The sequence below is a fragment of the Dermochelys coriacea genome, chromosome 22 (genome assembly GCF_009764565.3).
Source record: "Dermochelys coriacea isolate rDerCor1 chromosome 22, rDerCor1.pri.v4, whole genome shotgun sequence".
NCBI classification, from domain to species: Eukaryota; Metazoa; Chordata; order Testudines; family Dermochelyidae; genus Dermochelys; species Dermochelys coriacea.
Window position 1 is genome coordinate 12,849,824 of NC_050089.1, and position 138,785 is coordinate 12,988,608.

Sequence of the window (138,785 nt, forward strand, 5' to 3'; positions counted from 1 at the left end):
AAATATTTCCACATCAATTGAGTGCCATGTTCTTGAGGCTTTTCCCCTTAGATACTAATGCATTCTGGCTAATATTCAAACCCATGTGACCACCACAGGGTGTCAGGGGCAACCCAATGATGCCACCACTTCCCAGTGACAGAACTTGTGGGGGTTAGGCTCTCTTTGTTGGGCAAAACATAACGACCACTATGGACCTGATTCAAACCCCGTTCAGATCCATGGAAAGACTCCTGTGGACTGGAATGGGTTTTAGATCTAACTCAAAGAGCCCAAACCCTGCAGATATTGAGTGACTGTGTTACTGACACATCTGCCTCTGGCATCACTCAGCTCTCCAATAAGGGTCTTATCATTTAACCAGAATTAAAGTGAGGATAGAGCTCTGTCATTGACCTACTTTGTGATCTTGTCACTGCACTTATCTGTGCCTCAGTTTCCCCATTTGTAAAATAGCGGTCATGATGCTTGTAAAGTGCTGGAGATCTACATCTGAAAAGGACTACATAAGCACTAGGTACAATTATTAAACTGCTGCAGTACTTTACAGTAGCATTCAATACACTGTCAATATATGTAGTCATCCACTGTAAGTATTATTAACTATTGATATAGTGCCATGGATTTATACAGTGCTTTGAGACATGGACTAATACATGTTCCTTGCCCCAGAAAGCTTATGATGAAAGCTAAACAAGCCAAGACTCAGGGTAACAGTCTAGGAAAGGGAGGGTGAGAAGAGGCTACTCGTGACAAGGAGGAAAAGTCAATGGAAGGAGTATGTTTTAATGAGAGTGGGGTTTGGCTGGAGAGAAGGGTGGAGCCTGTTCGAAGGGGTACTCCAGAAGAACAGAGGAGTGGTGAGTGATGGATAGCTTTAGATACAATAGTTGGATTACATTCAATAGTTAGGGTCTAGTTCCTTTCTCAGTTAGACCGCTGTAAATCAGGCGTTACTCCACTGATGTGAATGAAGTTACACTGATACAAAATCAGTGTGAGATCAGAATATATTGGGCCAGATCCTCAACAAGTGAAAAACCATCAGCGCAGCTGGGCCATTCTACAGCAGCTGGGGATCTGGCCCATTGGTTAGACAGAGCCAAGGCCTGGATTCTGATCTCATGCTGGCTTTACCCTGCTGTAACTCCATTCACATCCATGGAGTTACTCTGTTTGACACCGATGTACGAGAGAGGAGAGCTAGGCCCTTAATGCGTAAAACCAAGACAAGCAGATTGGAAGGCGCCTAGAGGGTGGGAGGAAATGAGCTCAGAGATGAAGTGTACCTGCATTCTCTGGGGCAATGACTATGCTGCGGCTCAGGGGGCATTGCCAAAATTAATACATCCAGAGTTAACAAATGTGGGGCTCAGTCCTGAAGCCCTACCTCAGGCAAAACTCCTGTGATTTCAAACCAGAGTAAAGGCTTGGGATTTGACCTATTGAGGGTAATACACTTAGAGCCAGACTCTCAGGCAGCATACATACGCCTAGCTCTTACTCCAGCCAAAGAACTGGCTCAGATTGCATCGAACTTTGTATCTTCTAAGTGCGCCATGGACTTTAATTAATGAACCCTCACACTTCCCCTGGGTGGTAGATGACTTTGATCCTCATTTGACACATGGAGAAACTGTAGAGAGGGGAAGTGACCTGACCAAGGTAGAGAGGGGAAGTGACCTGACCAAAGCCACATTGCACCGAAAGCAAAGCATGTTCACCCCTTTTGGAGCCACACTCCTGGGTGCAATGCTGTGTTTATGTGTAAGACCTAAAGCAAGTGCCACCACCTTTAGCACAAGAATGATCAGTTTGAATAAAAAATCCCTCTAGGCTTTGATATTAGGGCCATTCCTCTTTGTGGCTTTCAAGATCTGTTTCCTTTCTAGTCTAGAGGATTTGGCTGTATTCCATTAATGCTGCTGCACAATATTGCTCTGAGATTTCTGCAGTCACTAAAGGCCCCAAGAACCGTGGGCCAATGCTGCACGTTGAACTGTAGAAAGTGTTTCAGTGATCACTCTGGTTACAGTGTGTATGGTAACACCCATAGTTTCATGTTCTCTATGTATATAAATCTCCCCACTGTATTTTCCACTGAATGCATCCGATGAAGTGAGCTGTAGCTCACGAAACCTTATGCTCAAATAAATTTGTTAGTCTCTAAGGTGCCATTTGTACTCCTTTTCTTTTTGTAGAAAGTGCGTGTGTGAGCGAGACTGAGTGAGCGCGACTGTGCATTCGTGTGACAGTGCATGTCACGGTATGCCGTTGCTGGACTGTTTGTATGAGTGTATACGTGTGTGCAAGACACAGAGTGACACTGTGTTTGCCATGTCTTCTCCCATTTCACCACCCTAGCTGTAAAGGACACATTTCTCTGACTGCTCATAGGCAGCCTGGCTGCAAATCTGCCAGTTCCTGATTGTGCTTGAACCCTCCTGCTGGAGTCCATCTGTGCCAAGCTTCCCTTAGTCACCATAGCAGCAAATGGGCCTGCTGCCTAGCAATGTAAAGCCCCTGTATTGCACTGCCTGGATAGGCTCCCAGCCACCAAGCCACTGGTTCTCCTCACCGCTGATAGGCTCGCCCAATGCTACTCACACAGGGTTGGTTACATTTCCTGTTGGATAACTGCAGCATATCAAGAAATAATAAGCTCTTCACTTCCAGGTATTCAGGGGGAGTTAATTGTATCTTGAGCAGAAATTACTGTTTAAAAGCCTTTTTCCCTTTGGAGCTCCACTGAGATCTACTAAATCAAAAATAGAAGCAAAATACTGATGCTTTTAACGCAGCAAATGGAAAAAGTGGTTGCATGTGATGAGCAGGAGGAGTGGATCCTAACGGTTAGAGCCAGGATCTAGGAGTCAGAACTCTAATTTTAGTCCAGACTGATTTCCTTTGTGGCCCAACATGAGTCACTTCCCTTGTCTGCGTCTCCATTGGCCTCAGTTTATAGCAAGTGGTTTGAGATCTGGGGCTGAAGGGTGCTGCAGCATTGCAGAGAGACCACTGTGAAGGCTGCGAGGAGCTGGGGTGGCCACATTTGTGGAAGCTGCACAATCTAAAGTTTTCAACTGAATTTGTGTAACAGAGCTTGGGCTGAGCTCTAAGGGCTGGATTCCGAGCTGTGTTACAGCAGTGCAGATCTGGAATATATCCATTGACTTCAGTGGAGTTATTTCAGTTTACACAAGAGAGCTCAGAATCGGAGCCTAAAAGTGGGATGGAAGAGAACTAAACTGCCTTGGAGCCAGGGCACTGGGGCTGAGAGCTGGGATAATTGCACTGATACAATGAGCTGGGAGGCTGAATGCAGAGATAATTGCTCTGGAGCAAATTCCTGAGGCTAGCGGTAGGACTGTTGTACTGGTTCCCTACCCTGGCTCTGAGTGCTAGATTAGTTGCACTCCAGAGGGAACATCAGCTACCTGCCCTGTAATTGCCTCTTTTAACCAGTGCAGAATGGTCAATCGACAGTTACTTTTCCTTTATTTTGAGTAGCCTTTTAGCTGTTCCTAGCCCCCCATTCCCACTCCCTGGAGGTGCAGCCCGAGCTCAGGGTGCATGCTGTGGTCTCACCGTGCCTGGATCCCAGGCACAATGTACATTTAAGTTTCTTATGTACCTTAGGAGCACAGATTGGATCGCTTCTCTAGTCCACTATCGCATCTCCAACAGTGGCCAGCACAGACAATTCTGCCCTGAGCTGCCCTTGGGGAAGACCACGGAGCACAGGCGTCAATACGTCTTGTCAATTTCTATTTGCAGAAAAAACGCAAGCAATGGCCCCCGGGAACAGAGGGAAAGGGAAGAAAGAAGGGAAACAGAAGAAAAAGAAGAATGTGGCAGGTGAGTGTGGAGGCCCCCATGCAGTCCAGGAGATTCTGCCATCCCTGTTTCCGTCCCCATTTGTCCCACTCCCAGGGCCAGAGGCTGGCTTTGCCACAGGCTCCAGGAAGCTCAAGCTGGGAACGCTGTTGATGGAATGTGTCAGTCCCCAGTGGGACAACAGCTCTAGTGCTGTCTCATCCTCTCTCCCCCTGCGCCCTCGCTGTTGCAGCTGCTCCTACATTCTGATGAGAAACAGAAGGGCCTTTCCTAAGTGGTTTAATAACCTCCCAAGCAAGGCGGAAGCTAGGAATCAAAGAGAGTGGCCCTCCCAGGCCCCTACTTCTCCCCCTGGGCCTTTAAAATAGAACCATATGGCATGGTGTGGTAGGAACAGGATGCTGGAAGACTGCTAGGCACACATTTTTGGAGGGAGCTCCTCAGCACTTACACGTCCAGGAGACCCTGCTTCAGCCAACGTTCGTGAAATACAGCCCCCCGATTCCAAGGGAAATGTCTGGGTAATCCCAGGCATGCTATAAGGGGAGTATTGCCACAAGGGGAGATACATTCCTATCCAAAAGGGACACAGGAACGGTTAGAGCATTGCCCTGGCTTACTCCCAATTGATGGCCCAGGGGATGGCTCACAGGCCCTGGTTCCTACACTGAGGCAAGTCTGATTCAAATGCAAAACTGCTCCTTGCTTTCACATGGCAGGAAGGTAGGTGAGTGCTGTGAGCCAGATTGTCTAAAGAGCACCCTCCTGCAGGGTGCGGGTCAGGCTCTCGATGTTTTGAGAATCTGCCCTAAGCATCATAGCAGGAGTCCCTGGGGGCTGCGCCCCGTCGAAAATCTGGCCCTTATTTAGATGCCTAAATGGGAGTGGACATCTTTAGAAAATCTGGCCCTGTTTGTTGTTACTGAGCCCTTGAAAATCCAGCTGCAGGAAGCCAGGATTCCAGTCCCATGCATGGCCATGCTTACCTGGAGCTTATCTCATCCTCTGCATCAGATCAGCAATAACATTCTCTCTTTTGCTCTCTTGCTGCAGAAAATGAAGTGGAGGAGAAATACAGGAAAGCAGCCCTGGAGGTCGACATCCTGAAAGAGCACCTGGGTAAAAGCCTCATCTCTTTCCTCGGGACATGTATCCTGCTACACCGGGTACTGGTAACACATGGAGGATCGGACTGAGGGGAGTTTTCTCCCTTCAGAGGGGAGACAACTGCTGGGAGCCACCAAGTTTCCTATATGGGATCAATCACTATCCCCCTGCAGAAGCGTCTGCTTTCATAGTAATGAGCCCAGTGCTGCTTTCAGTTACACCAATGTAAATCAGCAATAACTCCAGCAAGGTCAGTGAGTTCTGCCATTGTACATGAGGACAGAGTCAGGCCCATTGATTTATATCTCTCCAGCCCCTTTCAACTTGAAGGCCTTCCAAACTGTTTTATAGGTTATGCCTAGGAGTCCCTCCCGCACACCTGGAATGCAGCCACCCCTGGGGTGGAACCCAGCCGCTGTTTCATGAGGTGCAGTGATGCTGTGCAACAGCTTAGGACAGGAAGTGAAGAAAAATATCCCATTGCTATTGAAACTGCAAGGGAGAACTTTAGGGAAGCAGCATGTACTTGGCCAAGGGTAATTAACCATGGGAACAACTTACCAAGGGTTGCGGTGGCTGCTTTTCCTTCACCAGAATTTTAGAAAAACACCCAGTCTTGATTTATAAAAGATGTGCTCTAGTTCAAAACAGGCATTAATTCAGGGAAGTCGTATGGCCCATCTAGCCAGAAGCTCAGATGTGGTGATCACAATGGGCCCTGCTGGCCTTAGAGTCAATGAATGAATCTGTGAATTTGGCCAAGCAATCAGAGTTAGTAACCTGAGCCCAGATCCTCAGAGGTATTTAAGTGCCTAACTCCCATTGAAATCAGTGGACGTTAGGTGCTTAAATTCCTTTGAGGCTCTGAGCCCTAGTGCTTGAGAGAAGTGCACGGGCCCATTGATGACCACAGGTGGTCAGGATCTTGGTTCTCCATCAGTGCTGGAAGATGGCATGTCCAGCAGTACAGTGCCTCCCGCTCCCCATGATGTGATCACAACTGGTACCTTGCACTGAATCACCACCATCCCAGGCAACTCCAGAGGGCTCCAATGCAAGTGCTGTGAAGCTCAATTCATGACCGTTAGCAGCAGCCCTATGAGCACGAGGCATGGAAGATGGTAGAGAAGTGCCAGGTATTGTGGCCCTTCATACTCCCAATGGAGCCAGTCCTGCTCTCACATGGAAGTGCGTAGGTGTGTCCCTTCCCCAAATTCAGACTCCAGGGGCAACGTTGCCAGGTACCCACCTGGGGGGCAGCACGTCAGGGGAGGGGAGTAGGTTCCAGCCTCTCTGTTGAGCTATGCATCTCTGTGCCCAGCAGCCCTCCAGAGGGATGTGGCCAGGCAGGTGAAGGCTGACAAAGAAGGACTCAAGCAGAGGCTGCTGGAGCTGGAGCGGGAGCTGGAGATGTCGCGGGACGACAAGAAAGACATTTACGAAGGTGAGGGGCTGGGGCACTGTTACCTAATGCTTGTGGGGTGTGGCATCCTGCTGCTTTAAGAGAGAACCCGTCCATGCTTCTTCAGCACCGCCTGGTTGGGAAGTGGCTGGGAGATGATACCGGGCGGCTGCAGCTGGCTGTTGGCCGAAGCTTGCCGGCTTCCTGAACCCCTAAAGTTCTTCCTAGGCAGGCAGAGGCAGCTGCAGCCAAAGGTTTGGTGCTCCATTCCCTCCAGACCAATGGATGCCCCTCAATTGTCCCAGAGGAATGGAACACAACTGGGCTTGTGCACAAACTGCCATTGGTCCCTCACAGCCCTCCCTACGTGGGGCTGCGTTGTCCCTTGGAGGCTCCTCACATTCCACTCCACCCACAGAGCAGCACCTCCCTGGTTCTATTGGGCCGTAGGCACCCTGAGAGCCGGGGGGCAGATGTGCCCCCAGCTGTAGACTCAAGAGCCTTAACCTTTGTCCCAAGGTCTGGAATCTGGGCTCCCCTCATGTGGAAGGCCTCCACTGGCCTTTCCCATTAGCAGACGCTTCCCTCTTCAACAGCTCTAACCCCTGCCAGGGCCTTTTCTTGAAGGTAAAGCTCAGCCAGTGGTGTGGGGTCTGAGCAGCATATAAACCCTACGCTGCTTTGGCTCCCTGCAGCTGGGCTTATAAGCAAAATTCCCCTCTGGGGCTCTCTTCTGCACATAAGCTCTCCTGCACTTTAGTGCTGGTGGGAGGGGTTGATGTCTCCCACAAGGAGGCCCTCTGCAGGGCAGGGAGGGACAGATGGTTCAGTGGTTAACCTGAGACCTGGGTTCAATCCCCTGCTTTGCCACAGCCCACCTGTGCGACCATGGGCCTGTCCCTTAGTCTCTCTGTGCCTTGGTTCCTCACCCCCAAAATGGGGTAATAGCCCTACCCTGCCTCCCGGGGTGAGGATCGAAACATTACAGAAGGGAGATAGTGATGGGCTCCGAGAAGAGCCTATGACAGACAGGAAGGGAGCGTGCCCGCTGGTTTGCATTTTTGTATCTCTCAAAGAGTCACCAAGTTTGGCACCTTCCTCTCCCCACCCTTGTGCCCCTGGCCGCTCAGAGATGATCCGGCAGTATCAGGAACTCCAGCAGCAGACAGAGACCCGCATACACCACCTGGAGACCGAGGCGAAGCAGCTCCAGGAGCAGCTCGGTAGGACAGCCTGACACTCTGTGATGGAGGGAGGTGACCCAGGCCAGTAGGGCGGTTCATGGCCATGTTTCTGCCCCCCCAGGAACGGCCAGCAGGGAATTTCTGAGATCCATTGTCACATGCTGAATGGCAATTCTGGGAATGTGCTTCTCTCTGGGACCGGCAGCATTTCCCCTGCAGGCTTAGTGGGGCGCTTGGAATCCAGGCTGGGACCTCTTCCGTCCAAAGGGAACGCTAAACAGTGGGGATCCCATCTTCGATCTTGTAGTCTGGGCGCCTCTCAGCCCTGCACTCTCCGCCAACACCACTGTGACAAGATCTCTTCCTCCCCAACCCCTCACAGCCCCTGCAGCGCTAGGAGAGCGAGGGGATTCTGCTCCGCCTCATGCAGCAGCCGAAGGGAAATCCCGCATGCAGAATCCACCTTCCCTGCCCAAAACTGTCTCATGCCACTTCCCCTCCCCTTTTGGGAAAAGCCTCTCAACCCCTTCCCAAGGTGTGCTCTGGTCTCAATGCTGCTGGACCCCACGTGGGTGAACTCCTCACCCCTTGGCTGGTTCTGGTGCTGTTTAAGGAATGGCCTCTCTCCATACATTGCGAAGAATTTGATGCTGATGCCCAGCACCCTGTGCCCGGGGCAGAGGGCACTTTGTCATTGACACAATTGCTGTGGTGCATTTACCTGCTCATCTGCCCTCAAGGTCAGGCCAGCCCCAGCTCTAGTCCTGATTCTTCACCTCCTACCCAGGCCCCTGTGCTGGGCTCTGCTGCCTGCCATCCCCTGCAGCTATTCAACATTCCCACTCCACAGCCCTCCTCCTCTCACTCCCTAGTGTCTCTCTCTGGCAGCAACTTGCCGTGAGGCTATCCAGCAGGCCCGGGTGGAGAGAGAGCAGGAGCTGGGGAAGAAGGACCGGACCATCGCAGAGCTGCAGGGCAAAATTGATGCCATGGAGACAGAGTATGAAAAGATCCTGCACGTAAGTCGCTGTGCCAGGGGTCTGGCGCCATGCCTGTGGGGTGGGCAAGCCCTGTCGGAGCAGGCCACGGGGTGGGCTGGAAGAATCTTTCTCTTCTTAGAGGAACCTGCCAGCCCTGCTTCACAAAGCTGGGGGTCCTATCTCCAATTAACCAGAGACAGAGGGAAGAGTGGCTACCTGCTGGTATCTACTTTGTGTGTTCCCAGGGTGCCCCCCACTGCAGCATCTAGGCACCCGGTTCCAGAGCCTCCCCACTAGGCCCCTAACAGCCTGACCCAAAGGAGGCCCCCCCTTAGCAGCTGTTCTTCACCTGTTGCTTCTCTGCCCTCTCCCTCCAGGGCAGCCTGGACCGAGTCCTTTCCAAGCTGGCAGCTGCCCAGGGCTGCTGGGAGAAGGAAGCCACAGCCATGCACACAGAGCACAAGGAGAGACTGCGAGAGTTCGGGCTCAATCCCCTGGAGATCTAGGGCCCTGGTTTACACTGGGGAAAGGGGCCGTGTGGATGCCCCATCATGGCCAAGCACTAATCTCCCAGCAGTGGCAGCTGCGATGGGTTGCCTTGCAGGGCTAGCAGGTATTCTCCTAACTTGGGGGGGCAAAGGGGGACTTAGCACTAGGGAAGGAGCTGGATCAACGGCCCTGGAGACTGGTGTCCTCTAGCCCCAGGGCAGCTCTCTCAACGCCAGGCCCAGCTCACCTTGGCCTGGAGCCCCCCAGCTAACAGTGAGAGAACAGTTCAGTCTCCCTGCCCCCTTTGATCCTTGGCTTCTCTGCTGAGAATGGCCCTTCCCGCTCTCCCTCCCCATCCTGCTCCTTCCCAGAGAGTCCCATCAGGTTCACTGCTTCTCAGACCAGCTTAGGTAATTTTTTAAAATTGTTTTAATTGTGTAAAATGAGAATAAGAGGAGGAAGTGGGAGCCAGCTCCTGTACAGCAGGAGGGATAGACGACAGCTGCGGGGTGGGGCTTGGAGAAGGGAAGGTTGTGGGGAGGGGGGGTCCATGCGCAGCAGAACACAAGGGGCCAGATCCTCAGCTAGTTGGGAACTTACACCATGGGGGTCAGGCGCCAGGCAAAGGGAGTAACTGTTCGGGGCCCTGGCCCCTGCGTGCCATGCAACTGCTGACCCCGCCTGCCATTCCTCCCCCAGATAGTTCTTCATTCTTAACAGAGAGCCCGGTCCATTGCACCCCTTCCTCCCCAGCCCATGGACCACAACCTCTCAGCAGGCAGGGTTTCACTGCCCCTAACCTCAGCATCTCTTCAAACTATGCAGCTGAGGAGGTTAACTTGTAAAAGCCACAATTAGGACCCCATGCAGCAACTTTACTGTCTCTAAACCTCCATGCTCTGTTGCAGCGCCCCCAAGTACAGCTCCTTGGCAGAGCCAGTGCTATCAGCAAAAGGGGTGAAGAGACAAGATTGTCCTTCCGTTACACATAGTGCCACTCTGTCCGTTAATAAAAAATCAGTGTGAAGCCTCAGCCAGGTGGGTGATTGGTTTCCCTTAGGTGCAGGCCCCTAGACCTCCTTATTTCACTGACCTCACCTGTTCTGGTCCCTGCTCCCACACTGGGCCTGCCCTTAATCTCTGAGACCAAATCACAGGAGAAATGGCAGCTTTAAAGTCCCAAGATCAGCTGATTGGTGCAGCAGCTCACCAGGAAATCAAATCAAGGAAAGAATCAAAGTGCAAGTTATTGTGCGTGCAAAATCGCATGTCCAGGATTGGTCTGCGCCATGGTTTGAAGCCGCTCCAGAGCTGGGATTGCACTGAGCCCACGGGTCCAGCACAGAGTGGCTAGAATGACTGGCTCAGTCCCTTCCAGTCCTCACACCGTGGCCCCTGCGTGGAACGGAGAAGGGTCAGTACCAGTCAGTTACATGGCCCTTTTGGAGACCCTGAGCATAGGGTCTGTCTAAAGGGAGACAGGGGAAGCAGCAGAGATCGGGGTTCCAGGTGACATGTGGGACAGTGAAGAGGTCCTAGAATTATAGCACCACCTGCACGGAGGCTTCTCGCGCTTTGCTCTCACCTGCCCCATCTCAGTTTGCAGGGGTGGGTCAAATACAGTTTGGTTACTTCTCTGTCACCCCTGGGATTCCCCCCATTCAGGTATGCCCCACATGTGACTTGGGGGCCAGACAGCAAGACAGGGACTCTGATCTCAATCTAATAACCATGTAAATCCAGAGCAACTGAAGATAATGGAGTGACTCTAGATATACACCAGGGGCTAAGAGCAAATTCACTTGGTGTTCCTAGCCCGGGTTCTGCTCCCATTTACAATGGTGTAAGTTGGAGTAACTACACTAACTTTTAGGCAGTTACAGACAGGCAACAAAGCAGAGTCTAGCCTGTTGCATTTGTTCTGACTAACAAGTCACTGATGAGCTGAAGGGAGGCCAGAGAGGAGCAAGCAATGAAAAACCATCCCTGGTGCGGAGGAAAGAGCTTGGCTGTTGAGAGCTCCTGCCATGGGAAGGGCACAAACATCTTTCAGGGAGAAGAGTTAGCGAGCCCCAGGCCCAGAGAAGCGACTGAGGCCTTATCTGCACTGAGGTTTTAGCCCTGGGTGTAGCTGGGCTGGTGCAGACACGAGTCACACCAGTGCAGCGCCATTTGTGGCACTCCAGTTCTGTCAGAGGCTACAGGCCCCAGGGCAGGGAAGCCCTAAGGAAAGGAAAGTGGAACATTAGGAAGGAGCACCCCTGGAATCATCTCCCGGCAGGCAGGAAGGGAGCCCCACTGCTTGAGACCAAACCCTGCAGCAAACCATTCTGGCCTGGCTCTTGGGCCTGCCTAAGCTAATATGACTCCTCCTACTCTGGCTTCTCTGTGGAGTCTTGACCCCAGGTGAATGCACTGGCAGGGCGACGTGGAGCCTGGGGCGATACATAGAAGGCAGGAGCAGGGCCAGCCTTATTCACACTCACCTGCCTAGAACCCAACAGGGCCTTGGCCCTGGCAGCAGCATCTCCGCCCTCTGCCACAACAGCCGTGATAGCGAGGCCCATCTCCCTGTAGCTCCTGAGCACCTCCTGCTCCACCACCAGCAACGTCAGCTGTTGGCCACTCTCCTTTATCCTCCCCAGCACTTCTTTGTAGCTCTCCTGCTCCACATTGCTCCCATTGACCTCAATCACCATGTCCCCCTCCTTCAGGCCTGCTCGCTTCCCGGCGCTGCCCCCGGCCACCTGGGAGACAGCAGCCATGCCACTCAGGAAATATGCCACTCGGTAGCCATGCCTACTCAGCCTTCACCGCCCCTCTGGCTTCTCAGGTGTGCAATCCAATGGACAGGCCACAGAGCTGGGTCAGAGACCCTTGCTGCTGACCATGATCTGTGGGTGAGGCAGAGGGAGTCGCTGGTTCTCCCTGCCTTGGAATATGGCAGGCGGGCTGCCTCAGCATCGTCCAACCACTAGCATGGGGTGTTGTCTGTTCAGGGCCTCCTATGCCTATTGTCCAGGGCAGGCAAGCTGTACTGCAGCCCCAGGCTCCAGGTGGCACCACTTTTCCAGCTAACTCTTCTAATAACCATACTAGGTGGTTCTGCCCAGTGCCAGCTGACTGAGAATCCCACAGCGCTTTACACACGGCCACATGAGCGAGTTAGTGAATGCAATGGGACTACAAGCCAGGAGTCCTGGTTCCCAGCCCCCTGCTGTAACTATTCCCCTCCCAGACCTAGGAAGAGAACCCAGGAGTCCTGGCTCCCAGTCTCCAGATCTGCTATAACCCCTGACTCCATTCCCCTCCCAGAACTGGGAAGAGAACCCAGATGTCCAGACTCCCCACCCCCACCAAACATTGCCTCCAGCTGGGAATGAAATCAGTGGTGGGGAGGCAGCTCAGGATGCCAGGCATGGACAGCCAGGGACACAGAGAGGCCTGTTCCCTGCTCAGTCACTGCCTTGGGGGAGAGGGGTGCTGGGCAGGGAGTCTGAGCCCTGTGAACTACCCATGCCAGAGGACAGTGCCATCTGGAGCCTCTAGCTCAGGCTCAGTGTGTGGGGGTCGGAGGCTGACCGGGATTGTATGGCCCACCCTTGGCACTGAGGTGAGGGGCATTGAGGGGAGTTACCTGCGTGATAAAGACCCCCGGCTTGTCAGTGATGGTCTGCAGCTGGAATCCGAACCCTTCCGGCCCCATGTCAAGGTGGCAGAGGCGGGGCGTGCCAATGGGCGTGCCGTTTCGCTGAGGCATGCTGGGATGAGATCCTGGGGCCGTGTGAGTGCCCGATGAATGGGGCCCATCTTCACAGAACAGTAGCGGGGACAGCCCCATCTGGAAAACCAAGCAGGCAGAGCCTCACAGCTCCTGGGGCCCTGAGCCAGAGGAGAGCATCCCTGAGGCGGGAGGTCAGCTTTGCAAAGGCCTCTATCTTGACATCCCACATGGCCATGGGCATATAGTGACCCAGCACTGAATGGCAGAGGGTGCCCGGGGAGGAATTCCTGTGGGGGCTGCTGCCCCCAAAGAGGGCAGGGTTGGCATCTCTCCCTGCTGCCCACCAGCCCTCACACTGCGCCGCAATCCTGCCAGGACGTACCAAGCTGTAGAATTCGTCTCCATCCGGATCAATGACCAGCAACGTCACCTGGTGGCCGCTAGCGCGGATCATGTCCACCACCTCCTGGTGGCACAGCCCCTCCACGCCCTCACCGTTCACGGCCAGGAGCCGGTCTCTATCCCTCATCCCTGCCCTGTCAGCTGGCAGCCCGGTATCTATCTCACTCAGGAACTGGCCTGCACGTGTGCGGGATGCATCCAGAGAGAGAGAGAGAGAGAGAGAGAGAGAGAGAGAGAGAGAGAGAGAGAGAGGAAGAAAAAAGAAAGATGGAGAGGAGAGAAAAGGAAAATTGTGAGTGTGAGAGAGAGAGAAGTTAAAATTTCTTTACTGACAGGATACATACAGTGGGGCTGGCCCTCTCCAGCTAATGCGTTGATCCTCATCGCCAGGTGGAGATTAGGGACAATATCCCCCTTTTACAGATGGGTAAACTGAGGCAGATGGGTGACCTTGGGCAAGTCCCTAGGGAGTCAGGGTCAGCATCAGGAACAGAACATTAGCTCTGGGCTCCCAGGCCTGTACTCAGGCCTCTACCTCTACGATACGCACCCATAGCCCTAGCTCCCCATCCCAGGCCGCCTTACCCATCCTCCCCGAGCTGCACTTCTCTTCCTTCAGCAGGAACCCATAGCCATCTGGACCTTTCACCATGTGCAGTTCCCTGGCCTTGAAGGGCAGCGTGGCAGCATCGGCCATGGCAGCTATGACCCTGACACCCTGCAGCCGGTAGAACTCCTCCGACTTGGCATCGATCACCAGCAGGGTCACTTTGCTGCCACTCTGCTTGAGCTGGCTCCAAAAGAAACACATTCGCACAGAGAGCCACGTGGGCCTGGTTAGAATCAGAATCTGACTTTGGACAGACAGATGCTGCCAGCCTTACGTGAGGCGTGATTGTGAGGGGGAGAGGGGTGGAGAAGAGGATGAAGGCCGTGGGGGAGGGAAAGCGGGGACAGGAGGACAGAGAGATGAAGGAAGGACAGAGGGACAGTGACTGAGGAATGGTGAGTGGGAGCGGATAGACAGACGAAGCGGGCCTGATGCAGGGATCTAGTAAGGCAAAAGGCAGCAAGTGTCTGACAGACATGTTCCAAGACCTGAGGGGAGATTCGGGCCAGTTTGCGGGGAACAGCCTGGCAGTGGGACGCTAGGCCTGGGCATGTACCTTCCTGGTGAGCCGTGCATAAGTGTAGTTCCTCACACTGGCCCCGTTGAGCTCGAGCAGCCAGGAGTCAGAGGGGACACCCGCTTTATCCGCTGGGCCGTCGCTCGTCACGGACAGCCGGAACGTGCCCTTCACACCTGCATGGAGAGCAGAACCAAGGGATAGTGCCGGCAAGCCCAGCCACCACGGGGAAGCGCCCCGCGCCGGGAGGCCCGGCTGGCCCTGCCATGGGGAAGTGGAGTACACACACAGGAAGCCCTGGCAGGGTTTTGATGTTTTCTTTTACCTTCTGGAGCTGAAACGCTGAAGCCAAAGCCACTTTTGTCCTTCACAACATGGCAGAGCTGCGGCCTGGTGTGGCCCAGCAGCAGCTCTGCCAGGTTCTTGTTGAGGGCTTTTGCGACTTCGTAGGCATTGCCATCCAGGACTGCGACAGCGACCTGGTTACCACTGGCCTTGATCTTCTGCACCACCTGCAAGAGAACCCATGCACATGAGCCCAGGGCCAGAGGGGCTCCAAATACAGGTCTTGGGAGGGATGTTGTGCTGGCAGAAGGTACTAAATCGAGAGTCCTGGAGACTCTAGTCCTCTGTTTGGCCACAGGACAAGGAGAACCTGGGCTACAGCAGAGCAAGCTTCCCAACCCTGCCCTGCCACGTGACTCACCCCTGCTAGGACAGAGAAGGGGGCTCTGCATTCATGGCCTGCTCATGCTTTGGGCTAATGCTGCCAGTAAGGGGCCAGGTGGAGCAGTCGTTTTCATGCTGTGGACATTAGGAATTGAGCTGAGGCCCAGCAAACTCATTTCATTGGAGCCACCCAACTGCCCTTGGGACACAGACTTGAACCAAAGCCCAGACCCCAATACACTGGAGCTCCAGGGGAGTTTGGTTCTGGAGCCATATGTTATGGCTCAGGCCCATGCCAGGTCTCTGCTGGCTCCTACCATGGACAATCAGAAGGGTACAGTGTGGGGCAGCCAGTGCCCCATGACAGTTCATCCCCTGTTAACCAGGCTGAGCTGATGGTGCTAGTCACAGACCTTGGCGCTCAGCCCTGCTCACCAGCCCATGGCTTACCCTGAAGTGCTCCATGTTGTCCACATATTCACCGTTCACCTCCAGGATCCGGTCCCCGTCCTGCAGGCCCCTGCGCTGGGCTATCCCTCCGCAGGCAACCTGCCGGATGATGTGCCCCTTGTACCCCACCTCATCACGTAGGCAGAACCCGAAGCTCTCCCCATCGCCCTTGGTCAGCAGGTAGAATCGTGGCTTCCCTGCGTCTTCTGTATCTGAAGGAGAACAGAGCCTGTGAGTGCCGCGTGGTACCCAGGCTGCCACTGTGGAGGGGGACATGGGTAGGCAGCATGTGGGGAATCAGTAAGTGTGTAGAGATATTAACGAACTGGGGGACCCTCCTCTCTCCCCCCATGCACACCCTCTGGGGAGTCTCAGTCATTCAGGTGTGCTACAGAGGCAGGATTCTGCCTCCTCCTGGCCAGGTGGGATTCTAGTCTCTGCACTGTCTACAGGTACACATGTCCACCTGTGCTTATGCACCTGCCTGGGGTTGCTGTGTACATGCAGACACATACATGTATCATGTGTCTGCGCACGTACCTATTCGTGTCACACTGTGGGTATATGTACACCCACATGCGCCTATGCACCTGTGTAACTCCCTCATGTGAATGCACATCCCGCTGCACTTGAATGTGATTGCCTCCCAGCAGGGACTTTTCCCCTGTCTGGTTTCACCTCATCCTTCTATACATAGGGGGAGGGTTATTGGGGTCAGGTCTCCCTCTGTTTGCTTTTGCCAGAAGCAAAGAAGAGACTCACTGAACCTCTCCCCCAACAAAAAGACAGCAGCACAGAGACTGCATGCAAGCTGGCCTCCTTCCAGGTCTCTGTCCCCCCTTACAGAGGGGCCTGGGTGCAGTGCAGGCAAGGGTCTCCAATCCAAGTCTGGGACGGGGGTGGGGAGAGGGAAGAGACTGTTGGCAGCTCTCTCAAATACGAGGGCTCAGGACGGGGGCCTTCTCCTTCTACATGGAATTGAAGTGCCCAAGAAGCATCAGTTATGAACAGTTTTGGTCACTTATGCGGCTGCAAGATCACATGCTGGTGGGTGGTCTCACTCTACAGGTCATGTCTGCCCCCCCTGCCCCACCCTACCCCTCACACAAACACAGCACCCAGCCTAGCCCTGGAGGTGGTGGTGGGGGAAATGCTGCTGAGCCTAGTTTCTTCTAAATTAGTTTGCTCTTGAAGAGGAACAACCTCAACCTGCCGCAAGCCCAGGGCTGCCGCTTACCAGAGTCCTCTGCCAGTGACAGGGCTGGGTTATCAATCCCGTCTTTGGGGTTGAATTCAAATTTCCTGAAACAATAAGAGAAGTCAATCTACAGCAATAGATAAGAGAAGTCAATCTACAGCAGCCAGACCCACTGGGCCTCACTCCAGTTCGGTGTGCCATGACATCGCACCCCAGTAACATGGGCCACAGCTGGCCTGGGCACCTGCTGCGGAGAATCCCAGCCCTATCCTGCTGGGAGCCCAAAAATGTTAGGGGAGCAGGCAGGAGGGGGCTGCATCTGCTGTCTCCTTTCTTGGGAGAATCTTGCCCACAGGCTCTAGTGTTCATATAGAAATGGAGGGGAGGGAGAGGGACCTGAATGGGATGATGGAGGGTAAGGCAGTGGGAGGCTTCAGGGTATGAGATGACCATGTCAGGGGTTAGGAAGGAATCTCCTCACACCCCTGCCATGCAGCATGGCACAACCAGCCAGGTGCTCTACTGCCTTCCCCTGTAGCATCAAATATTGGCTATAGCCAGAGGCAGCAGACCAGGAGTCCAGTCCTGCATGGGAAGCACTCTCTTCCTACTGCAATGAGTGACAGGCATGTCTGGACACCACCTCCCTCTGAATCTGAACTGCTCGGCGGTGTGTCATGGCCCCCATACTGCTAACATCTAAGGGAGAGTCTCTTGACCTGAGATTTTGGAGCAAGGGGGGTCCCCCCACTGTGCCCGAGAAGTTCCCAGGAGCCCACGAGAACTGTGAAGTCCCACATGCCCATGGATTTGTCACACTCCCCCACACAGGCACAGGAAGCAATTGGCATGGGACCAGGAAGCCACCCTTAGGAGACCAGCAAAACCCAAGTATACAGGAGTAGCTCAGCACTTACAGGGTTAACTCCTTGGTATCCTTAAGCCCTGCAGAAGAAAAGGCTCTGAGGTCAGACCGTCTCTCTAGTAGCCCTGACATTGCATCGTGCAGGCGCACAGCTCACCTCACCTGGGCTGCATTCACATGCCCACCCCCTGCCTGGGGCTAGCAGACCCTGCCCCAGCACATGCCCCAAAGTACTGCCATGCACTCACCAAGGGGGGGCCCCCAAAGGGACACCGACCCAGCCTCTTATGGCTGGTTCCCTTCCAGGAGCTGCAAGCAGAGTCCAGACTATATGGGCACAAACACAGCTCAGGGGCCTCCTTTCCTACAGGCTGGACCCAATGACCATTCCAGGTGGACGGCAGTTCCTGGGTTTGTCAGGAGGGGAGGGAGCCTTGTCCTTGTGCACCGTAGTGCCTACTTCTTGCCCACGTGAGGTGGATGCCTCGGAGATGCACTTGTGTACAAGCACACACAGCACAACACAGCTTTGGTCCATCCACCCCCATCCTCAACCAGGTGAGAGAGGGGGATAGGCAGCTGGAGTCCCAAATTGGGATCAATGAATCAGATGCATTTTAAAGGACCACAGCCTCCTAAGCCCCAGCTCTCTGCTGTGGAGCCAACTGTGTGTGTCTACGGGGGGAAGGAGTCCGGGGCATGTGTGAACACTTCCCTCCCACCCCCTGCAAGGTTTGTGCATTTGCGCAAAGTTGCATAGGCCCTGGAGCCAGTGAGGGAGAGGGGGTTAAGCAGCATTCCTCTCTACTAAATCAGTATTGCTCCAGCTGCAAGGTCCCAACGCCACTGAAATTTGACCGGGCCACCCCTCCATCCAGACTGTCCAGATAGAGGGGCAGAGAGTGCTGTACTGCCTTCCGCTGTAGCATCAAATATTACTCCCCTGTGCCCGTATGGCACAGCAGAGGGGAGTGCCAAGAGCATGACTTCTGGCAGCCCTGGATCATGCATTGTGTGGGTAAGAGAGCAGGGATACGGAAGGAGACCTGGGGCCTCTGCAGGTGGAGGGGCTGGCAGGGTCTGGAATTTGACCCCCCATCCTGCCCCAAGAAATAGCTGGCGTGGTGCCACTGCTCTTTGGCTAACTGAGGCTCAGTGCAGGGAGTCCAGCCAGCAGGGAGGCAGCTCTGGGGGTGCAGTCCAGACCCGTTCTCGCCAGTGGCACATACCTCTGTGTTTCTGAGCAGCAGAGTGCATCTCACAGCCTTCACCTCCACTTAACTGGGTACTTACTACCCCACCCAACCTGGCCTGCTGCTGCGAGGGAGGAACGAGACAAGGCCTTAGCTGCAGTGCTCACAGCCAGGGACACACTGTCCTCAGGGTCTGGGCCTTTAGGGAGGCAGGACGAGAGGGCAATGGGGCTTAGGGACAAGGGCAGAGAGTAACTCCTCAGGGATAATGCCCTTGGCCCCCAAAATACAAGCCACAGAAAAAGCCAGCCCTAGAGAACCGACAATCCCATGGAACTGGGGGGCTGCCTAGAACTCCCAAATGAAGGGTTGTCTGTGTCTCCGGATGTCACCAGGACCCCCCCCCCCCAAGAACCCCTGCAGCCACCTAACCCCACCCCCAGCACCTGGAGAGGTGTGTGAAGAAAGCCACTAGTTCCTCAGAATCAACCCCCTTTTCCCCCAGCTGCTTCCCACCCCCGCCATAAGCCTCAGCTACTTACCTTGCTTTTGCTTCATGGCTGTGCCGAAGGTGCAAGGTACAAAGTGAAGTGGCAGGTGAAGCTGGTGTCCCCGCCTCCTCCAAGACTGCATCGGTTTAATATTTAAACAAGATAGGAGTCTTCCCCTGCGCCCATGAGTCTCAGCAAGAGAGAACAGCTCCCCTCCACTGACCCCTCCAGGTCACACCTCAGCCAGCCCAGCAATAGGGGGCCATGGGGTGAATGGACTTGGCCACCGTCACGCAGCAAGTCAGTGGCAGAGCTGGGAATGGAACCCATGAGTTCAGGCTCTCAGCTCCAACCATTAAAACACCCCCCCCCCCTTCTCAGGGCACAAAGAGAAGCTGGGAATCTGGGCTGCCTAGTTCAGGCTTGTCTCTCAGTCTCCCTGGCCCATTCAATCCTTGCCCTCTGCTGAGGGTGTCAATGGTGGTTGGTGGGTTCTGTGGATCAGCACTGGGACCCCCCAAATCCAGTTCACACAGGGCACCAGACAGCCATCCAGAGGAATGACTGTAGTCACTGTGTTCCCAGGCCAGCATGGAGAGGGGACCCTGGAGGGGAAAGGCTCCATTGTCCACCCCACAACCCAGCTGAGGCAGCCAGGCCAGCCACAAAACCAACCCCCAGGTAGGCCCATGCCCGAAGCTGCTTCATCAGGTTAAGGCCCTGCAACCCCCGATCCTTCTCTCCTACCGACGAGCCATAAGGTGGGTCCCTTCCTCTTCCCTGGATTGCTTCCCCACACCATGCTCACATAGCCTGGCTACGGCACAATCGCCAATCCCCTCCCCCCATCCCCAATCAGCCCATGAAGTGCCAAGGAAATGTCTCCCCACCCCTCCTGCACAGAAGTACTGCAGGGATGGGAGCGGGTAGTGCTCCCCAGGCAGATGGCAGGAGAGATGTGGCATCAGTTTGGGAAGGCTCTGGCCACAGAAGAACAGACCAGTTTGATAACAACTCACGTTTGTGGAAACAAAAGAGGTTTAGTTTCAATGATACATAGAACTGCACAACAGCGTCCAATATGGGGAACAACCTCCAGAGCTGCTCTGCCCTTCAGCCTGCTCTCCCCCATTGGGCCTCACGCTGCCCCAGTCCACACAACTCTCCCCCCCCCAGGATGGATTCCCAGGGCCCGATTCCCTTGCTCTGTCATTGAAACCAGCGCACGGTGGTGTCAAATGCTCCCAGATCAGAATGGGAGCATTCGGTAGCCACTGGGCCCTAGAAGAAAGGACTCCACAAGATCCAGGAGACTCGGGCCCTTGGTTGATCAGCTGGCTCTCAGCCCTCTGGTGCCCTTAAGAGTCTTGCCATGCAAACCTGTCCTGTACTTGGCATGACCAATGGCCGCACCATTCTCAGCCCTCGCGGATTTCAGGCTTTAGTCCCCCCTCCCTTGGAATAAAAGTAGCTCCCTGGGAGCAGAGCCAGGGTCTCACCAGCTTTGGCAATGGCCACTTGCTGTCTGGGAATGGCAGAGGGGTTCCCAGATGGAGGCACAGGGCAGCTCCCAAGGGGCAATGCTCCGTGGCTCCTTCCATGGAGGCTCAAGGCTCCTGGTGTTGCGGTTTCACTGCAGTTCTACTTGAGCATCGCTCAGAGACAGCACGTGAGAGTGTGGGGTTCATGGCTCAGTGCACTCCAGGAAGGAAGGCCAGGAGCTGCTTGGGAAATAGCTCAGTGAACCCTAGCACTGGGCATGTCCCTGAGGTACGTGTGGCTGTGGCTGTGCAGATGGGATCCAAGTGAGGGAGCGACGGTGTCCTCTAAGGCCAGGGCCAATGCTGTGCAAGCTTCCCCCTCCCCACCCTCTGACCAGCTGCTTTGACCACACCCCGCCTCCTCCTTTTCTACTGCCCAGCGTTGCCAACACACCTCACTCCAGGCCTAAAATAGTGCCTCCTGCTATCCTGGCACTGGGGCTTCTCCTGATAGGACCCCCACACCCTATGGTGCCGCAAGTAACTATCTGGTCCCAGCCACCCAAGCGAACCCTGCTCTTGGGGTGGTGGTGGTGGTGAAATGGTTAACAGAGTTACTCCCTCGGACCCTGTTAAGTCCTTATGTCCATTGCATCCTCCCATCCTGCCGGTGCAGGCCCATGGGAGAGGTGTGTGGGGGGGTGTTAGAGGATTCCCTGCTGGATTTTAACCAGCATCTTCTTGACCTCGTTCTCCACCCGCAGGAACTTGGCCTTCTTCCAGGGGTTGCCGGTCTGCCGGCGGCTGCACTCCAGGTCCTGCAGCAGCAGGCTGAGGTGCTGCTGGACCCGCTCGCGGTCCCAGTTGGGTAGGTTCTTCTTCACCACGCTCAGGATGAAGGCCCAGTAGTCGGAGACGTTGGTGCCCACAGTGAGGAACACCAGCACCTGGACGCCGTCGCGGTCCCTACGCAGCGCATGCAGGGCCCACTTGCCCTCCTCACTGATGTCGTTGAAATACAGGCTGGGGAAGGGAGAAGCAGGGTTACGGGGGCATCAGGCATCCCTTGGTGACCAATGAGAGAGGAGCATGGGGGGCAGTGGCCAGTGAAATGAAAGGACAGGAACAGCCCCAAAGGGCAGTAGCCAATGAGTGCAGGCTCAGAGAGGAGCCGCAGCCAATGGGAAACGAGTGGATGAATGGTGGCCAATGAGGGACAAGGACTCAAGTAGCCACATGAGGTAGTGGCCAGTGAGAGACAAGCATGGGACAAGGCAGTGACCAATAAGGGACAAGCACTCATGCAGCCATATGGGGCAGAAGCCACTAAAGCAAAGCACAGGCACAGTGACCAATCGGAGAGAAGCATGAGCTATGGCTCAGGGGAGTAGTGGCCTATGAGAGACGAGTGGAGGCACAGTGACCAATGAGAGACAAGGACTCTAGTAGCCATGAGGGGTTGGCCATTGAGTGACAAGCTCAGCCGCCGTTGACAAGGAGCAAGTGCTAGAGCAGCCACCAGCAAGGAGCTGATATGGGGTGGGGGGAGCACCCAGAGGGAGAGGGGCCAGGTCTTGTGGGCTGGGAGTGCTGCCAAGGAGGGAAGCTGGTGCCCATAAAGGGGATGCCGGGCTGGATGCTTGAGCTGGGGCTCCCTGGTCTGGGGTCACGGATGGGGCAGGGAAGACATTGAGCTGGCTGTGTGGTGAGGGGAAGGGACTTGGAGACTCACTGCACTTCCTTCAGTGTCGCATGCCTCTTAGCCACCTCCACCAGCTCCAGGGCTGCCTTGTCTGTCACCGAATTGTAGCCCACGTTGAGCTCCTTTAGGTGCTGGTTCTGGGCGAGGTGCTGAGTGATCACTTCCACGCCCTGGTTCCCCAAGGAGGTGTGCAGCAGGGACAGGTGTGTCAGGGAGCGGTTGCCTGCGATGGCTTCAGCCAAGTACTTGGCCCCCTGCTCAGTCACCGGGTTGTCTGAGAGTCTGAAAACAACACAGGAAGGTCACAGAGGGAATGGGGGTAGCCAGGAAATGGGGCTGCCATCCCAACAGGCACTGACTAGTGGGGTGTTTACTGCTCATACCTTAGTGCTGCAGGACGTGGGGTGACAGAGGGCTCTGGGAAGAGAATAGCTTGTCCCCCTTAGAGCTGGTTAGGAAAAAATAAAATAAAAAAAGAGTTTTCCCCCCACCACAGATAATTTCAGCATTTAAAAAAAAAAGTTTTGTATAAATTTTCATTGGAAATTTTTTGATTTTGGGCAGAAATTTGATTACCAAAATATTTCAATTTGGAAATACTGCTGCAGTTCCTCGTGGGAGTTGTAGTTCAGGTGCCTCATGCTTCCATTCTCCACTATAAGCTGGGCTCCCTGGTTGGACTACATCTCCCATGATGCAGTATAGTTTCCCATTTTGGAGTGGGAGGCAGTACTTCATGGGAGTCCCTGGCCATGATGCATCATGGGAGATGTAGTCCAGCTGAGGAGCCTGGTGTATAGACAAGAATGGGGACATGAAGCAATTGAACTACAGCTGCCACGAGGCACCATAGCAGCTTGTTGAAATTGGAATATTTTGGGGTTTGGAGATATGATTGTTCAGTTTAAAAGCAAATCACTATAATTTTCTATGGAAAGTGAACACTTTTCGCAAAATACTTCATCTAGCTGAAAACCCAATTTTCTGTTGAAAAATGGATTTGATGGAAAGTTTTCAGTTAGTCCTAGCTTTCCCTTTATTGCAGCCTTGGCGGGGGCACGTCACAGGTTTCTTTCTGTGCTCCTGCGTAATAGGAAACCTCCCCCCATTCTTCCCTCAAACGCCTTCTTCAGCTCTGGATACATTTCCCTCATAATCCCTTCACCCACCCCATAGAACTGACACCACGCTCCTCTAGCAATGTCGGAAAGATGTTTGAATCAAGCAGTGTTCTGTAGTCCTGCACAGCTTTGGCCTGGCAGTCAGCTCCTCCCAGCCCTGCCATGGTGCTGCAGGGAGCTTCAGATCTGCCTGAACCCATGTTAGAGAGAACCGCAGGCTGAGTAGGGCTGCAGAGCCGGGAAGGGAAGGGCTGCAGCAAAGAGTGTGAAAGGGAAAACGGAAAGACGATGGAGCACACCAGATATTGCCTCCATGGCCAGGTGCCCGGAAAACCCTCTTGATCCAGGCCCCTTTGGCAAAGCTAGGTCCAAGCTGGTTCAGGCACCTCTGGCAGCACTTTAAAGGATCCTGCCCAATATACAGACCATGGGGACCAGCGGCTTCAGCTGGCCCTGAGCTGAGCGTCGAGCCTGCTTAGTAAGGGCCAAAGTAACAACCAGCAGGCTCTGCCCCCAGCCTTTCCTCTCAGCCATTTGCTTACCCTCTAATACCTCCCCTCTCCAGGATCCCTCAGACTCAGGCCAGTAACAGCGGGGCCCACCATGCGGCTTGAACTCCTGACCAGGAGATCCAGAAAGCCATGACCACAGGTCAGCCGAACATACTAAGGAAGTGACCTCACCAGTAGGGGTAGGTCTCAGAGAGAGTCCTGCTCCGGGGGGCAGGCTCTTGGTTTCCTGAGCACACTCACCGCAGCATGCTCACCACACACTTGTCATGCAGCAGCAGGTCCCGGATCTCCCTGCAGGCTTCAGGGCCCAAGCTGTTGAGATGCAAACTGAGACAGGGCGAGAGCAAGAGGTCAGCAGTGGCACTAGTCAACCCTTCATGTTATGGGACCAACACTCAGCCCCTGCCCACACATGCCCCTGCTGTAGGAGTACCGCACTCTGGGCCTAGAGGGCGGAGTAGAGGATATTGCCCTACATGGAGGGCATGTAGGTGCACCTATTGCAATGTGACTCACACCCACCTGCCCATTAACGGCCCCTCCACCTCTCCTAGCCTGCCAGGCACCCCAGGGCTAGGAATTGAGAACCACAAGGGGTGAGGTCTCTCCTGAGGCAACCCAATGGGAGAGGCAGCCTGCGTCTTGTGGCCAAAAGCACAGAACTGGACTCTTGGGGTTGTTCCCTGCTCTGCCAGTATGCAACCTTGGGGGAGTCCCTTCCCCATCAGTATTAACAACACTGACCTCCCTCCCCCACAGTCCTGGGAATGTCAGGCTTATCCAATTAGTGTCTGTGAAGCCATTAAAGGGTGCTATGTAAATGCTCAGTATTACTCCTGGCAGGCGCCACCGAGCTATGGGTCAGACATAAGGCAGTCATCACCTCTGCTAGGAAGATACAGTATTTTTTCCCAAACAGGGAGAAAATGCTCCCCATTTTCATGCACAGACCAGAAGAGGGGCAGTACCAGCCAGAAGACTAAATGGCACAAGCTCTTGGACAGAATCCCAGAGAGATGTACCTGGGAGAACGGTCCCGAGCAGGAAGGGAAATTCAGATGTTGGAGGAGAGAGAGAGAGAGAAGGATCTACCATGGATTCCCTCCCTGATTATCTTTGTATTGATTCTTCTCTGGCCAAAGGGATGGGACATTTTTTTCAGACCCGCTGTATTTTCTTTCCCCTCTTTCTTTCCTGACTGCAGCTTGCCGCCTTCTGGTAGAAGGTGAGATTGCAATACCAGGCATATTTAAAAAACGAGACCAGGACAAAACAGGAGCAAAGTGACAAGAAGAGAGTCTTGCAACTGGCCAGGACCTGGACTAAATAGGTCTTTTCCAGCTCTAGATTCCACCTTTTCTGCAGCAAGACAGGATCCATGGAGGGGGAAAACAATCAGAGGGGTGCAAATTTCTGAACAGGCCATATTTTAAAAAAATGCAATTGACTGCTTTCCCCAATCACTTCAATATCCAGTTCAAAACTGCCCCTTCTCCATTTGACAACCCACTGTGGTGTCATTGTAGCTATCTCACAGATCTTATCTAACATCCCATTCCCACACCAACAATCTCCTCTGTCCCTCCGCATCATCTTCACAGAGCTGGTGCAAGAACCTTCTGCTCTGCAGCTGCCATTGTCTGGAATAGTACCCCTCCTCCACATTGCATCTTTCCATCTTGTTCAAATCTCCATCACATTCCAAACCCAATCTGGAAGCATCTCGTGGCCCCCTTGTCCCTAGGTCTTAGTTTCTCTCTCTGATATCATTCAACTCCACAAAACTTATGGAGAGTCAATGTGTACCAAAGACCCTGCACAGAGTAGAGATGGAATATATCATACAGGGAATGGATCACTTGATGATTACCTGTTCTGTTCATTCCCTCTGGAACACCTTTGCATTAGCCACAGTTGGAAGACAGGATACTGGGCTAGATGGACCTTTGGTCTGACCCAGTATGGCCATTCTTATGTTATTGCTCTGGTACCAAGTGAGACAGTAGGACCAAGATACTCTAATGATCTTAACCCTGATCTAAAGTAAATTCTCCCTCTCTCTCCCCCCTCCGTTTCTTTAATAAAAAGTTAGCAGAGCTGGCAATATAATCTAAAAATTATTTGAATGGATTTGTGGTGCCTTTAGATAGAATTCCACAAAAGCAAGGGCCCTGAAAAGCAACAGGGATTTGGGAACTGACAGCTGAAATACGGAGATGAAAACCACTAGAAGAGCCTTGATGCCAAGCACGGTTCAAAGAACAGCCGAACAGCAGCCCACAGAGTTCTATACAGGACCCATCATCTATAAAGAGTTGCTATCCATTGAGACTACTAGTCCCAGCATGCAATAATCTAGCATGGCTGCTTAGATCAAGGAGCATTGTACACTGATTTATAGTCTCCATGGTCTGTATCTTTGTATTTAAAACAGACAAAGGCAGCAACTCTTTACACCAGATTTCTCAAACTTCATTGCACCGCGACCCCTTTCTGACAACAAAAATTACTCCATGACCCCGGGAAGGGGAACAGAAACCCAAGCCCTTCCGCCCTAGGCAAGGGGGCCCAAAGCTGCAGTCCGAGCCCTGCCCCCCTGGGGGAATGTGAAGCTGAAGCTTGAGAGCTTAATCCCTGGGGCTCGGACTTTTGGCTTCAGCCCTAGGCCCCAGCAAGTCTAATGCCAGCCCTGGCAACCCCATTAAAACAGAGTCATGACCAATTTTGGGGTCCTGACCCACAGTTTTGAGAACCGCTGGTTTACACCATTGTACGCAGCTCTCAGGCTCCAGGCAAGCTGCTGATGGGAGTACAATCAAGGCATCCCCAGATATAAATGGATGACCTAGACCCCAGGCAGAATCAGAGAAAGAGGCACTCACTGGAGCTTCTGGCACCGTAGCAGGACAGGGAAAAGAGTTCTCAGGCTGTTGACATCAAGATGGCATGAGCTCAGGTTAAGCTCCTCCACCTCATGGCTGGTGGTGCCCATGACAGATGCCAAGATGGAGCACTTGAGTGGGGTCATCTTGATGGAGGAGAGGTTGATCGCCCTGAGGGAGCGGATAGCCTCAGCCGTGAAGCGCTCATTCTGGAACTCATGCAGGAAGATGAGGTAGTCCATCAGTTCGGACGGGGGCAGCCACTTACGGCTGTTCCTGATCATGGTCTTCTTCATAGCGTTGGCAATCTCAAAGGCTGCCAGGTTCTTGATGGAGCAGCCAAGCTGCTCCAGGAGGGCCCGGTTGCGGCGTGACAGGAGCCCGCCCATAAAGATGGGGAAGAGCTCAAAGACTTCGTCATCCAGTGCCTCGTCAGGGTGGTGCCGGGGGCCCTCCACCCCCAAGATGCTGGAGTTGATCTGGTCTAGCACATCATCGTTGAAGTAGTCCTCTTCCTTGAACATCTCCACTGCCATGGTGTGGGCAATGGTGTCGCGGTCCTTGCCACTGAGCCGGTTGAAGAAGCGGGGGAACATCTTGAGTAGGCTGAAGAGCAGTGGCAGGATGCGCAGGGGGAGGACCTTGGAGATGATGCTTAGCACCAGAGTCACGTCCTCGCTTACCTTGCCAATGACCTCGGACACCTCCTTCCCCACCCGCTGTGCCAGGGTCTTCTTCTCGCCCAGCATCACGTAGAGGGCTGCCAGGTACTCCTGCATGGCAGGGATGGTGAAGACGAAGGTGTGCTCCTTGCCCGGCTGGACGCAGGGCGTGAGGAAGAAGCGGAAGACGTCAGTGCGGAAGACATTGAGGAGGTTAAGCTCACCCTCCGTCTTCATCTCCACCTCGAAGCATTTCTGCAGGTCTTCATCCGAGAAGCAGGTCCGGCGGGAAATCACCCCTTCATGGGCCAGCTTGCCCACCGTCTTGGCTACGTATTTCATCATGGAGACGTTGGTGGGGTCGATGCTGTCCAGGATCTCCCCGCTGAAGTTGAGCCACAGGAAGCTGGTGTAGATACCCGTCAAGGTCTGGCTGGGAGGCACCGACTTGGTGAAGTAGAGGAAGTGCAGGGTGGTGCAGACCAGCCAGCAGTAAGAGGGCAGGAAGCAAGCAGCCGCGATCTGGTTGTGGTGCTCCAGATTCCTTGAAAGCATCTCCACCAGGTTGTCCCACTCGTCCGAGTTGCTGCTGCTCCCGCTGCCGTTGCAGCCAGGCTGGCTCAGGCGCATCTGGAAGTACTGCTTCTGGAGATTGGTGTCAGAGAAGCCACAGATCTCGGCGTAGCGGCCCACGTACTTGCTGGGGATCCGGCGCAGGGCAGATGGGCGCGTGGTGACAATGATGCTGGCCTGCAACCAGAGCAGAGATGCACAAAGCTGGGATTTAATGCAGTCCCTCTCTTTCTCTGTCAAACTATTACTGGCCTGATCCAGAGCTCACTGACCTCAATGAGAAACCTCTCACCGGTGTCAGAGTGCCTTCGGTCAGGCCCTATATGACGAAATGACTTGAGGAGGAAGGGCAAGGACTGGATGGGATTAAGGTGATGATTACCTCAAGGCTGCCAGTTCACATCCAGCCCAGGACAGCAGTGATTTAACATCATCACTATCTGAGGCTGGGTGTGAGGGGAGCTTGGGGGATCTCAGTCTGGTTGATGGACTCCCATACGTTGCCTTTTCCTACAAATCCCTCACGCCACAGCCTGTACTGATGGCACAACAGGTCAGAACCGTTGGTACTAAGATGAGGCATGTCGTGCCACCTTAGCAACCCCCTCCATTCATTCACCTCACCCCTCCGCCGGCAGCCATTCCCCCTTGCCTTCTGGATTTGCCACCTTCAATTTAGGCTGTCCGTTCTTCGGGTCAGGAACCACCTAGGGGTTGCATTTGCTATTACACCGATAACTGCAGGTTGTCAAGAAATCACCCTCCCAGCTGGCACGGATGGGCCTCTTTATTCCCAGCCTGTGCAGGGAGGCCAAAGACTGAATGAGCCATGAAGACTGGACTCCCCTCTCCCTCCTAAGGGCCATGAGGGGCGGGGGTGTCCTTCCAGCACAGGGGGTGTGAGGAAGCTCCTTGCTGTGCCTTTTACCAGCCAGTCAGGGCCAGTAGAGGCCTCACCAAGGAGTGGGTTTTGGGTAATGCTCCAGGGATCCCCGTTTCTACCTGCAGTCCCCCACAGGCTCACAGCACCTGGTGGGGAGGAATACCAACCTCCGGCAGCAGGTACTTCCTCAGCAGATTGACCACAATGGCGGAGGGAGGCATGGCCTCATTAGGGTCACAGCAGAGCTCGGTGCCAGACAGCCGGAAGTCCAAGTTAAGCCGCTCCAGGCCATTGAGGATAACGAGCACCTTGAGGTTGATGGAACCCAGCAGCGGCACCACCTCCTTGAGGTGCAGGTACTTTTTGGTGATGAGGCGCCGTAGCGAGACAGGCACGTTGCTCTGGGACAGGTCCTCGCAGGAGAAGGGGACGACCAACTCGAAGCGGGGCAGGCGCCCATGGCACCAGTCCACCACCATCTTTTTGATGAGGGTGCTCTTCCCAGTGCCTACTGTGCCATACAACACCACATTCTTCACCTGCTGCCCGCAGGCGTCCGCGTCGAACAGGTTCTGGAGGCCGATGGTCCGGCTACAAGGGGACTGGAACTGGTTCAGGATGGTCAGGTCAGGCGAGGGCTTCAAGATCTCCTCCAGGGAGCTCTCCCTGATGACCGGGTCCACGTGGATGGTGTCCAGTGAGAAGGATGGGCCAAACTGTCTCTCCTCATTGGGCTGGTGGCTGAACCAGTCAGACAGGCTCTTTCGGTGCTTCTGAATGGATTCTGAGGAGTAGGGGGGAGTAGAGAGAAGCTCACAAATACGGGAGGGGAGGTTGTCTCAAGTTTCCCAATTGCAGGAGCCCCTCCAGTACCCCCAGCACTAGGGTCCCTCAGTGCAGTCCCAGGCACCAGCTACTCCAAGCACTAACGAAGCCCAGGAACCCCCAGATCCAGCTAGCTACCCCCTTCATTCCTGTATTGGAGCAGCGCTCATGCACCAGCAGGGTGCCATAGCACTGTGCTCTCCCACCCAGCGCTCCAGTGCTGGGGCTGTCCACAGCCCAACCTGACCTGCCAAGAAGGTGCCGTTAACATTGCTTTGTACAGAGGTAACATTTCCTCATCTAAAGACCCCCCAGCACACTACGAAGGGTTGGAGGGGCAGGGTAACACTCCCTATTTCACACAGGGTGAGGATCCCACTGGCTCCAGGGCCCCGCAGCGAGTCAGCGACAGAATAGGGAATAGAACCCAGGAGTCCTGTCACTCTGTCTCTTTTTTTAACCACGGCATCTCACCCGGGTCAGTGACTGCATCCCAGCCTGCTCACCTGACTCCCCGTCCTGAACACACGCTACCACCTCAGCACTGCCCCTCTGTGATGGGCTCCTAGAGTATGGCAGAAGCACGGGGCCTTACCAGAAGAGACCACGTTCCTCAGGGCCATCTGGCCAGGCCGGGCGGAGCTTGGCTGAGACGCACTCTCCTGGAATCCTCCTTGGTAGCGAGCAAAGCTCCTGCAAGGAAGCAGGCAGGGAATTGTTGAGAGAGCAAAGCCCAGAGTGGGACAGCAGAGTCTGTCCCAATGGCCCAGAGCTGGGGCAGGCTGCAGCTTGAGTGAACCTGGACATCACAGCCAAAGACATGGTTAGCTCACCAGCCAACCCCTCAGCCCCGGCCACAGGGAAACTGCCTCCCTGCCATTGACAAAACGCTTCCGAAACGAAGGAGGGGAGCAGCTTGTGTGCAAACACAGTGGTGCAAGACAAACTGGGGAAAGCACAACTGCAGTAGGACCCATATCAGCTCCAGGAGCATTGTGGGAAATGGGGAACCTGAGGACAACAAACCAGGACCTGCTTCTTCCAACTCAGCCCAAAGAGAACCTCCCCTTGTTTGAACTCTGAGCTGCAAAATGTGCCCACTTTATCCTGAGACCAGGTCTGGCTCCAGCAGGAGCCAGGCAAGCTCCCCCCAACCCATCTGTCTCAGGCCTGCCGTTGAGGGACCCATTCAAGAGTTCAGTCTGCACTCAGGCTTTGATCTCTCCTCTGAGCCAGAGAACAAGGGGGCCTGTTAGTGCCAGGGGCTGTTTGTTATGTGAATACTTGCCCACTGGGAACTGGGCGGAGGCCAAACTCATTTCATAAGGGCCATCAAATAGCAACAAGCCACCTTATATAAGAATGGCCCAGTGTCCTGTCACCAACAGTAGCTGGGGCCAGATGCTTGAGAGGAGATGAACAGAAAAGGGCAATTATCGAGTGAGCCATCCCCTGTCGTCCACTCCCAACTTCTGGCCGTCAGAGGTGTAGGGACACCCAGAGCATGGGGTTGCATCCCTGACAATCTTGACTAATAGCCATTGATGGACCTACCCTCCATGAACTTATCTAGTTCTTTTTTGAACCCAGTTATACTACTGACCTGCACAACATCCCCTGGCAATGAATTCCACAGGCTAACTGCGTTGCGTGAAATAGTCCTTCCTATTGTTGTTTTAAACCTGCTGCCTATTAAGTGCATTGGGTGACCTCTGCTTGTGTCATGTGAAGGAGTAAATAACACTTCCTTATGCACTTTCTCCACACCAGTCATGATTTCCTAGACCTTGATCATCTCCCCCCTCAGTTGTCTCTTTTCTAAGCTGAACAGCTCCCCACACATAACTTTCTGTCATCAGCTGGGGTGGGTTTGAATGGGTGGCCTAGGGGTGACAGGCTCCTTAGCCTGTTCCCAGCCTCCCAAGTGAGCTAGTCCCTCTGAAAGATCAGGAAGAGCCCAGCTGAGAGGGCCTCAGCAGCCTCCCCCCACCAAAGCCATGCATCCTAGGGTAGGATCACAATTAACTTTAACACCCACGCTGACAAATTAGACCAATTGCTTTGTGTGAGGGGAGCTACCTTAGCCACCCACCCCTTGCACTCAGGTCCCCTTTACTTCATGCCCCTGCCAGCTTCCGCAGGCGCTCCAGGCCCTACCTGCGGGGGGGCATTTTGGAGCACAGCCTGCCAGCTGGGTGAAGTATCCTTCCGAGGATGAAGCTGCTCCTGGCACCTGGAAGGAAGGAATGCCGGAGGTCAGAGAGAGCAGGATTGAGAAAGATATAGGATGGTGCCCGTCGGCTGCCACCCACTCCCCAGGGTACCGGCTCCCCCTCAGCGCCCTTCCTCCTCTGCATTCTGAGAAAGTGAAGGAAGGAGCCTTGCTCCAGCAGCAGTGGAGGCTCAGACAGCCAGGATGTTCTGTGCACCTTCCCCAGGGCTCTGGATCCATGCGGCCCGGACCGGACCATGCTCCACGTAGTGTGCATCTGTGCACGGCCAGGGAACAGGATGCTAAGGCAGTGATGCCAGATTCGAGCCCCTGGGAGACCTCTGCCTGCAGAGTCATGGGCTCATGTTCAGAGCACAGGCTTGGGAGACAGGGGAGCTCCACTATTCAAATCCTGTCTCTGCCACTATCTTACTCTCTGGCCTTGGTGTTTCCCCTGTCTGTGCCTCCCTGTGAGGGACAATACCCCTCTCCCCCCCTCCCAGGGGGTTGTGGGGATCAATTAGCTAATATCACAGAAATCATAGAAATGTCAGGCTGGAAGTGACCTCGAGAGGTCAGCTAGTCCAACCACCTGTGCTAAGGCAGGACCAAGTAAACCTAGACCATCCCTAAAAGGTGTTTGTCTACCCTGCACTTAAAACCGTCCAATGACAGGGACTCCCCAACCTCCCGAGGTAACCTGTGCCAGTACTCAACTATCCTTAGAGAGACAGAAAGTTTTTCCCAATATCCAACCTAACTCTCCCTTGTTGCAAACTTAACTGAGTCCTTGTTGTCCTGCGCTCGATGGACAAGGAGAACAACTGATCGCCCTCCTCTTTATAACAACCTTTTAAGTATTGGCAGACTTATCTGGTGCCCCCTCAGCCTTCTCTTCACTAAACATACCCAAGTCTTTCAATTTTTTCTCAGAGATCAGATTTTCCAAACTTTGAGCATTTTTGTTGCTCTTCTCTGGACTCTCTCCTATTTCTCCACATCTTTCCTAAAGCGTGGCCCCAGAACTGGCCGCGGGTACTCCAGCTGGGGCCTCACCAGAGCCAAGCAAAGTGGGACAATGACATCCCGTATCTTACTTAGGACACTCTTGTTAATACAGGATGCGATGCTTTGCAGACCCTGGGCCTGCTTTGGTGCAGATCCTGCTGATTCCAGTGGTAGCTGTAGGTGCTCAGCACCTGTAAAAAGCAGGCTCTTTATAAGTGCTAAGTTATGAGCAAGCATCAAGGGCACCCCATCACATGAGCCAGGAAATTCTTCCCAGCAGTGGCACAGCCTGACCTGCAAATAACCTCCCACAGAATTCTGCACTGAGATCTCTGCCTCCTGGTGCCAGGGCATGTGGGAATATCTCCCCCAAGTCATCCACTCAGGACTGGATTTTCCACTTATTGCCCCAATGTTTTTCCCTTCTCTAGCACTATCCATCCACTCAAAGCACTTCACTAAGGAGGTCAGTACCATTAACTCCATTTTACAGATGGAGAAACTGAGGCACAAAGTAGTCAAGTGACTTGCTCAAAGTCACCCAGTGAGTCAGTGGCACAGCTGGGAATAGAACCCAGGAGGTCTGTCTCTCAGACCCCTGCCCTGCACTGCCTCTATGTAAACTAGAAGGAAACACTTCACACGAACACCACCTTCCCGCCAGTAACGATGCAATTAGAAGTGACATAACTAGGCCAGCAAGTCTCCTCTGATAAAGCAGCACAGACTGGCTGCAGTGTGATCTGGGCCCAGGCAGAACTGGTGCCATCCCAAGCCCCCAGAACCCAGCACCCAACCTTAGACCCACGGTGCTTTTGTCTTAATGCAATTTCATCAGTGGGGAATTCACACACAGGACATGGCTGTGATATGGCCGTGGTCACCAGGTGAGTCGGGGCAGCGCCAGGAGTAGAACTGGGCTCCCAGCCCCTTGCTGTAGTCTCTAGACCCTCGCACCCTCTCAGAGCCAGGAACAGAACCCAGGCATCCTGACTCCCCTGCCCATCATAAGATCATGCTGCCCCAGAAGGTAGAATCCAGTGATTCCACCTGCAGCCATAACAGGGAGCTGCAAATTTCACTCCAAAGGGATTAGACTCTGGGGAAAGCCAGGAAAGAGGCTTCTCACCTCAGCCAGTTCCAACGGCTGCTTACCTGGTGCAGAGCTGGGGGACAGCAGCATGTGCATAATCTCTCGGCCTCCGAGCTTGGGTCCCTGGATCCTGCTCCAGCGGGTCCCAGCCTGGGGCAGACATCTTGGGCACTGCATGGCAGGGGACTTGCTTCAGCTGAAATGCAGAGAGCGATCACTTGGGGAGGTGGACCACCCCACTGCGGTGCCCCAGCTGGACAGACTGGGGTCCTCAGTCCCATCACTGAGCTGTGTGCTGTGAGGGCCAGGTTAACAAAGCCCAGCCTACTCCAGGACACACCTGAGGGCTAAGGAACCAGCATTATCTTGCATGAGCAGAAGCCCAAAGCTTGCTTCATGCACCCTTCCTCCTTGGGCTCTCACACCAAGGGGCAAGCGTAAACAGTGCTCTCCCCACCAAGCAGAGAGATTAGAGATCTTGGAGCAGAGAGGGGAAGGAGACAGCTCAAGACAGCTCTCCCCTATGCAAACCCATAGTATCAGGCCATCCGCTCAGTCTTCTACCCTGTCTGCAGCACTGGCGAGATCCCCTTCCCGACCTCTGTAGTGATTAGCTGGTGCCCTGCAGCTTTTCTGCACTTTTGGGGCCTCAGTCTCTTCTCACACCAGTTTAAATGGATTATCACAGGGAACTGATGTGAGCAAGGGAAGAATCAAGCCCATTGTACTGGTGGGAATCTTTCGCCACCTGAGTACAGGCAAAGGAGGGTCTCGGGTCAGGCAAAACAATAGTTCTAAGCACATTAGGGTCTTAACCAATCACCTGAGCGCAGAGCTGCAGCTGTTCTCATTCAGTTAATTTAGAGAAAGGGGAAGAAAGCGACAGAGCAGGAGGTGAAGGAGCAGTGTCACCCCCTCCTTTCAAAATTGTGAGTCAGGCCCTCCCCACCTAAAGATCGCACTACTTATTCAATAATGATATTTGAGTCTTTCTTTACCTTCTTGGGGATCCAGACTTCTCTCCCCTGATGAGAGGCTTCACATTTACTTTGGCTGGTGCTGTTTAGAGAGTCTCCCACAACCAGGTGACTCCAGAGGCAGGGTCTTTAAGAAAGAGATCAAAGGTGAGAGTCCCGCTGACATGGGGAGTGTTGGCAGCGAGGGTGACCAGACAGCAAATGTGAAAAATCGGGACAGGGGGTGGAGGGTAATAGGAGCCTGTAAAAGAAAAAGACCCAAAAATTGGGACTGTCCCTATAAAATCAGGACATCTGGTCACCCTATTGGTAGCTCTGTAGTGTTAGAGGAGAGAAAGATCCATCCTCTCTCCCTTATGCCCTCCGCCCTCCAAATACCTGAGTGGTTACAGGCTTTTCCCCTTGGCCTGTCAGTGGCAGTCAGGGGAAGGACAGGCCGGTGACCTTCTCTACCGGATAGATCCCAGGGGCTCACTGAGGAGACTGTCGCCTGCTGCATTCATGTCTCTCTCCAGTGCGGCAGTAGCAGCCGGCACAGAGCCCTCTATCCTGAGCCTGGCAGCCTATGCTGGTTGCTCTGCTGGAGAAATGAGATACATGCTCAGGGCAAACCCGTAGCCTCCTCCCCTTAAAGCAGCAGGGGAGAGAGACTCCAGCTGTCAAGCTGAAATCTGGCCTGCTGCTTTCAGGCCTTGCAGAGAGTAGTGCTCGGGAGCGCCCTACCAGGGGTTGCCTTGGAGAGTCTGGGCCAAAAACATTAGGGAGTGGGGTTGCCGCTGCCATCCACATTTGTCAGGGCTGAATGGATCCCCACCGAGCAGGTGTGGGGCCCCCTTGCTCTGCACACCTGTTGAATGCAGCCGGAGTTTAATGTCTCTAAGGCAAGAGTAAACTGGAGCAAGAGTCACATTTAAAGTGGAACAAGCTTGTTTCCAGCCCAGACAGCTGCTGCCAATTGCTGAATCCATGATCTTTGTGAGCAGCTGGAACAGAAGAACATATTTTTCCAGGGAACACCTGGTTCATCCTCTCTCAACTGACTAGTACCAGTCTCTGGTCCAGGCCATGTCTGACTGTCTCCAGGGCAGCAGGTTGTGGGCATTGCCTCCTCTGAGGCTTGTCAGTTCTGGGAGAGGGGTGCCAGCCCCTGTCCTTCTCCATCTGCGCTGTAAGGCTCAGAGACTCCTGCCCCGTGTGAGAAAGGGAGTCAGTCGTTGCATCCGGGTTTAGCAGTGGTGCTGTGGTTGTGGCTGGGTCTGGGGGCATTAGATCACTGGTAGATGTAGGGAGGGCACTGAAGGGTTAACAGGTGACATGCTAGCAGGGTGTCTTTCCCTCCCCAACCTGTCATTACCTGGGCTGGAATCCCCACAAAGCAAAGCTGCTCAGCCTCGCATCTCATCTGGCTGGTGCTTCAGGCACTCTGAGAATTTCCAAACCACACAACAGGAAACCTCTGGTCCCAGGGAAGCTACCTGGGCTCTGGGCTCTCCTGTGCCGCCCCCTTGACCAGGGCCAGAGCTGCGACGACCCACCGAGCCCTTTCGGATGCTTTTCATCTACCCATCTCTGCAGGAGGGTCTGTCTCATTGATTATCCCCATTTTACTGCTGGGGAAACTGAGGTACAGAGCAGGCCCATAACAGAGCTGAAATAGAACCCAAGAAGGTCTGGCTTTGGAGTCCCTTGTGGTAACCACTAGACACTTGTTAGCAAAGCTGGGACTAGAACCCAGGAGTCCTGACTTCGAGTCCAGTGCTTCATGCCCACCCTACTTCACGGGCACATTTTGCTGTCCCCATGCTCCTGTAACTCAGCGGATTTGAAAGGCAGGGTGCTGTGAAGCCCACTGCCTGGGGTCCCGGCTGTTCTACTTCTATCAATAGCTGGGCAGGGATGCTTCTCTGGGAGGGGCATGTTTGGGGTGAAACCCAAACTGGATCACAGTGTCCCAGAGCCACCAGCTTGGGGACTTTCTCCTGCAGCCTCTGCTCAGGGCAGCCCTACTAGAATCAGCACAGAGGTCCGTGCTGCCATGAACCCCACAGACCCCATTGCCATTGCCTAGGAGAGATGAGCCCGTTTCCTGCTCATTCTGTCTTGCATGGTCCCCGCCACCAGAGCAGAAATACAGCAGTCATTTCCGTTAAAAACCAGCCCCTTGCTCAGAACCCAGCCCACCAGAGAAAGCCAGAGATGAAGGAAATCAGGGCTCTGGCTTCTGAGCCGCTCTGTGCTGGGACTAGGGGGAGCAGGGACTCAGCCGGCTCAGAAAATGGGAACTGAGGAAAAATGAGACTCTGGAAGATCAAAAGTTACCTAGAGTGTTTTCTCAGTCAGCTGCCGTGTGTTAGTCCCACAGCCTTGGTCCATTTGGAATCGCTCTTCCCCACCCGTCACTGCATGCAGTTGTATCTCTGCCATCCCTGGCTGCTGTTAAACATTGCCCCGTGCCAGAGAGCGTCCCTCCCTTTGCTTTCTGTGGCTTTAGTTCACTCTCTGACAGCTTCTCTCTGGCTGCTTCCTTGCAGCTGTAACTTCCTGCAGTTCTGGCCCATCCCACCGCCCCTACAGCTGGGAAAGCTGCCAAAAATAAGCTGGGGTGGTGAAACCACAGAGAAGGAGAGGGAGAGGAGAGCAAGAGACAGCTCCTCCATTAGCACTGCAAAAGTTATTCCGGTGCAAAAAGGCCCAGAGCCTCAAAGTCAATGGAAATCTATGGCTGTTAGGAACCTAAACACCTTGGAGGATCTGGGCCAAAGAGGCCAATTCTGATTGCATGCCAGTTTCATGCCATTGGCTTCAGGAGCATCACTCCAGATTTACACCTGTAGAAATGAGGGCAGAATCAGGCTCAGGTCCTTGCTGAAACAACTTTACTAACACACCTGTGCTGTGCGCTGTGCAGGCTGATGGTACATCACAAAATTATGTGGCGTCATTAAGTATAAATTCGAAAGTCCACACTAATCAGTAGTGCAAGCTCTGTGCAAGGCCCTCCTGCTATTTCCCTATGGCCATAGCGATCATTGGTATGGCTTCAGCACCATAAGGAGGTGCATTGGGTTTTACAGACCTACATAGGCAAGGAGCTGGTGAATTGTTAAGATGCTTAACGCAAAGAGCAATGACAACTGAAAGTGGTGGATTCAGGGGGTGGGGGGACAGGACAAGGGAGAGGAAATATGGCTCCTCGGCAATCTTTATTTTAGCTGTGTTTGGAAGGACTGGTGAGTCCTATTTGAAGCAGGGACCATCTTTTTGTCGTGTACATCCAGCACCGCGCAGAGCGAGGCCCTGATCCCTGACGATAGCTGCTAGGGGCTAAGATAACATCATTCATAAATAACAATGACCATCACTGTTAATATGGTCAGGGGACAAGGTCCTAAGAGGGATTTTGCAACTCGCCTGTTACAGTCCATGGTTCCACTCTTGCAGCTGCAGGGAGCAGCTCCCAGCAGGCAGGAACATGGGTGGGATGGAGTCATTCTCCACTTCCTTCCTTGATATTACAGGCACAACTGTCTTTTGGGGTTTGGCACCCAAGCACCCATCCGTTTCTAGGGAAGGATTCGCCCTGGGAGGTGACTCAGAGTTTTTCTGGCTTTTCCTGTCAGCCCAGGCACTGAATGAGAAGGGTAAAAATGCAACAGCCATCCCTGCCAGTGCCTCGAGCTTTGCAGAGATGATGGTTACTGCAGCAACACTAAGGAGCACTTGATGGGGGAAGCTCCCAGGTGCTCCAGTCCCAACCTTTCCCAGAAGGAAGCGGCCTAGGGACAGGGCCCTGCTCTCCAAGGCCCAGGTGAAGTGCTATGGGGAAAAGAGGCAGGGGCATTGACTGGGGGAGCTCGCAGACATGCCCATCCCAGTGTCTTCCAACAGGAGCCGTGTCAGCCCTGTGTCGTATGCATTCTCTCATGTGCCTGTTTTCACTGGGCAAGGGCAGAATTCCAGTCCTAAATGACTTACACTGGCAACAAATAACCGGGAGACCTGCTTGTCAACTTGACGAGAGAAGCCCCTGGGTCTTACCAGGGACAGGAGAGAACCTCCTGCATCCTGCCCTGGGAAGTGCCTGTAGTAATCATCCTCCCCACTCCCCACAATGAAGACAAAGATGGGTCATTAAACAGCATCTGACCTGGACCCCCCAGAGCAGGGTTAACCCCCAGCCGTATGCTGGGTCTGGCTCATGTGAGGTTTCTCCTCCGTCAGCCACACTCCTGGGTAGGCACAGTGCCGAGATGACCCCCACGCATTCTCGCCCCTAAACATTCACCACCACACTCACTCCCTTCACATGCGCGCACCCCTGCACACGCTTACAGCTCTACTCAGTGCATGTGCACCTGCACCGCAGCACACAAAGCAACACACTCCACACGGGCACACACACACACTCATACCCCTGACCCTACACACAATACACATGAGGTCACAACTGCACCCCCAAAGCAAAACACGCCTGCTTCCCTAGCCACTCAAAACCACGTGTCCACACCCATCCCACATAAACACACATTCCCAGAGCAGCATGTACACACTGGTAAACAAATTCATTGCCTAGACCCCCTACACGCATGCGCACATGCCCTTCCGGCCCCCAGAGATGGAAGAGGCATTCTGACATGTACAGTATAAATATAGGTTTTATTAAGGGTGTGAAATCCAACTAGTACAGCTGGCATCTCAGGAACACTGAATTAAACTGCAAAATGTCTGCCTAGCTGCTGACTCCTGTCACCCTGTGAATCTGGATGGTGGTCGAGATTAAACTAGTAACGTCTCTGCAAAGACACCCTCATGAAGTCAGGAGCTACAGGCAGACTATACCTGCATGTGCGTGTGTGCAGACAGCAGAATTCTCTTCACTGGAACTGACCCTCATCGGGAAAGAGACATGCCAGCTTCCCAAGGGGAGCTCTCAGGCTGGGAAGAGATGTGCTTCCCTTTCACCACTTGTTTTGAAAAGATACGCAGAGGGCCAGGCTTGGGGAAATGATAGCAAGGTCATTTGGATCCACGTAGCCACCTTCAGTGAACAAAGAGATCGCAGAATGTGTCCTGAATGCTGGCAGACAGCATGTCACACCTGGCAGCTGTAGCAAAGGGTTTGCACATGAAGCCATTTAAACAGACTCACTGTGACTGTTAGCCATGGTTTGAAATGCATTGGTTGTGGGACGCTGTCCCAGTTACACAGACACACCTCTTATGATTAGGTGGCCCATGACAGATTCTATTGGCCAGACCTGTCTATGCTACACACGTACACACACACACACGCACTCCCTATACAAACCCATCTGGTTATACAAACATGAAGAACACTGGAAAAGAGACTTACGAACACACACACACACCAGCAATGTTGAGATATCGATGGGAAACGTGGAACAGTTGAGATAGCCACGTGACGCTCTCTGGCCCTGGAGCTCACTTGGTGGCTGGATGACACAAACTTTGTCCACACGGAACGAAACAAAACACGTTTATTGCCTGATTCGAGGGGAAGGTGGAGACCTGGAAATGCGCCCCCACCCCACCCATGGCCCAGCCTCTTCCCTTTGCAAGCCTTAGCACCAGTGGTTTGATTGTGAATCTGCTTCGCTTGTACGTGTGAATAAGAGTATCAGGGCATGCAAGTGTGCCAGACTGTATCAGAGAGTATGTGTGTGTGTGCTTACATGAGTGCCCGGAGACAGAAGCTGCAAGTGTTGAATTCATGCCTTTGGATGGGAGTAGCTCTCCCAGTGGGTGGAGCAGTTTTAAAGAGAAGCTAAACACATAATGTCATTCAGGTTTTGTTGCAAAGGACGCAACCCTAATCAGCAGCCTGAACAAGGACTTGCTGTCCATTAAAAGTGCATTACAGCAGTGGTTCCCAGACTTTTTACTGGGGTGATCCACCAAATGCAATTTCTTTTTTTGGTGACGTACCATTACATTTATGCACCCTCTGTCCCGGCACCACAACCCGAATCCCAGCCCTGTGTGCTGGGAGGTCCTGGGGGAGGGGCTGGAGACCAAGTCTGCCCTGTACTCCCTCCCTCAGTGGTGACTCCTGTCCCACAGGACTGGGTCCTGCTCCTCATTCCGAGCGTTGTGAGCTGGTGCACCAGTCACAACGACTGTGACCCTGTGCACCAGTCACAACGCCCAGAGCAGGAAGCCAGGCCCAGACCTGTGCGACAGGAGCTGCCTTTGTGGGGTGAGCGCAGGGCAGGTTTGTCTGCGACACCCACCCCCTCCGCTGGGCCTCCCCTCTGCACCGGGCAGGGAGAAGGTTATGTTCACCTAGGGCCCAGTGATGGTTTAATCCAGCCCTGGATGTGGCGACCCATCTAAAATCTTCCCGTGACCCACTGGTGCATTGGGACCCAGTATTTGGGAACATTACAGGAAGCGACAGGACTGGAAAATGGAGAGGGAGGGGGCAGAGAACCATCCCTCGCCCGTAACACTCACCTCCTGATTATCCCAAAGAAACATGCAGGAAGGACTTCCCTACCCAGAGAGGGGGTGCCAAGTCCTGGTGCCAAACAAATTGGCATCCAGAAGCAACCTAGTGCCCCCCAAAGTGACTGGCAATGTCAAAGCGCCCCAAGGAGTATGCTCTATTAAAGTGCATCTTAGTCACTTGTTACAATCCTAGGAGCAGCGGGCCATGTGAAAGAACATGGTGTGACAGACAAAGCTCTGGCACGCCCAGCTGCCCTCTTTGGAGCACGCCCTGCCACCGACACCCACGCGGACGGGAATTTCATGTCAAACTCCACGGCATGGGAGGAGGCCCATTGGTTGCTTTTTCTGATCCCATTTAAGGAAGGAGAAGGAAGAGACAGGATTGCACCACGCCACGTATCTATAAACAGTCAGCATTATTACTGCGAGTGGCGGGTCACAACTGCCTGACCTCTCCCCATCCTGCCGAGAGAAACACAAGTCACAGCCCGCACCCTGTGCGGCTGGCATGCTGTGATGCTAGGGGAGACAGGAGGGAAAGCCCCCCTGCCTCATCTTCCCAGGGCAAGGAGAGGTAGGCAATGGGGAGGCAGGCAGGCAGAGAAGGAAGGAGATGGCATCCTCTGGGCGACACGGCTGTCCCTGACCTGAAGCAGCAGCTTAGCTGGAGTCTACAGCTGCCTCGGGCAGCAAGTCACAGAGAAGACTCCACTTCCAAGCAGGTTGGAGCAGACCGGCCTTCCTCCAGCTGCATGGCCATGGCGGCTCGCTGCCTGGACTGCTGCCAGTGCCATCCCTGTGTGACCCCCCCCATTAACACCAGGAGGAGGGGGCAATCCCTCCTGCCTATGAAGCAGTACCCTGCTAATCCGACTCAGACAGGCAGAGCATTTCCTCACCTCCGAACATTAGCAGCATTAACAATCTCGCATACTGGACCATGGGCCCCGTCTCTCGCACACGCCCTGGGACGTGCGGGTAAAGGCGCGCAGTCACTAAAGCAGCCAGCTGGGAGGTGCTTGCCCAGTCTCCCTCCATCCCTGGTTGACAGCAGCTGCGATACCAAAGGGCTTGAGGGCAGGTGGCCTCCCAGAGACGAGCTCTCCACCTTGCATTGATCCGGCATAGGGTAGGTTTGACGTGCCGGTGCCCCTTTCACAGTCCATACAATCAACAGCATTGTGCGTTCAGTGCCGTTCGGAACAGCTGCCATCATGGGCATGGGAAAGGGGGCACCCCAGCCAGCCATTCTCCCCCGACCCCGCAAGCCAGGGGTTGGTCCCGCACCCCATCTGTAAAACTTGGGACAGTACCTGACCATCTGGAGAATGAAGCCAGCTAGAGCAGGCTGAGTGAGGCACAGTGCACAGGAGGGCGGCTGGGACGGGAGGCTGACAGCCTGTACAAATCGAGGAAAAGTGCTGGCTGGACAGCTCCAGAGCCCTGTAGGTAGCACAAGGCAGCAGCCCCTCTCCTGCCAGCACACCCCGGCTTTCTTCAGTCCCCTCAGGGTCAGCCAATGACTCTGCTACCCAGCCTGGCCATGCCACCCTGATGGCCAAACACAGGACTTGTCAGTGGGGCTGGTTTGCTCTCATCTCCCTTTCCATATTCACCCTGGGGTCATGGATTATCTAGTTACCAGGGAATTAGGGCCTAGGAGTCTCTGCCCAGCAATCAGCCTTGACCCACAGCTCACTCAGCAAGTCTGGCTGGCTCTGTCTGGGGACCCCTTGTGCTCTGTATTCGGGAGTCAGTAAGCAATGCTTGTCCCCACCCAGCAGGTCAGAGGTTATCAAGCCCGGGCAGACACAATCCAAACCTCGGCAGCCAGGGTTCCACACCGAGGCTCACAAGCCATAACAGACCTTGCGAACCATCTGACGCTCCAAACTGGTCCCGTCTCTGAGCTGTGCTCCTGCAGCATGGCCCGGCCCCACTACCAGACAAGATGCAGGAGGGACGCAGCTTTCGGAGACAGGTGGGGAGGGAAGAACTGTATCAGGCAATGGAGGCCACATCCATTGATCCCGCTGCCCCAGCTAAGATCCAGGTCCAGTTCAGGCCGGGGACCCCATTCGTTCCTGTGTAGGTGAAGGGAGGGGAGAAGTTCCAGCCTGGGAGAACAGGGACTCAAAATCCTCCAGGGGGTTGGAGATCCATGGTGAGCAGCTACTTGTTCCTGCATGGCCCCCGGTCTCCACAGCACACCACCTGCCCCCACCAGAGGCAGTGCAGTGAGAAACTCAGGTCCAGTCCATCCAGCAAGATAGACCCAATAAACACCACACAAACAGCCCTAGTTCTTCTGGGAGGGGCAGCAGCTCGGGCCGCTACTGAGCAAAGATGATGCTGGAGAGGGGTTTAGATCACTGGAGGATGTTTTGAGCGTAAGTGGCATGGGTTCCGTCCTTGAGACAGTGCAGGTAGCACGTTGCTACACCGGGCATTGGCCTGGAGGGCTCGCAGCATCTCTGTCCCTCCATACTTGCTTCCTGCAGGGCTGAGCGGGAGGAGAATCTATTGCAGAGCAGGACCCTACCCTGAGTTCAGACCCCATCACGGGGGTCTCCCTACACCAAGAGGGGACAGACCGACCCGGGGGTTATCTTAGGGATGCAGTGTATCTTCATGGCTGGGCCACGCACAGCTTTGGTACTAATAGAGTTAACGAGGGCAGCCCCCAGCGCCGACACAGTTAGATGGGATAGTTTAGAACCCAGCCCTAAGGGAAAGCAAGGGAGGAAAGAGAGATGAGGGCAGAGAAGGGGAAAGTGTCACAGTTTCTAACCACCAGCCAAGCCTCCCATGAGGAACTGTGAGGACAAACAGCCTAACTAGTTTGAAGGTGGAGCTTGGTATATTTCTGGATGGGTCTGTAGGATGGGGTTCCCAGCGACAGCAGGGGCCGGACGCAAGGACCTTCCCTGCCTGTGCCCATGGAGTGAGGGACAGAGAAAAGGGGAATGAGAAAGAGAGAGGGGAAGGAGTGAAAGCAAGGAGGAAAGAGGAGCGAGTGGTGATGGAGGGTCCTTGTTAGCCCCCAGGCTGCTTGAATCGCATTGCTCTGGGTAATCTCACTGTCTCACCCTCCAACACCTGGGTCCCCTGACTTCTACATACTGCCCCTTATCAGGATCAGGGCTCTAGGCTAGTGGTGGGCAAACTTTTTGGCCCGAGGGCCACATCTGGGTGGGGAAATTGCATGCAGGGCCGTGAATGTAGGGCTGGGGCAGGGGGTTGGGAGGGGTCTCAGGGCAAGGCATTGAGGTCACAGGGCAAGGGGTTGGGGTGCTGGAGTGGGTGTGGCAGGGGACTCAGGAGGGGTTCAGGAGGAGTTTGGGGTGTAGGCTCTGGCCTGGTGCCACTTACCTTGAGTGACTCCGGGGTGGCAGAGCCCCACAGCGGGGCTAAGGCAGGCTCCCTGGAGGGGCAAGGGGATGGTGGGGAGGAAGAGCCATAGGGATGTGGTGCCGGCTGCTTCTGGAAGCGGTGCAGGGCCAAGGCAGTTTGCCCACCCCTGCTCTAGGCAGCCCCACAGCATTAATCCCCTCCCTCCCCATCTCCTCCATGAGAACTGAAACACGGGAGTGGCAGTGGCTTGTTTAAGCCCCAAACCAGTGACAGAGCAGATGTGGAGCTTAACTGAGCTCCTCCTTCCCTGCCCTACAAACACCCGAGTTCAGGGCTCTGGGGCCTCCATTTCTAGAGCACCCGTTCCCCTGGGATGATCCTAAAGCACTCGACAAACTACACACATGCAGCCCACTCTGGGGTGGAACACAGCAGCTCTTTGACACAGCGCAGCAATGCTGCATGGCACCGCAGGGCAAGAAACAAAGGAGGATCCCGTCTCTGATTGCAGCTGCTAAGGACTTTAGGGAAGGGAAACCTGAGCTGGAATTTGGCCAGGACTCCAAGGCTAACCCCTGATTGACAAACAAACTACAAGATTAAAGTTTGTAGGGCCTGGACTTCAAGGCTCATCTGAAGGACACCTCTTTGACTACAAGCTCCCCCTAATGGCACCATAGGTTCAGTATGGCCTGTAAAGGGAAGAACTGCTCCTATTGACTCTCCAACACCACTCGCATCCAAACACTGACCAAGCCTGACTCTGATTAGCATGCAAGACCTGACCTGCTCCCAGCAGAGCAAGGTGCTTTGATTGCAGGCATTGCAAATGCTTTGAGCAGCACAGCAAAACCCTCTGCTTTGGACACTGGCTTGTCAGCTACTGCAGGGGAAACATGGAATATTGAGCTCAAGCCTTGGCATGTCAAAGACGAGAGGAATCGTTTTCAAATAGCTCAGCTCTCTGCCTCCCAGTTCTTCCCAAATCTCAGCTGAAATCATCTTCTCTTCTCCCCTCCCCCTGAAATTCCCCCTGCTACAAGTTATTTGCCAGTTATAGCTACGGATGATGTTTTAAGTACCAAGAGCTTTACAGAGCTGCCACTTCAGGTGTACACTGAAATAAATTAGCTCATACAAGGGGAGACCTTCAGCTGATGTGACTGGATTGATGCCAGCTAAATGTCTCCCTGCAAAATGCTCTGTACACAACATGCTACACACGGTAAACACTGTTTTGGGCTGAACACAAACGCACTGGGGATTTTTAATTCTGGGCCTGCTTTTTCTGTTACTGATTAGGGAGCTCAGGGAGGTTTTGAAATTTGTTTGTCTACAGCTATTCATGGCTTCAGCTGCAAGGCCAAACTGTAAAAGGGGCATTGTCCCATTATCAGCCACAAATGAAAATGTCATTCCCTTCATTGTAACAAGACTGGGGGTTATTAAACACAAAGGAGAGCTCCTTTACTTTGCACCTTTCGTGCTGCTCAGGGCCACATCCTGCTAATCTCAATGGGGCTGGTTCGTCAATGCCCCACACCTTGTGTCATCATTTTACTCTTGTGCAAAGCAAGGGTAAAACACCTCCGCTCTGATTCGGCAGGATTTTTGTGCAGGTGTAAGTGATGATGCAAAGTGCAGGTGAACTGGGAGAATCAGACCCAAGTGGTCTGCAGCATTGGGCCCCTGGGGATTGATTCTGATTTCACAGGGGAGCAGAAACTCCACTGAGGTCAATCACTGTGCCAGATCCTCCTCTCAACCCAGCCTAGGGTGACCAGATGTCCCAATTGTATAGGGACAGTCCCAATTTTTGGGTCTTTTTCTTATATAGGCTCCTATTATGCCCCACCCATCCCGATTTTTCACACTCGCTGTCTGGTCACCCTAACCCAACCTAACTCTGCTGGCTTCAGGGCAGCTGCCTCCCATTCACACCAGCATAAGAGAATGGAGAATCCGCCCCTTATCTTTTCACAATTTACTCAGCTCCCAAAGAAACTGGTCAGTTTCAACATGGCCAGACAGGTTTGCTCCATCATTCCCTGGGTCTCATGCAGTAGCCCAACATGGCATGGCCCGGGTGGCAAACCCAGCAGGGGCGGGAAATCTCCCACCTCCCGAAAAAACATTTAAAAAAAATTTCATTGAAATGTTTCTACCAATATTACACCCTGACAAATCCTAAATGCAGAGGCCTGATCTACCCGCATCCCTGCAGAGTTACAGTACTTGTTCCTGTACTAAGTGCTGCCGGGTTGTCTTTTCCCTTTTTCTTAAGGAAAAACCAAGTCTACAGAAAAAGACCAGGGCTATGGCATTGGCTGTCTCTATGGCTAAAGGTAAACAAGAAAGCCTTCTGCCACTTAGCCTATTGTTGTCTTCTGATTTCTTCTTAATATGGATACGCATGCTACTGGACATCGACTCGCAGTCAAGTTAAAAAACTGCACTACACACTGCGCTACAAAACTGTGCTTTGCGGGAGGTAAACGGGGTTCAGACCAGCACAACCCCCTCCCCCAAAGCCTCTTGGCGGGCTGCTCTCTCTTTGTCTGGCTTGGAAGACAGCTGCCTCTGTGGGTATCCTGAGGTGGTGGTTTGGGGCATAGGGTGGAGGAAGGAATCCAAGATCCATCTGATGATGCGGCTCCATGGGAGAGAATGAGGCATTCCAGGACAGTACAAAACATTTGCGATGAAGAGTGTGGAAAGGTTAAAACAGTTCCGAGATGTCCCAAAAAACCTTCTCGACTGAGCCAGGACTGGCCGCCACCTCCCCGATGCCTCCCCTGTGGTCCCACATCCACAGAAACTGAGAGTCCCTTTGGGAATGTCCATGCTGTGGCAGATCAGGTCTGGGAAAGGCATCGGGCTCCAATGGCCCCCTTATCTCTCAGACTTCACCTTGTACCTGAGGACCAGGTAGGCCAGGAGCCGCAGAATGAGAAAGAAGATGCCCAGGATGATGAAGTCCAGGTAGAGTTTGGCCTCTTCCACGTCCAGCTCCTGGAGGATCCTGCTGGGATTCTGGAAGGGGCAGGGAGTCTCCCGGCACTCCAGGTCCTCACGCTCCATGGCGTAGATGGTGAGGATGACACCCTCGAAGCCATACCTGTGCCGGAGCACAAGCAACATTAGTGCCAGCTGCACCCTGGATTTGCACACACACTGGGTGGCTTCTGCTCACCTGGCACCGGACTGGGTGAGCCTCTGGACTGCTCTGCAGCAGAGAACCAGCCACAGGTGATACCGATTCTGCTGCACCTGCCAAGACTGGCATCAGCATCACTGCACATCAGGGAGCTGTCTGGGAGAGGCCCCAGCACAGCTGTGCACCACGGAGCTAGACAGCAGTGGTGCCTGTAGCACTTGGGGGTATCAGGCTGGCCAGCTGCAGAACTGGCACTGCTGTGTATCCGGGGGCCAGACAGATGCACGTAAAACCATCTCCCCTAAAGCTGGCTATCTCCGTTCTCAAAGAAGCAGCAGGTCCGTGCAACCCATCTGCAGCCACAAGGAGGCACCATCCCTCCAGGGTCCTTGCCTCTCCTGCATCCTACCATCCCCCAGCCAGAGCATCCCTGGAGCAAGGTGCCACGGCTTGAGAGGGGTCCCTGGTAGCTGGATGTCCCCTCAAGCCCTAGGGCCAGGCCTGAATCCCCTGCAAATCCTTCCCAGAGGGACGTCTGTGGGGAGCATTAGCAGGGATGCAGGGTAGTCACCATCCATGCGTGAGTGTTGCCAGTGCCCTGTTCTCACTGCTGCTGCGAGCCCCCACCTGACATAGGAGACATACGAGGTCCATTGCAGGTACGTGGGGATGGTCTTGAAGCTGACGAAGAAGCCTGAGAAGAGCAGGACGGGGATAGCAGTGACTGGTCCCACGAATGTGGCCACCTGCAAGGCAGAGGCAGGCCGGAGTCAGGCACGGCAATGGGGGGGGGGGGCACAGCACGTAGCCAGTGTCATGCGAACCCATGCCCACACACATGTCCTGGTGTGCATGCACACTTCCACGCACATGCACGCTCACGCTTTCAGTGCCACGCCCTTGCAGGGCTGACACCCCCTCGCACACCTGCAATCCACACACCCTGGCACATCACTCACTCGATTACTGACTCTGATAGAGCAGACAGGTGCAAACTGCCAGAGGCTGTCCCCGTCGTGTAACCCAGTGTCCCCACCAAAACCTGCGCCCCCTCTGACCTGCAAGGAGGTGGAAGCTGCTCCGATCAGAAGCCCCAGGGACTGTGCCACCAGGGCGGTGGAAGTGGCGAGGGCGGAGAAGAGGAGGAAGCGTGTGGCCTCCGGGGGCTGGCCTGTCATCCAGTACACGATGCTGCAGTAGGCTATGGGGCAGATCACCTGCAGGGGGTGGAAGTGAGATGGTTCAGCAGGACCCACCTCCACTAAGGCTCCATTCTATGCCCTGCAATGACGGGGTCTCTGCACCCTGCTCTGTGGCCCCAAGCATCACAGTGGTCCAAGTTATACTGTGAGCTCCACAGGGCAGGGATCTGGGACCTCCGGAGCTCTATGAACCCCCCTCTCTGCACCTCTCCAATGGAGTCAGGGCCCAGGATGTGCCACGAGCGGCAGGAACCCGGGAGAAGCCAGCCCTGGATCTCCCTGTAGGCAGAGCAGCCCAGGGGCCTAACCTATGAGAGTCTATTTCATCCCCCCACCCACCCATGCTGAATCCTCACCTGGAAGGGCACATCTGCCATGGTCTTGGCCAGGTAATAGGCCTTTAGGCTGTACCAGTAGTTCAGGTGCTCTCTCAGGAACACAGACATCTCCAGAGGGACTGCGGGCACAGAGGGACACCACAGGTTAGCAGCAAGCGGTGCCCTGTGCCGGCCCCATTCTCGGGCCCGCCGGCTCCTGGCTCAAATAGAAGCCGAGGGAGGGCTGACAGATGCTAACCCTTGAAGCCCAGTAGTGCTGCCGAGCAGCTCCCCAGGATTCCCTGGCTGTGGCTGGTTCTGATCCATGATGCCAGCGCCTCCAGGAGCGAGGGGCACCGGGGTCTACACTCAAGAACCGAACTGGGCCCAGAACTACCCACACTCCACCCCCTGCCCTTCACTCCCAACCTCAGCCTCTCCCAGGCCTGGCTGGAGCCGCCCAGGGGTAAACCCAGCTGGATCCCATGGAGGAAATCAGCTGCCAGAGCTCGGGGATCCCCAGTGGTCCAGGGGCCTGACACCCCGACCTGCACATCACAGGGAACGGGGCTGACCTCTTAGCCTGCTCAGGGCTCTTCCACTGAGTCCCCAAAGCAGTCCCTGTGCTCCATCAGCTCCTGCCCATAACGTCAGCACTGAGTGTACCCAGGGCTCGCCCCACCTGCCCTGCAGCGACCCCAGCTAAGCCCCAGGCCTGGGCAGAAGGAGTTACTGGCTCGGGTGTTTCAGTGCAGCACAGAAAGCCCCCAGCCGCCAGACAGGCCTGCCCCACCCTCACTCCTGGGATCTTCCCGCAAGCCCCCTGGACAGACACCAGTGCTCTAGGGGAGATGGGGGCAGGTGAGTGCCGTACATGTGAGGACAGTGGGCATCAGGGCGGCGAACATGAGGAAGAGCATGGAGAAGAAGAGGAAGCCGGTGTTGTTGAAGACCTTGCCAGCGTCATTGCCGATGTGCAGGTACAGCAGCCCGATGAGCACCCCGATGCAGATGTGAGACATGAACCGCAGGTGGGTCAGGACCTGCAGGGGCAAGATGGGTTCTGCACTCAGAGCAGGACCACCATGAGCCCTGGGCGCGCCAGGCCACTTGCTGAGCGTTCACCCCCAACAGCGAGGGCAGCAATGGGCCCCCTCCACCTGCTGGCTCCAGCAGTAAAGGGATTCCCACGATGCAGCCTCTCCCTTCCCTTCTCCAGCCATCAAGCCCCGGTCCCTGCTCCCTTCACCCCATCCCCTCTGCATGTGCCTTAGTCCTGCCTCCAACCTTCCCACCCTCTGCTCCCTGTCCCCTCTGCCCCAGCCTTGGTCTCTGCCCCCTCCCCGGCGCTGGCCCATCCCCGCAGCACCCTTCCCTTACTGTGTCTCTCATGATGGACAGGAACGTTCTCTTGAAGAGGATGCAGAACTGGGTCATGGTGCTGGTGGCAAACGTGTGGCTCTCGATATGATCCACGTCCTGTGCGGGGGGGACCAAGACGAAGACACGGAGAGTCAGGGACCCAGGGGCTCCCAGCCTTGACATGCAGACCCCTCCACCCCACATGGGCACCTGCTGGGAGTGCGGGCACCAGCCCCACCCAGGGGAGCCTTGTTACCCCCAGCACCTCAGGGACAATGGGCCCAGGCCTGGCCAGCAGCTGCCACACCCTTCGCCCCAGACACCGTCTCACTCCCTATAGCACCCTGGCTGCCCCTGGGCCACAGCGGGGCTGCTGTACACACACTGGGGAATGGCTCTATGGGGCAGCAGGGCAGACACAGCACAAGTGCTCTGGTGTGCGGGGAGATTCCCAGAGAACAAGAGGCACTACCTGGCGGGGAGGGTGGCTCTGGTGCTCAGATAACACAGCGATTGGCACCCCAAACTCCACAGGTGTACAGACAGACATTACTCCCTCGGGGTGAGGGAACAAGGCAGGGGCTGCTCCCAATTCTCAGCTGCTCTGTACCCACCCCCTCTGAAGCCGACCAGGGTCTGGGACAGTGTGATGAGGGCTGGGATGCTGCTGTCCCAGGGATATTCCCTAGATACACCAGGACCTTTCCCCATAACTGACCCACAGCCCAGCCCCACCTGGAGGGACAGAGCCCAGCACCACAGGGTTCTGGGCATCGGGGGCAAAGATGCCCCGGGGCCTGCCTGCGTCGGGGCTGCCATACTGACCGTCATGCAGGGGACTGGGCAGGACGAGTCCGTCTTCTCCGGGCTGCTCTTCTTCTCGGCCATGGTGCACAGCCCATTCTGGACAGCACGGAACAGCAATGGGTTGAGGTCTCCATACTCGCCCGAGGCCACTTCGATAACTGGGGGGAACCCAAACAGCAAGCACTGAGACCCCTCGGGCCTAGCCACCCTGCCCCGCTCTTCGCAGCCACGGCTGACAATCAGGGGCAGCTGGGCACCCTGCCCCCTCTGCCCTGGCCCCAGCGCATTACGGGGGGGGGATGTACTAACCTCCATCTCAGGGCTGAGTGGGAGTTAGGCTTGTCTGCTCCTGGAAACATCCCCCAGATGGGATGGGGAGCTATGACAGAGGCAGCATGATCTGGAAACGGCAGGGGAGCAGCCACCTCCCCATGGCCAGGTGTTAAGGCTGGAGTAGCCAGGCAGAACCTCTTGACCCACGCCAGTTGGGGTGGGGGACAGTACTCTAGGTATAACCCCCCCAGACCTTGGGCAGGTGTGGGGAGGGAGACCCCACCTCACTCCTGAGTGCCTGGAGCCACTCTGCATGGAGAATGGTCAGTGCATTGCCCTCCCAGGCCCTCAAAGGCTCCTGTAGCACCTTGCAATGTTCATTCGCCCAGTGAGGGGTCTAGAGGGGGCTCATCCCTGAGGAAATGCAGCCACCTCTGGGGTGGAAGGCAGCAGCTGTTTAGTAGTAACACAGCACAAGTGCTTAGGGCAGGAAGTGAAGAAGTATCTCACATCCGGCGAGAGCCCCAGGGGAGGACGGAACCACACCAGCTGGGAGAGCAGCACAAACTTCTCCAACTCCCAGAAAAAACACACCAGGACACCAGGAGACACGTACTGACTCACCAACCCCTAGGCTCTGCCCTCCCGCTCCTGGGAGCTCTCCCATGCCGTCCTGGCCCTGCTCAGCCAGCGAGAGGCGGGGCCGGCTGCAGGTCAAGGGAAAGGCATGGGAAGCCTGGCTTTGCATGGGCACTTACTGAAGTCAGCCGGGTTGTGGTAGGTGGGGCAGTGCAGCCCCAGCCCTTTCAGGTAGGGGATGAGGTTGGTCACCACCCCTTTGAAGATGCACTGGCCCTGGCTCAGGATGTACAGCTGGAAGAGAGAACAAAGCTGCCTGGGCAGGAAATGGCAGCAAGTCCCCCACGAAACACCATGGTCCAGACCCCGAGACCTCCCGCTCCTAGGGCTCCTGCAAGCCAGGGAGCTCTCTGCCTCGCAGGGAAGGGGGAGCCAGTGGGGGGGCCCACCAGCCAAGAGATGCTGCTGCAGGGTACTGGGACTCGGTCCCAGGTTTCTATTGCCTGCCGCACTAGCTCTTGGTCAGGGTGCCTACATGGCTGAGCCCTATACACCCGACTCAGCAACTGAGAGCAGACAGGCCCTGCCAGCTGCAGATACCCCCTTTGCCCACTGGAGGCAGAGCTCTGATTAGCAGGTGATGCTCCCCAAAGCACAGGGGCGGGCAGGGGACTCACCCACCTTGTCGAACATTTCGAAGAGCTTGGCGCTGGGCTGGTGAATGGTGCAGATGATAGTGCGGCCTCCCTGGGCCAGGGATCTCATCAAAGAGACGACTTGGAAGCAGGAGGCGCTGTCCAGGCCACTGCAGCCAGGAAAAGGGGGGGGGAGAGGGAAGGGAATGGGGTTTGTGGGGGGCAGGGGGAGTGAGAAAAGGGGGAGATGGAGGTGTGAGGGGGATGGATAGAAGAGGTGGAAAAGAGAAAGGGAGTGGGGGAAAGGATGAATGCAGAGAGGAAGAGGAGTGGAGCCAGAATGAGGTAGGATAGGAATGGGGATGGGGAGAGAATGAACACCCCAGATACAGGGACACCTGGGGCAGCCCCTGAGCCAACTCAGGGTGGGGGCAGCTGTGACCTTGAGCTGTTAGCAGGGCAGGCTCCCCGGCTGCTAAAACAAAGCAGGGCTTCCCACTCCCCCAGCTTGGCTACACAGTGTGTCTCACAGCTCCCCGCTCCAGCTGGTGCAGGGAGAGCCCCCTGTCCTGGTCAATCCAAGTTCATCCCTGGCTGTGACCCCCCCCCAATTTCTCAGCTGCAGCAAAGAGACATGAACCCGCTGCTCATGCTTGGCTCCCCCTGGGCAGCTCCAGGGGCCAGCGACAGCTGCAGGCTCCCGGGGAGGGGGAGCCCCATGCTGGCCTAGAATGGTGGAGGAGGGAGGCTCCCCATGTGAAGGGCGGGCCTGCGGGGAGCGACGGGGCAGGCTCAGCCTAGGGCAGGGCCACCCCATGCTCACCTGGTTGGCTCGTCGAAGAACATGACCGGGGGGTTGTTGACCAGCTCCAGGGCGATGGCGAGGCGCTTGCGCTGCCCCCCGGACAGCGACATGGTGCGAGTGTAGGAGCACTCCAGCAGCCCCAGCGCCGTCAGGATCTCCTGCACCTGGGCCAGCACAGAGCAGAAAGAGTCACTCCCTGATGGGGCCCCGGGGTCGCTGTGCCAGCCTCCCTGCCCCACATGGGCACCTCACTGCCCCCATCACAGCCCCACCTTGAGGGATGTGCGGCCTCCCTGGGGCCAGGGTTTGAAAGGCACTGGTGGCCCCCAACACTCTTCCTACCCCCTGCTGCTCCCCCTGCCCCCACTGTGCCCAGCCTGTGTCCCCACCTCACCCAGCCCCCCCGTGCTCCCATCTCCCCCTGCCCCCCCCCGGGCCCAGCCTGAGTCCCCACCTCCCCAGTGCCCAGCCTGTGTCCCCACCTCCCCTGCCCCCACTGTGCCAAGCCTGTGTCTCCACATTCCCCAGCCCTCCCAGGGGTCCCACCCCTGTGCTGGTGTGCTGAGCCATTAAGGGTATGGCCTGGGAGCCTTTTTACCCTGTGGGCTGAGGGACAGGATGGGCCCTTCTGGGCATGACAGTGCTGCCCAGAGAGTGCTGCCCTCCCTTGAAACCCTTCAGCTACTAAGCAGAGACCCCCAACTCACCAGCTCCTTCTTCACCTCCTGCTTCTCATTTAGCTTCAGGTTAGCAGAGACCTGCGGGGCAGGGAACAGACACAGGGGCCAGTCAGAGCCTGCAGGCAGCCACACTGGGGCCTGCCCAGCTCCCAAACAGAACGACCAGGGGTCTCCCGGCCTCCGCACAGAATGCCATGGTAAGCCAGGCACTCTGCCCTCAGCTCTGCTCGGCAGAATCCAGGGGATGGAACAGCAGGGGGGCTGTGGGTCAGGACTGAGGGGCACTGGTAGAGCTGTGGGCATGGGGGAGCCCACGGCTGGAATAACAGGGGTCTGTGGGCTGGGATTGAGGGTTATTGGCAGAGCTGTGGGCACGGGGAAGCCCGGGGGGGCTGTGGGTCAGGATTGAGGGGTATCGGCAGAGCTGTGTGTGCAGGGGGACCCCAGAACTGGGATAACAGGGCACACTACAGGACACGGCTGCAGAGGCATGTGAGAGGAGCCCCCAGCTGCCTGCAGAGTCTGGCTCAGCTCCCCCAGCTTTCATGAGCACCAAACTCCCCCAGTAATAGCAGCTGAGGACCCCGGCTGTTTTATAAAACCCAAGCCTAACTGGGTTCTATGTTCTCGATTTATTCTGTTCCTATCCCCATATCGACTAGCATCCATAGCCATATAATGATGCTCACTGCACCCAGGCTGGTGGGATCACTCCAGGGAGGAAGGTGGCCCCATGCCATCACATCTCCGTATGGCCATGGGCTCAGTGGCAAGCCCACACTGGGTTAATCCGTGCCAGGTCTTGTGCCAACTGCAGGGCCAAAACACAGCTCCCAAGCAAGCAATCCCACACTGCTGTTCCACCCTTTCGGAGCAGCCCTCGAGTCCTGCTGCCCCCCGGGCCATGCCATTCCCCCCACCCCCAGCCCCACTCACACACCATCATGGCCTCCAGCACAGTCAGGTGCGGCAGCAGCATGTCATCCTGCATGATGTAGCAGGACATCTTGCGGAAGGTGCGCAGGTCCCGCGGCCGGCCATTCACCAGGATCTGGCCCTTCATCCCCGTCTCCCTGTGGGCAACAAGCCGAGATGCAGAGTGCGGTGCTGGTGAGGCAGAGTGAGTGCAGATCCCCACCTCCCACACAGATAACCCACCCCCAGGAGCCTCCATCACAGTACACCATGCTACCATCCCTACCGGGCTGGCCGGAGAGAGGGGAACACCAGGCTGTCGGTCCCATGCGCAGAGGTCAATCACGCAGCAGGAAACCCTGCGCCCTCTCCCTACCAGGGAGCTGTCTCACCTGTAACCAGCTAGGATGTTCATGAGCGTGGATTTCCCAGCACCCGAGGGGCCCATTATCCCAATGAGCTCGCGCCGGCAGAATTTCCCGGACAGGCATTTCAGGAGAGTCTTGTACCCTGGAAGAGGGGAAGAAAGCAAGATGAGCTCCTCTCTGGCAGAGCCCAGAGAACTGTCTGGTGGTGTGCGAGGGCTGGGGAACCAGTGGCCATGATGCGAAGGGTCAGCCCCACATCGGTAACTCCTCTTGGGTGGAGGAGTTTACCCCATCCCCCACTACAGTAAAACCACCCCAGCCCTGGGCCCTTCTCTGGCACCTTCCACAAGGTGGAAGAGTGGATTCTCCATCTCTTGTTGGCCTCACATCCAGACTGGAGGCCTCTCTGGGAGACCTGGTTTAGTCAAATATAAATTACCAGGCTCAGTAGGGGGGTAACTGGATGAAATATCATGGCCAGTGTTATACAGGAGATCAGATGAGATGATCTAATCCCTTCTGGCCTTAAACTCTATCAGTCAAAAGCCCTTTACAATTGCTTGGCAGGATCATTCTCCCCATGTTGCAGATGGGGAAAGTGAGTTACAGAATGGAGTCATCCACACAACGGGTCAGGAAGAGAGCTCAGGAGTCCTGACTCCCAGCCTGTCCACCCATCCAGAGACACATCGGGGGGCCACCCCACAACCTCTCCCGCTCTCTGAGCCCAATGCCACATTACAAGCCTGCAGACGCTGTAACATCAACCTTTGTTTTGCAAGCAGGCAGTCAGCTCTGGTGTGGCAACCGTTAGGAATAGATCTCCTGCGCCGGCAGGTCTCCCTCCTAAATGGTGACCTGGAGGTGAAAGTTCCTGTACTACCTGGGACCCCCAGTCCCCAACAGGCCCCCGTGCCAGATCAGGCAATCTCCTGCCATCTCCTGGGCAAACCTTATTGAACTAAGTTTAAGTATTTTAGGAGTTCATTGTATTACAAATGCATATGTGTGTGTGTTACTGTGGGATTGCATGGGACTTCTTTAGCGGGGAGGCAGGACTAATGTAAACCCTGGGAAGTGTTATGAGTGTCAAAGGACTCTTTTCAAACAATGGGGCAGACAAGACTGACCTTTTAGTTGGGTGGGTTTTCTAGGAAATATTGGGAGGAGGGGAATGCAAATTGCCCACCTCCAGACCCATCCCTTTGAAGGAAAATCCCATTGTCTGTTACAGGAGGAGAAAGTTAAGAGGCCCAAACTGGATAAAAGAGTGACTCTCAGATTCATGGGGTATTTGTTCTGAGGTAACAGCTGTTATGAACTTGTGACCACAGAAAACCTCCTTGGTGGGGTCTGAAGGATGTTTTCACCAGCCAGAGCCCTTGCGGGAGCTGGGGTGCACTCTGGCAAGCTTCTTAGCATGCTTGTAGGTTCTTAATACATTTTCTCTGTAATGCTGTTACCTTAAGAATAAATGTGTTTGCTTAGAAAGGGCTGCGTTCAGAAGGTCAGGCTAGATCATTTAGTGTCCCTCCTCCCTCTTTGACTCTGAATCTAGCTGTGTAGTGACATAATTGTTGGCCATTACACAGTTCAAAGCCTTTGCCAAGAAAGCAAAGCAAAGCCTGCTTAGATTGTTTGCCTTTGCTGGGGAATTCACAGCACAGGCAGGTAACTGTGCAGCCTGGAAATACCCTGGTCAGGAGGGAGAGAGACGTGGGTCTCCACCCAAGAGCCAGAAGCGTAAGAGTGGGTGCCCATGCTGGGGCCCAGAGGGGGAAAACAGGTGCAGTTGCCCTGAACAGTGAAACCCCATCCCTATTCATTGCACTGACTTTGCAGACAGATGCGCCCTGCTGATTTTCCTGCCCCCAGTGGGGGAGGCCCAGCCTCTTGGGGGCCCTGGATCTGCCTGGGGCTATGGACCTTAGCAGCAAGGCAAGCCAGAATGTGCCAAGGGTCCCTACAGAAGGCAGGTTGCCGGATGCTGGGGCAGCCTCAGAGCCAGCGGGGAGATGGACTCTCCCAAGAAAGGCAGCTGGGTGGGGGTTCACTCTGAGCAGGGGGACTAGGGGGTTGCAGGTCTTTGTGTAGCTGCTGCTCAGTGACTTGACAGCAGCCCACCAGTCTTTTGCACAGCACTCGTTGGGATAGGAAATGCGGCCCAAGCCCCAGAGCCACGGGGCAGCTCAGATCCAAACACACAGGGCCCATTCCTAGCAGCAAAGCCTCCTCCCATCTCCTACCTCTGCAGGGGACCAGGCCTGGGTCAGGGCACCTGTTTCTGCATGCAGGGTCCCTCCCCTACCTTAGCTAACAGGCATCTGTCTGCCAAAGGCCTGGCTACTCTGCCCCAGGCTCAGCCCAGATTGGCTCCAGCAACAGAGCCGCACGTCGATTTCGGTTGTAAATTCCAGGAAGCCAAGGTTAGCAGCCGGCTCCCTCCACCCCATTCCCTCCAGCCTCCTGTGGAGTCTGTCTGATTTGCAGCCGATAAGTTGTGTGCCCGGGGCCTCTGCGACCATCCAGAAATGAGAAGGCAAAGGACGCATGACAGGACTAGTCAAGGGTGGGGCAGAGCGCACAGGGATAGACACGTATAGGTCATACTGGAATGGAGCGCGGATCCTAATGGGACAGATTTTACTAGGACAGAGTATGGCAGGAGGATGGACAGAGAGAGGATCCTACTGGGATGGTGGAAACCAAAGAAGCTGGGATAGGAAACCAAAATGTGGAATCCCAGGGGACCCCACTTTTCTCTCCCCAACCTCTCAAGATCTGCCCCCTGGACAGTCACTGTTACTCATTCTCTGGCACCATGAATGGGCCGGGTGTGTTAGAAACCCTGGGCTGGGCTCTGCTCTGTTACCCTGCTCACTGCAAACCCACAGCAACTGCACTAGCTCCAGTGATGCGGGGGCTGCTGCTGTACACTGGCCTTGGGGAAACCAAGAGCAGAGCCTGCTCTGCGCAACAGGGATGCCTTCATGGCCTGGGGAGCTTCCTGAGTCTACCAGCCCGATGCCGCATGGTGCTGAGCACTCTGGCCCTCCCCTCCAGCAGGTGTCCAGCACCTCACAAGACTGGGGCTCAAAATAAAGACAAGCAAGCACAAGATGAGAAACTAGAGGGGGAGTTTAGGGGAGGTAGGGAGAAGTTCTGGGAAGGTGGGGAGTAAGTGGGGGGGGCTTGCTGGACAGGAAGCAGGAGATTGTTCTGTGTGTAAGGAGCAATGTGTGTGAATGGGGAGAGCTCGCCATGGGCTAAAGAACTCCTCTCCCATTGCCTCCATGCAATAACCGCCTCATTGCCCGCCCCTGACCAGTAACGAGGGCTAACAAGTGGTCCTTATTGCAGTGCCCTGGGGGGCTGAGATTCACAGAGGGATTTTTCTTTACTGGTGTTTGAGTCATCACTGCTGCCCTGGGGCACCCAGCAGCATACTGACTGGGTGAGCTCTGCCCAGGAGGGACTTTCTGGGAAGCAGCCCCCAGCAATACCAGTCCCCAGCCTGCAGGCCCTGTGCCTGCCGGATCGATGGCCCGCCGACCTACTTTACTGTGACACCTGGCAGCAGCCGCTAATCAACCCCAGAATTACCAGGGACTTGAAGGAGCTGATTAGCATTTTGCAGCGCTGGGAACAAGATGTCTCAGGAGAGTGCGACAGGCACTGCCTTGTGTCTCTGAGCAGCTATTACCTTCCGAAGCCAGTTTCGGGGCTTCTCCGGTGGAGGCGTCAAAGAGCGCAGCAGGAGGGACCCAAGGGCCGAGGAGTGGAGCTAGACGGTGGAGCTGGAGCTGGATAACTCCCTGACCCATAGCCACAGGCTCAAACAAGGGCAATCAAACTCCCATGCATCAAGGCAACAAGTGATCAGTACAGCAGAAGGTTAGGACCTTTCTTTCCAACTTCAGATATTGAGGGCAGCACCTCCCTACCACAGTTAGGGGCAGATCAGAGAGAGCGAGGATAGACAGAATAAGTGCAAGAGCACAGAGAACAGAGAGAGGGATTAGATTAGGAGGATGCCAGGTTTATATCCTTCTAATCTAATGACCTAGACTGTATCTGTCTGCTGCCCACCAGCTGTCGCTTGTCAGCTCTTGGGGCAGGGCCAGTCTTTTCATCATGGCTGGATAGTGCCTAGTGCAGCGGGGCCCCGCACCCCAATTAAGGCCTATAGGAGTTACCCCAACACAAATAAACAAACAATAAGGGTTTGAAGGTCTTGCAGGACAAGCCCTCGGTTCTCCTATAGATCGGGTGCAGATGCCCCCTCCGTCATGCTTTCTCCATGGTAAAAATAAGGAACCAATTTCCCATTAGTCCCTCTGCATGAGGCTCCTGCCCCCAGCAATCACCGCCTTAGGGACACAGGCATTGTGGGGTTGGCTCACGACTCTCTGCACTTTGGCAGCGCCAGACCTGGCAAGAACCAAGCTACCAATAACTGCGTGCACCACACATCCATCCTTCCAGCAAGCTCAGTAGCTTCAGCAAAGCACTGTGGTTCTGAAGGGGTTAACCCCTAGCGTCTGCACCCATCACTCTGGGGTCACTCTCCGGGACATGCCCAGCCACATTGTCCCTCCCAACTTCTCCTCACCAGGCAATGCAGCAGGGCAAAGGAAAGGCTGGGCTTCAGTCCAGAGCATCATGGGAGCTTTTGCAGATCAGCCTGGCTAGGTTCCTGGGTACCAAACTCTAGGGTTTATGGGGCACTGCTTCCGTTTGCTGGAAGGAATCAGAACTGCTCACTGTGTATCCTGGACCCAATACTGCTAGCAGCTAATGGGGATTCTCCTCTTGCTCCATGAAGGAAGGGTCTGCGATCTATCCCTGCTGCTACTGTAAAGCCCCTGAGTGTCCCTGGATCAGGTGCCGCGGGAGTAGCATTTCCATCACCCCTCCCTAATCAGCTGGGAAGATGTGTATCTTGTTTCAGGGCCCAGGGATTGCTCTCTTCGTCTGGGCAGTGTTAACCTGCCCCCTTCCTCTCCTCCAGTGGGGAAGTGCACCCCAGAACCTTCACTGCTGCCATCCAAGGGCACTGTAGGAAATTAATGGCACGGTCTGCACGGGAGCAGGGAAGCAGCTGGCCCAGGGAGGGGGCTGGTGGGGCCAGCAAGCAATCTGGGGGCAGCTTTATGGCCCTGCAGCAGTTGCCGGGCCCCTGGCAAGGGCTCCCAAGCACAATGGTAATACAGCGTATAATCCTCCTCCTCACTGCCCTGGTCAGTGGCTTTGCAGCAGGTTTTCAGAGTCCTGGCCAGGCTCGTGTGAGATGCTGAAGCTGGGGATGGGGTGGCATGTGACAAACTACACAGAGCCGGGAGAAGCAGCACTAGGTTCGCACACATTGCTCCTTACATGCAGAAGGCAAACCCAGGTGCTAAGCTGCACCCCCTTCCCCAGCCCTGCACTACTGGCGGCTTGCACAAACCACAGCACGCACTCCAGACTCCAAAGGGCCGCAGCTTGCAGCACGGTTACTCAAGTTCATTGACAGCCAGTAACCCCCGACAGCAGCTGAGCCCTCACTCAGCCCACCCCTGCGTGCTGCTGGGGAAGGACAGCAGGCTCTGCAGGGGCTTTGCCGTTTGCCTGTCAGCTCCGGCATGTGAAGATGGGGATTGTGCTGGGGCCTGCTCCCCAGCCGCCTTTCCCGTGGGTTGGCTCCCCTCCCCGCCCTCTGGTGTCACCGTGAGCCCAGCAGGGCTGTGCTCGCTAATGGGGTCAGTCCCAAATTAGCCCCCCTCCTTCGCCCACTAGAGCCATCTCTGCCTCATCAGCTGGCCCCCAGGGCCAGATCCCTCTCAGTCCCTGCCCCTGTCCCCCACAAACATCTGAGGCAGGGAGGGGAGATCTGGAGGCTTGTAGGGAGGGGACAGAGGCTAATGTGAGGTGGGGGGGTGAGGGAGACCACCTCCGAGAGAAAGCTTCACCAGGACCCCCAGCTGGACTCCCAACAGCCCATGTGCTTTAAACCCCCTTGAGCTGGGAGTGAGGCTCGCACCCCCATCACCCCTGAATTTCACGCTCAGTTTGGCAAAGAGCTGTCTTGGCTCCGCTTGGGAACCCCAAGACTCCACCTTAGCAGGCAGCATGGCCCCGTGATGGGGAGCGAGGTGTCAGGACTCCTGGATTCTGTACCCGGCTCTGCCACTGGTCTGCTGGGTGACTTTGGGCAAGTCTCTGTGCCTCAATTTCCCCAGCTGTAGAAGGGCAATAATGATGCTTGGTAAACAGACACATGTAGGAAGCCACATGGGCACCCGTCCTCAGCCATGGGCATGGTGTTTGTATGACTGCAGTGCCAGGAGCTCCAGGCACGGAGCAGGACCCCGTTGTGCTATGTGCTCTACGAACACAGAACAAAGACAGTCCCTGCCCCAAAGAGCTTGAGTAATTCAATAGGGAGAAGGATCCTCAGTGCCCCTTTTTGAAAGGGAGCAGGTACAATATTTACTGTGACAGGGATACACCCTGGAGCCCCTCCATCTGGTGAGAGCTTCATTGACTCGAGCAGAGTTTTGCCTGAATAAAGAGCTAGGAACTGAGCCCGCCACCCATTGGAGCCAGAGGCACTACTTGCCTTAGTAAAAGTTGCTCACAGGAGCAAGGATCAGTCCCTGAGAAAGGCCTCAGATTGTTGCCTGCTATCCCCCCATCTCTGGGTGATGGGAGGAGCTCCCAGCGGATGCCAGTTCCTTCCTGCCCCGGCAGGCTGAGAACAACGGGCAGGGTGGAGTGGGCTCTGGGGGAGTCGATGCAAACAGCAGACAAGGGTCTGATCCCAGAGATACCCAGCCTGGACTGGGGAGATGCAGAGTGACCTCATCGTAATGTGTGGGACATTTAGGGTGACATCACCATTACGGGATATGCAGGGTGACAGCATCAGTATAGCAGGGGGTTAGGGTGACATCCCATTGCTAAAAGGTGGATGACAAAGCTCAGCTCATTGTTTCTGGCAGGGCTGGATGAATTCGTTCCACCTAATTCTGAACCCGCCGGAAGGCGCTGGGCATGGATGTTTGACTCAGGCCATCTGGGTTCAGAATAGATTCTGCTAAGGAGACACAGTCGGAAAAGGGAACAGACAGGAGATGGGGAAAAGTCCTGATGCAATGAAACAGTTTATAGACTGTGCTTACAGCCCCCAAGTGTGCCAGCGCCAGCGGCTCCGGAGGAGAGAGGGGGTTCTGTCCGTAACTCAGGGCACAGGCTACGTTATTCAAGACGAACATTTTGGGCAGCGCGGTGTGAGTCACAAGACCCGGGCCTTAGTCCTAGCTCTGCCATTGACTCACTGGGAGGCCCAGGGCAAGTCACTTGCCCACTTTGTGCCTCAGTTTCTCCAACTGTAAAAGGGGGAATAAGGATACTTGGTAAATAGACACACACACAACCATGTGGACACCTGTCCACAGCCCTGGGCAAACTCTGTACCTGAAAAGCCAAATTCTAGAACTTCCTAGAGGCCAGGGTGGGAGGGTCTGTCTTGGGGAGATGAAGGACTCCCCAGTTTGCCTGCACAGGCTGGAATGGGGATCATTTACAGCTGAGGATCCAGGCACCCTGAGCTTCTGCCCAGATGGGTGTGTTACTGGCTGTAAGAGCTGCATAGAACCCTAGCCAGCTAAGACTAGCCAGGCTGCTTCCGGTCTGGCCGGGGGACGCTCTCTTTGTCTCACCAGGTAGAGGTGATACCAATGAGCCCCACCAAGGTAGCAGTTCAAGTCTCCCTTCAGATGGAAGGGTTGCACCCACACCCAAATCCAGCCTTTGGTGGGGGACCCCGCCCTGACCTCTGCCCTACCAAATCCTGGTCCTTCCCCAGCTGCAGTCAGCATCCTATAAAACTTGAGACCCGCTCGTAACGTCACCCCCAAAAGCACATCCAGTCATCTCTGGCACCTGTGCAGCTGCCCTAAGGCATTCCACCCAGCCCTGCTTTTTCTGCAGCTGCTGCGATGTTCCGCTCTCTCCTGCCGCTCCGGGCTCTAAAAGTGTCTTTCTTCACCCCTCCAGGATCAGCTTCTCTTCTGCCTCCTGGGGCCATTTGATTGGCATCCCATCAATGAAGGGAGCTAATTAAAGGAGACTACCACCTACCAGCTGCCATCAGCCTCCCCCGGCTCTCTGGGGGCCCCCGAGTTACACACATGAAACGGGGATGCCACCGACGCATGGTTTGGTAGGAGCCATCCTCAAAGGGCCTGAGGAGTGGGACGGTGGGGAGAGCAGGAAACTAACCCCCCCCACACACACACACCTACTCCCCACTCAGCCTGCTCATGCTCTGATCCGACACATCAATCAGGGTCTTTCAAGTGCCATTCAACCCACCCACCAGGATGACAGTCTGCAGCAGCTTCCTACAGAACCGGTCTCTTTGAGGGGATTTGAAGCTCTGAGTGCTCTGTTGTCCCTGACGTTCTGGCCATCTTGGGTCATTACACAGGAGATGTCCAGTGTGGACAATTCCATTCTGCCTCCCTAAATCCTGCCCAGCGGTTTCACTGGATTCTCTTTGACTCCTCTCCTCAATTGTGTGGTGTTACTGGGTGCTTTTTAGCAGCTGCTGCATCTCACCTCAGAGATGGCTGCATTTCAGTGGTGAGTAAATAACCCCTGCAAAGTTCTTTGGGACTGAGGATGAAAGTCACCATATCAGAAAGAGGCTGGAGCCAAGACCTTGGAGGCAAACTCCTCCAAACAGCCAGATTCCATGGCTTGAGCACAAACTTCTGCCATGGTCAGGGAAGGTAGGTACTGTGAAGAGGTTATTGCAGTTTATACAGCCACAGGAAGCGACAAAACTTCCTCCCCTTCAAGCTCCTGTCTAGTGGTTTGCACTACACTCTCTATCAAACCACAGCCCCACATGGATGATCAAAATAGGAGCAGCGGGGAAGGGCCTTTCACTCCACTCCCCACAGACGTGCTGGGTTGGAGCACAGAAACACTGTTTTTCATTGTTTGTATTGTCCCAGCCCCAGCCCCAGCCCAGGACCCCATTGTGCTAGGCACTGTACAAACACAGAACTAAAAGAGGGTCCCTGCCCAAGGTGGGGGAATCTCCACAGTCCTAGAGGTTTAGCAGAGACTTCCACAAGAGCCATGTGACTGGAACCTCATCCGACCCTTTGGAAATATGCCCCCAGGGGTTAATTTAAATATATATTTTGATATCACAGCTGGAGAGTCAAATTCAGCAACATTCACCCGCTGTGCATGGATCCTACTGCACATGGGCGGGAAGTGTGACACCTGGCTGTGGCAACATGATCTTGCTGCTCTCAGCGCTTGTAATTTACCTGCATCTCCCCCTTCTCCTGGCCACAAGCACATCCCAGAAGGGAAACACGCTAGCACCACCTCAGCAGCCTAGGAAGAGACTCCGCACACTCTCCCGTAAGCAGTGCCAGGGGCAGAGACGTCTGGAACATTGATTTCTGACACCAAGAACCACCAAGGTGGAAAAGTATCACCGGTGAGAGCAGGGAACTGATGCTTTCAACAGCCCCCCGCCCCCCAGGACATGGCAAACACCACAGGATTACAAACTCAGCCATCTCTGATGGGCCCTTGCTCCCCTCCTCACTGCCTTCGGCTGGGGGGGGGACAAACGTGTCAGTTGGAGCACTGAAGGGTGGTTCGATCTTGACTTCTGGCCATCTTGGGTAACGGGTGCTAGGATCGGTAACCAGCTCCCATCTCCTCTCCTCTTCCTATTCCAATCCCTCATCTCTGACCCGCTAGCCCCATCTCATCAGCCCCGCAAAGGCTGCAGAACCCAGGGAGTACCGTGACCCCACACACCTCCCCTGGCTGCCCATCCCCTGTAGGAGCCAACTCAAAATCACCACTCCTATTTTAAACACCCTTCCAGGGGCTTAACCAAGCCTTAACCAAGCACTGCACTTGCATTAAACAGAGAAAAGAGTTTCCAGAGAATAAGAGACCTAAACCACCATCTAACCAGCTTAGAGCCAGAGCCCTTGGCTTCTGCAGACAGGGCTGTCCCATGCCTCAGCCACCGATGCAGCATAGAACATTACTTGCAACAAAGCATTGGGTATTTTTTTCTTTCCCTCACATGATCTACCCAATAGGAATACAAGCAACTCACAGGAGGCCCCTATGCTAGCGCATACATGCCACAACAGTTAACCCTTCAGATACCAGATTAAAATAAAACATTGTTTTATTTATTTTTTTATTTTAACAGCTGCTGCATCCCACCTCAGAGGTGGCTGCATTTCAGTGGTGGGTAAATAACCCCTGCAAAGTGCTTTGAGACTGAGGATGAAAGTCACCATATCAGAAAGAGGCTGCAGCCAAGACCTTGGAGGCAAATTCCTCCAAACAGCATATCCTAACAGTCCCTTTGCCATTGCAGGCTCAAGAGCCTTCTCCTCTGCAACTCCTGCCACCTGTGTCCCCTCAAGACGCTGACTCATGTGATTTCTTTTCAAATCTCTCCCCTCCTGGCTAGATCTCTCCATTCCCTGGCCACAGGAACACAACTGCCATGAAAGATGCTACACCCACAGGACCATTGCACCTTCACCAGGCACTGCCACATCTTACCTCTCTTTCTCCACCAGGAGCCCTCACGGACGGAGTAGGACAGGTCAACAAACTCGATGTCCACGGCCGAACGCTTGGGCAGGTGCGAGAACCTCTGTGCCTCTGTGATGTGATTCTCCACCTTCTTCAGGTGGGTGGTCAAGAGAGGCGCGTCCTGAGAGCCAGCATTGCACACAGAGTCCTCCAAGGCGATGGAGACGCAGGTCGGGTCAATTCCCTTCTCAGCCATAGCGCCGCTCTGGAGGGGGACACCACACACATGCACAGTGGAGACAGACAGTAACCAGTTCATCGGAGCTTGTTCTACGCGGAGCAGCCAGAAACTCCTGCCCCTGCCCCGAGGCGCCCCTGCTGGGAGAAAGCTGGGACTGCCCTGGGGTTATTGCTATGGCACCTCCTGTTGGGATGCAGGGGCTGGAGCAGCTGGGAGCTCCCCTGCAGCCAGCGCCCACCCTACTCCTGCTAGAACAGGGCAGCTTGGCTTGGTTTTGACCAGCTGCCATGTGGCCTCTGCCTCCCCATTAAATGTTGCAGCAGCTATTAGCATCCCTGGACCAGTGGGAGATTCCCAAGGGAGCTGCTTGGTGCTGCTGAGTATTAACCCCTTAGGTGCAGATGTGCACTGAGAGAGAGAGATTGCCCCATGTGCTTGACACAGATAATAGCCCCTTCATGCCTAACCTGGAGGTGCCAACCCCTTCCAAGGCAGAGAAGAATTCAGTGGCTGATCCCGCTATCCAGGATGCTGCCCCCTCAAGGGGCCTTAGCTAGTCTGGAGGGGAACCCCTCCCCTCCACTCCCCTGCCCCCGCACCCCAGGGCTGATGTACCTCAGCCAGGTTTTGGAGAGCTGGGGGTAGGCAGCCACTCATCAGTTGGGATGTCAATAATTCATGGAGCTCTGGCCACGGCTGGCTCTGTCAGCTGGGCCTAGTTCTCAGGCTGAGGCAGCATGTTGCCCTGTGGGCCCCACCCCATCCTTCCTGTTCCTCTTTCTCCCTCTTCCACACCAAGTGGGGAGCAGGGAGCAAGATCCATCCCCCATCCCGCTGCATCCTCACTGGGCAGGGGCAGGGAGAGACCAGAGAGAAAGATGGAGGGATTCAGGGGTACCCCCTGTAAATCCAACTAGGATACTTACTCAGGGAGCCCCCCAGGCTTCCAATCTGCTCCTGCCATTAGCGAGGAGTTGCTGATGCCCAAGGGAAAAATCCCCTCCTGTCTGGTAAGGGGGCAGGAGGTTGGGATGACAGACAAAGCCATGGCATTGCAATGCATTGCAATTCTTGGGTCAAAAGGCTCTCCCCCCATCCAATCCTTCCCGTGTTAAACCAGCCCGACCACATCTGATCACCTGCCTCACTCCAGTAGGTCCCACAGGATCCTGGGTTGCTCTCAGCAGTCGGAGCAGCTCAGGCTGTGGTGACAGGCAGGGCACTAGGCCAGTGCTGGGGTAGCAGACCTGCAAGGAAGAGCTGGCACAGGAGGTGCTCTTCCCTATGAGCCAATCGGCCGCTGCATGGTGCTGGACTGCGGAGGGTGCCCAGGGGAACCTGGCTTTGTTCACGCTCCCCTGGCCCTTTTCAGATGAGCAGCAGGTGCCCTCGCCAAAGTCTAACTGGTGTCACCCCAGCAGTAATGGGGACACGAGCCTCCTTTGCTCCCCACCCGACACTGCAGTGCCGTGTTGCCGGCGCTGGGCAGTAGGCGGCGGGCTCCACCCCAGAGCGGGCTGCACGGCACCGGGGTTCACAGGGAAGTGGGGGACGCTGTTAGTGCTGCCCAGGCCCCCTGCACTGCACCTGGCCTCAGGAGAGCCCCAAATGGGGCAGGCCTGCGGGGGCCCTGCTGCTGGAGGAAGGGGAGCTGAGCCTGCAGGCGAGCAGCCGGGGCCCCTTGCTCCCCCCCGCCCCCTCCATGCGCGGGGTACTAATGCCTCCCTGGGGCTGCGGGCCCGGCCAGGGAATCCGGGCAGAGCATCCTTGGCTGGGCCGCTCCCCGCTGCAGGCAGAGCCCTTGCAGGGCTGGCAAAGCGCCCGCCCCCATCCCCAGCGAAGGGCTCTTGGCTCCCTGGCCCCAGCGCCCCGACATCCCAGGTGCCCCCCCTCGGCCCTCGCTGCGCCAGGCGCCCCGGCGGCCGCAGCCCCCCCCCGGAGCTAGGGGGTCCAAGGCAAAGTTTGAGCCAGGCGAAGCCCTCGGGGGTCACCTTGACGCCTCCCGCGGCTCCTCGCAAGCACCGAGACACCCCCCCCCGCATCGGTCCGACTTCAGCCCCCCCCCTCGGGGGCAGATGTGCCAGGAATAGTCCTCAGCGCCCCCCCATCTCTTTCATACTCTGCCCCCCCTCCAAACTGCAGCAAAACTGATCGGCCCCCTGCTCCCCCCACGCACCCCCTCGTGCCTCTGGGCAGCTCAGCCGCCTGCGAGGGGGCCGGGAAGGGGGCTCTGCAAGCTGACAGCCGTGGTATAAAAGGGGGGGACCTTTGCAACGCTCACCTTAGCGCGTTACGGGGCTCGGCCCTGCTCCCCGTCCTTGGAGGGGCGCCGGATCTACCGCGCCGCGCCGCCGCCGGCTGCCTGGAGTCCCCGAGCCGCCGGCATGTGGCGGCGTGTCTCCGTGTAAACGCCCTCACCTTCGCCTTCGCTTCGCCTTCGTCTTCGCAGACAAAGAGCCGAGGTCTCCTGCCTGCGGTGGCCGAGGCTCGGGGAGGAAGCGCTCGACGCCGACGCCGGGCTGAGCTTGCACCCAGAGACCCCGGCGCAATGAAGAGGCTGCCAGGTTACTGCAGGCACCAGGCAGCTTCCCGGGGATGTGCCCCAGCTGGCGCTGGCTTCTCCATTGCCTAGCAGGTGGGGCTGGGTCGGCTGCCGTCTCCCCCCGCTGGAAAATGCCTTCTCAGCCAAGCAGCCGGCTAGGAAGCCCTCTCCTGTAGCTGGGCAGAGCTGCCTCCATCCATCCCTTGGGTCCTTTCCAGGAGGGTCCCAGCTTCTGCTGAATGTCAGAACCAGGAGGCTGGGCTTTCCAGGCAGGTCTTACTTCCCCAGCCACCACAACAGCCTTTCTTAAAGGGGCAGTAACCCAAGCGCTGGCTTGTCCAGGACCCTAAAGGTAAGGGCAGGCCAGAGCACCTAATCCTGCAGGCCTGGGCGTGCTGTTCATCCCTTCTGGCCCACCCCAAACAATCCCCCCTCCGGCTCCGAATGGCATGGCTGGCCCTGCTGCAGTGGCCATGGTCTGTGTTACTGACAGAACTCAGTAGCATTGCACCATGGCAGCTAGACAGCAGCTCTTATACCCAGCCCAGCCAAGAAAGAGGGGTCCAGTTCTCCGGAGGCTGGAGGACATGGAGTGCTGCACCCACAGCTCTGGCAACTGAAATTTGGCTGCAGACAGAGGGTAGCTACCAGCTTGGCTGTGATAGGCAGCTAAGATCAGGTAGCCTGACCATCACCCAAAGCCTCCCAGAGTTACTGGGTGTAATTATTGAGAGAAGTGCAACAAAAGGGGAAACATTCAAACAGATCCTGAGGTTGATTCATCACAAACTCCCTGCCCTATATGGATGTGCGCACAGTCACACACCCCTTTGGCAAATGGCTCTGTTTCATAGAATCATAGAATATCATAGAATATCAGGGTTGGAAGGGACCCCAGAAGGTCATCTAGTCCAACCCCCAACCTTCCAGACAGGAGAGCCCAAAGGTTGGAACAGCAGGGAGCGCTGTAGGAGGATTGTGTGGGAACCCTAAAATAAATTAGGGTGAGCCCTTGGGGAATGAAGCGTGTCAGCTGAGCTGTGCAGGGAGAGTAGCAGGGATACTGCAGATTGGTGCACCAGCAAGGTGTGTGGGGGGGTGTCCTAGGACTGGAATACCTGCGGTCTGCAGGCCAGGAATACGTATCAGCAGGGCTGTGGGGAAGTGATGGGGGGTAGAGGTGCTGGGGGATGGGGGCTGCAGGTCAGGACTGAGGTGCATCAGCCAGGCTGTGGTGGGGTGTCTGGGAGGAGGAATCTCACTCTCTGTTCAGGCCTAAATCAACATGATGTCAGAGCCCTGGCGTTCCTCACCAGAGCTCACGCAGCCCCGGCACCTCTCTGCATGGCTCGTGCCATCACTACTAATCACACATATCACCCACAACATTTCTTAAAGCATGGAAGACATATGGAAATGAACGACATTAATGAGGGTATTAATTAGAAAACCATCTGCTGAGCTGTGGAGAGCTTTCCCGCTGCCACCACCAGTCACCGGGAGGGTGGGAGACAGCTGGAGACAGTGACTATGTGCCGATGGTTGGACCAAACTCAGCCTGGGAATCAGTTAAACTAGGAGTCAGGCGCAAGCCATGCATAATGGCAGGGGAGCCACCTGCTGCCAGGGGCAGTAGTGAGAGGTGGTTAAAGGAGTACAGAGGTCTCCAGGTCGGACATTAGAAAGGCCAGGGAGCTGCGAATACCCCAGGCAGGGGACAGTGAAGGGACTTATTTATACACAGAACAAGGCTCAGTGTAGTGAATTCTTGGTTCATTTAAGGCACCAAAATAATCAAGGTATCTTGTGAGTTTACACAAGCACCATAAGGGAGTTAAGTGGCTCATATCCCATTGAAAATCAGTGGGAGCTGGGGGGTGGGGGGAGAGAAGTTTCCAAAAACTCCTAAATAACTTGAATGCTGCTGACTTTTACTCTGACTTGGGCTCCCAAGTCACTTAGGCCCAGATTCACAAAGGTATTTAGGCTCCTAACTTCCACTGAAATAAATGGATGTTAGGAGCCTAAATCCCTTTGAGCTGGGCCTTAGGCAAATCCTATCCTGGGTGCCTAACTCTCTTAGGTACCTTGCGCTATACCCAGCCTAAGACATTCCTGGGTTTATGTATTAGTGCCATTTAATGTTCCATATAAGCTCATAAGCCGATTCTATGCTCTATATTGTTTGGGTCATTTTTCTTTCATAGCAGGAGTACAACAATTCTGGATTTGCCTTTTTCAGAAACCGCTGCCCGTCTTGTCCATCACTTGGCTTCACTCCTGCCAGGTCAGTAGCGCTGGAAAGGGGATCCCCTCTCTTGGGCATTCCCATGTGTGAGATGAGCTTGGTGGGTCTCAGTCCAATCCCTAGGACATAAGTGTCTACAGTTCAGAAACCACCACGATTGGCATGAATTAGCCCCCTTTCTGGCAGCTTCAGGAGGAATGGGCTCTGATCTTGGCTGGAGCCTTTGCTTGCTACCACAATACAAATAATACTCCTGAGGCAGGACTGAAACGCACAGGTGAGTCAGTGGCAGAGCAGCTTGCCTAGCTGCCCATGTGGTGTGGACAAGCAGAGGATTCAGTCCCTTTGGCTGTGGCTATTTCACAAGAGGGTCCCCACTGCTCTTCTCCTGGATGGAACACCCCCAGCACTGAACTAACACAAATTCTGACACCACCCCACAAAACTCAGCCCACCTTAGATCTGTTACTTGCTGCGGCTTATGTGAACGGAGCGAGTCAGGAGTCATAATGCTAGCTCTGTTATTAATTTGCATCACAGTAGGGCCTAGAGGCCCCCGCTGAGATCAGGGGCCTCCTTGTGTTAGGCACTGTACAGACAGCGGGTCTAGACAGCCCCTGCCCTGAAATGCTGACAGTCTGTTCTCTGTGTTGGGGAAGTAGGGCCATGACTCCTAGTTTGGGTCCTGCCTGCTGGCTTGGCTTTAAGAAACAAGCTCTCTAAGCTGGGCTTTGCGCCTAGCTTTGCATTGGCCACTGTGCCTTTGGTACAGCCATATGGGAGGTAGGGGGACATGGCTGTTCATAGAGGTGTGAGGCTATCTCGGTGGCTGTACCCAGAAGGGTATGACAATAGGCACTCTCTCCCCCATCCTGGCTGAGGGATAACCTGTCCTGGTGGGTGTTGGGCTGGAGTTGTGGGTGACCCATGGACCTATCATAGGATTAGACTGTATCCTGGGTCAGGGACTACATTCACTGGTCTGTTAGCTGTGTACCTAATCTGGCACTTGCCTCTAGCCATGGTTAATAGCAGGTGCAATAGAGAATGGCACAAAACTGCATGCTGCACCCTACCAATGGTTTGGTGCCATAGGCGTGAATCTGTGCCTTTCTTCTGACCCTTGTGTACTTAGGTTTGGCCCTGAAGCAAAAGATCTGTCCGCCCGGTTTAGCTTGGCTTATGGCACTTACAATATTTTATTGAAATGATGATTAAAATTTGCCAAGCCCTGATTAAATCCTACGTGCAGCATTTCACTCAGGATTGGATTTTTGGAAGCATCTAAATGACTCAGGAGCACAAGTCCTGTGGACGTTCACTGGGACTAGTGCTCCTAGGTCATTAAGGTGCTTTTGAAAACCTCATCCTCTGTGACCTCCTGCAGCAGGAGGTTCCACAGTTTGAGTATAATCATACAGAAATATAAGAATACCTAGTGGGAATGGAAGAATGGAATGGTATTTCCTTTCAGTGGCTCTCAGTTTAGTGCTATTCAATTGCAGCACGTGATTCATTGAACCTATATAATAAAATAATAGTGTTTAAGAATTATTAGCTGTACTGCAGTAGCACCTCAACGTCCGGTCCTGGATCAGGGACCCACTGCACAGATGCAGAACACAGGAGACCTTCTATAGTCTGTACTATCCCCACCAGGGCTCTGAAAACTGGGACAGAATGCGGAAGCTCCCCTAAGAGGTTTTTAAATCAGTGGTAGTGCTGGAAAATCACTGTGATCTTGCTGTAAACATATTTTAATTATCCTTACAGCACATGTGCCTCCAATTCCCTCTGCCTCTCTTGCTCTCCACACACACACTCTCTCTCTCTCTCTCTCTCTCTCTGCTGGAGAGAATAATCCATTGCCTCTTCCTTTGTGCATTTCCAGGGCTGGAATGGAGATGGGGTTACACTGAGCTCCAGGAAGATTCCCTGGGGGAGCAAGAGGCTGCTTCCTGCTGGAGCCAGCATAATGCGAATGGAGAGGAACCTGTGTGGCTAAAAGCCTTCGCCGCCCACTGGAGCTGTTGAATATTTATTCCTACTGGAAATGAAAGGAGAGAAGAAATCTAGGCAGCTCAGAGTGAATCTCTACCCAGATGAGAAGCGCCTGCGGCAGGGGGTTGTGTTTGTGCTGCCTGCAGTCCATAAAATAGCTCATCTGGTCAGATGATGAATGTTATACAAAGGGCTTAGGCAATAGTGGCCTGTCCGTCAACCCAACCCACTGCTTAGCTGGCCATAGCTCACCTAGGGGCAGCAGTGAGGGCCCCAGCGCCTGCCAGCTAAACCCAGCTTATCGCTAGTCCGTTGGGGATGGGGGATTGGCATAAGGTCTATGCCCTGGACTGAGGGCACAACCAGCACAACCACAGCTCTGCCACTGACTACATGGCTCCTGAGCTGATCTGGTCTCTCCCTCCAGCAATGGGACCAGAGGGGAAGAAGCTCTCTGCTCTGGCTTGGGTCCATAGGCTGCAGGGCTGGCCCTGTATCAGGTTCAGTGGATCCTCAAAGCACGGATTGCGTTGGCAGATGGGCATCTCTCCATACCCTGAGCTGAGGAAGAAGGTGCTGGTGCGATTTGGGGGGAGGGATTGGTTCATTTCTCTCCTGCTGAGCCCTAGACAGAGATCTAGGGGCCCCCGGGGGTTCCCTTTCTCTCACCCTTTCTTTCGTGGCAGGATGCCCCTTGCCACAGTCTGACTCTTCCCCCACCCTGGCGCTGCACAGGTTTCATGCTAGGTTACAGACGGATGAGGCCCATCAACTCCCACCCCCCGGGGAGCCAGGCCATGACTGTTCACAGGACAGCACACACATCTGGGCTTTGACCAGTCCAGCTTAAACAATTCCCACAGGCAGACAGAGTCATTGTCAAGTCCTCTCTCCCACCCTCCCTCCCTGCTGCTCTAACTCCTACTAGCCACAGAGCCCAAGACCCAGCACTGCCTCATCTCTGGCCTTGGCTCCTTGGGATGCTGTCCAGACACAACGCTGTGTTCTCTGGACCACCTGAGCCCTGAGGGCTGTATTCTCAGAAGGCCTGGGGTTTGCTCAGCTCCAGCACAGCATACTCCCTGCCCCCATGCTGCAGTCACAGACCCATGCAGTTATGTTTTACCCCCACCTCGGCCTCTCCAATGTAGTCATTTCTCAGGTGACTTGCTGTAAGAATAGAACCCAAGGACTGAACCCTCCTTTGCCAGCCCAGCTGGATCAGTTCCCCCTGCTCAGTTAGCTTCTTTTCCCTCCTGGTGACTAGCTCCCCATCCCCACCATACCCCAGCACAGGTCACTTACCCAAGCTGCTCCTCTGTTCAGAGCTCTAGCCACAGAGCAGATCTGTCCCAGCGTCGGCTGCCCTGGGAGCACATACTAAAGTGCCTTGGAAATAACTAGGTTAGGCAGCTGGAGGACAAGCTCTGTGTGTGCGCCTGTAGCTTTAAATTCTCTACCTGTCACTTGTGCCTGCTCACAGTCTCCTTCCCTGGCAGGGAGGAGGGGATGCTGCTGCTGCAGTGAGGTTACTCACAGTCAAACTCCAGCCACTGCTGCTCAGCTCCATTGCCTTGGAAAAACCTGCCATCCTTCCCAGCACCCTCCCGTTCCTGCAGAGGATGGGGCAGGGGGGGCAGCACGGGGAGGAGATACTGGAAATGACTCTCCATGTCACAGCTATTTTCAGAATCACCCTGGTTCCCTCCCGCCCTCGCCCCCCAATGTTTGCACATGACAAACCAGAATAAGAACAGAGTTGCTGGTTCTTAAGGCCCCCGTGGTGGTGGTGGCTTCTAGGTAGCTGGGGTTGGCCAACCTGCTCCACTGGGGCGCTGCTGTTGGACTCCTCAGCCATTCCAACAGAGATAATAAGGGGCTGGTCTGAGCAGCATTGCCCAGGCCTGAGAACTTCCCCCAGTGCCCCCTGCATGGAGCCCAATAGCCAGCGGCTGAGCTGCTGATTGTTGCTCACAAGATGCCCAGCCTGAGTTCTAGCTCTCTATTGGTCCATACCTGCCTCCAGCCGACTAGTATCTGAGCACCTCACGCTCTTCACCGTATTGATCCCCTCAGCCTGCCTGTCACGAGATAGGGCAGCACTCTTTGAGATCAATAAACATAAAGGACTTTACAAGAGCTAGTTGTTGCTATCCGCATTTTACAGATGGGAAACTGAGGCACAAAGGGATTAAGAGTCTTGCCCAAGATCACATAGACTGGAGTAGAGTAGGGAATTGAACCCATGTCTAATTTTTCCCAGGCTAGGGTGTTAGCCACTGTCCAGCCTTCCTCCCAGTTAAATAGGGCTACTCAATGTTAACATATTCTAGTAGGGAGCCCCCACCTCACACTCCACAGGACAAGTCACGCTCTAACTATTAGGGATTGGGATGAGACCTTGCAGGTTATCACACATCTGTCTACCTGGGGCTTTCTTGCACCTGCCTCTAAAGTGCCAGTGGCTGGCTTTGGTTGGAGCTGGGATAGGGGGCTAAATGAACCACAGGTCTCCTGCTTTCTGTCTGGAGAGGATGGTCGACAGGTCTGAAAACCCCTGGAACCCACAGGGTCAAATCCAGCAGCATCCATCCTTTGCCCTTCCCCACTGGATACACTGAGGTCTGTGCAGTTACTGCAGGCTACGAACTCTTCCCTTTGCAAGGGCATTAAAGATCCCTGCCCTAGTGGCCTAGCTTCTCCCTCCCCCACACTCTTGGGGAGGGTATTGGCTCCCCCAGAGCTGGCTGCATTTCACAGGGGCTGGGTTTGTAATCAAAGGTGCTGCAAGGAGAATATTTTTGCCCATCTAAGCCCTCTTTTCCGCTGAGGACCTCACACTGCTTTATGCAGATGAGCGAGAAGATCATCTCTGCTGTACAGCTGGGGGATCTCCAGCGCAGACAGGGAGTGACCGGTCCAAGGTCACAGATGGAACCAGTATGTTTCTTTTATGCAGGCAGCAGCCCAGGTATAATTGGGGTGCACCGGGCATGGGGATGAGCAAAATGTGCAGCTTTGTTTAGATGGTAGAGTTGGTGCACAGGAGGCCTGCGTGCAAGGGAGTACCCAGGCATGGTGGGTGGTAGCTGTATATAACAGGCACTTGTGGCTATGGAGAGTCGGGGGAAGGTCTGTCGCCTTCATCTCCTTAAAGAGAGGCCAATTTCCCTCTTTGCAATGCTGCTGCAGAGAGGGATGTAAAAGGAAACCTGCCTTTATAGCTAAATCCCATGCTGTCCATTGCAGCCATCAACTTCCATGGGAGAAAGCACTGACCTTTGGAGAGGGGAAACTGGGTTCAGCATAACCCCCTGCTGCTGCCTCCCTGAGATGCAAACCATCCATCCACTGCCTGGGAGCAGCCCCAGCCGGCTGGAGACTAAGGATGGAACAGTAGCTGGGACAGGCCCTCAAGGTGCTGACCCCAAAGAGGTGCAGCCTGTGGATTCACTGGAGATGGAAGGAGGTAGAGTAGCAAGCTCAGGACAATCTGGGTGAAGAACAGCCTCCAGCCTCATCTGTGGAGGAGCAGAGGAGGGGAATTGACAAGGGGACAGCACTGGGATCTACGGGCACAGCCTTACACAGTATGTGGGACATGTTCTGTGTGCAAGCCCAATAACCAGCTGGGTTTCTCTCCTGCTGGCACCCTCAGTGACCCTTTGGCCATAGCAACTGCCTTAGCTGCCTTTACTGGCTGAGTTCACCCATAAGCCTGCCCAAAGCTGAAATCAGCTGAGCTAGGAGTGTGGGCACAGAACATTAACCATCTCCGTCAATCAGCCTCATGCCTCCACGAGCTGTAGCAATGAGGCGCTTGGGCTCCAGAACCTACAGGAGAGGGGTGAACACATGAGCGGGGGTGGGGGGCTAGGAATACCCTGGAGAGGCAGCTGGTGAGTATCAATGCCTAAGAAGGAATTGCACTGTCTGTGTATGTCACCTCCGGAGTGCTAGGAGCTACTGCTCCCTGGAAGCCTGTGAACCTGCACCCAATTCACTAGCCCTGAACTCAAGCTCCGGGCTTTGGTCCTGTTAGATTTATAAATTAAATTCACAGTGACCACAATGCTCTGGAAATACCTGGACTAACAGCAGGCAGGGGAGAGGATGCTGGTTATCCTCATTTGGTGCTGCACGCTGCTGGCCAAACTAAGAACTGCCACCTCGGTCTGAATGCAAACTGCTCCCAAGCCAGCACAGCTCACACTTAGAACTGGTCAAACTTTTTCAGTGGAAACTTTTTCATAAAAATGAACACAGTGTTAGAAAAGCATCATTTCCAGGAGAAACATTGCTTTCCAATGATCTTTTTCAGTTGTTCACTTAACAAAACCTCATTCACTTTTTGGCACCCAAAAAATTTTGGCCACAACCTAAAAAAAATTGTCTCCATTTTTTTGGGACTGGCACTTGTCAAAACCCAAACAATTGGGGAGTGCTAGTTTTTCAGTTAAAACTGACCCTTTTTTCTTGGATAGTTTTTGTTGAAAACTATCATTTTTTTCATGGGACTGTTTCACGGGAACAAAACCCCACTTCCCAACCAGCTCTGCCCCCAGCACTGGAGGAGAGATGGGGCTTCTGAACACAGGGACTTAACTGGGTGGAGCGTGGACGGGAGCTACAGGGTGAGGAGACGCCTCCTACAATAACACTGAAACACCAGTCACCTCTAGACAGATTTATTGGAGTGATGGTCACAGGCTTGGAGCCAGGAGCAGAGACAACGCCCCTAGGGCAGGAGCGGTATTCACCATACCCAGCGTTTAATCCTCACCTTCCCCATGCCTACCCCATACCTGGCCAGGAGGGAGACCACCACTGGCTGAGGCCTTTGTGTCCCACAGACCCTCCCCACCTGCTAGGTGAGGGAGAGCATTTGACAGAGGCTGCTGAGTGCCAGGGAGTAGCATGGCATCACAGAAAAGCAGGCAAGGAAGGGGATTCCCTTCAACTGCCGTCCATCCCCCTGCATCAGAAGAGGAAACTGGTGCCTAATCCCACATTAGGGCAGGAGCAACCCTCTCCCCCCACGTAGAACAGCTGCTCCCTCTCTCCTCTTGCTGTGGGTGGTGCATGTCCCCTGCTAAAGATGGTACTTGCAGAACTATTCAGTTCTTCACAGTTTGCCCCGACTAAAGCTCCTTTAGGCTGAAGGCCTCTGCTCCCCGCTCCTCTCTGCTCGTGCCCCTCTGCCTTGATAGGGATTGGGACTCACCAGGGCAGGCACGCAGGTGGGAGGGAGGGGCAGTCCCTTTTGACCAGCTCATTTGGTTCACTGCACCTGCTGCCAATGGAATCTGTCCATGCAGACTCCAGCTCTGAGCAAGAGGCAACGGGGGAGGCTGTAGCAATCTGCAGCACTGAGATAATGATGTTCCTCATTCAAAAGGTGTTAGGGACAGCGAATCCCCGCATGCCCCCACACCCAGCGGTGGGTATTATTCATCCCCATTAAGCATAGGAAAACTGAGGCAGAGATTGGTGTTGTCCTTTGCCCAAGGTCGCAGAAGAGGGCAAGTCTGGAGTCCTTGGCTCCCATTCCTGTTCTTTGGAACACTGGTCCCTGGCTCCAGCGTAACCCCCTGCAGAACAGGAAGATGACTGTATATACCCATCCCCCATGTGCTTGTTTGGAACAAAGCAGGGTGCAAAGGGTTAAGTTATGGGGGAGGCAGTCCTTTCCTCTGTAGATGCTGCACCCCAACAAGGCAGACTGGCATAACGGTTCCAGCCCAGGAGACACACACAACCATGCACTTCCGCGAGCACACTGCCAGCATCGTGCCAAGGCCGCGATGGGAACAGATGGATGGAGGAGTTTGGCCCGACGGGGAGAGGCACATACAGTAGCCTACTGTGCAGGGAGCATCAGGCTGGCTGCTGCCCCTCCTGGGACGGAGCTCCCCTTCACAGCAGAACAGGTCCCCACGAATTCATCCGCCCCAGATCTCTACCCAGAGGAAGCTGTAATGAGAACACGTTCAGACAATGGGCATCTGTTTGAGGTTAGATTATCCTGACCCTCCCCCTCCCACGTGCCCCACGCCAAGTCAAGGGTGCCATGCGAGCGCATTTGGACTGGCATGCAACTAGCTTCTGCTACTTGCTTCCCCTCGGCTCCATGGGCCAGTGAAGAGTAGCAGAGCGAAACTCACTTTCCTGCTCTGATCATGGAGCCAACTGCAAAACAAAGTTGCCAGTTTCCTCGCTCTTGGCTCAGCTAGCGCCATTCGGGGAGTAACCCCAGCGCAGCCAGCAGAGTCATTCTGCATGATGCAAGGCACAAAATGGGCAGACAGTAGCCCTTTCCATACTGGGATCAGATTACCTAGATATTGCCGTCAGGGGCGCTCTGGAAAAGGCATGCCTCTCTGGGGTGGAACCTGGCAACTGATAGCAGCCTGCACCAACAATGCACCAGAGTTTAGGACAAGAGCGAAGAAAGAAACTTGACTAATCCTGTGATCACAAGCAGACCAGCCAAACCACACACGTGCAGTGTCCGGCAAAAAACCCAGGACCTTTAGGACCAAAGAACACCAGGGTTGACTACTACAGCGAAAGGAGAATCTCCATCAGCAGCAGCACTTTAGGGCTTTTACTCTATGGGGAGTAGCCACTAGGGGGGTGACATGACCACACACGACAGGAGAGCAGGTCCAATACATTCCACCCAGCACAGGGCAGCGATTGTGTTGCAATAGGATGGGAGCAGCAGGGAAGTCCCATCAGGTTGGCTGGGGAGGCGGCTCCCTCTGGACGGGGTGGGGTCACTTACAGCAGGGGACGTAGCAGTCGCACTCGCAGAAGTCGCATCGCGCGAACCAGCGGGTCCAGCCCCACTGCTTGGTGACGCAGTTGGAGATCTTGATGCAGCCTTGGTTGAGGAAGGCCCCGAGGTGAGCCTTGTCCATGCAGGTGGAGGAGCAGCTGCCATCAATGTCCCGCTCGTTAATCTCAATCCGGCCCCGCAGGCATATCCCTGCTGGGGAGAGACAGCAGCCCTGTTACCCAGGGGCTGGGGGGAGGCACTGAGAACAGAGCGCGGGAGTTATTAGCATGAGGCTGGGCCATGGTTATCAGAGCAGTGGGGCTGGTCTCTCAGGGCTGATGAGGCATCAGGCTGCCGACGGCACCAGCACCCCAGGTTCCAATAACCAGCCCTGCAGCCTTTTAGCGCGCAGGTCCCCAAGCCGGGCAGACCCAGCACATTCTTCAGAGCTTGGAACACCCCCAAGGGAGAAAGATGAAGCTGATGGTGCAGCCCCAGGCTGGGATAGGAGAGCAACACCCCACTCTCCCCCTGCTCCTGACTGCAGAGGGGTGGGGGACAGAGGTGTTTCCTCCATTGGCCCCCTCCCCGCCACACATCAGAGATGTCTGAATGGAGCTCACCCAGTGCAGCCAGACCTGCAGACTATGCTGACTCCCATGTGGAAAACTGGCAAATAAGGGACACTCCAGCCACCACTGTGTTGCAGCCACCTCTAGGGTGGAACATTAGCTCCTCCCAATCCTACCGATTTTACTGCCCATTGGTGCTGCACGGCGTAGTACTCACGGAGGCAGGTGGGTTTAGGTGTCCAATGGCCATTGGACTGGCAAGCACTGGCCGGGTCCCCCACCAGCAGGAAGCCGGGCCGGCAGCCGTAGCGTACCACAGAGCCCACCCACCAGTCGTTGCCATAGACCATGGAATTGAAGTCTGCCTCTGGCCGCCCGCAGTTCACTAGGAAGAGAAAGATCCCGGTGGATGGTGCAGGTTGGAAGTCTGAAGGTATCACCACCCCCACAGAGACCAAAGGGGCACCGGAGAGATACATGCTTGGCATCATTGGGGTGCCAAGGGCTGCTGGCATAATTCCACTGCCCCAGAAAGATACCAAGGGTAAGTACCAGATCCTTGGGGGGGGCATGCGGGTCTGGATCCCAAAGAGATGGCAACAGCATATACTATGGATGACAAGGGTATATAGCTCCTGGGACCCGTGATGGCCAGTGTATCTGCCACAGCCTGGATGCATGATAGCAGTGCCGGTAAACTGCTCTGGGTATGTGACATGGAGCCTAAATGGATGCTAGGATGCCAGGGGCTGGAGGTAAATGCTCCAGATCCCAGAGAGGATCCATTGGCCCATCTCCTGGATGCCGGGAAACTGAGGATGCAAAGATGTTGCATCAGCCCCCAGCCCATACCCTTTCAACCACCAAGCCTGCACCAGGACACAGACTTGTTGCATTAACCGCAACACCTTGTGATGCCAAGCTGCTGTAATTCCTTGCCAAGGGGACCCTCAGGAAATGCCCCATAATTCTCGCTCCCCAGATGCCCCCAAAATCCTCCAAGCCAAAGACAGTTTTTGATGGAGATAAAAAGGGCCTTTGGGGTCACACATAGAGAGATGAATGTATATGTTGTGTGTATATAAAAACCGTACACACACACACACACACACACACACAAATATATATACACATACACACAAAAAACAAACAGGTTTGAATTGAACCAAAACCATTGTTGTTGTTTTTAAATATCTCATCAAATAATAAAACAATTAATTTCAAATCAACCAAAATGTTTTGGGTTGATTTGATGGCATTATTTCATTTCAATTCACCCTTTAACATTTTCACCTACCCCCCTTTAAATTTTTTTTTAAATTGGCTGTATTTGAGAACCAAATGCCACGTTGAAACAAACAAACAACGCTTCTTATCAAAGCATTTCAACTTAAAACAAATCTGGGCTTTTCCCCATGGTAGCTATTCATTGAGTTCGACCGAAATTTGCAAATAGTTTCAGACACATCAAAAAAAAAAATCATGTTTTCGGCCAAATTTCTATTTGTCAAAACAAATTCACCGGGCTGCTACTGGAGACAGCCTCCCACCCCCACCCCGAATTCAGACTTGTTTCCCCAGTGTCCGAGTGCATTTGGGGGTGAGATCAGTGAGGTTCCTGCACAGTTCCTCGCACATCAAGCTCAGCCTCTCCTTTGCTCTCCCCACAGCACCCCTGTACCTCGACAGAAGGATTTGTATCCCAGCCAGCAGCAGCTGCCATTCCCACACTGGCTCCTCTTCAGCTCCTTGTGTTTCCCTTTGCAGCCCCCCATGCAGATGGGGGCCGTGCCGGACCAGTATGTGTCCAAGCTTCCTGGAGGGGACCGATCAAGGCAGAACAACAGGGAGAGATGGGCTGGGACCTCTCTCTTCTCCCAGGTCCCAGGACACCCCCACGATTCTGTTTCCCACCCTCACCTCCCAAAATTCTCTTTCCCAGCTGGGCCAGACTCCCCCAGGGCTCAGCAGCAGCACTGAACCTGCCAGGGTGTGTCTACACTGCAGCTGGCGCGAGCCTCCCAGCCAAGTAGACAGGCTCACATTAGCCAGGCTCAAGCGAGCACACTAAGAATGCCACTGTGACAGGATGCAGGAATGCATCCGATGAAGTGAGCTGTAGCTCACAAAAGCTTATGCTCAAATAAATTTGTTAGTCTCTAAGGTGCCACAAGTACTCCTTTTCTTTTTTAGTGAGACCGTTATGGCTCAAGCTCACCCAACCGGGCTAGGGTCCAGCACCCGAGCTCCAGACAGAGCCGTGACATCCCCCAGCCCCAGGCAAGCCAGCTGGGAGATCAAGCAGGGCCCTGCTAGCTGTCACTCTGCAACAGGTCTTTCTAAGGGCCCCAAGTAGCGTTCTGTATTACCGTGGCCCTTCACAGTCTCACGGACCTTTACGGATGCAGAGGAGCCTCTTGGGGACCACCCCAGGAGCAAGCAGGTATGGGGGTGGGGAGAGAGACACTGAGGCATAGAAAAAGGGATTGATTTGCCCAAAGCCACGAAGACTCATTGGCAGAGCTGGGATAGAACCCAGGAGTCCTGGCTCCCATGGCATTTATGGCATGTCTGAGTGACAGGCCTGAGATCAGGCATCCCCTCTTTATCCTCTGGAGAGGTGCAGCCCAGGCAATAGCAGTTCAAACTGATCCTGCCAACAGGTCTCAGCCCTGCCATGGCGTTCCCAACGGCTTTTTTCTGATGCTGCCAACAAGGGACTCTCTGCAGGTGGCACACGCATTTCCTGTCTGCACATGGGACCAAAGTGGGGCTGGTGAAGTTGCACCCTGAGAACGCTGCAAGAGTCTGGAAGCAGTGAGTGGCGGGGATATTGGGGCCTGGCCGAGAGGGCCAACACCAGCAGGTCCAGATCAGCACCAGAGCCTCCCACCCAGCCCGGGGCATGCCAGGGAGACAAGATGGACCTTGGCATGAGACGCCGTTTGGAGAAGTGACTCCTGCCCTCTCCTTTGACGGGGAAGCAAAACAGAAAGGAGCACGGAGCTCCTCTGCCCCCGAGAGGCAGGGGTGACTCGGTGCCAGACGGAACCTATGCTGGGGAGTTTGGGATTGACGAGGAGAACCGGCAGGGCATGAATGGAGGATCTTTCCCAGTGTGATGCCACCATCAGCTTTGTGGCATGGGAGAAAGGGTGACCTCCCACTGTGCCCTGCTGCACAGGCTGTGACACAAAGAGTGGGGTCTGCTTAGAGCATTGCCAGCCCATGGCCCTGTAGCACCAAGAGGGCATCTGAGAAAGCACAAGCAGCCACCCCACCCCCCCTTTCCTTGGTGGATCCCAGCAGGACTAGCTCAGCCTCTGGGCTGGGCACTCCTCACGGACCACAGAGCTGCTGCCCTGTGACCACAGCAAAGATGCTCTTCTCCGCAAGGACACTGACCAGAGCTGGCTGGATCCCAACACGGCTAGCTCCCTCCCTAGTGGCTCTCAGGCACCATACCGTGTGTAGCCAATGCCTCCTGCCCCGTTACTTACCTTCCTCCTCCTCGCCAGAGCCAAACCCAGCCAGCGTGACTAAGACGAGGAGTCCCAGCTCCATGGTGCTCATCGCAGGCCCACTCTGGTGCCCTCTCCACACACTGCCCTCCTTAGTTGTTCTGAAGTTTCCAGTCCTTCTCCCACTGGCCTTGGACTCCAGCTTTCAAAAGACACATAGTATTTGCTTTTTCATCTCCTCCTCACCCTAGGGATGCTGGCCGGGCTGAGCTGGCTGCCAGCAGGATCTGGCTCTGTCCCGACCCAGCCTTCCCATGGCGGAGGGGAACTTCGCTTCCATGTGCTCAGGACAGAGACACCTTACAGGTCGGGTGGCTAGGGGAGGAGGCTTCCATTTAATCCCCATTCTCTCTTCCCTGCAGATAATCCTCTGACAAAGTGATTAGCCTACGCTGTGGCTGCAGCAATTAAAGACCCCAGAGGCCACAATCCCACAGAGGAGCACCAGTGAAGTTTCAGACTGGGCCCTACGGTATTTCCTGACCTTAGGTTCTATTGGTCCATTCCACGGACAGCAGCATTGCCCATATATTCACCTGTGGAGCCCCAAGCTCCTTGACCAGAGTAGTGCCATGGAAATGGGCGAGAGACATCCCAATTCAATGCAGCTTTTGGCAAAGATTTGGTTCTACAATGTGCCAGCTAGGCTCTGTTGCCTGGAATGCTCTTGCTGCGAAGGCATCCTTGGTACAACTGATGAGAACCAGGTTATGCCAAGCATACAAGATGGGACTCACCTAGCTGAAAGGTGGAAACTAGCCTTTGACCTCTGGGACATGCACAGGTGCCTCCCTGTCCAGTCCCCTCTCAGCCTGGATGTGAGAGCTGAACCTCTATGGAGGTGCTGTTCTGCTCTTGATGGCCATGAGGAGCAGCTCGCTGCATGAGCACTCAAGGGAATTTAGAGCCAGCTGAGCAACCCTGAAATCCTCCGACCATCCACACCACAATTACAGCATGGGCGGGGCAAGCTTACCCCACTCCTCCTGACAGCGTGCTTCACCCCAGTCTTGGAACTCCACCTCTGGGGTGGGACACAGTGTCCAGGGACCCTTCACGCCTTTGTCCCCTCTGCAGAGGCTAGGTGTCAGTTGTGAAGGGGCGTGCATGCACACAGTGTTGATCTCTGTCTGTGGGGAATCGGACTGAGAAACCCATTTGACACAGGCCTCCAAAGCACTAGAGGATTTTGATCACGACTGTCTGAACTATTTCCAGAGGGGTTGTGTTCCCTGCCCACCTCTGACTGGGAACGCTTTGTCCAACAGACACTCACTCTCCTTCCCACCTCCCCACTTTCACTCAGGCCTGGTCTGCACTCAAAAGTTACATTAGCATAAGTACGTCAGGCAGGCGTGTGAAGAAACCAAGCCTGACCAGCATAGCTAGGCCGACAAAACCCCAGTGTAGACACAGGTATGTGGACGGAAGTATGCTTCCATTGACACAGCTAGCCGTTCAGAGAGCTGGTGTTCATACACAAGCAAACTCCTTCCAGTGACATAGGCTGCGTCTATGTTATAGGGCGATGCTGGTATAATCTCCATAGCATGGGCATACCTTTAGTATCTGAAGGACGAGAAACCAATGTGAGCTTCTACATTCTGAAGAGAGAACATCCCTTTGGATGCTTCCCTCCACCCCCTCCTGCTTTCAGGACACAACTGTGAATTATGCTCTTAGTGGGTTTGTAATTAGAAAGTGAGCAGATGGCTGAGGGTTTAACATAAAGTGATTTCTCCATTGAAATAACCTGGAGCTCCAGTAGCTTTTGCTCTACTGAACTACGCAAGCAGGGAACGGGAAATGCAGCGGCCACCACACCACAGTGGCTGCTGAGGCCACAACCCCACTGCATTGTTGGAAGATGGTCCATTGAGCCTACACACAGTAATTGTTTCCCGGAGTCATAAGCAGAACAAGATACCCGACTTCCGTGCACCTGCTGCACAAAATCGACTCCCTTCAGGGTCCCTCCATTCAGGGCTCATTATTGCCACTGGCAAATCCCTAATGGCAACCAATGGAAGAACTACTTGGAAAATCCCCCACCAAACATGCCAGAACTACAGGCTCAGCAGGGCACTGCAACACCTTACTCAGTTTAGGACAGGAAGTGAAGAAAAATTCTGTATCCAGTAGAAACTGCAGGGAGGTACAATGGCACCATGGGATGTTTTAATGAGCACAAGTGCATTATCCAAAAGACGGAGACTCCAGGTGTGGCACTTGCTTTGTGGGAGGAGTATCCAAATCACATTGGTTTCCTAGAGGTCTCCCATCCAAGCCCTGAGTCAGGCTGGCCCGGAGCAGAAGGGCAGAGTTTCACCAGTTTAACTTAAGTTGCGATTTTAAACCATCTAGTTAAGCCAGTGCCAAAGGCCACGTGGACACTTATTAGGGTTTAAACCAGGATTCCTGCAGTTTAGCTGAAGTCAATTCAAACCATGTTTAAACAAAACCAAAATGCCCCCCTTACACTGAAATAAGATCTCCCCACACAGGGGTTTGCCCTGCTTTAACTGAAGTGGTGCTGATGTGCACACTGACAGCCCCTCAGCCTGGGAAGGCGAGTCAGAGCTGGGCAGAGAATGGTAATCCTGCTTCGTGAAAGATCCTGAGATTCCAAAACGAAACCCCCAAATTTCAAAATCCTCCACAAGCCAGAATGATCGTTTTCCACCTAGCTCAATGGGAGCCCAAGCTCCATGACAGCATGCCGGGCTGGCTGTCCCAGAGCCAGGGATCTGGGCTGCCAAGAAGCCCTGAGCTGGGCTCTCAGCTCTTCCAGGCTCCTTGTCAGTCTGCCAGGCAGGCAGGTTTCAGCACAAACCAGAATCTTCCATGGCCCCAGATGCAGCTGGCAGAGGCCGTCTTTGCTGCACCCTCAGTAACAGGAGGCAGCTCCCCAGTAAGACAAGCTCCATAATACGCTGGTTAAGGCGATTACAAGTGTCCTGGGAGAGCAGCAGGTGCCCCCATTCGAGGGCTCAGCGTGGAGCAGGGAAGGTTATTCCTGAATTAGAAAGAGCACAGCACCTCCCAGGGAACTGATCACCACCAGAGCCCGTCTACCGGTCCGAGGGTGGGACAGGGCTTCCTATTTACCTGCACTTTACAGCCATGTTCCTGCCACATCCCACATAGGATGGGGTCAGGCTGTCAAGCAACCAGAACCAACCCAAACTAGACAATAGCAATCTGCAATGGACCTCCTAAAAACTGCCCCCAACATGTTTGGCTCGTGCCCTTCATCCAGTGACAACAAACTTTTCAAGTGGGCCTCACTTTATCCGCCCCTGAAATGCGCCCAGCTATGGGAGGAAACGCAGCAGTATTTGATTCCTCATAACACTGCGATATAATGGCTCAGAAAAGGAAGATGAGAACTGTGTCCTCTGCTCAAACGGCCAGGAGGATTAGTGGCTCGGGAGACCATAATTACCCATGCTGGAGGTTAGCCAAGACAGAGACCTCCTAACAAGCATGGTATGGCAACACATCATTGATGAGGGTATTGCAAATACATCTAATGATGACTTGGAGGGCAGGAGGGTTGTAGAGTTGTGTCCCAAATCTACAAACCAAAGTTTAGAACTGAGATCCCTTGGGATCCCAGGAGAGAAAAAGAGGCCAGCTAGCACAGCTTGGTCCCGTGGTAAAGACTTGCTTGCAAGTCGACAGTGATCCTTATGTTAAAGCAAGGAAAGGTTTCTGGGTCAATGGGAATGGCGGAGTAGTCCATGTGCAGGGAAGAAGGTTGGGGGAGTGCTATATCCAATCTGATGAGACAGTGTGTGTGTGTGGAAAACTACGGGAGGCACAGAGCAAAGGTAGACGCTCCTATGACGAAGCTGGGGATTCCAGCCGCATGAAGATGGCTCTGTATCACTGGACATGCCACAGAGATGTGGGAAGACTCAAATGTCACCGGCACCCTAGATATTACAAGGATACGGTCACGAAAATCGCTAACTGCTTGGTCTCATCCCTGCATTAGGGGACGTGAGAGCCACATTGACAGGGCCACAGCAAACACCACACACTTGCAACCCGACCTGGAACACAGGGCTTTTATTTATTTTTATTATAAAAGCACTTACTTTGCACAGCCAGGAGCCCAGGCCCCAGTGTGGGGAAAGCCCTGAGCAAGAACCCGAGGGGAGGACGAAGTCAGCACAAAGATCCCCAAGTGTTGAGAAGGGCACCCCCAGCTTACACCTGCTCCCCACCAGTGCATAGGGGAGCAGAAACCTGCAAAGGAACAAATGGACCCTTCGGCTGTCCCCCACTCAGATCAACGCGGTGACGGGGCAATGTCAATGCAAATACTGATAAGTGATCTGTTTGAGCAAGCTAGAAAGTGGACGCTCCGACATGTCTGAGACAGGGTCAGGGTGTCTTGTTCATCCGAGGGCAACGAGAAACTGGACAGAAAGAGCCTGTTTAAGGCCAAACAGCATCTCAGGAGGTAAGCTAATCCACCTGCAGCTCCAAAGGAGTGGACATTCTGGCTGAGCACGGGGCTCTCAGCAAGCACAGGGACTGAGACTCTTAGCAGCAGGAGTCTGACCCATCTGCCAGGGACCTTTGGGGTGTGGGGGGGGGACACAGCCCAAACCTCTCCCCATGGGATGGAGAGCACTGAAGTCACTAAGCGTTTGTGCTGAGAGACTATTTCCCATCTTCCTCCCAGCTCGAATCCCCTTTACTGCCATGAGAATATCTAAGGCTGCTCCCAGCATCGACTGCCACCTTCCTTTCCTAGGCTGGTGGAAGGGAGCTCGATCCCTCTCACCCACTGGGCGCTGACCAGAGTTTTCCTCCATCAGGTCACCCAGCACAGCGAAGTTGCTCCTCAGTGACAGGAGGGCAAAGGGAGACAGCTGAGGCTGGGTGGGGACATGTTCAGAACATTCCCGCAGGCAGCACCAAGGACGAGGAGGGACCCCAGCGGGGTGATGGAGAGTGTTTGTGATTCCATCCCTGCTCTCCCAAGCAGGAGAGACACCTGAATTTCTTGAAGCGAAAGTGCAGGGAGGCAGCGCTGGCACCTCACATAATCTGTATCCCCAGCTCCTCAGCTGTCTTCTGTAGGCGGTCCATGACGTTCTCCTCCGGCTCCCCGGCCAGGCCGCCGGGCACCGCTGCCTGCTCCTCTGAGGGTGCGTTGGCCATGACGTAGTACACTGTCTCGTTCTCCCCACGTTCATTGGTCCTGTTCACCACACGGATGATGGGGCCAAGCGGGGCACTGGGCTCTCGGTCTGGCGAGGCCTCAGCCCTCGGGAAGGTGCTTTGCTGAGCTGGGTCAGGGTTGGCAGCAGCATAGGCCGGTGGTGGCAGTGGGGCCACCTGTGATTCCATGTCATTGGCCTCCTCCAGGGAGGCCTCTGCCGGTGGCTCCAGGATGATCCCCTGCAAGTTGCCCTCACCCTCTGTCAGCATCACGCACTCCGCCGTGCCATCCAGCAACTCGCCCTGCTTCTCCCGGTCCTTCAGCAGTTGCTCAGTCAGCTCCACGCTTTCGTAGCGCACTAGCTGCAGCCGCATGTAGCCGTCTTCGTGTTCCTTGTACCTGGGCAGGCCAGAGAGAGGGAGGGTTAGAACGGGGCTGGAAGGCAGATGCCTTGTGCAGTTACCGAGGGAGGACTGACTGCTTGGAGTGCTGCCCAGCACATTAGCATACCCAATGCCAGGCTAGGTGGCGATCAGTGGCAGTTGCCACCCCAAGGAGGTTATTTTGCAGCACTGATATTCCTATGGGGCAGACATCCCAACACACAGCATGTTAACAGGCAGTGCAGTGGGGAGGCGTTGTCAGGGAGGGTAAATCCTTTCATCCCCAGCCCCTAACAGTCAGCAGCCACACGCCAGATAGAGGATTTACATCTCCACTCAGGCCAGGTTTGGTTTCTTTGTCCTCTCCAGTTTCCATGGGCAAATCTGAGAGCCCTCCTTTGCTTCCTCACCCTTTTAAGCCCTGGAACGTCTGGGGGAGACTGCGGCTTGCTGGAGATTACACCGGATAAGGCATCCTCAAAACCTGATTGGGCTTAGACTGGGGTGACTCTCTCAGGCTGAAGAGAGCTGGATCTGGCTGCAGCCTGAGCCTGCAAATTCCACAAGCATCCCAGTAGATCCAGCCGCATTAGTGTGGCTGCTGCCCAGCAGCCCTCGTCTCTGATCTGCCACTGGAGGCTGCTGTCTAGGTACTGATACGGCGCCCGTCACCATAGTATCCGAGAACCTAGGAGCAAGGCCCTCCACCTCCGCATGACTGTCCCCTACTGCCCCCTGTGGCTTGAGAGAGGTAGTGAGCTTTGCACACAGGAGAGGTTGGAGGTCCAGTACCTGAAGCGAGGATGGCCCGAGGGCCACTTGAACTGGTGTTTCTTCCTTAGGTGCACGGTGAGGTTGTTCCCACGCGTGAAGCACTTGTCACAGATGTGGCACTTGTACCGGGGTTCCGAGTCACCCTGGGGAGGGAGCGAGAAGGAAGGAAGGATGTAAATGTCATGGGATTCAAACCCAAGCTGCCTTGGGGGAAGCCAGGCTTTCCAAGAGGAACAAACATCCTACAAGTTTTATAGCAAGCATCATTATGGCAAAGGAGTGGAGGACTGGTAACACTTCTGATGGGCTTGGCATTTCCAATCCACGGGATGGAGGGAATCTCATTACCTATGAGGTCCTGGGCCCCGGCTGCTAGTTGTTTGGGACTGCTTTGCAAAGCAGCCACAGAATCAGAAATGTCAGACGGGAAGGGACCTCAGTAGATCATTTAGTCCTGTCCCCTGCACCGAGGCAGGGCTAAGTACTGGAGCCATACCCATGTCTGTAGAAATACAGGTATTAAAATGCTTGCCCCATGCCAGAGAGTAGCAGCAGAACACACGCAGTCAGCCATGCAGGGACGAACAGGGGCAGGCGGACCCCAACCAGTGCTCCCAAGGTATTAGCCAGAAGGAGATACAAATTTACGGCTCATAAAATTAGCATAATTGTCAGGTTAGTGGATAGTGTCCAAGAATGGAGAACTCCCACTCAAACCCCATGAGCCACCATTTATAGCCACAAGAAAAAGCAGGTAAGATGCTAGGCAAACATGTTACCACGCCACATAGCCCGAATTACTGGGTGTATATGCGTTAGTGTTCTCTGCGTCTTTAGTGTCTTCAATGCAGGGACCCGCTACTAGCTTGCCAGGACTCACCTACTGTTCAGTACATCTTTGCTACTTAAGAACTGCTGCTCTTCCTGCCCTCAACCCTGCATTGGAAGGGGGAGCAACTCCCTGTTCCCAGCCAGAGAGCAGAGATCAAAAGAGACCAGACAGCCAGGAGGAAAGTCATGAGAGATCCACCCTCCCCAGATAACTTGTGTTGTCTCATCCAAACCATTTAGCCATTAGCACTGTAGCAGGTGGAGAGAGGAACAGGAAGGACAGAAGAGTCAATTCCTCCCAGAGCTGATGGATATCAAGCGTGACCATGGATTGTTCATGGGTGGGTGAGGAAAATGAAGCTGAAATTTCCATTAGGGCTTTATGGTTATTTAGAGGGCTAGGGCGGGTTTGGGAGGAAGAACGGTCTGGTGGAAGTCAGGAGATGTGGATTCAAATCCCAGCTCTGCCAAACTCCCTGTATGACCTTGGACAAGTAAACTGGTCTCTCTGTGACTCACTGCCCCCAACTGTCTAGCGGGGAGGACAGCATTCCCTTCCTTTCAGTTTTTATCATTATCTAGATTGCAAGCTCTTCAGTGTAGAGCTCATCTCTCATGACATGTATGTGCAGCACCTAGCACACTGGACCGCGACCTTGCTTGGAGCTTCTCAACATTATTGCAATATAAACAGTGGGAACAGCAGCAGATCCCCTGGTTCCCTCCCCACCTCGTGGACTTTCCTGTAGTGCAGCTTGATGGAGCAGAGGGAGCGCGCAGTGAAGCTGCAGGCTTCGAACTCGCAGCGATAGGCTGGCTCTTTGCTGTGAGTGTCCAGGTGCTTCCTCAAGTCAATGAGATTTTTACAGCTGAAAGGAAAGAACGTGGGAATGAAGCCAAATGTGTGAGTGACCCCTACCCTATTCTCCTTCCCGGCCCATCAGTGCTTCTCTCCCAGCCCCTGACAGCCCAGCCGCCCTCCCTTCACCCCACACAGACCTAGGCCACACCTCTGAACCCCAGACCCACTCCACCCTAGGGAAGTACAATCACAGGGACCCCACCTGTAGTCACAGTAGTCACACTTGAAAGGCCGCTCCTCGCTGTGCCGGAAGCGGATGTGATTGCGCAGAGAGGAGGGTAGTGGGCAGGTCATGTCGCACAAGGGGCACTTGTAGTGGTTTACTGCTCGAGAGAAACGAGAGGGAAGCCCATCACCATGGAGTGGGGAGAGGGAACGCACTTGCCAGAGCGACGGCTGGAAGAGAGAGAAGGGCCTTTACTCACCATGGTTCCTCATGTGATCACGCAGCAGCCTCTCGGTAGCAAACCTCTTGGAGCAGTGGGAGCACTGAAACCTCTGCTCTGTAACAGTGGGGAAAGATGGGGGGAGAGAGAAGAGAGTGCACAAAGGGGGAGGGGAAAGGACAGAAAGAACAAAGCAGAGAGAATATAGCACAGATAGCAACACACAGGAGGAAGAGAATTAGTTATATCAGAGCCAGGAGCCCTTTCGCCTCATTCACAGCCACTGTGGACACTGCCCCTGGCTAGAGAGCCAGTATCTTGCCTTCCAATGAACACAGTCCTCCCAGTGCTACCACTGCATGACTCAGGAAGCAACCCCAGAAGAAATTCTACTGCCTTAAAGGACGGTCACAAAACAAGTCTAACCAGTTATGAGATGCATTGGAGCTGGGGACATACAGAGAGAGCTGGAAATGTAGACAGGGCCCCTGCAGGGAGCTATGGGTAGACCAGAAACACCTTTCTCTTTTAGCTACAGGCCCAGCCTGAAGGGGAGAATGCACAGCACAGTACTGACTCCAGCACCCAGTATGGCACAAAGGAGCGCAAGGAGATTTTAAATGAATGTAGCACTGGCAGAAGGGCCTGACTGCCAGCCCGAGACTTTAGTCCCATGTCCACAGAGCAAGAATGGCACTGGATACTGCAAGACAAATCTCTCCCGTGCTGCCCCACCCTTCCCTGAGAGGGGAATTCAGTCTCAATGGCCTATTCAAGCCACTGGTCTCTCTGGTGAGCCTGAGAGCCAATCGGTGCCACCATTCACAGTGGTCGTGCCCTGCTAATGCCTTGCTCCTAGAACAGAGATAGCTGCTGACAAATCAAATGACCCAGCTAGAAGCAACAGGGTAGATCAGGGACAACTCCACCCCCATTCAGGTACTTACGATCCAGTGCGGTCTGCCGGCGGATGTGGTCAAAGAACTTGGTGTTGTTGGAGAACATCCCGCCACAGGTAGGACAGGCCACTACCTTCTCCTGTGTGTGGCTGCGCAGATGTTCCCGCAGCTTACAGCGCCCTTTGAAGGTGCAGTCACAGTCTGAGCGTAAGAGGCAGAGATATCAGTTAGCTCCTTGGCAAAGGACCGGGCAGCTCCAAGACACTTTCAGTAGCACAGAAAAACGCCTTGAACTTCACAGCCCCAAACCACGGGGAGCTTTGAACTTGCTGTTCTGCTGGGTGGGAGGTTAATGCTGCCCCCATCGGAGAGCGAGGCCAAGCATGCTGCAGATATGCAGAAGATTGGATACAGGCCAACAGACAGCATAGATCCGTCATTCCACGGCACACATGAGCAGCTGAGATGATCGCGTCCACACGAAAGACAGCAGTTATTGTTACAGTTAAACCAGCACTTCCCCCTTGCTGTTCTGTTCAGTGGCAAGGGAAAGTTCAGAGACCTTGATATCGTCTATTAAATGCCTCAACTGGAATCACCGGGTATTGAGTCCACCTATGGTGGGCAGGTTCCAGTCAGTTCCCTGACTGGGGTTGGGAAGTTCTTGGGCAGTTTTACACTCCAGGGACCGAGAGCCCCTTAGCAAAGGGAGGAGAGCAGTCTAAATCAAAAGGACTGGGGACTAAGAAGCAAGAGTCCCAGGTTACATTCCTCACTCTTACATTGATATACCATAGGCACCCCAGCAAACTGACACTGCATTTTGGTTTCTGGAGCCATCCAGTGGGGAAATGGAGAGCCCTTTGAGAGCCTAAGTGGAAAGGAGCTACCGAAGTGCAAAGCCTTGTCGTTTGTCAGCTGCTCCCCAGCCTCGCCCCAGGAGAGCTTTCAAGTTCTCACATGTGCAGGGACTGTGTTTTGTTCCGTGTTTGTACAGCACCAAGCACAACGAGGTCCTGGTCCATGACCTGGGTTCTTAAGTGCTACTGTAACATAAATAAAATCAAATACCTTTCCAGCCACAAAAGACCACATGGTTCTCCTTCCCAGCTGCCTTGTATTCTGAACAGAAGCTGTGATCCTCCACATGCCGGTAGAACCATTCAGGGTTATCAAAAGATCTCTGTTGCGGGGAGACAAAGACACAAGAATATTGGTCAGCACATGCATACTAGCAGTTCTGGTACAGCTCAACTTTGACAGAGCTTCTTCCCTCCTCTCCCTTGGGGAAAAAAACAGAAAAGCACAATCCGGGCATCCAAAATGGTTGCAGTGCTCGTAATGCTGAGATCATCTCCCTACCCTAGAATCAAGATTTTGTTGGCTTGGACCATGTAAGGCCCTGTCAGTACCCCCACCTGAACTGGGCTGAGTTCTCAAGGGTTACACCAGATTGAATGCTTGGGAACTGGGAGATTTGCTGACAGTGTGTGAGAATAAGCCCCCCTTTTCTCCTGCTCCCACCTGACTGCACACCCATAGACAGGATTTAGGAGGGCTGATCCCCTCCCTGTTCCTCTCACCTCACAGTACTCCCACAGACACAAGAAGTTTTCCTGGATCTCAGGGATGATGTTGCGGCTCTGGAAGTCCAACTGACAGTGGGTCACATCTGACTGGCTCTGCAAGGCCTGCAGCCCCCACTGCTTCAGCTTAGTGTGGTAACAGTGGAAGTAAACATGGCGGACCAGGTCTGCAGAGCTCTCTGGGGAGCAGAAGCCACATTCCTGCCACAGACAGGTGTATTCTTCTGCAACACAAAGAGGAAACACATTCACTTTCTACAGATTTGTCAGTAACTGTCTCCCTACTAAAGCTTAAGTCCCCATGAGCAAGAGAAGATGCAAGCTTTCTTCATAGCTTTCCCTCCCTGCAACTGGTGGGACCACCTACTTATGGTGAGAAAAGAAATCTCATCTTCCTACTTGTTCAGTTCTGGACCCTGTTCTAGAAGGCTAAGCCTCTGACTTATGATCCACTACAAAGGCGACCAAGACCTTGCACTCAAGACAGTCAATATAAACATCAACTATTTACAAAAATAAAAATAAATCTCCTTAGCTCTGTTAATACTCAGGTGTTCACAGATCCCAGTCCAGTGCTCAGAATGTTAGATTATGCATCACCCTTTAAAAATATATATTAGTTAATGCTGCTAAGCATCTCATTGAAAAGTCCAGCATAGATTTAACTGAAGTCACATAATGAAGAGGATTGCGATTTAAGGGTTTATAGGTTAACTGACAGCAGAGTGCACTAGATCCGCTGGAAAGTTTATTTTCTTACCAGAACGCAGAACACGTTATCTCCAGTGGACACTATGGCATCACCCTCACTAGGAAATTCACTATTGAAATTTCTCCATGTCTACCGGGGTGGTTCAGAATAATGAAGGGAGCTTGATGACCCACCTGATGGCTCTTCCAACCCAAGAGTCCAATTTTAGTTATAGTTTTTAATTGCACTCAGTGTCCCTTACCAAGAGGGTTCATCTCATCCCTATGTTCCCCACGAAGATGCAGCTGCAAATGCTCCGACACATGATCACAAAACTCCTCCATCTTAGAAGCCACATAGGCGCACATCTCCCACTCACACTGGAGCACCAGCTTTTCCTTATTGCCGGCCTTCCCAGGAGGCATGGTCTGACCTTTAGGCACTGAGAGATGGTGTTACAAAGACACAAAATGTTTGTCATGCTATTCAGTCACCCAGAAAAACACCGCCACCAAGAAAGATACCCTCTACAAAGCCAGGGGGGTTCCTAGACGCAGCGTCGGTCATGGCACTATGGGGCCAGAACTATAGCTGCTGTCAGCTCAGAGGGGCAAATAACCGCAGCACAACGTTGTATTTTGCAGATCCAGCCCCGGGGAGTCACGGGGGGGGGGGGGTTGTGACAATCCACATCTGGAATAAGATGCAAGCAGGAGCGCCAGGAAAATCCAGAGACGGGAGACACCAGCGTCCCCCACCAACACCCTCCTCCCCAGCGGGCCGCCAGGAGCGCCGTGTGGACGCAAACCCTAGGGTCCAGCGCCGCCGCCCGGGTCACAGCGCAGGGGCTGCCCCCGCTGCAGGGGGCAATGGCCGGGTCGGACCCAGGGGGGCCCGGCTCCCCCAGCCCCAGGAGAGGGGGGCCTGGGGACGGCGGGGCCCCGGTTCGGCCAGGCCTGTCCGCGGGAGGGGGCGGGGAAGGACCCGATCCCTCGTTACCCGCGGCTCCTCGCGCCGGCGGCTGCCGGCTTCCCCGTTCCGGGCCCGCCGGGGGGGGGGGGGGGGGGAGGGGGCGGGCGCAGCCAGCGAAAGGCCGGTCGCCTCCGCAGCCAATGGCAGCGCCTCCTCCCAGCCCGGCAGCCAATCCCAGCGAGGGGATGCCGCGCGGGGAGTCGGGCGGAAAGGCCTCGGCCGGAAACGGCCCCCGCCAGGCCGGGACACTAAGGTTCCGGCTGCCTGTCTACACGGAAGTGCCCGAGACTGGCACCGGAAGCGGAAATAAGCAGTGGAGGCCCTTTTGGGAAGGGGGAGCGGCTGACAACGTTTGCGTCTCCGTTTTGACCTTTGACCCCGGCAGAGGTCGGAAAACTCAGTGGCTCCGGCCACTTCTCATTTGACCTTTGAACTCTGACCCACTACAGTCTGTCCGTGACCTTCTGACCCCTGTGGGCCAGGACCCGTCCGTGAGCCCTGCCGCTTGACCCCTGGGCCATGCGCATCAGGGGAGGTGGAGTCAGGCATCTCTGTGGCCTCTTGACCTTTGACCTTCTGAACTCCGGCTTCAGTGGCCCTTTGACCTTCCCAGCAGCCGGGGTCAGGGCTGTAAGAGCAGTCGCCAGAGGCAGAGGACACCAACCTGTCAAGTGGCTGGGGGTGAGAATCAACCACCAGTTGCCATTTCTCCTACAGCACCAAGCCCCATCGCCCCTGCCGGCACGAGGGGCAACCCCTGCGTGGACTGCCCACCGGATCTGTCTCTGACCCCAATATAAACTCACATCAGTGACCCCACTGTGCCAATGACCCCTTAGCCATTCTAGGCCTATAGTCCTAGGGCTGTCACTGCTGCAAAACGCTCTGCACACCACATTAACATACATACGCTAAAAACACAAACCTGCACTCACTACAAACACACACAAAACTCATCACTTAATGAAACATCCGACGAAGTGAGCTGTAGCTCACGAAAGCTTATGCTCTAATAAATCCATTAGTCTCTAAGGTGCTACAAGTACTGCTGTTCTATTTGCAGATATAGACTAACACGGCTGCTATTCTGAAACATGCATATCTAGTTAGGGAGAAAACACTTGAAGAAAGAGGTGGAAAAACTGGAGAGAGTCCAGAGCAGAACAACTAAAATGACAAAAGGTTTAGAAAACCTGATCTCTGAGGAAAGTTAAAAAGTCTGGGCATGTTGAGTTTTGAGAAAAGAAGACCGAGGGAGGATCAAATAGCAGTCTTCAACTAAGTAAAGGGTTGTTACAAAGAGGATGGTGATCAATTGATCTTCATGTCCACTAAAGGTAGGACAAAAAGTAATGGGCTTAATCTGCTGCAAGAGGGATTAAGGTTAAATATTAGGAAAAATTTTCTCACTATAAGGATAGTTAAACACTGGAATAAGTTACCAATTGAGGTTGTGAAGCCCCCATCATTGGAGGTTCTTTAGGACAGGTTGGCCAATACCAGTTAGGGATGTTCTAGATATATTTGGTCCTGTTTCAGGGCAGGAGGATGGACTAGATGACCTCATTTTCAATGTCCTTTCCAGTCCTACATTTCTATGATTCTAAAGCCCAAATCTTCAAAGATATTTAGGCATCTAGCTCCCATTGAAATCAATGGGAATTAGGCACCTGAATACCTTTGAAGATCTGGGCCTAAAGCCCAGGTTAGGGCTTTCCTTCAGGTTAAGAAATAATGTTACCTAGTCCTCATCCTCAGGAACTCTCATTCTCTGGGACCGATTTATGATTTATCATTAGTGAACCTCATGGTCACTGCTCCTATTTCCATCATGATTATTCAGATATAAATGCACCATTGGGCCAGAGGAGCAGGGCAGCAGATAAGCCTCTGAAACTTACTGAATATGATTTTTATCCCCAAAATGTTAATATTTTTTATTGGGTTCATCTTTTATTTAATGTTGAAAATCATGAAGGCCAATGCGAAAATTCATGCAAATAACACTAGGCAAATAAGAGGCAGAAGTTCTGAGTCAGTCAATATAAATAGCGATCCTGCTGTGAAAACAGATACACATCACTGGAACTTTGAAACCATCCTGCAGTATCTTATTTGAGAACAATGCTTTCTATTCTTTCTGTGGTGTGTGCGTGTGTGTAACCTGGATCATAAACAATGAGGCAAAAAAGGTTATAACATGTTTCTTTGGCACTCTATAATGTGTATCACATTTATTATCAGCATCATTGATTAAATGGTATTGCAAACTTTTGTGGGCCATAATCTGAACAACCTTTTCCCCCCTTTTCTCTCTCTTTGCAAAGTCCATCTAACTACTGCTGTTCTCTACCCCCATCTGCCACTGAATAAGGAATTCAGGATCAAGATCTTAATGTTCAGCGTCATTTTTGTTAAGAGAGAATATCAATGCCAGTACCCCAGCTTTTTTTTTTTTTTGGAGTACCAATAAACAGGTGTCTACACCCATAATGGAAAGATACAAATTATTTAAAGAAATATGTCTGTTGCAAACTTTCTAAAGAAAACTGTTAAAAATTTTTTTTGGCGGGGGAGGTGTGTGAATGGGGGACAAATTGTAGGTTTCATCTCTTATAGAGGTTTTCGTTCGTATTTTTAAAGTGTTTTGCTTCCACCTTAACATTGTGGTTACTTGTTTGCTTATATATAGGACTTGATCCAGCAAAGCCCTTAAAAACTTATTGATTTCAATAGGGCAACCCCTCTGCTCTTAGCTAAGCATATTCTTAAGTATTTTGCTGGACTGAGGGCTTATTGATATCATATTATCTCATAATCAGTATACCTGCCTCTCAGGGTTGTTGTATGGATTGATTAATAGATGTAAAACACTTCTGAAGATATCAAAAGTAATGCAAGGGGCCCAATCATGCAAACGTGTATGCATATACTTAACTTTAGGCACACTTTAGTAGTTGCTTTGGGGCCCAAGCATTGAGTATATCATGAGATTTCTTTCATGTGGTGACTCTTTTTCCTCTGTAACTTGACAAAGTGTGAAATCCTGCAATATATTACGTTAACTGAAATTTACAGTTGGTCACCATGGTAAACAGGGCAAACGTTGTCATTTGTTGTATAAACAAGTAAACCCCTCTCATCCCAAAAGGATCAATCAAATTACTGGCAGCTGGAGTTCACAGTCAAAAATAGTAAATTAACTGTTTTATTATCTATTAACTTTATGCTGCATGTGTCACTCTGTCTGGAGTGGCTCACAACTGTGAGTACCTACCTCAGATTGTCAGAAAACAAGGACAGATGGTGGTATGTTTTATAATTAGATTTCACCAAGTCAGTAACAAATGTGAACTTTTGGAGAACTATACCAGTCTTGCCATGGAGTCATAGACCCTTTGACTCTCCAGCCTATCTTGCCACTCTGACAAACCGGACTTTGTGATAAAAGGGCACTTAAATCTAAAATCACACCATATCTGGTTTCTCCCAGTTCTAGGAGACCAGCCACTTACCCCAGCTCAATTGATACTCCACATTTTATACCGAAGACAATGATGGCAGCCAAATTTATAGCTAATAAATCTTTAGTTAGTTTACTAAGAAAAAAGAATGAGTTATTGAGAAATTAAAGCAGGTAAAATATAACAGGTGAATCACAATTTGTAACTTCAAATGGTAGCAGTGGTGTAATAAATGGCCAGTTTCCCAAAAGTCTTTCAGGGCTACCCAGAATAACTCTGGGGATCTCAGTCTTCTTATTCAGCTATTCTGCCCTGTTAGAATCCAAACAGTCCAGAGATGAAGGATCTTTCTTTGGATCCATTCTTATATCTTCTCACAGAAGACAAGCTGACAGTCTCTCTACCAACATGGACTTTTCCTTTGACGACGATGAGTGAGGAATGCACTTAGTCTTTTGACTACAGGTCATCACACACAATGGCCATTCTGATAAAGTCCATCATTAGCATTCCACCAGGCTTCTTTGATGTCTGATGAGTTATTTAGTTACTGGGGTATTTATGCTTTAAATGTTTGCTATTACATTATAACAGGAACAGATAAGTTAAAACAATGTATGTAACATCCCTTTAGTTTTATAACGTTTAAACACCCAAAACACTAATCACTTTGATCTATACTAATCCATCAGTGAAATGACCTGAAAACACTCTAGCATGATCTGGTTGGCCAGTGTCACAGCATGTTGCAAAATAATGTTATTTAACAACAAACAGCAAAAATGCTCTCCATTTAACAATGAATTTAAATCAAAATTTGAACTAGGGAAATAAACACTGAATATTACATCTGTTAGGCTACTGCTTTGTCTTAGTAAATAGGAATAAATTATTAGCAAAGTTTGTTTTGGGGCAGGCAAATAGAATATAAAAATCCAACGGGATGGTATAAGGTGTATAATATGACCCAGTGGGTTCTGTTATGGTTATAGGGCAATACTCAATTGGCTGTATATCTGTTTCCTATTATGAATCCTGATCCTGAAAACGAAATAAATGGAAGATGAGTGCCTAAAACCCCAACACTGCATTGAAAATCTCAGTCCCATGTTCTGGGAAGGCAGGTGTGCGATAAGAACTGGGGTCTGTGGTAAGAAGGATATTGGTTGGGTTTTGATTTCATCCTTGGTTCATTATTTTCTTGGCTTGGCATGAGGAGCAGCTGCAGGTTCAAATGTTTTTTTAATGCAATTATTTTTAATTGATAGCAAAGACACCTAGAGTCAATAGATACTTTTGAAACTCTAGGGAGCAATCTTGGATCCATTGAAGTCAATAACAAAACTGCCATGGACTTCATGGCCAGAATTTCACCTATATCTTTTAGATCTAAAGAAATCAAGCAAATAAGATTCAGGCAAAAGAGATGGAAGCAGACAGGGCTAGTGAGGAGCTCTGACAATAGGTAAGCAGATAGAAAGGTGACACTATTGCTTAGTATGCAATAACGTATTCCTTTTACTGTGACCTAATACCCACCTTCCAAGCTTTATGGGCTCCTTGTTAATTCTTGACATGAACCTTGATTGTAAGCTCTCTGAGGCAGGTGTTGGCTTGTACTACGTACTTTCCTGCTAAACTCTGTTTTTTTCTATCTTGTCCTCCCACCCTTCTCCACTCTGTTGGTCTGTTCTGTTACATCCTGTCTGACTCCTAGCCTATGAACTCTCTGGGGCAGGGCTGTCTGCTTTGTCACATGGCTGCACAGTGCCTGTCATAATGGTGCTCTGATCCCTGACTGTAACCTCTGAACCCTGTGATATAAACAACAGAGGCTTACACAGAAAAAGTGAATTTGAAGAAGGAAAGGAAGGCAGTATATTCTTAGTAGAAGCTCCAAGCATAAGAAGCCTGTGGATGTGGAGGAAGGGTGTGGTTGAAATAAGAATCTTCCATAGGGGTGGAGGAAGAAGAGATCAGTCAGAAATTACAAATTCAACGGATAGGTCGTGTATCAGACTTTTCCATTCGTGATGTTGGCTGTGTTTTTATCGCCAGTCCTCTCTGGTCGGACTTCTGCCTTTTTGCATTATATGGCCAGACACACACGCCAAGTGATGTAGATTCAATATGTCATGAAGGGAGTTGCAATATTTCTGTCATTTCAGCTCCCCATGAGCTGCTTTTCTTTCTCTTGACATGCCTGGCAGGAGCAGCCTTTGCCAGCAGCTGTTCCCCCCCACCCCTCCAAAAAACAAATGATGGATGGAAAACTAAAAGCCCTTCTCCAGTAATGCTGCCAATGGAGTTACAAAGAGGAATGGATTTGGACTGGCAGACCCTTGAGCCATCAACAGATTCCAGACAAAATGAACTATTTGATTATGACGAATGTACTGGCAATATTTCACATAGATAAATGTAGTGTCTACTTATGCAGGACATAGTATATTGAGCAACAACCTGCTGTTCTTGTAACCAAATACTACAGACCTTGTCCCTCTTACTGCACTTTTCCTCTGACATATTTCCATGTTGAGGCCAGTAATGTCACACAATAGTGATTTCCCAACTGATAATCAGGGCAAGTTTCTGAACCAAGGGATAAGCTACAACATTTGGAGAAGAAACAGTAAATAGAGTTTCTGCCTCTTGATTCAGGAAGAGCAGAAATGCAGAATTCATCAGAGTGCATTGCTATCTGCAAGGAGTCTAATACTATCCACCTAGACACAGTGACAACAATGTATTAGTAGAATGGAAGCTTCTTGCATGCTAATGGGGAACAAGCCAAGGTCATTTACTGGGGAGCTATGAAAAGAGCATCTAGCAGGAAGGACCGAAAATGGGTTGGTAAAGACATATGGCTAGTCATCTCTGGTCCAGATTGTTGTTGACTGAAAGGTGTGATTGTCCTTGTGAAGCTGGTCAGTGGTCTCAGTCCACTCCACCAGACCCAATCCAGTGCCCACTGCAGTGCATGGAGAGTCTACCTTAGATTTCGTTTACGTTTTTTAACATCTAACCTTGATTGTGAGCTCCCTAGGGCCGGGATTGTTGTTTTATTACTTGTGTGTAAAATGCCTAGCAAAATGATGCCCTGATCCTATGCTGGGGTATTGTGTTACAAGTAATATGGCATTTTCCTGCGCACAATTTCTCTGGCCAAGTCCCTTTTCCTCTCTATATGGAGACCACTGATCACTGCATGACTTATAGGTTTTTCATTGTAAATAACTTTTCCTCCATCAGCACACGAAATTCCGTTTTCACCCATGCAATGTCTTTTTAATCAAGAGAAAAAACCTTTGAGAATGATCAGCACTGACCATGCAAATTGCAGTGAAACAGACAGCGGAAGATTTGCATTTAAACAAATCCCAAAGAATCTATTTCAGAGACATCATTAAATTGTGAAAAATATATTTCCGTCCAGCTCAAAGAGAACTTTATTAGTGGAGAATGAGCATTGACTTCTTTCTCAACTGGAAAGCTCCTGACGGTTCATTTTCAGAAAGCTTGCAGAGTCTGAAAGGGGGAAATTCACAGCAGCATTCAGAATGGAAACTGGTGAGTTTCATTGTCAAAACTTTCCAAAATATAAAATGTATATCTCACCGATGGTTAATTGAAATATCAACAGTAGAAAAGAAAACAGGGGAATGGGCACATTACTTGTTGTCTGAACTGAAGTAGAAAGGCAAAGAAAGGAATATGCCTTTAAATCGCTGTTTGGTATTTTCAATATTTCAGTATTTTAGCAATATTAACTAATATTTTAACTAAATACAATTTAGGATGCTTACTTAATTCATAATGCACTTTTTCAGAACTTACTGGAAAATTATAATAAATTCTGATCAAAGTTAGGTTCTCTCCTCTCTGCTGCCAGTTATTTCAGGTTTTTAATATCTCAGTGTCAGATCTAGCACACTGGCTCACTAAACTCAATGGGACTGATTATGTGAATTAGGGCTATCTAGGTGAGAAAAAGTTGCAGCACTGGGCCCTTATTTCGTAATTGATAAATTAGATAGGCCCTGATCCTGCAACGATTTAAGCACTTGTGTAACTTTACATATGTGAGAAGACCAATTGATTTCAAATAGGACTGCTACTCATCTGAGTAAAATTAAGCATTTGCAGAAGTGTTTGCAGGATCAAGGTCTTACTTTGTAAATAGAATCACTAATTTAAAAGAAGCTTTCACTATAACATTCATGTGCTTTGCTTCAGTGGTTCAGGGTTAGAGTGGGGTAAACAGGTTCACTTAAATAAGAATCAGTATGAAAATTGGCTTATTCTTTGAACTGAAGTTAATCCATCCCTGACTATAATTCCTTTGATTTTTACTTGAAATACAGTGACATCAGTCCTGTCACATCTGAGATATTGTTTATGTTAAGACAATAGTAAAGAAAAAATGTAAACATGTATATATGGACCAGAGGAACTAATGATACAAGTCAAATCAGTTAATGAGATTCTAGAATATTTGACGATAGAGCCTGCAAGTAATAATTGTTGTCTCTTTTTCAGGATGTGGAATTGGGGTAATGTATTATGGAAAGGGGCTCACAGTATATAGCTTGGCTTACATGGGTCATTCTAAAGTAAACGTACTGTTGTATGAGAGACGCCATCTAAAAGTAGCCACACAGTGATGACGAAGAGATAGCAACCGAATACCTAGAGCCCTGCAAATCTGGGATATTCGCTTTATAGCCACAGACCATATTTGTGGATCAGATTTAGATACAAATTTTGTATCCGCACAGGGCTCTTCTGATACCTAGCTCTGATACCTAGCTAGTGCTTTTCATCAATAGCTCTCAAAGAGCTTCATAATAATAAGAGATAGTTATTAATTTTTATATGCTACTTTTATCCGTAGATCTCAATGTGCTTTACAAAGGAGGTGAGCATCATCTTACAGATGTGGTAACAGAGACACAGAGAGGGGAAGTGACTTGCCCAAGGTCACCCAGCAGATCAGTGGCTAAGCCAGGAATAGAACCCACGTGTCCTGAGTCCCAATCCAATGCTCTACATGCTAGGAAACACTGCCTCTCCCCAGTGGTACTAATAATTATATTTACTTCACAACGGTGAGACAGTGTCATTATCCCCATTTGACCGATGGGGGAAAACCAAAATGCAGAAAGGTAAAGTAATTTCCCTACAGTCACACGATTAGTCAGTGTCTGAACCAGGAACAGAACCTACAGAATCCCAGAGCAGGGCCCCAGCCATGGGGCTATGCTACCTCCCACTATATCACACAACACTCCCATTCAATTGCCCCTGCAGCACAGATCATTTCCCCCCTCCCATTGAATCTTTCACCCAATTTCTTTTGCATCAACAGTTTGTAATGTGCCTTCTTGACCTCTTACAGGTCAAGTTTAGTCAGTACATAGAAAGACGGATCCATCCGGTCAGAGTGTGTGATCTAGTGACTATTCTGGTGGCGACTCTGCCACTGACATGCTGTATGACCTTGATCAAGTCATTTCACCTCCCCGTGCCTCAGTTCCCCCTGGTAAAATGGGATTCATGATGCCCCATCTTTGCAAGCCACTTTGAGATCCTGAGATGACGGTAGTGAATAGGAGCAAAGTAGAAGTAGCATTATAATACAGTTGAAAAAATCATTTGACTGCAGAAGTCAACTAGGTCCTGCATTCAATTCTAGAACATTGATAATTGCTTTACAGGTATTTAGAAATCTGTTTACAGAATTGCTTGGATTTAAGATCTGCTTCAATACATATTTGCTCTAATGGCACAAGATTAGCTCATTGTTGCAATTTATGTATATTTGTAGTTTGAGGATCAGTTTTTCATGCTGGCTTTGTCTTGTTAAACAAGTTTTCTGATACTGTCCAACCTAGCTTTATCCATTTGGTGTACCTGGAGCCTGAGATTGACATCCTGTAGGGCCTGAGTCCCATTTACCTAAGGCCCATTTATACAGCTCTGATAGTGCACAAGGTACACTGTCAGAGAGGTGTAAAGAGGACTTAGTGTAAATGAGAATCAGGTTCCAAGTCTTCTGTTGTATTTTGGCCTCATTTATTTAACATCCTAGATGCAATATTATATGTTTTAAAGAATGGTAGAAATTAGACATGGAACAGACTGAACAGTAGAGCTGGTTGGAAAATTGGGGGAGAAGGAGAGGTAGGGATCCTGTAGAAAATTTAAGCTTTTTGTAAAAAAAAAAAAAACAAAACCACAAGAATTTTTGGCCAAGAACCATTCAATTTTGGAGTTCCTTGAATTCTGATGAAAAAATAAAAAATATTTGAGGAAAGAAGACATATTTCACAAAAAAAAGTGTTTAGTCAAGACCCCATTTTTTATTGAAAAACGTTACAATGGAATTTTTTTAGCCTACCCTACAGAAAAGTGCATCTAATCCATCCTTCGTCTGCTAGGGCTTTTTCTGAAGTCTGTTTTTCAATATCTAATGCAGTAGGACTTTTTTGCTATTTCCCTGTTAAGCTTATTCAACAAACTAATTGATATCACTGCTAGAAAGTTGTTCTTAATTGTAGGCCAAATTCCGATCTCAGTGATACCAGTGTAAATCCAAGATAACGGTATATAAATCTGAAAGTGAATAGTTTTCTAAAACAGAAACCTGTAATTTGAACTGTTGTAAAGAATAACTCCTCTGGCCTCAATCCCAACTGTAGATATTAGTTTGCTCAATTATTTTCAGTAGTGATTCTGTTTTTTTATACCATCTTTTAGGAATTTTTGATGGCAGTTTTAAAAAATTATTGCTATTTTGGCAATCATCAAATATAAGACTATATTTTCCCTTAAGTTCCAATTCAAAAAGTTCATGCCTAACTTTAACCATGTGAATAGTCCCAGTGACGTTAATGAGTTGACTCACATGCTTAAAATTAGGCATGGCTTTGCTGAATCGGGGCCTGAATCCTTTATTTGGACTCAAACAGAAGGCACTTGAGTTAATTATTCTACTTGTCAAAACATATCAAGACGTGTCTATTCTATGTTATTTGGGCACTTCTATTAGAATTATTTTATTAATACAGAATTGTTAATTTAACGTTTAGAGGCATATGTATAGAGGTGGAAAACTCTAAGTGCAAGTACTGTTATGTATATATTGTCCACTTTTGATGTAGTGCCTTGGCATATGATCTGTAATGTGGATGCATCGTATGCATTAGCTGTTTTATTTTAAAGTTAAACAACTCAAAAGTTTATAATTAAATATTTAAACTTCCTAAAAATACTCCTAAGCAATCAATTTTACATGTATACACACAGACACGCATGTAAAATTTTGCTTGCTCGTTTGTTTTTTTAGCAAACCTTGTTTTCATAGCTTCTTGATTAGAAGCCCAAACATATTTTTATTACAACTAAGACACTTTAGAAATAATTTGCTTATAAAATAACTATGCCCAGGCTCAGAATTTGTGCTTCAGACCAATGCAGCAGAAAATATCCTTAATCATAGGGGTTTATAGCAGAAATAACAAAAGCCTATTCACTGGGACCCTGAATCAATACCTAGTGGAGTCAATGGAAAGACTCAATACGTGGATAAGTCAGACTCAGTCAGCGGGAAGACAGCTGTGCTAGGGGGACTCAGAAGATGTGAGTGTTATTCCCAGCTCTGACCTGCTTTGTGACCTTTTACAAGTCACTTCACCTCTCTGCTTCCCCTCCCACCTTTTGTCTATTTACCTGTAAACACTTCAGGGCAGGGCTGATCTCTTATTCTTTGTTTGTACAGCACCTAGCACAATGGAGCCCCAATCTTGGCTGGGGCCACAGACACAATTTGATTAAAAATAAATAATCACAATAATATAAACAATGCCCTGTCAAAGAGAATTTTAGACACTCTGTGATCCATGGCCAACACAAAGACCCGATACCACGAAAGCCTCAAATTTCACCCTATGTAAGTTTCTATGAGTTTAAATACACCTGTGGATAACAATATTGTAGGTATTAAAATGATAAAGTGAGCCAGAATGATGAAAAGCATAGATGTAGCGAAGTAAATAAAAATTTTAAAGAGATCAGATACTTCCTCTCTGGTACGTTTGTGTTTGCTTTCTGTCCGAAAACACAGATCTTTTTGTTTTCCAAAGGATTAACTCAAACATCAACTTCCCATTTGTAATATTTGAATAAAAGCCTTTTTTTTAAACTCCTCACTGCTTTCCACAGCTGTGAGCTCTTTACATGGGCAGACTCCAATGGAGAGGATAAAAGAGTCACCTTCTGTATTGTACCCTGCTACATCACTGGGCTCATTTACAGTCAAAATACCCAAACAAATGGAAAGTTTTGCAGAGATGTACTCAGAAAAAACCAAACAGATATGCCTCTCCAAAACTCAGACAGAGTGAAATTCCCTCCTGTGCAGGCTTCCCTGGGACTTAAGTGTTGCCTAGTTGATAAATCACTGGACTGGGACTCAGGAGTCCTGGGTTCTAGTCTCAGCTCTGGTACTGGCCTTCTGAGCAACCCTTAGCAAGTCATTTTGCTACTCTGTGCCTCAGTTTCCCCATCTGTAAAATGGAGCTAATGTAGTTTCCTGCTTTGTAAAGCTCTCTGAGACCCACTGCTGAAAAGTACTATATAAGAGCGAAGTATTTATTAATTATTATTGTTGTTATTATTATTATTATTAAGTGGTTCATAGGCCTTGCATTGGCTCTCTGCACAAGGGCAAATTTCATCCTTAAAGAACAGCTTTGTCTAACTTAACCCAAAGTCTCTGATTAAATCTTATCACTGCCACCCACTTTCAGTTCCTTTGAAGAACAGACTATTTTCTACCAAGTCAACTTGCTGTTTCATCTTGATCTGTTCAAGAGAAATATTTGGTTTAGATTAAAACAAGTAATTAAGTAAAAAGGTCTTGCTTGGTTTCAGAGTAGCAGCTGTGTTAGTCTGTATTCGCAAAAAGAAAAGGAGTACTTGTGGCACCTTAGAGACTAACAAATATATTAGAGCATAAGCTTTCGTGAGCTACAGCTCACTTCATCGGATGCTTGCTTGAAATTATTTGCTTTTCTAACCAATCAGATATGCTGGGCCAAGTTACAACCTGCCAATCCAAAGAATAACATAATATAAAAGGCAAAGTTCTCTGCGCCTTCAAATTGGTGTTGCTCCCTTGACTTTAACGGAGTTGCACGGATTTAAACCCATGGGGAATAATTTATTTCTTATAGGTTTATAGAACAATAAAAAATGCCCATACATAAACCTCTGGGTGACCCAAACACTTCAACTTAAATGTTCAAATGGGTGATGACCACCCAAATATCAATTAGCTCAGCTAGCTGATAAATCAAAACAACAAAAGTGCCCCGTTAGCCCCACCCCCAGAGACACACACACAGCCTCCCCACAAACCCTGTCAAATAAACGGATTTTGCAACATGCCCAGAAGGTCACCAAGTTTTGGACCAATGAGGGTGGAGAACAAGTTCCAGAGTCCTGGGATCCTCACCCCCCACCCCCTCCCCTCCAATCATATTGCTTAGCTCTCATCTAGCATGTTTGATCTTTCTCTTTTAAAGCACTTTGCAAATAAAGGTCATTTTCATGATCCCCATTTTACAAATAGGGAAACTGATGTACAGGGAGGGACATGAATTGGCCATGGTCATTCAGCAGGGCAGTGGCAGGTCTCCCGAGTCCCAGTCCAGTATCCTATCATCTATAATATATCCTTCTCTTTTATAATGATGGGCATCACTTTCGCTGACCACAGCTGTGGCAGTATGTCAAGGGAAGAGAGGCTTCTCTCAGGTACACAGAACTCATACCCAGTGTTGGTCAGTTTTTTTTAAAATGAACTAATAATAGAATCTTAAATATATACCAAACAAACCACTTTTTTCATTATGCAAGGCAACATACTGCACAGTATAGACTTCTACCGCTTGAACCAAAGGAGTAACACTGTAGCAGTAGTAGCTGTTATCTGCCAGTAAACCAGCCACTAGAGAAGGATACAATACCCACTCTGTCAGTGGGGTTACACTTTTTAGATATTAGTTACTATTAATTGATGTTATCAAGATCTTTAAACTATCTGGATTTTATTGAATGCAAATGACAGTTATTCATTGTAAGAAGATAGTAAAAATTTAGTTAAAACAGTGGTGAGTGTTAGCAAAAAATGAGGTTACTACCTCTTTACTAAATCTGCCTAATTGTTCTTTATCTCATTGTTGTGTAATTCCATTGTCATTTGGGCTAGTGATTTCAAACGTGTTTTAATCTGTTTTGGTGGGTAGGGTCTGAAAATGATTTCAGGGCAGAATTAGTATGATTGAGGCAACTCTTGAGATTACCACATGATTTATAATTTAAAAAAACAACCTTAAACTTTTTTACAGACGTAACATTTTGTGAGTGGTATTAACAAAGATGCATCAGAAAATTACATGAGGATATGGAAAAACCACAGCTTATTGTCCCTAGAAAATCCCACATTCTCTATATATGAAGGCCGCAAAAATGAAAGATGGAAATTAATGAGCTCTATATGTAGCAGCTGCAGAATAAAGCCCACACTGACTCCTCTGACCGCAGATTCTCTCTGACATTGAAGGATAAGGCTAAGACTAGTGGTCTGAGCACAAGACTAGGAGACAGGAACTCCTTGACTTCTCAAACAGCCCATCCCTAGGGAACAACTCCTTGTTTTAATGGAATTTGCTCTGCCTAAATGAGACTCAGAATTAATAATTATTTTACTTTTGCATTGGGATGGTGCTTTTCACCTGCTTTCCACACAAGCAATCAATGGCAGTGCTTGTACTAGAACCCATACCTCCTGATTAGTTCCCTGTCTGGTAGACCATGCTGCCTACTGAAACAGAGAGTGGGCTTGAGAAACTAGTTCCTCGTTATCTAGAGTTCAGCACAGTTTAATCAAAAGCATTGTAATGAGAATGTATTTTAGCTGGACCATTTGGGTTTGGAGTTTTTTGTCCGTGTTCACAGTCAGATAGGAGTTTCACCAGACAGTTTCTACTGAGATGAATGGAAGCCGTATGGCTAACTCCCCTTAGTTAACTTTGAAAATCTTAACCACTGTTTGTAAGTCACTTATGATCCCCTAGTCACTGCTTGGGTAACACAGGCTAGAGAATTTCACCCACTGATTCCTGCAGCAGAGAGAATTAGTCTTTCTCCCTGCACAGTGGCCATCATCACACCCAATAACTTCTTAATAAACAAGACCATAAGGCAGGGACTGTCTTTTTGTTCTGTGTTTGTACAGTCCCTAGTACAATGGAGTCCTGATCCACAAGTGGGATTCGTAAGAACTATTGCAATACAAATAATAAATAATAATCTTTTAGGCATACATCCCATCTTGATTTAAAGACACTTGGCAATTTGGCTATCCTTACCTTGGTAAGCTATTCCATTTATTCTACTTACTGTCTGAATTCTACTAACATATGCTCCCTTTGTTTAGTTCCTACAGACTACGCGGGCAAACGAGTTTACCAAGGAGTGAGAGTAAAACAAACAGTCAAAGATCTCCTTGCTGAAAAACGATCAAGACAGACCAGCAGCTCCCGATTCAGCGTGAGTCATGTTTTAAACAGAAATGTCATTGTACATAATCCTCTTGCTTTAAGAGGATTTGCACTGAGCACAATGTACCTGCAACACCAAAGTTTCACAAAGTTTTGTCCTTAGGCAGCCTTCTTGGTATAGGAGTTTAAAACAAGGATTAAGAGCCAGGAGGATCTTTCAGGAGTTTAACGTAAGATGAGCTACTGTGGGATGTCAGAAACCACCACTGTCAAGGCAAAAAGCAGGAATATTTGTGCAATTAGGGTCTGATCCAAAGATCTAATTAATTTTTCATGTCAATGAAACCCTGTGAGCTTTGAATCCTAGGAGGCACAAATCTCACCCACTTTAACTAAGCTGATAACAATAAATTTCCAGTGCCTTTCACACACTTTATGTTATGGCCTTCAAGAAGAGATTAATTTACCATCATCTATGTCTGACCAAATCAACTTGGTAAAAATAAATGTCCGACCCCAAACGTTATACACCCTACAAGTTCTGTTTGGGGAAGGGGGTGTTTTATATTAATAGGAAGAGATAGAGAATCAGCTTGCTGAGGATCCAAAGGCAGAAAACAAAAAAGGGGCATTAACTTTCCCAGTGGAAATTCTATAACTGGGCAGCTGTAATGCAATAGGCTTGGAAATTGCTGAATTTTACAGAAACCGAGAATAGCCTCACATGACAAAGCACTGAAGCAACCTATTACTTTTCTTTTACTCTTCCTAACCTGATTTATAGCAAAGACATTTGGTTCCCTTGGGAAGTCAGGGAACATCCTATGCTAGGAACCACTCTGTTCTGTTCTATGCAATGCTATATATGTTTTTATACCATGCTTATCTGAGCACCTTCCAGCAGTGCATTGAGCAACGTGATTGCACACCTATCAGGTGTGGTTTGTTCTCTTATCCTCTCCCAAGAGGGAAAAGCATGTGGGAAAAATGTTTTGTTTTGGTTGGCTGTTGTTATTACATATACCTTTTGCTATATGTTTATATACTAGAGAAGGTAAGGTCGAAGAAATGCACCTTGCATTTGGACTGGAAAGTGGCGAGGTTTGTGATAATCTTTAGTTTCTGGGGGAGTCCTCAGGCTTGGACCATCCCCGGAAAAGGTTTTGTTTCCCGCACTCTGCAAATACTGAAATAAGTAGCCTAACAGCTTGATACAGTGCCAGAATTCTCACTGACTACCTGGATATGCAGCCATCTCCCTGAATGGGATGCTAATCGTAAAAGATAATGTGACAAAGAATTGCTGACCACTGGAGATATTGAACAGCTCAGAATTTAAATTTAATCTCCCCTTTTGGAATTTCTGTGTCTACGTACAAGTTAGACATGTCATATGTATGCACTAAAAGATTTCCAAAAGCGATTAACAGCTTGAGATCCCTTAAAGGGGCTTGATTTTCAGAAGGTAGTTGCTCAGCATTTTCTGAAAATCAGACCCTTTTAAGGTGTCCCACATTGGGCACCCAAAAACAGAAGCTCACTCGTCACTTCTGATAATCTTGGTTATACTTACTAAAGGAGAAACTCTACAGATCAGGGAAGAACTAATTAGAAGAAACAGCAGACTCTGTCTTAACCCAGCTAAACTCCTGTCTCTTCTGAATAACTTCTTAGCTGAGATTCAGTCACTAGTGTCTACCTCAAATTCTATATCCTGGACTTGAGCTCTTCAAATTCCTCTTGAGGGTTATCTGTGGCAGAAAGCACTTGAATACCCTTTTGAAGGCACTGAGTTCAGTGGCTCTTGGCCAGTTTGCATCAGCAAAGCATCTGACTAAGTAATCTGTAACATAAGCAACTGCAGCACCTCTTGCTGCAAAGACTTTTCCATTTTTCTTCCATTTTAAACAAAATGAATCCAGAGCTACACTTAAGATGCTCCAAATGTGATTATCAATCACTGTCACTCATGCATTATTTATGGAGCTGACATTATACATGCTGATTATACATGGGCATGGATCCATTATTTCATGCACTGCAAGTCAGCAATAGACTCAGGGGCAGATTCTCCATTCAGACACAATGTGTTTGTGTCAGTTTAACTCCACTGACTTCGGCATAAAACTGGCATCAAGCCCTTCGTGTTTAACCCTTTAGAATACACTCTGGGAATCATCCCATGCGACCAAGTCTCTGGCACTAATTTAAGCATGTAACGCAATGTCAGGCTACATTTTGCCTTTCTTAATTCTATCCAATTACTCTTAGTTATACTCCTGTTCAGAACCCCAGATAATTTCCATGGCATTTAGAGTCTTGGAATAGTTGGACTTTATATTCTTCAGATAGCTCCTGCCCTCCCAAAGATACACACTTAGGCTGAGATTTTGAAAAATGATTAATTCCCATTGGGTGAAGTCCTGGCTTCACTGAACTCAATGGCAGTTTTGCCATTGTTTTCAGTGGATCCAGGATCCCATGCAAAGTGCCTAAATTTCCTTGAGTGACTTTGCAAATCTTAGCCTCGCTAGTCTCTTAGCCACACAGATTTATCTCATTTTCATGTTTCACGATAAGTCACATCATCCAGCCCCTGATAAATTTTGTTTCTCTTTTCTGAACTACCAGAAAGACACAAGTGAGCTGTAGCTCACGAAAGCTTATGCTCTAATAAATTTGTTAGTCTCTAAGATGCCACAAGTACTCCTTTTCTTTTTTCAGAAAGACACTGACAACTTGAAGACGATACAGTCTCCAGAACAGGACACAGTATTCCAGCTGTAATCACATCTGATATGATGACTGTGTTGGTAAACTGTTCCCTGGAGGCATTTGCTATTTGTATTACGGTTATGTGATTGGTCACCTTAGTCAAGTGGCATTATTTCTCATTCCTGACTGGCTGGGTATAATTGTGACAGATGAGGATGGTAATGTATTATCAAATCACTGAGCCTTTGATTTTCTCAGGGTATGGTGGAAGCAGTTTGTGGAATTAGGAGCAGAATGAGGGACATTTTAGAGCATTTGAAACTTTTTTTTTCTTTTCCAAGCCTTTTGAGTCAGGTTTTCACTGTTAGCAAAATTAGGCAGCAAACAGATTTTAAATTAATTTTCTCTCCGTCACATTTGCATCCATTAGCTGCATGTGGCAAAAAACAAACAAACAAAAATTCAGACCATAAATTACGTAAAATAAGAATTTGCCACACAAAACATTCCAGCTTATAAGACTTGACATAAAGGCCCAAAATGCATAAGAGCATGCACACCTTTGTGCACACCTGACTTGCATAAGTGCATTGGGCACATGCACTTTTGTGCATGCCAAACTCAGGCAATGGCTTTTGTGCAGGCCTGACTTGTGCAAAGGCACGAGGCATGTTCGCTTTGAAAAACCAAATGAAACTTCAGACAATGATTCAGGACTGTCATGCTTTATCCACTCTTCACTCTTGAATAAACAGATGCCCCTCTACTCTGTACTTAGATGCTATGACGGTGGGTATTCTAGGAAGCTCTATGCTAGATAGATAGGCCAGTATTGTAAATGTTTCCTCCCGCCTTATTTGCCTTGTTTGTTTTGTATGCAAAAGCAGAACAGTTTGTGTGTATGTAGATAATACAAAATTACATAATATAATATTATGGAATCTGAGTGAACAGTAGGTGAGTGAGCACAATAATGTTTATTTATGATGCAGTGTAATTACATTGCACTGTTTGCATGGATCTGATCTTTGCTCAGAAATCAGTAAACCCTTCCTTAGCCAACGAAAGCTCATGGTCACAGATGCGTGCTCCCAGGCTGTCCTGATCATTGTCAGAAAGATTAGCTAATAGTCTGTTGAGTGACATTAAAACTGTCACCATTCTGCAATAGTAGGTCTTTTATTCTCCAAATGATATAAAATAAATTTGCATTGTGATGATATACAGGTGATTTGCATTTTGATTTCCCACGAATTGCTGTGCCATGTTATCATTTCTTCTGATCTATCTGGGTGATTGGGAAGGAGGAGGCAGAGAGAGCAAGTGTTCCTCTCTGGAAAAAAAAAAAAAAAAGAGGGACACCTAGTAAATAAATAAATACCACCTAGTTCTTATATAACACTTTTCATCCATAGATCTCAAAGTGCTTTACAAAGACAGGTCAGTATCATAGTCTTCATTTTACAGATGGGAAAACTGAGGCACAGCGAGGTAAAATGACTTGCCTGAGGTCACTCAGGAGGCCAGTGGCGGAGCCAGGAATAGAATTCAGGTCTTCTGAGTCCCAGTCCAGAACTCTATCCACTAGGTAGCACTCCAATGATACATGTTCTCGCTACCCAAAGATGGATCTCCACAAAGGACAGACCCTCTAGCAGAGATTTGCTAAATACTAGAGCTAGCTGAAGTTGTTTCATCAAAATGATTTAAATGGAAAAAAATGCACTGAAATTGTATATTTTAGTTGAAATTTTCTGGTTTTTCAACAAACCCCCAAGAAAAAAAAATCGGATAAAAATTTAAAGTGTTCAATCTGAAAAACAGTTCTGGGTATTTTTGCAGTTAAAAAACAAATTCATGAGACATTTAGGGAAGGAAAAAAAACAACTCCCTCCATCACACTTTTTAAAATTTCTTGCAAGAAACAATTGGCATTTTTGACCAGCTCCACTAGGGGTGAGAAGGGCCTTGCAGCTTTGTTAAGTTCTGCTGAGGGTTTTATGAACAGTGAGCTGACCTGCCTCGTTAGCAGGACAACCAGATCTCCTGCAGGAGAAAGCATCACTATTATTGTTATTGAATTAGGCCCCGATCCTGCAACTGGATCCATGTGGTTGGATCTACTGAAATCAGGATCAGCCCATGCAGATACAGTTGCATAACCAAGGTCCATCTGTTTATTGTTTGTGCAGGATCCTCCTTCCCCGCTCCCCCGCCCCACCACACACTCTGCTCTCCCCTCAATGGATGGAGTGTGGCTTGTTTCATAATGCAAGCTAGCCATGTTGCTGAATAATGATGGTAAACTGAAACAGCAGCAGTGCTCTATGCACTTTCTTTCGCAGCTCACAGGAAGCATTGCGTAGTAATGTAAATCACTGGAGAACAGGGCCCATACCAAGATTATTAATGGCTTTATAAACTATAGCCCTGGTGATGTTAAACAGACTCACTGATTTATACCAACTCCTGCTGTGTGAAAGATACAGTTACCATAATCCTGCAGTGCTGAAAAGAAATAATGCAGGGAGGAAATAGACAAATGAGTTTAAAATAATCTGAGCCACTCACCACCTGATAAGGAAACGCAGAATGAAATCCAAAGTTTAAACCCAGGCAAATATGTCAGCGTCTGTTCTGATTAATTGCCAGGGAGAATATGCTACAATGTCCATTCCAAGAGGAGTTAACATCCAAAACCAAGTTAAGCAATTGGTGCTATTTGCCAGCTCTCTGGAGCAGTCAATGAGATCAATCGGCTGAGACAATCTGCAGCATATGGAATTACAGCTCAAACTGGGATTTTTAACTATAAAAATAAAAAAATCTGCAGGGCTCACGTATGCCAATATTCCAAGGTGTTTTACATTAGAAATCAGAAGACTAACATGTACTAAGCCCACTTGCCCCAAGAGACCCTCTCTCTCCACAGGATACTGCCCTAGAGGGGATAAACCCAGGCCCCCACACCATATAAAAGTCAACACGTTCTGTATCAGAGTCCCTTTCCCTGGGACCTCTGTCCCAACCCCACAAGGTTTGACATAACCCACATTTGCTGAGCTCCCAAGCACTCCGCAAAGCTGCCATTGATGCAGGGCGAAGGCATTGGAGAGTGGTACAGAACTTCTTCCTGGGAGGAATGGGGGTATTAAACTGTATAGGTCACATGACTGGTGCTTAACTAATAAGGGGGCCAGGTGGGAAGCAGCAGTGCTGCTTTGGACTGTTTTGTAACGCCAGTCCAATTGTTTTACTGAAGTATAAGGGCACCCTGAGCTTTGGCTGGGCATGTTGGTGTGGAGTTTCTCTTAAATCGAGATCATAGGAATGAATGGAGGCGAGATCTCTAGCCCATGCAGGTAGAAAAGTAACAGAGGGTATCAGCATGCTGAATATTCTCAGCATATTACAGTTCCTAATGCTCATGCTGAATGTCTGAGTGTCCATCCCACTAAGCGCATTTGCAGCGTTTACTCAAATGCCTTCGTAAAATGGCATTTTTAAATTTTAAACTACTTGCGGTGGGTGGTCTAATGATGGCCCAGTGCAGTTTAAAGCAACTGATTCAAAGCTTAGCAGAAGTCTCTTACCTTAAATTTCAAAGTGCTTGTTTATTAGTGTAGAAACATTTTTTATTTCTATTTCTTATGTACAAGAGGGCAAAACAGTCATTTTACTAGTGAAAATGTAAAATAAGGGTGAAACGAGGGGGAATCTGGGGCCCCCCAGGCCCCCACCTTGGCCCCATACCAGATGATGGATGGGCAGCCTTGGTCAAAATTAAGTTAGTGGTGTTGTGGCTCCATACACTGGATTGCAACATAACTGACTTAAATTTGGCCTGTCCATCCTGTCATGATGGAGGGGAGGCTAGGCCAAATTTGCATGAGTGGCATTGTGACTTGGGACATGGGGTCGCAACGCTACTCAGATTTGAAGCGGCCAGATATATAACTTGGGCCCCCTCCTTAGCAAAATTCTGGTTGCATTCCTGGTAACAAACCCTACCATGGGATATGAGCTGGTTTTTGAACCTGGGTCCTATGGTACAAAAGAAGGGAGTGCTATCACACGAGTTAAAGGAGTTTCTGGCAGACTGCTTTTTGCACCATAAAACTTGACCGCATTGTCTAAAATGCAAGATCTCAGTAAACCTGGAACTCTCTCTCGCTCTCTTGGATTACAAAAAAGTTTCCTGCCTGCCAAAAAATACATACCATCCAGAGTCAGGCATCTGTTGAACTGGAGGAGATAACACAAGACTTCAGCTAGTGGCCAGGGTTTACTGCTAAATTGGCAGCAGTACGAGAGAGTTTTGAGGCAAACTTGTATGTTTAATAGCACCCTAGCTTGGTGCTGAAGGCTAGGCTGTAATTAGAAGAGTGACTGTGTGCATTTGCTGACTAGTGACTCAGACATGCTTGTCCTGGCCCCATGCGATTGGTGTCTTGTTCCATGCAATGCAGTAGAGGAGCAGGGGGCAGTTAATAGTCACAAAATTACGACTATCCCTGCCTCTTGGCTCTTTCTTCTCCCAACCCCTGGCTGGCCCTTAGTTCCTTTCAAGCGCTGTCTCTACAGCAGCTGCATTTCTCCCCTACCTGTTACTGCTTCTTTCCCAGTCTGATGGAAAGGTATCCCTCATTTTCTGGGCTAGAACTCTCCTGAAACTGGTCTCTCCATTTCATTTGCCAACTGGACCCTTAGTCTTAAACCCACCCTTACTCACCTGAGTAATCTTTCCTCACATAAACAGTCCCAGTAAACTCTGTAGGACTATATCAGAACAAACAAGAATTGCTCGACTAAATCAGACCAGGGCTCCATCCTGTCTCCTGCAGTGGCTGGTACCAGCTCCTTTAGAAGAAGATGCCAGAAACCCTGCAGTTATAGGATAACCTGACCCCATGGAAAGTTTCTGCCTCTGCCCTCAATAGCTCGATGTTGGTTTAAGCCTGTAGCAGGAGGCTTTATATCCTAGAGAAAGATTACTCAGGGTACGTACATGCAGAGAGAAGGATGTCTGAATAAGATTTGCATGGTCAAGTTCTAACCTGATATAATATAGTGCGTTCTCTTTGACAAAGCTCATCAGGATTCACTGGCCAGGATTTTCACAAGTGGCTCATAATCTGGGGTGCCCAGCCAGACCCCCTTTAGGGAGGCTGATTTTCACAGGTTGGTGCTCAGCACTTAGTGAAAATCCAGACCCTTTAAAGGGACAGAAGTCGGGCCCCTCAAATACTGACAAAGCTAAAATCATTTCTCTCTTGTTGACATCCTAGCCATTGCTTTTACTTTGTGATTTAAACTATTTTATGTCTAAAACAAGAAACACTCCAGATTGACTAGGTAGGAGCAGTAAAAGGGCGGGGGGGACAACAGCTGATTCACTTCTTTTCTCTGTTTTCAATATATTCCCCAAAGCAGTCCTGAACAAGTCGGGTAAATTCTGTAAAATACTCTCCCATAAAACTCCCTGTGCAGTCCTGCCAGTAGGATACTCTTTCCTCAAATCTGTTATCATCTTTGCAGACTGGATCACCTGTTAGTTCGAATGAGCTCATTTTCATGAGGGAGCCCATAGGCAGCTGTGAAATTACCATGTTAGCTAAAGGAAGTCTTAACACTGGCAAATTTAATTCAAATATAAACCTCTAAATTTGGTTGCCTGGCATGGCAGGAACCTCCTGTTTGCTCTATGCAAACTGAAAATTGTATCCTGTACCACCTTACAGGGTCAAAAGCAGTGGAATAGTTAAAAATCTCTCTTGGTGGGGTTGTTTTGTTTTGTTTTAAAATAGGGTTTAGAAGTTGGGAGAAAGACCTCAGTACAAAATATTTGTGTCAGTGCTCACAGCAATGGGCATTTGAGCTTTTCCATATAGAGAAAGCTGCCTGTTACATGTTATGCAGAAATCTGCTCACGCAGTTGTAGTAGCAGCATTTGTATGATGCACTGGAGGTAATCTGAAATGGAGAGCTGAAGTATGAAATATTCAGGGCTTGCTTGACCTCCGCTGAACTTCAAGTGCCAGATGATATATTTTTCACATTGTGTTCCAACTGCGCTGAAGGAGTAGTAGTTAGGTGTTCGGAGGTGCCACTCATTTCATTTGCAAAGAGGGTCCAAACAGGTGGCCCAGTTCAGCATCTCGAAGAAGTGAATGGAGAACTCTGTAAGACCAATGGTCCAGCTAGCCCAGTAGCCAGTCTTCTAACAGTGGCCAGTTCCAAATGCTACAGAGGGAATGAACAGAACAGGGATGTCGAGTGATCCATCCCATCATACAGTCCCAGCTTCTGGCAGTTGGAGGTTTAGGGCTACCTGGAGCATGGGTCAAATAATTCTCATTTGGGCCGTATTTTATGGAAACTCAAGACTAAGAAAATGCAGCTTCCTAAACTCATAGAAATGACAGTAGAAATGGCTCTGAGCAAGGTATATTTACTGCTAATAGGAATTAGAATTGGGATTCCAAGGAGGCAAGATCCCCCTGGAGCAAAGTGATGCATAGTGATTCAGAGCACAATATTAATAGAATGGCTAAATCTCTCAGCTGGATAATAAAACTGGTATTCAGTGTTTTGCTTTCTACGTTAAGCGAAAACTCATGGCCAGAATAACAAACAAATAATGTTTAGTGAAAAATAAAATAACTGTTGCAAAACTTTAACATTCTAGAATGCATTTGCATCAATATTTTACCTGATCTTTGAAAAACTAAAACATGTATTTAAAAAGAAGCATTGGCCCTGCATGTGAGCACTCAGTTCATGGGTCAGATTCTCTGCCCCCACTTAAATCATCCCATGCTCTGTGACTGGAGCTGCAGGGAAGCTCCTGGCTGCAATGCACAGAGCTCTGCCCCCCATTTGTTCTCCTCTGCCCACTTCTCTGCAGGAGGGGAGCACGCAGGCCTCTGTTAATTGGATAGTTACATGGTTAACAGACTGCTACCATGGTTGATTTTTAACTGAATTCATACACACATAGGCCCCGATCATGTAGTCAGATCCCTGTGGATGATCCCTGCACTCTTATGGAACCCCACTGGGTCTCTGCACAGGTGTAAGAATTCATCCCTGTGGATCCAATTACAGTATCAGGACTATCATGTCATAAATCCTGTGGCTTTTCACAACCTAATGTTCGCTGATTAATCTGCCACAGCTTATACCTCTCCTTCCACCACCACCACCCCTTTACTTCCATTTGCTGATATTGGTGCCTTTTAATTCTGCCTCAGGTGAAACAATAAAACTGGGAAAATGACCAGGCTCACATCGCAAGCACTATAGATGGTTGATCTGTTAATGACTTCCATAGAAGGAGTGTGTGATTAGAATACGCAACTGAAACTCTGCTACAAATCCATAAATATTCCCCCCTATTCTTTGTGCAGGACAACACCACCCAGTGCATGTGCAATGACTCACCTTCAGAGATCATCAGTGGGGTTTGAACTCCAGACCCTTAGTCCCAAAGCACAGACCTGTTGGGATAACTGGTCCTACAAATTTGCCTGAATTGTGAGCTCAGCTGTGAGAAGCGAGTGAAAGTTCATAAAGTGTCACAATAACCATTAATAATAAAAGTTGAGAGGAAAAGTTACAAAAGGGAGACAGACTGAATTAGCGCAAACAGAAAGGCCTCCTGATATAATTCAAGGACTGTTTTAAGATCATGCTTGGTAAACGAGACAGCATCAGACCAAAAAATCAATGAACCATAATTGGTGTGCCAGAAATTAGGTCTATTGATGGACAAAATAATGACAGGACAGGCTATTCTGCCCATCATTTCCCTTTGGAGTCGTTAAAGAAAGATTTCGGGGAGAAAAAATTGGCTACTGGTGTGTGCTTCAACATTATGGCTGCCACCCCCCACCGTCTTCTGGGACCATGGCCCTACATCATCCTGATCCTGAGGATGCCCATTATCATCATCAAACTGCCCAGACTGGGCCACAGAGATGGACCCAGATGACGCTGCTACCTCCATCAGCTCCAGCTAAATCCTGAACCTTGTTTAAAACTGTTCAATGTTGGACAGTAACTGGGGCATGTTAACAACTTTGACTTTTTAGGCTCCTTTATTCCATCTAAATTGATACAACAGAGCTTGACTCCTTGAGCTAAATGAGCAATTCCATTAGCTGGTAGCAGCAGTTGGTTGTTATCCACTAGCAGACCAGCCACTAGAGGGGGACATGACATACACTTTGCCAGTGTGGTACATATATAGAGCCTGGCTTTCCTTTGTACTGCCCACATAGAGTAATTTACATCTGTGCAGAGTAGGTGTGAAATGCTACAAATCAGAACAATAACAATTTATACCCCCTTTCCACTGATATATATGACTGTGATGGTGCAGGGTTATGGAGTATTAGGCACAATTTTTAACACAGAGGATCCTGGACACTGAATCATTTGGGGCTGACTCTCACATGAAGGCTACTTTACACCACTCTGACTGTGTAAAGGAACTTTAATGTAAATGAGTATCAAGCCCAGTTATCTTGATTTTCCTGCCATTATCAGCATTTGTCTGAGCGCTCTGACATCTCTTCCTAGCCTCCATCTGCTAATACTTTCTCTCTCCAGACCTTGCAATCTTGTGCCTAATTGCTTCTTATTCGTAGCTTCACTGAGATTCCAAAACTACATTGAAATGATGCAAAACCCACTTCCAAGCTACACATTTACACTCTGGCTTGCAGAAGAAAACACTTTCAATGTCTCTTTATTTTTTAGGGCAGTGCCAGCACCCCTCCGTCTCCATTTGTCCAAATGTCAGGTGAGTATTTTCACTAAATCATACATGACTTTAGTGTCGGCAATCCAGTGCCATTTCTGTCTCATTCTTCCTGTGAAGGACCTTGAAAATACTACCACGAAGATCTGTAGTGGTGCCACCCAACATTCAGAGAGGAGAATCACTGAAGGATTAACTCAGAAGTATCCTAATGACATTCAATCCCTTCCCTGAAGTTCCAAGGGAAGGGAGAGAAGGTGAACTGACTCCAAGAGGGGAAGGACAGTCTTGAAGTTAAGGCACTGAGTTGAAACTCAGGAGAACAAAGCTCAGTTTCTGTCTGTATCCAACGCCTTATATGACCTTAGACAAATCACTTACATTGCTCTGTGCCTCAGTTTCCCTTCTGTAAAATGCAGAGAATACTACTTCCTTTGTCCATCTTTTCTAGTTACACTGCAAGCTCTTTGGGGCAGTAGCTGTCTCTCACTCTCAGTGGCATTGGCCATTGGTGGAAGACAGGATTCTGGGCTAGATGGACCATTGGTCTGACCCAGAATGGCCGTTCTTACGTTTGTAGGATGCCTAGCACAATGGGGCTCTGATCTCAGCTGGGATCTCTAGGTGCTATTATAATGTGAAGAACAATGCTGGGATGCACTCTTCACACGTTATTACACAAGCAGAGACGAAAGCATATTTGCCTAAGGGAGATACTTCCCTAGTGCTAATGGCCCAGGAGGAGCCAGCAGTTCTGCTGAGAGATGCCTCCTGAGCGTGGACATGGGGTTGCCGCTAATGTACAGCCTCACACAGCTCCACATTGTAGTAGAAACTGCGGTTTCCCATTGGGATACATGGGGAAAGTTCAAAAGCTGGTATGGTTCATTTCAGGGGGGCATGGTAGATGGATCGATGGGAGCTGGGGGGCAGATGGTTAACCCCCCCATCTCCCACACACAAGGTATGAGAGGGGAACAGAAGGGGAGGAAAAGTTGGGGAAGGGCAGAGGCCAAAACAGCTGGTCCCTAGCCCATGGGCAGAGCAGTTCAGTGCAGAGCATCCCAACAAAGGCCCCAATTCAGCAAAACATGATTTACTTTGCTGAATAGACATTGACCTAAACACATACGTTTGTGCTTTGCTGAATCAGACAATGCTGGGTTTGCTGAGGTTTAATTGGTACCTGAATTGGGCTTACCTGAGTCTATGGGAGATGGGTTTCTGGATTTTCAATAAAGAGAGTTTGTCAAGTTCTGGTACGACACACCCCAAGACTGAGAGAAAGAGAAAGGCCATGCTGTGATTTGGGTTGATAATTTTGTAATTTCATAGAGTTTAAGGCCAGAAGGGACCATTAGATAATCTAGTCTGACCTCCTGTATATCACAGGCCATTAAATTTCACTCAGTTACCACCATATTGAGTCCCATAATTCGGGATAAACTAAAGCATTTCAGTCCTAGGAGACTAAACTGGTGTGTGCCACAAGCAGAGAACAGAAGAAACTGAGGTGTGACCAATGCCCGAGCCCCCTGCAATAGCAGGGAAATGATTAGGTGAGATCTTCCGAGAAGATCCTAGCTTGTGATCCGTGCCCCATGCTGCAGAGGAAGGTGAAAAAAAAAACAAGGGCCCTGTAATGACCATGGGGGTAAAAACCTGCCATGTGTGGACACTTGTTTAACAACAGGATTCTCTCCTGCCCTGGGAAGTGGGCAGATGTTTGTTACAGATGGAGGGGAGAGTTCTGTGGGTTTCAGCTCTGTTGATTTGCCCAATGAATTTTGACTCAGTGAATGGTGACTTTGACATGACCTTTCATTGGTATGACTTCCATCTTTCTCGCCAGCAGGCTCCACGGCCATGTCTGGTTACTATGGAGTTAGGAGACCATTCATGTCTGATTTGGATTTCCACAACACTAAGCCGCTTTCAAATGATGTTTATGCTTCATCCCTGGGGGCAAAGTCCTTTCCATGTGACTCCTCTGCCATTCAAGGGTACCCGCCGCTAGTGGACCCCTGTTTCACCGAGGACTATCGTTCTGCTGCTGTAACACCCAGCACTAGCTCCCTTTTCAGCACCTCCTCGCTGCCCCCGCTCCTGCCGCCCTTCCCCAGTGACTCAGCACATTTCTTAATAGTGAGTCTGTATACTGATCTGAATGTAGTATCCAGGGTTAAATGGTGGGTTGGATTGTGCGGAGGATGCACCACATCTGGAGGCCTGGTACTAGAGCAGATGGAGCCTTGGTCTGATCCATTATGACCATTCCTATGCTGCTGTGTTCCTGTCTCCTGCTGCCTAGCGAAGCCTCCCTGGCTGTCCCATTGGGACCTGTCAGTTCTGCTTGTGGGTTGGTGGGAGGAGAGTTGATTGGAAGTGTCACAAAGTTCTCCTGCCCCTACCACCCCAAGGAGCAAGAACCAAGCTCAGTCCCACACCCACAGCTCCGGCATGGCATGTATCTGTATGCTCCACCCTCCCTCTTCAGACCCCCACTGGAATGATAACTAAGGCCTTGATCTAGCCGAGCACTTATGGATATGCTTAATTCCAATTGACTTCACTGGGACTACTCGTGGGCTTACAGTTAAAGTGCTTTGCTGGATCAGGGCCTAAGACAATCATGTCTGATCTGGAACTGGGTGCAATGTAGTTTACTTGTGCCATAAATTCTGGCTCTGTTTTCCTTAATCACTTTTTACAAACTCTGCTAGTGTCGCAGGGCAACACAGAGCTCACTGTGTGTGGCCTAGGTTAGAAAGCAGGAATAGCTTAGCTTGATAAACTCGGAAGCTAGAAGACCCAGTAGATTAGGTGTTTGTGTCTTTTTGCTCTGGAACATGGCATTATTCTCAAAGATCTCCCTCACCCTCTTTTCAACAGAGAGACTCCTGGGAGCAGGCCATGCCCGACAGCCTCAACCAAGCAGATGCCGTGTGCTCAGATTTCCTACAAACCTTGCCCACAACTACCGACTGCCTCACCTCTCACGAGACTGGAAGCACTTCCCAGTATAGAAGCTCGAGCTGGAGTTCTGCCATCCCAGGAGCCCAGTCCTACCCTTTGCATGCTTTTGAAGATGTCCACTACATACCCAGTTACCCTGCCACCTCATCCTATTCCTTTTCACCATTTATGGCTGTAACAAATGACCTACCTCCCAAGACACTCCACCTCTCATCAGAGGAACCCTTAGATACAACCTCCCTTCATGACAACTCCTCTTGGGCAAAAGAGGATGGGAGTCCAGTCTGGGGGACACATGAATACCGAAGAACTTATTGAGGAAAGCTCACAGTTGGTGACAAATTAGAATTAACCTTCACTCAGACAGCTGAATTGATTGTAGGATATTTCCCTATAGTTAATCACTGAGGACAGTGATAACATACTTGGAGGCAAAAATGCTAAGAAGAATTTCAGATGAAGGAAATATTCATTTCTAAAATCAGCACATTACTTAATGCTCTGTTTAACAATGTAATTGTCAGGGTTACTGTGTAGCTTGTAGAAAACGGTCTCAATCCAATGCCCAAGGAAAGTTAATGTAAAACGTCCAATGACTTCAGTGGTCTTTGGATCAGTCCCAGTTCGGAAAGCAACCTTAAGAAACAGGACCTCACCTTTTTAGCTGATAAACCGAGTCTATTTAAACAACCTTAGAAGATTTGTAGAAAGTGACTCTACAAAAAGATAATTATGGAGGAGAAGGATGCAAGCCTTTTCAAATAATTTAAGTTCTGTATAGTGATATCTTACTATATACCACATACATGTAAATTCCAGGAGTACTTGTGGCACCTAGGAGACTAACAAATTTATTTGAGCATAAGCTTTCGTGAGCTACAGCTCACTTCATCGGATGCATTTGGTGGAAAATACAGAGGGGAGATTGATATACACACACAGAGAACATGAAACAATGGGTTTATCATACACACTGTAAGGAGAGTGATCACTCAAGATAAGCCATCACCAGCAGCAGGGGAGGAAAGGAGGAAAACCTTTCATGGTGACAAGCAAGATAGGCTATTTCCAGCAGTTAACAAGAATATCTGAGGAACAGTGGAGGGAGGGGGGGGGGGAGAAATAACATGGGGAAATAGTTTTACTTTGTGTAATGACTCATCCATTCCCAGTCTCTATTCAAGCCTAAGTTAATTGTATCCAGTTTGCAAATTAATTCCAATTCAGCAGTCTCTCGTTGGAGTCTGTTTCTGAAGTTTTTTTGTTGAAGAATAACCACTCTCAGGTCTGTAATCGAGTGACCGGAGAGATTGAAGTGTTCTCCGACTGGTTTTTGAATGTTATAATTCTTGACATCTGATTTGTGTCCATTTATTCTTTTACGTAGAGACTGTCCAGTTTGACCAATGTACATGGCAGAGGGGCATTGCTGGCACATGATGGCATATATCACATTGGTAGACGCACAGGTGAACGAGCCTCTGATAGTGTGACTGATGCGATTAGGCCCTATGATGGTGTCCCCTGAATAGATATGTGGACAGAGTTGGCAACGGGCTTTGTTGCAAGGATAGGTTCCTGGATTAGTGGTTCTGTTGTGTGGTGTGTGGTTGCAGGTGAGTATTTGCTTCAGATTGGGGGGCTGTCTGTAAGCAAGGACTGGCCTGTCTCCCAAGATCTGTGAGAGTGATGGGTCGTCCTTCAGGATAGGTTGTAGATCCTTGATGATGCGTTGGAGAGGTTTTAGTTGGGGGCTGAAGGTGATGGCTAGTGGCGTTCTGTTATTTTCTTTGTTGGGCCTGTCCTGTAGTAGGTGAGTTCTGGGTATTCTTCTGGCTCTGTCAATCTGTTTCTTCACTTCAGCAGGTGGGTATTGTAGTTGTAGGAATGCATGATAGAGATCTTGTAGGTGTTTGTCTCTGTCTTCAGCCCCCAACTAAAACCTCTCCAATGCATCATCAAGGATCTACAGCCTATCCTGAAGGACGACCCATCACTCTCACAGATCTTGGGAGACAGGCCAGTCCTTGCTTACAGACAGCCCCCCAATCTGAAGCAAATACTCACCTGCAACCACACACCACACAGAACAGAACCACTAACCCAGGAACCTATCCTTGCAACAAAGCCCGTTGCCAACTCTGTCCACATATCTATTCAGGGGACACCATCATAGGGCCTAATCACATCAGCCACACTATCAGAGGCTCGTTCACCTGTGCGTCTACCAATGTGATATATGCCATCATGTGCCAGCAATGCCCCTCTGCCATGTACATTGGTCAAACTGGACAGTCTCTACGTAAAAGAATAAATGGACACAAATCAGACATCAAGAATTATAACATTCAAAAACCAGTTGGAGAACACTTCAGTCTCTCCGGTCACTCGATTACAGACCTGAGAGTAGCTATTCTTCAACAAAAAAACTTCAAAAACAGACTCCAACGAGAGACTGCTGAATTGGAATTAATTTGCAAACTGGATACAATTAATTTAGGCTTGAATAGAGACTGGGAATGGATGAGTCATTACACAAAGTAAAATTATTTTCCCATGTTATTTCTCCCCCCCACTACCCCCCCACTGTTCCTCAGATATTCTTGTTAACTGCTGGAAATAGCCTACCTTGCTTGTCACCATGAAAGGTTTTCCTCCTTCCCCCCCCCCCTGCTGCTGGTGATGGCTTATCTTAAGTGATCACTCTCCTTAAGTGAGCTGTAGCTCACGAAAGCTTATGCTCTAATAAATTTGTTAGTCTCTAAGGTGCCACAAGTACTCCTTTTCTTTTTGCGAATACAGACTAACACGGCTGCTACTCTGAAACCTCTCCTTACAGTGTGTATGATAAACCCATTGTTTCATGTTCTCTGTGTGTGTATATCAATTTCCCCTCTGTATTTTCCACCAAATGCATCCGATGAAGTGAGCTGTAGCTCACGAAAGCTTATGCTCAAATAAATTTGTTAGTCTCTAAGGTGCCACAAGTACTCCTTTTCTTTTTGTGAATACAGACTAACAGGGCTGCTACTCTGAAACATGTAAATTCCAAGTGCCAATGTTATGTAAATATAGCATTGTCCTAGGGTGATAATTATGGAAGGGATAGTAAATAGATGGTGAACTTGGACAGACAGCATACCAGGCAATGACAAATAAACTTCTGTAACCTGAAATCCACCACAATGGATTGCTTCAAGGAAAATTAAGATTGCTGTATACAAGTGCTTATCTGTTACAGTGGTTTTCATACCCAAATAATTACTATTTGTTATTATTCATTTATTGTGTGTAATGCTCCAAACAGCTCCAAGCCCCCCTTGTGCTATGCAAATATATAGTGACAGTCCCCGCCAAAGAGCTTGTAATCTAAAACCCAGATCCTGCAAAGACTTAAATGTGTAAATGGTCCCATTGATGTGTAAATGGTCCCACTGACTTCAAAGACACTGCTCTGGGGTGCAGAGATTCTGCAAGGATTCATTTGCAGTTTGAGGGCCACTGTTTCTCCCAAAGCCATTCTAAATCAGAGCTGTATGAGTATTTCTTGAAGCACAGAGGAAGAGGTGTGTGTATATAAATTATACAATCATATTTTGAAGGCCCATAATTTTACACCCCTAACTCTGTTTTTTCCCCTAATGGCAAGGTCTATTAAACTCAAAATATCTCTTTATTATTATTTGCATTGTGGTACCACCTAGCAGTCCCAGCCAGTAGCAGGGCCCCGCTGCGCTAGGTGCTGTATGAACACAGTGAGAGATAATCCCTGTCCCAGAGATCTGAAAATCTAGACAAGGAATACAAAAGGTGGGAAGAAAAACTAAGTACAGTGGGGAAAGCCTGTTGATTTTACTGGGAGTTAGGTGTCTAAATACTGTTGAGCATCTGGGCCAAAATGACATCTCTAAGATCCCACTGCAAGATACTGGCAGAACCAGGAATAGAGCCCAAGTCTCAGTGTCACAGGCCAATGTCCTGTCCACTGGATCATACTACTCTTTTGCCAAGAAGACACTTAATTACTGTTTTTTTTCCCATGTGATGAAATTCAGCAGCCTAGATCTCACAAGCAGCCCTACAACAGCCAGCCAGGAAGTAGTGGGAGCAATATGCAATGGATAAAAAACAATTGTAAGGAAACAAATGGTAGTTTCATGCTTCCAAAGAGAAGTGAAACAGAAGTGAGAAAATACATTTTTAAACTGATTACAAAGTACCTCGGCTGTATCCCTTTAAAAAGCGTTTCAGAACTTTAACCAATGTGTGTTCATGTGTTCACACACCCCAAAACCAGCTGTTCGCTCCCTTGCAAAGAGCCCTGTGAGTTGAAAAAAGATATGTGTCGCCAGGAGCTCTGTGTGGCCACTAGAGGTAGCTATACACACACACATGGTAGCTATACACACACACATACACACACACCTGTTCCTTTTGTCTGCACAAAGCACAAACCAGAACCTACATCAATTATTAGGTTTCTAGTTAACTTCTTGTGTTAGTAGCAATTTTGTTTCCAGAGCAGCTGATGCCTTCTCCTTTGATGGGGAATGCTCCCTTAGCGTGGCAACAGGAAAGAAGCAATCTTTTCGTTTAGGAGACATTGGACATGATTATCATGGGTAAATCCTCAGGTCTGTCTGAATTATGCTCAGCACAAGGCCTGAGGAGTGTGGGGGAGACAAGGTGGTTTAAAACCATATTTGCACCCTCTCCCCTCACCGATTAGATCCTGGGGGCAGCCAGGGGCATCAAGGCTGCTCTAATCTCCACAAGCTAGTAACAGCAATCCAGGGGTTGTTACGCAGTCAGTGGGATCCCAGGAGACAAAGTTACTCCTGCCACACCTTTTCTTGTCCCATCTATGCACTTAACCCGGAGGGATGGGACCATGAGGAGGTTGAGTAGAGGCTATGATACCAGCCAGGGATTCCTCTGCAATGGGGGACTATCCACATGGCAGCAATGCCAAAGGGTCCAAGATGGAACTGAGGATTTGCCCCACACAATCAGTGATTATTTCAGTGGCTTCTTAGAAATCAGTTATGAGCACAGCAGGGAGCTCCTCCCATTCTGGCTGCTCACACATTTCAATCAGGCACTGAGAAATCGGGGCCCCTAAAGATGTGTAGAGCATTCTCAAGGATTTCTCCAAACCTCCTAAGGGAAGGAGGGCTCTTCCCTGACTGACCGAGGAACACAGACCTCTCTGCCTTTTACAATATGCTGCACAACCACCAATGGCTAGTTTAAACAACCAAAGCCTCTGGTATTGTGTTTGCAGTGCTGAGTCTGACCAAAGGTCCATCTAGCCCAGTATCCTGTCTTCTGACAGTGACCAAGCCAGGTGTCCCAAAGGGAATGAACAGAACAGGTAATCATCAAGTGATCCATCCTGTTGCCCATTCCCAGCTTCTGGCAAACAGGGGCTAGGGACACCATCCCTGTCCATCCTGGCTAATAGCCATTGGGAACTAAAATAAACACTAAGGGAGCCCAGCCCCAAGAATGCGGATATTACTCTAATTACTGGGAGCTGCTGGGCGCTGCCCTCCTTCAAAATCTGGCCCCAATTACACATGCAGAGCATGTTAGAAAGTGTCCCCAATAATTAGGTATTTTGAAATGCTCAGTAGCTCTTGTCAGTTCTCTACTCAAGCTACACATGACAATCCAGAATGCAAACTGGTGACTAATCAACTTCATGCCCAGCAATGCCGGTAATGCATGAGAGTTTATTAGGTACCCCTTTGCCTGCCTATGATAAGAAAGGGTCAATTGGAGCATCTTTCTTGGTACCATGCATTATTTTTAAGATTGTCTGGTTGTCATGGCAAAAAAAAAAAGAAAAAAGGAAAAGTCACAAATTTAGATGGGGGAAAAGGGGGTCTTGCTATGTGAAGGAATCTACACTTTCCTTTGCAATGATTATTTAAACCCATCTGATGTTAAAACTCCAAGTTTTAAAAAAATCTCAGGTTAGGGCCAAGTCTTTCTTCTAGGAAAGCTCCCCCCACCCACCCCGCAAAGCTAAGATGATGTTCATAGCCCTTCTCCAGACAGGTTCCATTTCTGACCTTTCTTTGAGTGTAGGCTTGTTTTTGTGCCCTCTGTCACCAGTGACTCTAGTATCTGTCTTGTGGGAGTATCAGTTACACAAGCATCTGAGGGCAGGTTTGGGTCCTGTGCGGCTGCAGTACTGAAGGCCACCCCTTGCACCAGCGCATATCCTGCCATTGCCTCACCTGTCCCTAGAAAGCCCTGCCCCCTTGGCAAAACCCACTTTTGTGACCCCTGCCCCGCTTCGCAGTGCATCACCTGGCCAGGTGGCGCCCAGCTGTCTGGGTGCTGGGCTGCCTATGGGCCAGCGCCACCCCCCTGCAGAAGGGGCGCCTCGGGGTGCAGACCGAAACTGTCTTCCTGCCCCAGGGGGGCAGGTCGAACGGCTGGTTCTGCGTTCGGCCTGAAGGCGGCGCTCTTTGTCCCAGGGCCAGAAGCTCGCAAGTGGCTGGCCAAGTTTTATTTTGCAAGTGGCCTTGGGCCGGGCCGGGCCGGGCCTGGCCCGCCCCCCTGCAGCCCAGCGGCAGATGGCCCCGGCTTCACACCTCTGGGCTCCAGCCGGGCTAGGCTTCCCTCTGGCTCCTCTAACTCCTCTGCCCCCGAGGTTAAAAAGCCAACCCCCCAGGCCCACTGAGCTGGAACCCTGCAGCCGGGTGGGGCCGCCCTGGCCCCCAGCTCCAGTGGCTCAAATTCCCTCCTGGAGCTTCCTGATTCTCCAGCCCTGTTCAGACCTGTCTGGAAACAAATCCCCCGAGGCGCTGCTGGCGTGTAAACTCCCCGTCCTGCGCCCCCGGCTCCGTTCGCCTCTGGTTACTTTGGGCGGTGGCCACGGTTCTCCTGGCCGGGCTCCTCTGCTCGAGCGAGTCGGGAAGGGAGCACTGCGCCTCCCCCCGCGGGAAAACGGCTCACGGCGCAGCAGGTTCACACGAGCCCGGGGCAGGAAGGGGAGCAGGGCGCAGATGCTGCTCACCCCGCTTGTCACTCACAGCCTTTGCAGCCGCTGGGCTCCCGGGGCCTCCCTCCAGCCTCCGGTGCGAGCGCGGATGCGCCCGGGAGAAAGCACCGCAGCCCCGGGGTTGGGGGAACGCCCCGCTACTGGGGCACGTGGGGGCGGTTTTGCCTCCCTGCAATTGACGAGCTCCGACTCCAGCCATTTTACAACCTCCCATAAAATCCTCGGTCCATTTCCGATGCGAGGCAAGCGAACAAAAGCCGGGACCAGCAGCTGGCCCCGTTGCCACGTGCCCTGGGTTGTAAAAGCCGGCGACGTGCCAGGGGAGCAGGGGGCCCAGCGTGCCAGCTGCAGGGGCTGTGCAAAGGCTGATTACCAGGCCCCCTCCCCGGAACGTGGGAAATCGCCAGGGGTTTGGCTCGTGACCACGGAGGGGCTGGTGGAAATATGGCAAGGACAAAAGTAGCCTTCGCATCCCGCCGGCACGGAGCTGCCAGGGAAGTCCTGTCACCCCCATTCCAGCCGCCCGCATCACTGCTCCTTCGCTCACCAGCAGCCAGGATGTGCCATCGATTTTCACACCCACCACATCCTCCTCGTGGGCAGTACAGACTGACCCGGACGCTTACTTCCCCGGGCTCTGGAACTGCCAATGCCTGCAAGCCACAGTCGAGCCAAAATATTCGCTCCTCTTGCACCTTAAAGCATATGCCCGTGTTTCAGATCAATACACACTGAACTTATTGGTTGTTAAATCGCTATATTCGCTACCTATTTTGGCTGCAAGGCGAACTATCAGTATTTGTATTTGCTGTAAGGATGTGCTGTTTCAAAGGAATTTAAAAATGACACCAAGGTTGCTTTACATTAGCTGCACCCCTCTTAAATGCGTCTGAAAAATCATCCGGTGATGCTACATTAGCAGCATCTATCTTAAATGTTTCGAAAAGAAAAGGAGGTACAGACCCTCTTTTACACTGCTCACTCCATTAAGTTTTAAAAGGATCGTGAGTATCTGATCAGCTGCCCTTTCATGGAAATCAGGTAACAACAGACAGAGGAAGCCATTCTAAATCTGGGCACAAAGGCTCAAATCCTCAACGAAATCAATAGAAGTTAGGTTTCAGAGTAGCAGCCGTGTTAGTCTGTATTCGCAAAAAGAAAAGGAGTACTTGTGGCACCTTAGAGACTAACAAATTTATTTGAGCATAAGCTTTCGTCAGCTACAGCTCACTTCATCGGATGCATTATGTTCAATAGATGTTAGGAGCCTAAATACCTTTGAGGATCTGGGCCATACAAACTAACACCCAAAACATTTGGTCTTCCTTGTTAGGATAAAATCCTTTTTTTCTTAAGACTCATAAACCAATTCTTATTTGATCTTGTCAGCTTTTATGAGCAACTGCCTACATTTTCCTGTTGCAAAAGGACTAACTACGGACTTATTGGAGCATTTTCCAAGGTAACCCCCCTTGGATCATAAACAGGATTCTCCTACGCCTCTAGCTATCTACAATGTATATTTCAAGCCAAGTAGAAGCCAGTGTCACAGCTGGAGGAAGAGAGATTTCCTAACTTCTAAAATCAAGTCCCATTAGTGGAAATCTGTCCCTTTCTGCAGGAGGCTTTATACTGGATTTGGAAACATATCTAGTATTCCTTTCACAAAATATCCACCTTCAAGTTGTGTCTTAAAGCAGAGCATGTTGTTGTTTTTTTATCCACCAACAGTGAAACTGGTGAGTGTACATTATGGTGAAAAGCAGATATAAAACAGAATTATTACTATGGGGACATTATATCTGTTTTATACTGAAGTTAGGGGCTTTCTCTCCCGTTATTCTGCTGCAATAGTTGGCCCAACAAAAGCAATTAGTTTTTGCATGAAAATTTTTCAGGGCTGGAATAGGGACTTTTCTGAGACCACCTCTGTGCCACTCCTTAACACAAGCCATGTACATTTGTTGAACTTAAGAAAAAAAGAGTAACAATAGCTAAATTAAACTGCTGGTAGATGATTAACAGCCTATCCTGCTTTCTGCTCTAAGCAACTATTCCTGGTGGAGGGTATTAACTGCAGGGCATAGGGAATGTTTACACATAGCGTAAAAAAAGTGGGATTCTATACTGATTGTCCAACGTTGGCCAAAAACATGTCAAGCTACCCTTGCTAGAGCTAAATTGGCTGTCCATGCAAGGATCCCCACACAGGTCAATTCTGGGGGATCTAATCTGAAAGAGGCCACTTTATGGAATAGGTGTGAAGATCATGAACTGGGGAAAATACAAATAAAATCCAACAAAGGGCACAAAGGGGGGATGAGGGTGGGGAACAGAATGAAATAAAAGCCCACTTTGGTCAATGACAGCTACTCTGGTGCCCTAGACAGCGTCTCTATTATGCCACGCCCACCAACTGCCATTTTCACCAAAAATCCTCAAATTTACCCTTAAAATGTGAAAAATTGTGCAAAAATCACCCTGCTTCCTTGCAGAAAGTCCTTTGCAGCTAGCAAGTGAAATATGAGAGCACTGGAGCCAAGTGTGTGTATCTGAGATGAAAATACTGACCAGGTTTCGGGGCATCCGCTTTGTTTGTGGAAAGGTGGATAAAATGTTCAAAATGTCCCAAAAGCAAGGAGTGGGGAAGGCCTCCCCACCAAATCTTATTCCCCAAGACCCTCTGCTACATAGGGATGTGCTGGGTTTCACAAAAAGATAGCCCATTTTGTTAAGCCTTTGAATATTCAAATTGAAAGTATCGCGCAATCATTGATTGTCAAATCATTGGTTTCTAGAGGTTTTAAATACTTGGCATTAGGGGAGAAAAACTCAAACTTATATCTGTAGGTATAAAACATTAATATTGTTGGTCTCCACCTGGAATTTTCACAATGGTCTTGGGTATTCTTTTTTTAAATTTTAAAATTATTGGTTTTTTGTTCCCTTTCCCCCCAGCATCTAGGAGCCCAGGTGGTTGATTCTTCTGCTTCAACATCAGCTGTTATAAAAGCTGCTTCTTCTTTCAGGTCAGAATGTCTGGTAAGTTCAGTTTAAACCTTTTCTTCAAGAATTTGGGGGATGTTTTAATTAGCCTCCATTTTTGGTCATTTTACCTTCAAAATGGGGAGGGGGGGAGAGAAAGAAAAAGTTAATATTTGTATAAGGCAAGGTGCAACCAAATCAGTTTTTAAGTGGCTAGAAGGGAAACTGATCATATGCAGTACACATTATATGTCGAATAATACACACACCCAACGCAAGATACAGGGAAAAGCAAACGTGTTTTGTGCACAGGAATGCAGGGGCTCTAAATAACCATTGTTAAAGTATTTCAGCCTTTTAAAAAATGCAGCTCATCCCTAACCAGCTTTGCAAATTCGGTACTTTTAGCCATTGCTCCGGGGACCGCTGGCACTCAGGGGCTGCAGATTTCAGGGTTAACGTGCCCAATCGCGGGTGCAATTTAGACTCTGGCAACGTAACTCGGCGCTCCCAGGTGATTAGTTGTGGATTTTAATATTCAGGGACGATCTGACCCGAGTGGGACTCGGCAGGCCCAGGACTCCCGATGCTGCACAGGCAGGGAGAGATCTCCCCTTTAGGGCTGCTGAAAAGGGGAAACGTGCCTCCTACACTAGATCCCCAGTTGGGGAGCCCCCCGAAGTGTCCTGGTACCACGTCCGCTGTGACCAGAAGTGGCGCTGCCGGACAGCAAACTCCCCGCGGCCCATGAGGGTGTCAGGTGGGGCTGCTCCCCCCAGCTCCAGCTCCAGCTCCAGCCCCCACCCCAGCGCAACCCCCAACTCCCCTCCCCAGACACCTGCGCCGAGCTCAAGCTGGCTCTGCGCCTGCCCCGGAGAGGACAGCAACTGCATTATGAGGGGCGGGAGGGACACCTGGGGAAACAGCCTCAGATCGACGGGGGCTAATCCTGGGGAGATGGGGGACAGCCCGGCCCCGGGGGGTCCCCGACTGATGAGGGGTGGGGGGCAGCCCCTGTGTTCACCTCCGGCAGGTGGAGGGCCGGGCTCCCAGGCCAGGCTGCGGGGGAATTAGGAGAGCCGGGCTCCGTGCAGAACAGGGCGTGGGGCAGCCAGGCTGGGGGGCGCACAGGATACGGAACTGCGGAGGGGCCCCTCCCGGCCCAGGGGTGGTGGGCGCAGGGCATGCGGAGCTGTGGTGCCCCGGCGCGAAGGACGCGGAACGGGGCAGCCCGGGGGTGCGCAATGGGGTGCGGGGCCTGCCCCGGTCTCCGGTCAGAGCTACTCACAGAGCCGGGCTAGGTGAGGGGGGATCCCAGACCCCGAGCGGGGACCCGCCGCCTCCGGAAGGAAGGTGCCCGGCTGAGCCGCAGCGGCCTCCAGCTCGGCGCCGCGCCGGGGAGGGAGTGGAGCTGGCTGCGGGACGCACGGGGCGCTGCGCATCCCAGTCCCGGCGCGCCCCCCTGCAGCTCCCCGCTGGGCTCGAGCTGCCACCCCGGGGCGCCCGGCGCGGCCGTTTGCCGCCCCCCATCTCCCCGGGGCGCCCTGCCCGCGGGGCCTCTTTCGCACCTCCCCCCGGCCTCCCCGCCTGGGAGGAACTTTGGGGTCCTGGGGCGACCCCCTGAGCCCGGCCGGGGTGCAGCCACGGGACCCGGCTAGCTTGCCGGAGGGTGGGAACCCCCCTCCCTTGTCTTCCACACTGTCAGCTGCCTACCGCTGAGCCACATTGAACCCTAGCTCAGCGCTCAGCTGCGGGAGGCGGGAGAAGGACCAGCCTGGTTGAGGCTGGGACTGGCTCCCCGCATGGATGCTGAGGTTTGCCAGGAAGGTGAAATGAAGCAGGTGCAGACAGCAGGCAGTGCGGAGTGAGGGGACAGTCCCAGGCTGCTGACATGGGGACCTGTCACATCTCCACTTAGCCCAGGCAGGACCCTGCCTCTCTGTTGGCCTGACCCAGAGCCTGCTGAAGTGGGTTTTGGCCCAGGCCCTATGTCCCTAGTGCTCGGTGCCACTGGTTGATGGGAATAGTCAGTATCTGTTTAGTTAGACTGGTCAGTGGAAGACCCTGATCCTGAAAACCCTTGTGCAGGTAGATAATTGTACTATCTAGGCTGGGAAGATGCAACATCCAAAAACTATGGTGATGTTAAATATGTTTTTGACTATAGTGTGGCCAAGGCCAGTCATGTTAGCTGTTTGTCTGGGAGTAACTATGACCAGTTAACATGTGTTAAACAGGGCAGGCTCCAGCTCTCCTAGCAGCCATCTTGTTTAACACA

At 51.3% G+C, this 138,785-nt stretch overlaps 7 protein-coding genes and 1 long non-coding RNA gene across 21 annotated transcripts; 3 read left to right on the top strand and 5 right to left on the bottom strand.

Moving 5' to 3' along the window:
• Positions 1–2,545: 2,545 nt before the first annotated feature.
• On the top strand, positions 2,546–9,157 carry CCDC153 (coiled-coil domain containing 153). 2 transcript variants are annotated; one of them, XM_038380397.2, is made up of 7 exons: positions 2,546–2,676; positions 3,778–3,858; positions 4,891–4,956; positions 6,269–6,388; positions 7,477–7,569; positions 8,419–8,549; positions 8,888–9,157. In XM_038380397.2, the coding sequence occupies exons 2-7, from the start codon at positions 3,792–3,794 to the stop codon at positions 9,014–9,016; spliced, it is 606 nt and encodes a 201-aa protein (XP_038236325.1). In that variant the 5' UTR covers positions 2,546–2,676; positions 3,778–3,791; the 3' UTR covers positions 9,017–9,157. The 2 variants fall into 2 exon arrangements, with proteins under 2 accessions (XP_038236325.1, XP_038236326.1); XM_038380398.2 differs by lacking the exon at positions 2,546–2,676 and adding an exon at positions 2,999–3,361.
• A 392-nt stretch (positions 9,158–9,549) lies between these two features.
• On the bottom strand, positions 9,550–19,974 carry PDZD3 (PDZ domain containing 3). Of its 5 annotated transcripts, none has more exons than XM_038380646.2 (11): positions 19,170–19,974; positions 17,487–17,514; positions 16,609–16,673; positions 15,372–15,583; positions 14,578–14,764; positions 14,292–14,428; positions 13,711–13,915; positions 13,106–13,302; positions 12,637–12,840; positions 11,486–11,746; positions 9,550–10,394 (listed from the first exon to the last, which is right to left on the bottom strand). In XM_038380646.2, exons 1-11 carry the CDS (start codon positions 19,258–19,260, stop codon positions 10,350–10,352), a joined length of 1,632 nt encoding a protein of 543 aa, XP_038236574.1. In that variant the 5' UTR covers positions 19,261–19,974; the 3' UTR covers positions 9,550–10,349. The 5 variants fall into 5 exon arrangements, with proteins under 5 accessions (XP_038236574.1, XP_043356738.1, XP_043356737.1 ...); XM_043500803.1 differs by having other exon boundaries at positions 11,490–11,746; positions 15,372–15,631; XM_043500802.1 differs by having other exon boundaries at positions 15,372–15,631.
• Positions 19,975–20,121: 147 nt separating this feature from the next.
• NLRX1 (NLR family member X1) lies at positions 20,122–37,693 on the bottom strand. 6 transcript variants are annotated; one of them, XM_043500799.1, is made up of 11 exons: positions 37,369–37,574; positions 35,897–36,234; positions 35,071–35,176; positions 34,135–34,268; positions 31,917–31,992; positions 30,355–30,452; positions 29,102–29,718; positions 26,817–28,228; positions 24,175–24,261; positions 22,332–22,583; positions 20,122–21,622 (listed from the first exon to the last, which is right to left on the bottom strand). In XM_043500799.1, exons 4-11 carry the CDS (start codon positions 34,247–34,249, stop codon positions 21,304–21,306), a joined length of 2,976 nt encoding a protein of 991 aa, XP_043356734.1. In that variant the 5' UTR covers positions 34,250–34,268; positions 35,071–35,176; positions 35,897–36,234; positions 37,369–37,574; the 3' UTR covers positions 20,122–21,303. The 6 variants fall into 6 exon arrangements, with proteins under 6 accessions (XP_043356734.1, XP_038236944.1, XP_038236945.1 ...); XM_038381016.2 differs by lacking the exon at positions 35,897–36,234 and having other exon boundaries at positions 37,369–37,693; XM_038381017.2 differs by lacking the exons at positions 35,897–36,234; positions 37,369–37,574 and adding an exon at positions 35,428–35,665.
• A 1,993-nt stretch (positions 37,694–39,686) lies between these two features.
• ABCG4 (ATP binding cassette subfamily G member 4) lies at positions 39,687–69,209 on the bottom strand. Of its 3 annotated transcripts, XM_043500971.1 has the most exons (16): positions 69,075–69,188; positions 67,915–68,040; positions 66,580–66,817; positions 55,999–56,116; positions 55,632–55,764; positions 54,719–54,769; positions 54,030–54,175; positions 53,253–53,376; positions 52,751–52,865; positions 51,738–51,877; positions 50,931–51,029; positions 50,425–50,593; positions 49,590–49,690; positions 49,090–49,248; positions 48,659–48,777; positions 39,687–47,992 (listed from the first exon to the last, which is right to left on the bottom strand). In XM_043500971.1, exons 3-16 carry the CDS (start codon positions 66,806–66,808, stop codon positions 47,767–47,769), a joined length of 1,929 nt encoding a protein of 642 aa, XP_043356906.1. In that variant the 5' UTR covers positions 66,809–66,817; positions 67,915–68,040; positions 69,075–69,188; the 3' UTR covers positions 39,687–47,766. The 3 variants fall into 3 exon arrangements, with proteins under 3 accessions (XP_043356906.1, XP_038236872.1, XP_043356905.1); XM_038380944.2 differs by lacking the exon at positions 67,915–68,040 and having other exon boundaries at positions 69,075–69,209; XM_043500970.1 differs by having other exon boundaries at positions 66,580–68,040.
• On the top strand, positions 69,073–75,887 carry LOC122457218. Of its 2 annotated transcripts, none has more exons than XR_006276662.1 (3): positions 69,073–69,428; positions 71,578–71,622; positions 73,475–75,887. It is a non-coding gene; the product is annotated as an uncharacterized LOC122457218 (long non-coding RNA). The 2 variants fall into 2 exon arrangements; XR_006276663.1 differs by lacking the exon at positions 69,073–69,428 and adding an exon at positions 69,540–69,687.
• Positions 75,888–78,257: 2,370 nt separating this feature from the next.
• LOC119846760 (sushi, von Willebrand factor type A, EGF and pentraxin domain-containing protein 1-like) lies at positions 78,258–84,690 on the bottom strand. Its single transcript, XM_038380817.2, has 5 exons — positions 84,438–84,690; positions 82,619–82,753; positions 81,155–81,322; positions 80,372–80,575; positions 78,258–79,557 (listed from the first exon to the last, which is right to left on the bottom strand). The coding sequence occupies exons 1-5, from the start codon at positions 84,508–84,510 to the stop codon at positions 79,544–79,546; spliced, it is 594 nt and encodes a 197-aa protein (XP_038236745.1). The 5' UTR covers positions 84,511–84,690; the 3' UTR covers positions 78,258–79,543.
• A 3,825-nt stretch (positions 84,691–88,515) lies between these two features.
• LOC119846764 (histone H4 transcription factor) lies at positions 88,516–97,342 on the bottom strand. The gene is made up of 10 exons (XM_038380832.2): positions 97,049–97,342; positions 96,312–96,491; positions 95,356–95,582; positions 94,844–94,955; positions 93,821–93,973; positions 92,913–92,990; positions 92,690–92,810; positions 92,356–92,494; positions 90,813–90,937; positions 88,516–90,036 (listed from the first exon to the last, which is right to left on the bottom strand). Exons 2-10 carry the CDS (start codon positions 96,472–96,474, stop codon positions 89,514–89,516), a joined length of 1,641 nt encoding a protein of 546 aa, XP_038236760.1. The 5' UTR covers positions 96,475–96,491; positions 97,049–97,342; the 3' UTR covers positions 88,516–89,513.
• Positions 97,343–100,893: 3,551 nt separating this feature from the next.
• Positions 100,894–127,318, top strand: C22H11orf53 (chromosome 22 C11orf53 homolog). Its single transcript, XM_043500760.1, has 5 exons — positions 100,894–100,919; positions 111,870–112,101; positions 123,531–123,573; positions 125,387–125,676; positions 126,424–127,318. The coding sequence occupies exons 1-5, from the start codon at positions 100,894–100,896 to the stop codon at positions 126,823–126,825; spliced, it is 993 nt and encodes a 330-aa protein (XP_043356695.1). The 3' UTR covers positions 126,826–127,318.
• Positions 127,319–138,785: the final 11,467 nt, after the last annotated feature.

Coding starts and splice junctions, on each gene's coding strand:
- CCDC153 (XM_038380397.2), top strand. CDS start 3,792: ATGGCCCCCGGGAACAGAGGGAAAGGGAAGAAAGAAGGGAAACAGAAG. Junction 4,957..6,268: donor CATCCTGAAAGAGCACCTGG/GTAAAAGCCTCA, acceptor TGTGCCCAGCAG/CCCTCCAGAGGGATGTGGCC. Junction 8,550..8,887: donor AGTATGAAAAGATCCTGCAC/GTAAGTCGCTGT, acceptor CTCTCCCTCCAG/GGCAGCCTGGACCGAGTCCT.
- PDZD3 (XM_043500802.1), bottom strand. CDS start 19,260: ATGCAGTCTTGGAGGAGGCGGGGACACCAGCTTCACCTGCCACTTCAC. Junction 14,429..14,577: donor CAGCGTTTCAGCTCCAGAAG/GTAAAAGAAAAC, acceptor CTCTCCATGCAG/GTGTGAAGGGCACGTTCCGG. Junction 11,747..12,636: donor CGGGGGTCTTTATCACGCAG/GTAACTCCCCTC, acceptor GCTGTCTCCCAG/GTGGCCGGGGGCAGCGCCGG.
- NLRX1 (XM_038381016.2), bottom strand. CDS start 34,249: ATGCAGTGCCCAAGATGTCTGCCCCAGGCTGGGACCCGCTGGAGCAGG. Junction 30,453..31,916: donor TCCAAAATGCCCCCCCGCAG/GTAGGGCCTGGA, acceptor GCTTCCTTGCAG/GAGCTTTGCTCGCTACCAAG. Junction 24,262..26,816: donor CTACGGTGCCAGAAGCTCCA/GTGAGTGCCTCT, acceptor GCCCTGTCTCAG/TTTGCATCTCAACAGCTTGG.
- ABCG4 (XM_043500970.1), bottom strand. CDS start 66,871: ATGAACTGGTTACTGTCTGTCTCCACTGTGCATGTGTGTGGTGTCCCC. Junction 54,176..54,718: donor AGGAGGTGAAGAAGGAGCTG/GTGAGTTGGGGG, acceptor GTGCTGGCCCAG/GTGCAGGAGATCCTGACGGC. Junction 49,691..50,424: donor GATGCCCACTGTCCTCACAT/GTACGGCACTCA, acceptor CTGTGCCCGCAG/TCCCTCTGGAGATGTCTGTG.
- LOC119846760 (XM_038380817.2), bottom strand. CDS start 84,510: ATGAGCACCATGGAGCTGGGACTCCTCGTCTTAGTCACGCTGGCTGGG. Junction 82,754..84,437: donor CTCTGGCGAGGAGGAGGAAG/GTAAGTAACGGG, acceptor GGTCCCCTCCAG/GAAGCTTGGACACATACTGG. Junction 81,323..82,618: donor ATACAAATCCTTCTGTCGAG/GTACAGGGGTGC, acceptor TTCTCTTCCTAG/TGAACTGCGGGCGGCCAGAG.
- LOC119846764 (XM_038380832.2), bottom strand. CDS start 96,474: ATGCCTCCTGGGAAGGCCGGCAATAAGGAAAAGCTGGTGCTCCAGTGT. Junction 94,956..95,355: donor GTCTGTGGGAGTACTGTGAG/GTGAGAGGAACA, acceptor TCCCCGCAACAG/AGATCTTTTGATAACCCTGA. Junction 93,974..94,843: donor GGTCTTTTGTGGCTGGAAAG/GTATTTGATTTT, acceptor TCTTACGCTCAG/ACTGTGACTGCACCTTCAAA.
- C22H11orf53 (XM_043500760.1), top strand. CDS start 100,894: ATGGACTTTTCCTTTGACGACGATGA. Junction 100,920..111,869: donor TTTTCCTTTGACGACGATGA/GTGAGGAATGCA, acceptor ATAATCTTTTAG/GCATACATCCCATCTTGATT. Junction 112,102..123,530: donor CCAGCAGCTCCCGATTCAGC/GTGAGTCATGTT, acceptor TTTATTTTTTAG/GGCAGTGCCAGCACCCCTCC.